The following is a 142,006-nucleotide window of genomic DNA, read 5'->3' as shown; positions in this document are numbered from 1 at the left end:
TCATGTACCAAAATGTTCATAGCAGCCCTATTTACAATAGCCCGGAGATGGAAACAACCTAAGTGTCCATCATCGGATGAATGGATAAAGAAGATGTGGCACATATATACAATGGAATATTACTCAGCCAGAAAAAGAAACAAAATTGAGCTATTTGTAATGAGGTGGATGGACCTAGAGTCTGTCATACAGAGTGAAGTAAGTCAGAAAGAGAAAGACAAATACTGTATGCTGACACATATATATGGAATTTAAGAAAAAAAATGTCATGAAGAACATAGGCGTAAGACAGGAATAAAGACACAGACCTACTAGAGAATGGACTTGAAGATATGGGGAGGGGGAAGGGTAAGCTGTGACAAAGTGAAAGAGCGGCATGGACATATATACACTACCAAACGTAAGGTAGATAGCTAGTGGGAAGCAGCCGCATAGCACAGGGAGATCAGCTTGGTTCTTTGTGACCACCTGGAGGGGTGGGATAGGGAAGGTGGGAGGGAGATGCAAGAGGGAAGGGATATGGGAACATATGTATATGTATAACTGATTAAATTTGTTAAATAAAAAAAAAAGTAAGAAAAAAAACAAAAAAAACAAATGTCACACAGCAGGTCCCTGACTCACAGTCTGGCCCCAAAGTACCCAAAATGTCACTTCACGTCCGCTTGCTCCCTGCCACCAGCTCCCTGGGTGACATGGCTCCCCTACCCTCCGTGACCTCCGGTTGTCCACGTGTGAAATGGGAGGCAGGAGGTGGGGCTCGCAGCGCAGGAGTCAGCTGGGCCGTGGTCTCAGCTCAGCCCCTCCCTGGCTGACCTCTGTCGGGGCCCTTGACTCCACACTTCTGCATCCAGGGAGGCCTATGGATGCCACCTCCTGGGAGGAGGGACCCCTCGCCTGATGCTGGAGGCTGCCTGCTCGCCCGCCCCCGCTGGCCCTGCGGTGATGGACTCTGTGGCAGTCAAGGCCTCTGTCCTCCGCCAGCCACTCAGCCCTGACCGCCCCCCGCTGGGCAGAGCTGGCCTCTCTGCGGCTCCTCCAGCTGCTCCTGGAGAAGAACAGCTTTCTCAGAGCCCGCCAGCTGCCGCCCAAGCCGTGTGCAACCCCCAGGCTCCTGATGCAACCCCTGGTGGCTGAGCTCACAGCCCACCCCATACTCTGCGTCCCAGGAGCTGTAAACAAGGTGCTGAGAAGGTCAGAGCCCCGTGGGGAGGGGGACCCCCACTTCCAGCCTCGGGGTCCCTTCCTAAACACCTGGAGTTCTAGAAGGATGGGACTGGAAGGGGCATCACAGCTTACCAAACAACCCATTGCACAGAGGCTGAAACTGAGGCCCAGAGAGGCGAAGGGCCTGGGGTCACACATGAGCTGGGGGCTGGCCTGCAGGGGACAGGGCTGGGCCGGAGCAGACAGCTGTGGCCACAGCTGCAGCAGGACAAACATCCATCTGCCCGAGCACGTGGGACTGGGCCAGGAGCTCCCAGAGCCAGTGTTCCAGGGTAGGATCACTGTGAGCAGCAGACCTGCAGGTCGTGGCATCTTCTTCCCAGAGTTCCCCTGCGGCCCCTCAGGGATTACTGGATCCAGAACACAGTGACCAAAGATGGAAATTCTGGAATGGGTCAGGTGCGACGGAAACAGCAGAGGACTGGGCACTGATACCCCAGCCTTGAGCCGTGCCTGGGGGAGACCAGGCTGGAGCCCACCTGCCAACACTGCCCAGCTCTGTGTCTCCATAGGGCGGGTCCCGCCTCCAGTCACCCCCTGCCCTCCACCACAGGCGTGGACACTCGCCTCCCCGCCTCCCTGCCTCCCCGCAGCCCCCATGGCTGCCCCGCCCTTGCTGCATGTTTATCAGGTCTTTCGGGATCTGACTCTGCTCTCATCTCCCTCCGCTCACTTGCCCCCGTCCGTCTTTGTGCGAGCTGCTCCCTCTCCCTGGACGCTCTCCCAGGCTGCCCTGTGCCTGCTTCTTTATACTGACCATCCCCTCCAGGGTAGGCTGAAAAATGGTCCCACAGGTGTCCGCGTCATACCCCCCAGAACCTGTCATGTCACCTCACATGGCCAGAGGGACCTTGCAGCTGTGATCAGGTGCAGGATCCTGAGATGGGAGGTCACCCTGGATTCTCCGGCGGGGGGGCACATGACCACAGCGTCCTTATAGAGCGAGGCCAGAGGGTCAGACAATGGATGAGAGGTTGGGGTGACATGAAGGGGCTGAAGGCTGTGGGAGCCTCTGGAAGCTGGAAAAGATGGGGAAATGGATTCTCCCCTGGAGCCCCCAGAGGAACCAGCCCTGCCCACACCTGGAATTCAGCAGTGACACTGACCCTGAGAACTTCGACAGTAAGTTGCATTGTTTTAAGTCACTGCATTTATGGTGATTCGTGACAGCAGGAACCTGAACCCTCTCTAAAGCCCATCTATCCTCTCTCTCCAGGAAGCCTGGCTGCACCAGTCCCCCAGGGAAGTCCCTGCTTCCCGCATCCAGTCTGTCCCACTGTTCAGTTGTATACTGACCGCTTCCTTTCCCAGAAGGCCGGCTCCAGGAGTTTGTGAATTTCTCTGAAGTCCCAGCCACGTCCCCAGAGCCAGCCCGGTGCCTGCAGCAGAGCAGGTGCTCAGGGAAAACACTCCACTCAGGTGGGGCTCATGAAACTGAGGTCCTCTTAGGTCTAACATTCGGGGGCCTGTGCCTGCCGCGTCACTGCAAGCCAGATCCCCAAGTTCCATATCAGGGAAGGCCAGATACCCAGGGGCGTGGAGACTTGGGGAGAGAAGGGGAAGAGCGATGGGTGGGGGGGGCAGAGAATGGTCCCAGTTTCCTCATTGCCACGGATTTCTCTGAGCCCCGGGAACAAGCCTCCCTACACCCGCAGGTGTCCACTCTGATGGAGCAGACCACGTGCTGTCCCCTTACCCACCCAGAGTCACCAAGCTCCACCAGGGACCCGCTCCAGGCTCTGGGGACACCTCCGACCAGGAGAGCCTCCCAGGGAAATGGACCGTCCTCCTCAATTTGGCCTCCATCCTGTTCCTTCCCCTCACTTCAAAGGAGACCCCCCCACTCTGGGGCCACCCCTCCAGGGCTCCTCAGAGGTGGTGAGCCTCTCACCTCACCCCTCACCCCTCATCCACTGAGAGGGGCCCTCCTCCCTCCGGCTGCCCAAGTCCTCTCTGACGTCCGTCATCTCTACACACGGTGGTCACAAGCCAGACGCTGTCCCACAAATGGCTACCCTCTGTCTTCTCAGGTCCAGAGGCGAGGCCAGAGTCTGGCCCTGACCCACCTCTGCAGACCCTCCCAGACTCACAGCCCCGGCCCCTCCAAACCCAGGTAAACGGAACAAGATGTGACAGCACACGTGCTCACACTGCACATGTGACTATGCACACGGCCACATGTAAATATACACACACAGGCACGTGTGCACACACACAGCACACGTGTGAATATACACACAGACATGTGCATGCACACACAGCACACACGCACGCGATCGCCCTGCTCCCCATCGCACCTCTGTCGGCGTGCCGTGTCCTTGTGCACATTTCTTTTCATTCCACGTGTCAGGATACCCACTTTTCTTGAATTCAATGTCGTCTTCTCCTATCAATGTCTTTTTCATTTTGGTTGAAATGTTCCCTCAAGGAAATGTTTTCTAAAAATGGCGCAGTGGGTAAATGGAGAGCTGACGTGCTTGAAACGTTTTTATTTTTTCAGAATCACGTTTCCTGTGAAGTGTGACACATAGAGAAAAGGGCCCACGCCTACGGTGGAGGGTATCATCTGAAAACAAACACATACCACCAGCACCACCTTGTCAAGAACAGCAGCCTGACAGCCCCCACACCGCCTGCAGTCCCTCCCACGACACCCCCTCCTTCCCTCACTTTGTGGTCACATCATTTCCTCCCTTTGCTTTAAAGTTTTATCACCTATGCCTGCATTGCTAAACACAAGTTGAGTTTCACGTGCATCTTTCACTATTGAAAACGGGACCCTGGGCTTCCCTGGTGGCGCAGTGGTTGAGAGTCTGCCTGCCGACACAGGGGACACGGGTTTGTGCCCTGGTCCGGGAAGATCCCACATGCAGCGGAGCGGCTGGGCCCGTGAGCCATGGCCGCTGAGCCTGCGCGTCTGGAGCCTGTGCTCCGCAACGGGAGAGGCCACAACAGTGGAAGGCCCGCGTACCGCAAAAAAAAAAAAAAAAAAGGGATCCCACGATGTGTCCTCATTTGTGTGTTTTACCAAATATGCTGCTTGTGAGCCTCATCCACAGTGATGTGTGGCTTTAGTTATTGATGTTCATCGTCACTGTAGAGCATCTGGTCCATGAGTACCTGTCTCCTGGTGACAGACACTTGGGCTGTTTCCAGCTCGGGGCTGTGCCCCAGCTCCTCCAAGCAGCCATGAGCATGTGTGTGTGTCTCCAGCGACTGGGCAAGCATTTCTGCTGGGTGCCTGTCTAGGAGTGAAACAGCTGGGTCATTGGATGCATGTATATCCCATTTGTATATGTATATCCCATATCCCATCTGGGTAGAAATATAAGCTTTTTGAAGTGGTTTTACTAACTTGCACTCCCCCCATCCCCCGCGTGGATGAGAGTTCTCACTGCTCCATACCCTCACCAGCGCTTGATGTAGCCAGCCTTGAATGTGAGGCATTCTGTGGCCACGGAGCAGTAGCTCTTGATTTCAGTTTGCAAATCTGTGACCCCTGGGAGCCTGGGCAGCTTTGCAAACACTTGCTGGTCATTTAGATGTGCTCTCTGGTGCAGGACGTTTCACATCTTGCCCATTACTCTCTAGAACAGCCTTTTTCTTATTGCTTGGTGGTTCTTTTATACACTGTAGAAATGAGCTCTTTTCAGGATTTTTGTGCTGAAAATACCTTCTCTGTCTCTGTAGCTTGCATTGCCACTCTCCAAATGGTATCCTTTGATGAACAGAAGGGTTTGTTTTAATAGCCCAACTCACCCATCTTTTCCTTCCTAGCCAATGTTTTTTATATCTGGCTTAGAAAGTATCTTCCTACCTCAGGATCCCTACCTTCCTGATAGCTTCCTGAAGCTTTATTATTTTACATTTTACACTTAGATCCATAATCCAGCTGGAACTGACTTTTATGTGTGGTGCAAAGGAGAGGTCAAGTCCCATCCTTTTCCATCTGGACATATGGAGTTATCATTGTCCCATAAAAGGCAATTATTTCTCCCTTTGTCAGAGCCCAAGCTCCTATATATGCCTGGTCTGTTTTGGGACTCTTCTGTCCTATGGATCTTCCCCTCTATCCTTGTCCCAATACCATCCAGTCAAAATCACTTTAGTTTTATGATATATTTTATTATTGAGTACAGTAAAACCATCCACATTGTTCTTTTCCTACAAGGGTGCTTAGCTGTCCTTGACTCTTTGTTTTTCTGCATATATTCTAGAATAAGTTTGTCAAGTTCCACCTCTTGTGAATTTCATTAGTATGGCACTGGATCTACAGATCAACTTTGAGAGAGATGACATAATATCCAGGCTTCTACTACATGAACATGGGTATTCCCCCATTTATTTAAAGTTCCATTAATTTCTCCAAAAATGTCATATAGTTTTCTGTGTAGATAGCTTACATTTGATGTTGTAAATAGTATCCTTCAAAAAATTTTTTAAAATTTCTGACTATTGCTGATATATAGCCTTCTTTTTATGATTTTTTTCTTATTTTTCAATAATTTTGTATACTGGTCTTATATCCAGCAACCCTGTTAATTCCAACAATATATATAGAGGGAGTATTTTGGATTTTCTACATACTCAATAACATCATCTATAAATAATGAGTTTTGTTTCTTCCTTTTCAATCTTAATACATTTTACTTGTTTTTCTTGCCTTGTTGCACTGGCTAAAACCGCTAGTTCAATGTTATGTAGAAAAACTGCTAATGGACATCTTAATCTTGTTTCTGATCTCAAAAGAAGAGATTTCCACATTTCACCATTAAAAATAATGTTTCCTATAAGTTTTTTATACTAACTTTTATCAGCTTAAGAAAGTTTCCTTTTATTGCTAGTTTGCAATAATAATTAAAACTATGAATATTGAATTTTAACAGAAGCCTTTTCTGCTTCTACTAAAATGATTAAATGATTTCCTCCTTTGCTCTGTTACTGTACTGAAATACCTTGATTTTAAAATGCTATACCAACCTTGCACTACTGGACAAAATCTTATTATGGCATAATATCCTTTTTTAATATGTTGCTGGCATTTTGTTTGAGTTTTCTGTGTTCATTAGTAGTTGGCCTATAATTTTCCTTTTTCCGGGTGTTCACTTTGGAGTTTTCTATCACGATTATTCTGACCTCATAAAATAACTTGGGCAGTGTTTAGTCTTTTTCTGTTCTCTGCAAAAATTTGTATAAGATTGACATTATTTCTCTCTTAAATGGTGATAGAATTTTCTGGTAATGACATCTATTCTTGGAGTTTTCTCCAAGAACCTTCTTGGGAAGGTCTGAACTATGGATTCAACCTCTTTAGTGTAATAGGGACAATTCAAATTTTCCATTTCTTCTTATGTCAGCTTAGGCAAGTTGTGTTTCTCTGGGAATGTGTTTATTTCATCTAAATTTTGCAAGTATTGACAAAATTGTTCATAATTTCCTCTTTTTATTTCTTTAATGACCTCTGTTTCTCCCATTATGTCCCATTTTCATTTTTGACATCACCATTTGTGCTTTCCCTCTTTTTATCCTGATTAGTCTTAGGGGGTAATACATTTTATTACTCTTTAAAGAAGATTTGACTTTGTCGACCCTTTCCATTGTATATTTGTTTTCTATTGCATTGATGCACAGACGTGTCTCAGTGTCCAGTCCAGAGTGGACACCCAGACCTGCTATGCTCCAAATCCTTGTTCAGAAGATGAACCATTTCCAAACAGACTCAGCTCTGTTCTCAACTCCCCTTGGCTCACAGCTTTCCCAGGGCTCCTGCCCCAAAGCTCGCATACCTTTGGGCTGGGATGGATATGTCTGAGTCTCTGGGGGTCAAGCTTAGGCGCAGCTGTTTCCCCACGACCTGCAACCTGCTCACACACGTGGACAGCATGCCATCCCGCCCTCCTCTCTGCCACCCAGGCCCCCCTCTCCATCAGCCAGGACTGAGCTTTGAGCAAATCTCCTGACAAAAGACTGTGCACGTGAAGAGCTCAGGGACCCAGGGCCGCACCAGCCAGGGGCCAACAAGGCCCTGTGTATATGCTTACGTTCACTGAAATAAAACTATGAAGACCACCAATCTGTTAGATGATCTGTCATGACCCAGATCACAGTGTACTGAGAGGCAGGGAGTCTGTGAATCAGTGTACTGAGGGGCAGGGGGTCCTGGGCACCTGCTTTCCCTCCAGTCCAGACCTGCTCTGCTGGTCCCATAGAGAGCAAGAAGCATCCATCTCTGTGTTCACTCCTCCCGACCTCCTGACCCAGCATCCTCACTTCTGCCTTCAGGCCCACCTGGATTCCTGAGACACTGAGCAACTCCGCTGCCTGACATGCTGTGGGTCAATCCATCCCACAGTCACCCAGGGTCGCAGCATCCCCGCTGGGCTGTGCCGCTTCCTGCATCCGGTCCCCCTCCCGCACCTGGCTCCCTTCCATGGTTCCAAGTCCAGGCTCACCTGTGTGTTCTCAGCCTCTTTGAGCCCCAGGACTTCTTTGCAAACCCTCTATTCTTCCCAGCCATCGTCTTTACCTTTATCTTCTATCCCCACCTGGGACCTCTTTTTCTGCTTGTTCTAAATCGTAACAACAGACTTGTCAGATAACAGAAGTCATTGTCGCTGAGGGGCAAGTGTGCAGGAAAAAACACCATATCCTGGAATTCTCTGAAAAGAAGAGCTGGCAGGAGGTGAGGGTTGGAGGCACACCAAGGTCGAAGCATTTACACACGAGGTGTCCGAGGCCAGGTCCCCCAGATATTGACCCTGAGCCATGGATTCAGGCATAGGTGATCCCCAGAAGCACTGCAGGCAGTGGGGAGTAGGGACAGGGAGGGAAAGGAAACCAAGAAGCTGGTGACTTCAGAGGCACCTGGGGTGTGATCCTGCTGGGGGGGAAGGGGGAGGGGGAGGAAGAAGGGGAGGAGGGGGAGGGCTCAGAGGCTCCTGTCTGAGCCTCCATTTTTCTCATTTATGAAATGGGATAGCAATGTATCCAACTCATGGGGTGGTTATGTGGCTTGAGAGAGGATTCAGGTGAAGTATTAGTACAGCACCAGCCTGTAGTGAGAATGCAATGAATAACTAGGGGCTGTTATGATTTCTGTGTTCCTGAGATTGTCCAAAACTCCCAGTTCCCACATCCAGTGGCTTTCTAACTCAGGGAGGCCATGATAACTATAAACTACATCGAGCACACTCCTTTAGCAAGTAGGATCCACTGTCTCCCTGAGGTCTGCCTGTTCCCACATGCCTGACACCAAGATCTGCCCCAGGAAGAAGTGCCTTTTTATGAGGTTAACTGCAACATGTTTCTGCAAACATTTTTATACTGTATTTGGGTAGGAAGCATCGATGTGTCCGGGTCATCCAAGGGTGGGGCTGTCTGGATGTGTCCGCTGGAGGCGAAGCCTTGGCCAGCAGGCCATGACATCCACAGATAGAGCCATTTTCTATTTTGGTGTTGCAGAGTGGGCTGCTCGTGGACAGGATCCAAGTTGGCCACTATCTTTTTTTTTTTTTTTTTTTTTGGCCACTATCTTGACAATGTGTTTGCGTTTAGAGCTGAAATGGGTCTAAGAGTAGGTCTGGGAGAGATGGTTGCTGAGGCCGGCATTCTGAGTGCCAACTGGCAGGTTTGGGGGCTCAGGATGGAGCCCTGGCTGAGAATGTGAGCAGAGCAAATAGAAGACCCTGCCTGCTGGCCTCCCCAAGCCGCCATCTGAGCATGCCTCCCCTTCTCTCCAGGGCCAAAGGCCACCTCCTCCAGGAAGCCTTCCCGACCCCTCAGCTGAGGTGGCCTTCTTGTTCCTCCCCTGTGGTCAGTTTACCTGCCTGTCTCCTCCATGAGACTGTGAGCTCCTTGAGGCAGGGCTGCTTCTTCTTTGACTTTCTATCACTTGGCCTAGATGCTTAGTGAAAGCTCTGAGTCAAGCCCACATGAGTTTTCATCTTGTCTCTGAGTCCCCAGCTCTATGATCTTAGGCACAGGCTCTCCTCTCTGGGCCTCAGTTTCTGCACCTGGGAGGCAGAACAGCAATCCCTCCTCATAGGGGTGGTTGTGAGGCTCAGAATATCCAGGCACCCCCTTCCTTGGTGCCCTTGGACTCTTACACCTGCAGGAGCAGCTCTTTCACCTGGAGCAATGGGGACATGGAACTCATGCTGGGAACGATAATGGTGTACACTTAGAGACAGTTCATTAGGAATAAATGGGATAAATCAGGTAAAATAAAATTAAAACTGTGCCTGAGGGCTTCCCTGGTGGCGCAGTGGTTGGGAATCCGCCTGCCACTGCAGGGGACATGGGTTCGAGCCCTGGTACGGGAGGATCGCACATGCCACGGAGCAACTAAGCCCATGTGCCACGGCTACTGAGCCTGTGCTCTGGAGCCTGTGAGCCTCACAACTACTGAGTAGCCTCACAACTACTGAGCCTACATGCCACAACTAAAAAAAACAAAAAACAAAAAAACTGTGCCTGAGACTTAGTAGGTGTCCACAAGTATTAGGAGCCATCATCACGATCACCATCATCATCATCATCACCATCACCATCATCGTCACCGTCATCATCACCATCACCACCATCATCATCATCATCACCATTACCATCATCACCATCATCATCATCACCATCATCATCACCATCATCACCATCATCACCATCATCACCATCATCATCACCATCACCATCATCATCATCACCATCATCATCATCACCATTACCATAATTGTCACCATCATCATCACCATCATCGTCACCATCACCATTAGCATCACCGTCATCTTCACCATCATCATCACCACCATCATCACCATCACCATCATCACCATCACCATCATTACCACAATCATCACCATCATCATCATCGTCACCATCAATCACAACCATCATCACCATCACCATCATTGTCACCATCGTCACCGTCACCATCATCATCACTACCATGATTATCACCACCATCACTATCATCACCATCACCACTATCCCATCATCAGCATCACTATTGTGATCACCATCTTCAGTATTTCTCAAGAGGAATCCTCTTGCAAACTATATGAGAGAAATGCTGACTACTGAAGATTGCGTGAGGAACAAGGGAGGGAAGGTACATCACAGCCTCACAGCAAACAACTTAAAAATGCCTGCAGACTACAATAGGGTTGCTTCCCCTGGAACCCCAGTCCTCACTGGAGGACTGCCTTCCACTCTGACCCCGCTCCACCTGCTCTCTGCACGTTCCCCCTTCCCCTCCCTGGTCTCCCCAAGGAGCAGCAAGTCCCCTGCCCTGGTTTGCAGAGTATCCTCCCAGCAGGCAGGCTCGCCACGAGGCATTCCCTAACTCAAGCACACCCATGGTGGCTTCCACACACTTGTTCCATGGTGTTAATGAACATGCACCCAGCCTCGTGCTAAGTATTCAGGGCACAGCATCTCATCCAGTCTTTCCAGAAGAAACTACAGCTCAGAGATGCCAGAGGATGCACACTCAGGGCACAGCTGTAGGTGGTGGTTCCCACAGGGGCACTGCCCAGCAGGGTCAGCTGTTATGTCATCTGTGCCATTAGTTCAGTGGAACTAATGTGGGGCCTGGAACTGGCTGAGTGGGCCTCAGTTTCCTCACCTGTAAAATGGGGATAATAATACCTGTCCTTGTGGTTTTGGAAGAATGGACACAGGCAGGCGGAGAAGGCATCCACTAGGCTCCTCTGAGGAAAGTGGGCCCAGCAAGTTTTTCTGTGAAACTCTGAGGCTGTCACGGCTGGTCTCAGCCACACAGTGCAGTGGGCAGGCCCAGAAGTGTCCGAGACAAACCCTGTCCATTGGGGGAGCTGCCCACATACAGAGAGGGATGCCTGACGCAGGCAGAGCCCCTCGTTTGGGGGGAAAAATGCTCTGGCCCCAGAGAAGCCCACCTGTGGATTAAGGTGCCGCCTGCCCAGCTGCTTCTCTGATCCCCCTTGAAGCAGGAACAGCTGGGCCCAGAGGCTGCGGCAGGGAAAGCCTTCCTGGGTTGTCCCCACCAGGCTGGACTCCCAGCTCCAATGCTCACCAGCATCATGTTGGTGGCTCAAAATCAGCCACTGTGGGAGAATTTACACGTGACAAGTGGCAGACCCCACAAATCAGGGCTATGTCTTTGTTTTACCCACAGAGCCAATGGTTAAACAGGTACCAGCCCCTGGCGCTCCCTTTGCACCTACCTCCTGCATTTACATGGGATCCAAGTGTGCCTCTTCCCAGCCACCCTGGGGAGTCAGCCAGATGACCCCATCCCCCCTCCCAAAGCCTCAGTATCCCCATCTGTGAAATGAGGTATCTGGGCTCAGACTTTTGGAGTCTAGAAAATGAAGTCTTTCTAAAACTGGGACAGTTTTTCTGCCTCAGTTCTCCTAGTGCTGTTCTTAAATAATTACCGTAGACTCAAGGGGCCTGAGTTACCTTCCACCCTCCTGCCTGCAGGCTTCTGACCCTCTGGGAAGCCAACCATCCAGGTACGGGGCTGGTCTGTCTCATCCTCAGCATCAGCCCTGCAGGCTGCGGTCCCAGCTCCCTGCTCCTGGGACAAGGCCTCCGCCACCAGAGTCCCAGTGAGTGCTGCTGAGGCTTCCCAGAGAGGGGACGTGTCCCCTGCCTGCTTGCACAAGGACAGGGCCAGGCACATCACACAGAGGACAAACAAATGTCAGCAAGCACCAGGGAAGGGGCCAGCATCACCAAGAATGGGGGATGGAAAGTGACAACCACCACGAGATGCCATCCTACCATCACCAGCGGAGCTTGGAGGCACTTAGGTCCATCCGGGCACAGGTGCAGAGACAGGCCACACACCCACCGCGGGCAAGAGACCTTGTTGCAGGGCAGTTTGGCCCATGTGTCTATTAGAGGGTTAAATGCTCATCGCTCCAACCCAGAAATCCATACCAGAAAAATACACGTCTGTGCAAAAGTATGTGCACTCCTGGCTGGCCCACTTATTCCACGGCTAACGAGAGCCTTGCAGGGCTGCCCTCGGGAAAACTGTGGTCACTTCCCTGGCTCCTGCTTCCCACAGGCCACCCCAACCTGCTGCTCTCCCTGGGGCCACTTGCCCTGACAGGAGGACTCCCGGGCAGGCCACTCTGGAACGTGGCTTCAACCCCTCTACTCTGCAAGGGCTGGTGCTCTTCCCGTCTCCCTGCTCGCCTGGTACCCTCGGATTTTCCATGGCCGCGCCCAGCTCTGTGCGGCTCGGAGAGACTTCTTTCTGCCGGCAGGTGGTTCTCTCCAAGCCCTGCACCCAGCTTGGGGCCTGCACGTGCCTCTCCTCTCACCTGGGGCTGGAGGCGCACGGCTCCCCGGCAGCTCGCCCCGAACATCCTCCCTCAGGTCCCTCTCAATCACGATCACCAGAAGCGGGTGACGGCTCAGGTCGGTATGCTCAGCCCCCCTTAGTCACCCCTTAGTCACCTTTTCAGAGAGGTTCTGGCTCCTTCTTTTTTTTTTTTTTGGTTTTTTTTTCTTTTGCGGTACGCGGGCCTCTCACTGTTGTGGCCTCTCCCGTTGCGGAGCACAGACTCCAGACGCACAGGCTCACTGGCCATGGCTCACGGGCCCAGCCGCTCCACGGCATGTGGGATCTTCCTGGACCGGGGCACGAACCCGCGTCCCCTGCATCGGCAGGCGGACTCCCAACCACTGCACCACCAGGGAAGCCCTGGCTCCTTCTTTAGAAAGGGTGGGCATTAGCCCGCTTTGCTCTCAGAAACAAATTCTGGGTGGGGAGAACCCCATCTCATGGCCCATTACCATTGTGATGCTGTGCTGACCACTCAGCCGGTGGAAGGCTGTGCTCTGAGCACTTGATGTCTGGGTGGCATGGAATCATCTGATGACCCTGTAACTGAGTTTGTTTCCCACTTTTGCAGATGAGAGACGTGATCAGAGAGGTTAAGGTTGTGCCCAGGCCACACAGCACAAAGCGGGTGGAGCTGGAATGTGATTCCAAAGTCAAGCTGCGAGCTCCGCGCACACTGCCTGCAGGGCCAGCACCCCTCCCAGGCCTGAGCCTGTTTTACGGGGACCAAGGGTCCTGCTTTGATTCAGAGACTTGGAGCTACTACCAGCCCCTGTGACAGCCTCACGTTCAGGACCTGGCAGATCTGGGGCTGCTGATAAATATTTGTTGGATGAATGAAAGCTTGTCACCTCCCCGGGATGGGTAAGAGCTGGCACGGACCCTCCCGGCTCTGTTTTCTTCATCAAACCTCCGGATACCTGCTCTGGGCCCAAGGAGAGAGGGGCTAGGGGAAGTGGCAGGCGGCCTACCTGAGTCCTCAGCCTTCCTTGCATCAAATGTCGCTCTGGGCTAGCATGGGGGGCGCAGCCTTTGGGGTCCTGTGGTCGCCCCAGGACACGGGAGGAGGCATGGTGACGCCCCATCCCCACCCCTAGGCCAGCCCACCTGCTGACGGTCCTGTCACTCCAGCCAAAGGCTGCCTCTGTCTGCCATTTCAGGCCAAAGGACCAGCCTGCGAGTGTGCCAGCAGGTGCCCAGGCAGGATGGACATGCCTGGGAGGCTACGCCCAGAAGTGGCCCTCAGCCACTGAGGGATGGCCGCCTGCGGGTGATGCCAGCTTCCTCATGCCTGGGTGGGACCACTCGAGGTGTGCTCCACAGTCTCCCAGGGGGCCCCACTGGGACTGAGCCCCAGGAGCCTGCAGCCGTGATTCTTGATGCACCCTCCGTCCCCCACTCACTTCCTCACTCCCCTGTCAGGGGTCACTGGGGTCAGCCTGATCCCCTTCCCTGGTTTCCTCCACAAGGAGAAAAAGCTCAGTGACTCAAGACAGGGCAGGTCAAGCACACTAGGACACCAGGCAAAGGGGTGAGCACTGTGGGCCCAGGAAACCAGAGGGGGCTTCCTGGAGGAGGTGGCACCAGAGAAAGACCTTAAAGCCAGAGCAGAGACCAAGGAGCAATGCCCTCACAGTCCTTGGGCCTCCTTGGGGCCTTTCCGCTGCAGGCTCTGTGGACAGGGGACTTGACCGTGAGGAATTGCAGTTGGGCTTTTCGGCAGTATCTGCTCCATCATCTATTTCAAAAGCCTTTTAAGAGAAAGGACCCCAGCTGGAGAAATAATCCCCTCTCGGCCCATCCAGACCATAGAAAATGGATGCTTCCCAGGTGTTCCATCTCCGCAGATGTAAAATGCAGAGAGGCCCAGACCCCAGGCCAGTCTGAGTTGAATTTCACTGTGGGACTATCTCTCCAGCAAAGCCCTTGGATGGTGCAGGCTGGGGGCGGGGTGCCCAGACACCGGGAAGGAGACATATGACAGCTGGCCCCAGTGACACTCCTGGGTCCCGTCCAGCCAATTCCAAAAGGCTCTGCTGCTAAACTTTTCTGCCTGGCCCCTCTCTGCTTACTTTTCTTTCTTTCTGCATTTATTTCTTTAAAAAATATATATAACTTCATTGCTCTTTTCTAATGTTAAAAGCAGCATATGCTCATGGCAGAAAAATCAGAAAAGCACAAGTAAAAAAATTAAACCACTCGTAATGTCAGGGCGCAGTGGCAGTATCTGCTGACTTTGGTGTGTCCTTCTAAGTCTTTTATCGACGTACACAAAAGAACAGGCTGGGATTTTAATTGGCTTACTATGAATCTATAGATCAAGTTGGGAAACTGACATCTTGACAATATAGAGGCTTCCTGTCCACAAACATGAAATATCTCTCCGTTTATTCTCTGATGTTTGTCTTTTTCCTATGTCTGAAGCTTGTTGCACTGAGATCACACTGTAGGTAAATTTCAGTCCTGCTTTCCCACTTCATATTATGTAACGTTAAGCCTTTCTTCAAGCACAGATGCTAATTCCTGCCTAATTTTCCGATATGTGGAGACACAAGAATGCACTAATCATCCCCCATTATTGTACCTCTAGGTTGATTCCAGACTTGTTTTGAACTATAATAACAATAATGAAGAAATGCTTGTCTTCTGTTCACTAAAACTTGAAAGCAGTTCAGCAAAAAGCTCAGAAAACAGCTCATGCACGCTCAGTCAGCTGTCCTTCTCACCATGCAAGCTGCACCCACCCTGTGTGATCACTGAGACATGCTGTGAGCAGGCCCGGGGCACTCAGAGCACAGGAAAGTCCTAAAAGCATGGGGTCAGGACAGGAGACCCATTCACCAACGCTCGACCAGCCTGAGGGCACGGGACTCAACTCCCCCTGGGCATAGATCCTTCTGTTGCCAAAGCACCTCAGATTGATTCCCTTGGGGGCTCTCTGAGACTCTACACACCGTGGGCACCCTCAGAGCTCGCTGTTGACGAAGACCCTGAAACATTACGACACGTCCTTCATCCTACTTTCCTGTGATTCCTTTGTTAATGAACCTTTTCCCGGCTATAACGTACATACAGAGAAGCTCTAATCATAAGGGGACAGCTGGTGACTTTTCACAAGGTGACCATGCCATGAGCCCAGCCCCGGATCTGAAAGAGAACGGTACCAGGAATGCCTAGGGGTAACCTCTAGTCCAGGGGCTCTCGGCTGGGGCAGTGTTGACCCCGGGGCATGTCTGGCAAGGAATGCAGACGCTTTTTTTTTTTGTGGTACGCGGGCTTCTCACTGTTGTGACCTCTCCCGTTGCGGAGCACAGGCTCTGGACATGCAGGCTCAGCGGCCATGGCTCACGGGCCCAGCCGCTCCGTGGCACGTGGGACCCTCCCAGACCGGGGCACGAACCTGCGTCCCCTGCATCGGCAGGCGGACTCTCAACCACTGCGCTACCAGGGAAGCCCCATACAGACGCTTTTGATTGTCACAACTGAGAAGGTGCTGCTGGCATCGAGTGGGCAGGGGCCAGGGACGCTGCTCAAAACTCTGTTCTGCACAGGTTGGTCCCCAAATGGAGGACTATTCAGCCCCAGGTGTCCACAACCCTGAGTTTGGGAAACCCTGCTCTCGTCTATCCTGACTTCTAACTGCATAGACTAGTTCTATCTGTTACTTCATTCAACAAGCAAACCTGGTTCAACTTGGTCTTTCCAGAACCAGTTCATAGGTCTCATCCATTCCTTCCTATCCTCCCCGATCTCTGAGTCCAGTCTCTCACGTCCTGCCTGAGTGAGGGTCACGTCTCCCCAAGCCCAGACTCAGAGCCGTGCCTGGCTTAGAGGTCAGGAACGGGTGAATGGAGGAACGATGCCTGCCATATCAAGCGAATGCTCCCCAGGGCTGGGACAGGTCACCAGGGTCCCATCTCTGAGCAGGACCTCAGCGCCAGACAGGCCCCCAAGTCGGGGTATAGAGAAGCCCCAGGCCCCTGGGAGGAACAGCGATACCCCAAGGGAGGAGGGGTGGTCAGGGACTCTCCAACGCTGGGCATCCAGAGATGGACCCAGGAGGCCCGTGCCCCCCAGGAGCCCCTGTACAGAGCCCGACCAGGAAATAGTCAGGAGACCTGCAAGATAGTGACTCTGGCCAGTGGCTGGGGAGCAGCAGGGGCAGATGAAGAAGCGGGAGGAGTGTCAGCCTGGGATGAGGCCAGAACTGGGGAGGCCAGGAGAGATGGGGAGGCCGTGACTTCTCGGGAAAGCAGGAGGCTAGGTGATGGTCCTGGGGGAGGGGACAAGCCAGGCCCAGGAGCTGGAAGCTGGGAACAGGGGCCAGGCAGGCACACGGGGTGTGGGGGACAAGGGAGCCTGGAGGCTGCCCGAGCCCAGGTGCAGCTGAGCAGCAGGACCCCCGACCGGGCTGGGTCCCGAGCATCGGGTGACACCCCCATCCACACTCCTTGCAGGCTGGAGGCTGCCTGGCAACCCAGGAGAGGCAGCTCCGCCCTCTCCATGTGCCACAGCCGCTGGGTCACCCAGCTGCCGAGCAGGCATCAGGCTGCACCTATGATGCCCACATCATGCGTCTGCACTTGCACGCCCCCAAGAGTGGGCACCTTGTTAAGCTGTGCCCTGGGCACCCACCCTAGTCCAGCCCTGCGTGAGCCACTGGGAACAGGGACCCGTTAGCACGTGAGACCCCCTGGGTAGGGCCTCACCCTTCACCTCCCGAGCTCCAGGCCCAGGAGGACGGCACCCTGCATGAGCTGGCACATGAGCGAGCCGTGTGGTGGAGACACCCAGGACCTTCCGGGGTGTCAGCGTCTCCCCAGAAGCCAGCAGGGAACAGGTGGGCTGCCGACTGAGGGTGAAGGTTTGGAGGAGGGCGGGTTTCAGGCCCCTGTCCCAGTCAGCTGGGCTGCCGTGCACACCACATGCTGCTTCTCAGGGCGCTGGAGGTGGCACGTTTGATGAGACTATGTTATTCTTCAACCCAGAAAGAAATAAATTGTATCTAACCAAAAATTAAAGTCTGAGAATACTTTAGCACTACAGCCCTCCGGGGAGAATTGCTCCTGGAACCAGAGATCAGATTCCTTCCTCAGCGTGAGATTGCACCAACTCCAGAACATCAAAGCCTGGAGTCCTGGATGTCTCGGCTGGCCCTCGCATTCTTTTTTTTTTCCTTTGGCCGTGCCACGCGGCATGTGGGATCTTAGTTCCCCGACCAGGGATCGAACCCGCGCCCCCTGCACTGGAAGCGCGGAGTCTTAACCACCAGACCTCCAGGGGAGTCCCCTGCCCTCACATTCTAAACAGGTCCTTGCTGCCCAAACCATGTCTCTCGGCCCCCACCCCACTCCCTACCTGGGGGGGACCAGACAAGGAAAGCAAGGCACCCAGAGCAGCACTGGAGGAGGTGCCGCTCGCAGGCCGACACCCGAGAGAGAGAGAGCTCGTCCTCCTTAAATGTTGCCCCTGGTGCCTCTCTCCCCTCGCCTGCCCCACCCTGGGCTCAGGCCTCGACCTTGACTTCTGGAGCACAGAAGACAGCGATCTGTCACCTCCTCACCACGTGAAGGGCTCCAGCAGGCTCCACACTCGGCCTGAGGCTCATTGGTGGCATTTCAGGAGGTCACTGGGCCTGCTGTCATCAGAAGGAAGGGAAGTGCATCCCGGCCCCTCCACCCATGGCTCTGAGACCCTGAATTGATCAGTTTACTTCTCAGACCTCAGTTTTCTCATCTGTTAAATGGGTACGGGCTCTACCCAACAGGGTCACTATGAAGAGTCTCCGAGAGCACCCATGGGCGAGTGGTCCAGTGCTGCGCGCACTGCAACCCCCTCCATCCTCATGATGTGAGCAGTAGGATGAATCTGAGACATGAATCGCCACACCCCCCCCAGATCCCACACCCAGCTCGAAGCAGACTCAGGAACTTTTGTCCCCTCTCTTAGGCTGGCTGGCTGGCCATGGCCGTGGTCCTGTGGCTGGCAGCCCTGGGTGGGTGAGGTAGTGTCTGTGCTGGGCCCGGCTCTGGTGCCCGCATGATGTGGGTGCAAGAGTGGGGGGCTGGCGGTGCAGAGCGCAGGCCTTTGGGGAGACTCAGGGCACAGAAAGCTGGCTCCCCCAGGCAGGGGCCCAGGTGGAGGGCACTGAGCCACCCCCCAGCCCCTTCCCCTCATGGGACCACCCCCCACCTGTGCAGCAGGAGAGACAGCTGAGCTGGCCTCCTGCCCGGGGGACTGAGGGAGGTGGGCAGAAAGATGAGGTCACAGGGACAGAGGGCGTCACTTGTTTACAGTCAAACACCCACAGCCAGAGACACTGCACAGACACACACGCAGTCCTGTGGACAGACAGCCCTGCACGGAGAGGGTCGGGCGGGCGGGGCCTCAGTCGTCAGCCGGCTGGCGTGTCTGGACGGCAAGGAGGTGACACATGTCACATGCAAGCAGCGGGCTATCAGGGCTCAGCCACATGGCCCAGTAGGAGCCATGCACAAGGCTGCTCCCAGGGCTGGTCTTCACCACTGGGGCAGCCGAGCTGGCACTGTGGGACTGCTAAGAGAAAAGAGAGCCCGTCTGAGAGGCACGGTGGGGCCTGGGCTCTGACAACACTGTCTGAGCCCTGGATCCAGCAGTGCCTGAATCCTGATGTGCACTTAGACTTATCAGTCACTGAGTCAATCAGTCACCCTTTGGCTGAAGCTGGTTTGAGTTGTGTTTCTGCACCTTGTGACCAAGGGGGTCCAAATGAACCCAGTAAATGTCTTCTGAATCTGAAAGTCATCATTTGAAGACCTGTGTCCTGAGGAAGCACAAGGATGCACCCCACTTATCCCACGTGACTACTTTGCCCAGGGCTGTATGATGACCTCTGTGGGTGCTCAGTACTTTTGCTTTCATGGATTCCTTCCTTCATTAAAAAATATTAAAATTATACTTTACAACTGTGTTGGTACAAGTATGAATGTGATCCAGGCCAGATTCATTATTATATATTTATTATTATTTTCACTTTTTATTCTATTAAAAAAAAATTAAAATCGAACTTTTCCAGGGGCCCCTAGGAGCCTGTCAGGCCCTCAGGTATGTGGGTGCTGTGTCTGCTGGAGAAGTTGGCCCTGACCTAGCCCAGCACAGACTGGGTGCTGTGCCCACCCAGCAGCATACTCTAAATGCGGGGCGAAGCTGACACAGAGGAAAACCACCCTCCTGGCAAACTGTGTTCATGGAGGGGGCAGGAGGGGGCAGAAATCCTGCTCAAAACTCCCGCAAAGGCACCAATACACGAGGACCCCGCTGACTTGGACCCGTGGACCACCAGGGAAGGGAAAATCCCGAGGATGGAGACCCGAGAGGCGTGATCCAGGAGACAAAGATCAGAGCATCCCAGGCAGGCCTTGGGGACACAGAGGGAGCCCTCTCCCCAGCACCTGGCCAGGTACCCAGTGACCTCCTGGATCCCTCCCCCCCCATCAGCCCCACCTGCCCCATCCCAGTCACAGAAATCATTCTGGACACCGCCCGCTCCCTCAACCCCACGTCCAGGAAATGTACACTGTCCGGCGGCCCCTGGGGTCCCCAGGGTAAGGGCCGGTTCCTTATTCCAGGGTTCCAGCCTCTGCCCATCTCTGCCTCGGGTCCATCCTCTGTAGCCACGCTGACCTGCCTGCAAGAGAGGCTTCCGACGCAATCCTCACCCACGCCTGGAAGGCCCACAGGACACCCGGTTCAGCGCCTGTGGCCCAGCCCAGGCCTGCTCATGGACCCCGAGTCCACGTCAGGCCCTCCTCCACCTCCTTTCTGGAAGGTGCAGGTCCCCTGGCTTGACCCTGCTGAGCTGACAGAACTTGGGCTGGGACGGTCCCAAGGGGACTGTGAGCCATGACACTGCCCAACAGGGAGGGGTAAGGGAGGTGACAAGTCCTAATGAGAACCAGAGGGAGCGGGTGGCCCAGCCATTCTTGGCGGGAGTCCCCCGCCTCCCAGAATGCCGCAGCTCCAGGTCGGGGACAAGGGGGCTGTGGTCTGCATCAGGCTCCAGCTCCCTGGGGACAAGCCTGGACCCTCTCTAAGTGGAGGCTCAAGGGCATGTATCACAAGTGTTAGGCCCACCACGGACCTCTGGCTCCTTGGCAGACAGTCTGACGGTGAGTGTGAGGACCCACCTTGTGCCACTAAGTGCTTATCAAACCATACCCCGGTATTGCTTTAATTTTCAAAACAGCTCTCCTCTCCCCATTTTATAGGTGTGGAAACTGAGGCCCAAGGAATCAAGCCCCTAACCTTGGTTTACATGGCTGTGAGGGGCAGCCCTGTGATTTTAACCTTCTAACCCATGCTCTAACCCAACCCAGCATGATCCCACTCAAACCCAAGGCAGACAGGAGGAGGGGACAGAGTCTGCCTCCCTCGGAGGGTCGCCTGCAGCATCGGGGGCCTCATGTGCTCCCCACTCCACCCCGAGTTGGGAGAGATGCACACAGTCAGCTACCTGAAGGGCCGTGGGGACGCGGGAGGGGGCTGATGCAGAGGTGGCTGGGCCAGGTGGGTGCTTCCGCGGGTGGATGGGAGGAGGAGGCAGGTGCCCTGGTGCAGGGGATGATGGCGCTGGACGCTCCCCCTGCCAAGGGCCACTGTGTGCCGGGCACTCCATGCAGCGTCCGCAGCCAGTTCTACAGCACACAGACCCACAGGAGTAAGATTTGTGACAATAAGGTTCACCTTCCCTCACATCACAGTACCCACTGGCTCCACACTAGATGGCACCTAAAGCCAAGACTTACTCCTGAGATTACTCTGGGGTGTGAAGTCAGCTCCCCCGGACATACATAAAACCAAGACTTGCTTTTGCCAGTTTGAAAGATGCAGGCGTGAGGGCCAAATGAGAGTGTTCACAATTATTTTTTTAATCACTTTAATTTTTGAATAAGTAATAGAAGAGCAAAAGGTCACACATGAAGTATTAGGGATCAGGATGGCTTTGGACTTGACAGCGATTATACTATAGCAACTAGAAGATGATGGAGAAGTTCCTGCAAAATTGGCCTCTGCCCACCCTTTTCTGTAGGAAAATGATTTTCAAATTAGAATTTTATACCCAGTGCGATAGACTGAATGTTTGTGTCCCCCACCCCTAAATTCACAGGTTGAAATCCTAACCCCCAATGCAATGGTGTCGGGAGGTGGGGTCTCTGTGAGGTGATTGGGCCACGAGGGTGGAGCCCTCATGAGTGGGATTAGTGGTCTTATAAAAGAGAGCTCACACACCCCTTCCTCCACATGAGGACACAGCAAAAAGATGGCATCTGTGAACTGGGAAGCTGGTCTTGCCCGACACTGAGTCTGCTGGCGCCTTGATCTTGGACTTCCAGGCTCCAAAACTGTGAGAGATAAGTGCCTGTTGTTTCTAAGCTGCCCAGTCAATGGCATTCTGCTGTAGCAGCACGGACGCCCTGGGACAGCCAGCCAAACTATCGATCAAGTGTAGGATGGCATGGACCTTTCCAGACAGTTGAACTCTCCCCTGCACTCTTGTTGGAAAGCCAGCAGACTACAAGCTCCCAAGACACGGGAGTAAATCCAGACCAAGGAAGATGCAGAACACCCAATGTGTCTGCGGTCTGGAGATTCAGACAAGAGGCAGAGGGTCTGAAGCTGGATTAACAATAAGCACATAAAGAAAAAAAAAACAGATAAAACAACATAGCGATTGGTAACTATAGGGGAAAAAGGTAAGGCAGGAAAAGTAATGACAGTATATTACCTGGCTCTGCCCTAGGCTCCACTTACGTGATCGTGTGCATGTAACTGAAACCATGCTCTCTGCATCGCAGGGCTGGTGCTGGGAAGGAGGTGGTAGGGGTAGGGGCAGTGGATGAGGGAAAATTTATGCCTCTTCTCCATAGGGGAAGTCAGTAGATCCTGATTCAGCTGAAAAAACAAGAAGGAGCAATACAAGAATGTTACTTAGGAATACAGACAGAAATACCAAAAGAATTACTTTTTTAGAAAAGAGGAAGTGGCCGCCTCTGGGGAAGAATAACTGGGGTGGGTGGGGTGGGAGGTAGGGGATTGCTGTTTTTTTATAAGAAGCCCTGGGAATTATTTAACTCCTTAGATTAGACGCACATACAACTGTGATTTTAAAAGACTTAAGAAAAGGTTTTCCTGTGAGCCGTGGATAAGCGAGAGCTCAGGCTGCAGCTGGAGGGAAGTTGGCCCAGGGAGGCGGATGGAGACCCTGCCTTGCCTGAGAGGCAAGGGGGAGGGAGGACGAGTGAGAGGCAAGGGCCCTGGGTTCCCTGGTGGAGACGGGGATCTCAGAGACCACCAGGCAGTGTGGCAGGTACCCACTCCATGGGGCATGTCCACTTCCCGTTGCAGGTCCGGAGGAAGACTCTTGGCAGCAGGGCCCGGAGATGCTCAGGGAAGTCACAGCGGCCAGGCCGTGCGGGGTGGGACCCAGGTCTTCCCCACCTGGTCTTGCCTCCCCTTAGATCCTATCTGGAGACCCTTAAGGGAGGGGACACAGGCCTGGGCGACACTGGTGCCCCGTACTGAGCTGACTTGGCCGCCCTCAGGCCATTCCGGGGACTCTGTCCTCTCGTTTCCAGATGCAAAACCAACATCGGATTTTTGCGATTTGAAGGATGAGGGAGTGAGGGCCGAGATTCCTTTGTGTTCTGAGAAAAATACAACATCTGGCCCCTCTGCCCCCAGTGTGGGAACAAACAACCCTCAAAATGTGTGGGCGTGTGTGTGTGTGTGTATGTGTGCGTGTATGTGTGCAGAATCACGCTCCTAGGCCCCATCTGTCCTTTGGGCTTTAGGATAGTTTCCTCCACGTTGCTGGCAAATTCTGCAGTTCTGACAACAGCTGTGAATACTCCGCTTAGTCTCTGTGAGCCCCACGGCCACACAAAGGGTTCAGTCTGCCAGTCCCTAAACCTGCCCCCAGCAGTGTGCCAGGCAGGGACACGGGGGGTGAGGGGCCAGCTCAGGGGTCTCGATGTGCTGGGCCCTTGTCCTTGCTGCTCGGAGTGTGACCGCAGTTGGGCAGCAGGGTGTCACTTGAGAGCTTGTTGGACAGGGGGCTCGCCAGTGGCACCCCCAGATCTACCCACTCGGGACCCGCGTTCAAGCAGATACCTGGGAGGTTAAAGTTCAGGGCTACCTGGTTTATAGGACTTAATGCTCACCCCAATCATGCAAGGTTGGGGTGTCACCTGCGGGTGAGAAAAGTGAGGTTCAGTGAAGCTGGGTGACTGACCCTCCTCACCCAGCCGTGAGTAAACGCACTGGCCTTGAGCCCAGGGCCGGGCCAGCTGGGCTCAGAAGGGCTGCCGGCTGGTCTGGACATGGCCTCTGGTGACATACAAGGGACACCAACTGTCTGGGGCTGTTTCCTCAGCTGGAAGGTGGGGAGGATCGGATCTAAGGGCAGCTGCATTTCACACACGGTTATGAACCCGCACTCCGCTGTGGGCCAGGCAGGCCCGGCCAGAGCCTCCGAGGGGGCCAGACACAGTCACGGGGGAGACAGGCGGTGGGAGGGCAAGGACCCAGGCGGCCAGATGCAAGCACCAGGTGCCTATCTGCATCCTGACTCTGCTCCCGGCTGGCTGTGTGACACTAGGCAAGCGACCTGCCCTCTCTGTGCTTCAGGTTTCCTCCTCTGTGAATGGAGAATAACTGGAGATGAAATACTTTACTACCTGTAGGGTGCTTCCAATGGAGCCTGGCGTGACAAGCACTCTAGACTTGTTTCTTAAACAGATATTAAAGAAAAAGCGCTAGGCCAAGTTCAGCTCAGGGGCAAGAAGGAGGGGGTGGTGAGGGGGTGGTATGTAAGAGCCAGAAGGGAGGTGGGATCAGGGGAGGCTTCTGGGAGGAGGAGACCCCCAGGCTGAGATCACCTGGGACAGAAGGAGCAGGAGTGAGGGTCCGGTGGAGAGAAAGGAGACCAGGGGCCCCTCGGGGATGGGATGCACCCGGGAGCTGGCTGGTCCCAGCGGGGTGGGAACAGGCTCCAGGGCAGGTGGGGAGAGATGAGGGAAGGCGGGCCTGCTGGACCCAGTGTCCACCTGGGGGATGAGATACCAGGTCCTCAAAGTCAGAAACGATGCCCGACCCCTAAAGGAGGTGCTTCCAGAGAGCTTCCTTTGTCTTGTAGAAAGAGCTGAATGAAGGATGCTGCCGGGAGTGAACGCTGGGCTTGGGTTTGGACTGCTGACGGCTGCAGCCCAGGGCGCAGCTCACGGGAAGGATCCCAGGCCACTGTGGACACAGAACCACACTCTATTACGGGCACCCCCTCTTTGGGCACCCCTCCCAGCGTCTCTTCCTTCCCAGGTGGGGCAGGTGTGGACCGGGAGATGCCCAGGTGAAGGGTCCCGAGGTCCAGGGACACAAGCTCCGGACTGGGCAGGGGCAGGGAGTTCATGCAGAAGCAAGCTGGGCCATGGTGGTGGAGCTGGGGGACCAGAGCGACCCCTGGGAGCCCCAGGAAGCGGTGCCCAGGGATGCGGCAGATGACCAGCCTTCAGAGGAACGGCACCAAGCACGGACCTGTAGGTGGAAGGCTTTCCGCGCAGGGGATGCGCCCAGACCTGTCCAGCGGCATGTGTGTCTCCTGAACTGTCAGGAAGCAGACTCAGGACTTGTCACCTGTCCCAAGTCACAAGGTAACAAATGGCTGGGCTCAGGCCCATCCGAATCTGCCTCCTGGCCACCCTCAAAGTCAATCTATCCCTTCAAGGTCTACCTCCTGGAGACTGTCATCTGACCGGCTGTCACCCCTCTGTCCACCACCATCTCAAGCATCTGACCAGCAAGTCCCAAAGGCCTCACCACCCGCAGACCTAGAACTTTCCCACCACCTCGTTCGGAGCCACCATCAGCTGGTGGGTCCCTGTGGGACCCTCTGCCTGTCTCCCTGCTTCTGCCCTTGCTGCCCGCGGCCTAGCCCTGCCCCGCCTTTACTTTCCCCAGAGCACATGGCATGCTCTGTTTACCGTTTACGCTTTAATCTAATTCTCCCCATGGGGATGTCAGCGCCATAGGAGCAGTGCTCTCTGCTTTCTCCCTTTGTGCCCCCATCCTACAGCAGCATCAGAGAGGGGGCAGGCACAGGCAGGGAGGCCAGCCGGGGGGCTGGGGTTCTGATGGAGAGAGTAGGGGTACTGACCCAGGGGCCCAGGAGGGCTCCCTGGAGGAGGTGTGGCTCAGTCGAGTGAACTTGGCTGTGCACGCTCAGTGACTTACATCAGCAGAGGCTCAGGAAAGACGCCTCACCTCCCTGGTAATCAGGACGCAGCTTCGAAGGAGCATCTGCAGAGGCCAGGCCCTGGCCACTCAGCTTTGCGCCTCAGGAGTTATCAGGTACCCAGTGCGGTAGGGCTCCGTCCTGCAAGTATTAAATGGACACTGTCATTCACATGCGAGCCTAGAGGAACCTGGAGGGGAACCACAAAGCCGACTTCCGCGGGAGAGCCGTCTGTGGAACGCAGGCAGGCCACCTGGGGCACAGAGACTGGGAGGCAGAGTGAGGGTCGGTCTGGGAAGAGGAGCTGCTGGGAGGACAACAAAGGGAATGGTGTTGGAGGCAGAGGGAACAGCCTGTGCAAAGGCTCTGAGCAGGAGGCCCCAGCTGCCTCTTTGTCCTCCCAGGGACCTGGCGGGATTGTGGGAGGACAGCACTGGGCCCGCCACACAGCAGTTGCAGCTGGAGGGGTGGGTGCAGGGCCCTGTCAGGTGGACTTTCTCCAGCACAGCTGTTGGCTTTGCTCACGTGTCCGCCAGCGGCCTGGCAAACGTGCCGCTGAAACCCCACTTGGTTGTTCTGGTTTGGGTTTGTGTTTTTCTTTTTAAGGAAAAACAGCTGCAAGGCCAGGAGAGAATGGCTGTTTTGGAGAAACTTCCGATGCCACGGGCCCGGCTTATACACTCAGGGCCAGGCCCCAGAGCCACCCACTCCCGCAGGCCTGGGGGAGGCCATGCTGCCCCGTCCAGCAGGATACCAGCCCTGCCCCCTCAGGCCTCGGGCTCAGGCCGGCACGACATCAAGCTCCCTTCAGCTTTCTCAGACGAGGGTCTCCCTCCGGGCAGAGCCCAGACCAGCCGCTCAGTGTGCTCTCTGAAGCGCAGCTCGCCAGGCCGGGCTGAGCCCAGGGCCCATGCACAGCTGCCCCAGCTGGGGCTCCACCCTGAGCATCTGCCGGGCCTGGGGCCACCCTCCATGCCCCCAGAGCCCCAGATGGCACCGTCCTCCCCGCCGTGACCCTGCACAGCAGCAGCCGGTCACCACCTGCTAGACGTCTCATAGGAGCCCGGCCCACTATCTCCTCAAACCCTCACAGGAGCCCTGCCATGTAGGCAGGGCCGCCCCATTTTACAGGTGTGGAAACTGAGGCACCAGCAGTTTGTGTCGCTTGCCTGATCCCGGGAGTGGGGGTCGGGACCCCTGATGTCAACACACAAGTCCTCTCCCCTCTGGGTATCTGGGTCCAGCCTAGAAAAGGCACGAGAAGCAGCGGGATTTGGGAAGAGGCACCGGGCCCGGAAATAAGAGCCTGGGATTGCAGGCTGGGCTCTGACGTCACTGCCGCCCCGAGAGGCTGGGGATGGAGTCCCCACCTCCCTCACCCTCCACCTCTGCCGTCCCATGACCAGTGCTGGAAGGAGGGTCCCCACATGCCTCTGAGGTGAAGCAGAGAGGGAGGGGCTATGGTGAGTGCCCTGGGGGCGGAGGCAGGGGAAGGTCTCAGAGAGGGTCCAAGCCGAGGCTGGCCAAGGGCTTGGTGAGTGGCCAGAGGTGACTGGTGCTGGGCTGCAGGGGCAAGAAGGGGAAAAGGGAGGGGAGCCGTGGAGGCTGCCATGAAGGGCACTGAATGCAGTCCAAGGAGCTCCCCCCTGGCCCCCAGGGGCGGGGAGCATGGGGAGGTCTCTCCATCAGGCCCAGGTGATGGGTGCTGGCTCAGATAGGTGCATGGGTGGGCATGGAGAGGAGGGGCTTCTGAGGGAGGGGGCACCCCAGGGCCTTGTCAGGACCAGGTCGCCAGGGGCCAGCGGTGACCCCAGGGCATCTGGCTGGGGCTCCCACAGCTGTGCCCTTCCCTGGGGCGGGACCTGGGGAGCAGGGGGGTAAGCTGACCATAGCCATCGGGATGGGTGAGATGGGACCCCAGGGCTCCCGGCCTGCCCAGCACTCTCCACGTCCACCCTGCCTCCCTCTGGTCCCGGCCCACCTATTAAATTTAAATGTCCTGCAGTAGCAGTGCCTGCACTGGGGGGTAAGCTGACAGCCACATCCCCAAGTCTCACTGTTGACTTGACAAATCGGGGTTTAACATGTGTGAAAAGCAAACTTATATGAGCCGGTAAACATCAAAAATGCGCATGGACCTCGACCCAGAAGTCCCACTCTGGGAGGGCACCGTATAACCCCCAATACACAGGGGAGGACACGTACATGACCTTGTCCACCCCTCGCTGGTCCATTTGTCATAGGGGGAATCAGAAAACAGCCTTCACATCCAACCACAGGGAAATGGCTACAGCCACCATGGCCCTGCTTGCTTGATGGAATATCATGCAGCCACTTGAAAAGATGGGTGTGAGCGCTGTACGGTGCCATGGAGAATACTTAGAATCGAATATTAACAGAGGAAACAAGAAAAACCACGTGAGCCCAGGAGTGTAACGACGTCCAGAAAACCCACTGCAGGTGAAGGTGTGGGTAGAACTCCCCACGATGAAGGATTTGCTGTTTGGAGGCGTGTGGCTCAGGCTGTGGCTGGTTCTCTTCCTTGAGCTGAGAATTTTATATGATGTGTTTATATTGTTTTTCTGATTTTAAAAAGAACCCTTAACAGAGAGAGATGATGTCAGCTGGAAGGCTCAGGGTAGAGCTTTGAGTTCACACTCGCTCCTTTGGTAGACGGAGAAGCTGGGGTGCAGAGGGGAGGTGAGGTCCGCCCAGCCCGGTGGTGCTGCTGCAGCACCAGGGCCTCCCTCTCGCCCCCCCGGCCTCCACTGGGCCAGGAGGGTGTGGGGGCCTCCAGGGGGCCTGACCTGGAGTCAGGGATGGGGTGGGGGAGGGACTAGGAGACGCCCCAGGGAGGTGGGGAGATAAGCACTCCCGGGAACCCTCTCTCCTCGACCCGGAACCACATGCTTCCCCGACGCTGACAGGCAGGCAGGTGGGCTAGGCAGAGGGGCTTCCCGGAGTTTATTGCTCTCTTAAAACCTCCCCCAGAAACCCCACCCCCAAACTTCTGATTACACCTCACCGCCCAGACCCACCAGGCATCGTGTGCTGGTTTCCTGGGGCCCCCATAACACAGAACCAGACTGAAGTTTATTTCCTCACAGTCCTGGAGGCTGGAAGTCCGAGATCAAGGTGTGGGCAGGGTTGTTCCTTCTGAGGCCTCTCTCCCTGGCTTGAAGACGGCCACCTTCTCCCTGTGTCCTCACAGGCTCATCCCTCTGTCCCTGTCTGTGTCCTAATCTGTTCTTACAAGGACCCCAGTCATACTGCACCAAGGCCTACCCTCAGGACCTCATTTTCCCTTAATTACCTCTTTAAAGGCCCTAACTCCAAATGCAATCACTCTGAGGTATTGGAGCTGGGGCTTCAACATATGGATTTGGGGACAGCATTCAGCCTGAAACACACAGCCATCCCCAGCTGCAAGGGAGGCTGGGAAAGCAGGCCTGTCAGACCCGGCCGCAGAGAGGAGATGACAGCTGTAAATCACGCACACGTGGGTTTGCAAACCAGCCCCAAGTCTGGTGAAAGGCACACGAGAATCAGGAAGGGGGCCACGGCCCCGCGTGTCTGTGTGACCCTTCATGCCCAAGGCTTACTATTGATCCATTTAGGCTAAGATTTCTGTTACGATGCTGTGGTTTCAGCTGGACTATATTCATGAGCTCTGCCGCGGTGGGAAGTTTGCACAAAGGTAGCAAGTCGTGAAATTCCATCGGCTTCCTTCACAGCCAGAGCTTCTGAAACTCCGATGCTGTTGACAGAGCCCCTAGCTTGTGCCCGGCACGGCAGAGCGCTGGGAGCACAGAGGAGGGTCCCCGAGAGTGGCTTTCCCGAAGGTCCAGAGGCAGTGGGAAGGGTGTTCCAGGCAGGGGGAGCAGCCCGTGCAAACAGTCTGCGGAGGGGCTGGAAGGGGCGTTGGCTTGAGGGCAGGGGGAGCCCGGGGGAGACGGGAGTCGGGCTAGGTGGGGGTGGGGTGGGCCGAGGCCGTTGGGAGTGGAGGCGTGAGGCTGGGACAGAGGGACACTGGGCAAGAACCATGAGCGGCTGCAGTGAGAAGGGAGGCAGGTCAGGTTCACCCGGACATCTGGCGTGAGTGGACGCACGGTCATCGTGGCTTAGTTAAATTTTTAAAAATTGCTTTAAGAGGCCCCGTGGTGCCAGCCCTGCAGGACAATGGCGCTCCCCGCAGGTCCCCATCCTGCTGCGTGGGGCCCTCTGTCTGCCTTTGCAGGCTCCCGGGGTGGAGGCACGCCTGCCCACTCACCACCGTCCTCCATCCTCCTGGTGCTGGGAGGGAGGGAGACCCAGGCTGCCCGGCCCTGCCCACCCCGTCCTGACGCTGGCTCTGGGCAGAGCACCCGGCAGGTCGGGACCTGAGGCAACAGGCCTTTTCACGTGACCCGGGGTGAGTCTCGTGACCTTGCTGAGCATACCTACTGAAATCTGGGGGAGTGGGGGATTCAAGCGGTCGCTTAGCTCAGGGGTCTGGCACAGCCTCAGCGTACCAGGTGGCTGACCGACTGCTGCAGCTCAGCTCTGGACCGGAGCTCGGTGACACCTGAGTGGTTAATGTACTGCCTGGCAGGAGGCTGGGAATTCGCCAAAGGAGTTGTCAGAGTTTACCAGGGGGCCTCTCTTCCCAAGATGCTCGCCCTGGGGGCCTGGGCCGTCTTAGAAGCCCCCCACCCCACTGCAGGCGCCCCTGCCCGCCTCCCAGGGTTGGACCTGACCCACGGTTGGGCCTATTAACTGGCCAGCCATGACCTCACAGGGAGGCTCCCACAGTGCCCAGGGCTCGGTGATAAGGGACGGACAGGGTCCCGCATCTGGGATGGATCAGCCACCCTGGACAGGCCGCGGGCCCCGGGTCAGGCCGTGCAGAGACCGCCTGGGCTGGAGAGCGGATGCCGCAGTGCAGAGTGCGCAGCACAGCCAAGGGGAGCCATGCCCGGAGGAGTAGCCTCCCCTTGCCGCCCTGGGTCAAGGGCTGTGTGTGGCTCTGCTAGATTTGGAAGTGCCAGGCGACCGTGCTGGTGGCAGATGTGCTGCATCTCCTCCATGCCCACTGCTTGGGTGCACACTCTGTGTCCCAGACTTTGTCCCCACAGCACCCACGAGCCAGTCAGTGGAGATGCGGAGCCGCAGCAAAGGGCACTACAGCGGCCAGCACCCTGCTGGGCAGTTCCAAGCATGGTGACCATGGAGCACCTCCACTTACTCACCTGCTCAGAGATCAGCACACAGCAAACGCTTAGTGGGTGTTTGTTAAATAAATGGTGGATGTTGGGGAGGGGCTGGATGGAAGTGAGGGCAGGGCTAGGGGAGGTGGGGAGGGGCTGGATGGAGGCGGAAGTGGGGCTAGGGGAGGTGGGGGCGGGGCTGGAGGAAGGTGGGGGCGGGGCTAGGGGAGGTGGGGGCGGGGCTGGGTGGATGATGGGGAGGGCCTGGGTGGAAGTGGGGGAGGGGTGGAGCTGGATGGAGGTGGAAGTGGGGGCTGGCGGGTGGGGTGCCTATGGCTGTTGGCTGCCCCAGTGCCGCTCATGCCTCTCCGAGCCCATCACCCTGGAGTTTTCCAGGTTGCTTCAGGGAAGCGTGGGACCTGGTCCAAGGCTGAGATTTGTTGAAACCACTGTGGTCCTGGAGCAGAGCAAGGAAAGGAAACCTCTCCCTGGTGACCGGACCGCAGGGGCGCTTCTCCAGCCTGGCTGTAGGAAGACGTCGTGCAAACACAGACTAGACACCGTCTGAGGCCTACAGCTGGGCAGGATGCCTGCACCTTCTTCCCTCCTGTTCCCACAAAGGGCTCTTGTGTCCCCCTGGCTGGGCCGGTGTCACAGCTTTCTGAGCAGTGTTGTCTCTGCTGTCTCTGGCCCCTGTGGGCCAGCCAGGCAGGGGTGGGGGGAAGGGGGTAGGGGTGGGGCAGGCACCATTGGCAGAGCTGTCACCGTCATCGTGGCTGCAGACAGAGAGGTGAGCCTCCTGCAGAGGTGCCACCAGGCCCCCAGGCCTCTCGCCTCCCAGAGGGCATCCCTGGGAGCAGGGCGTCTTCCTGGAAATGCCCACCCTCTCTGGGAGGATGTTTGCCTGGCCCCAGACCTGCGCTCCTCACATGCGGCTCTCCCGACCTCAGGCTGCGAGCACGCCCTGGGGACCGGCCGGATGCCCATGGTTCCTCGCCATCCTGGGGAGGATCAATCATCCCAAACCACTCTGCTTTCCACTCCTAACACGGTCACTAGTGTGGCTCTGAACACCCGCCCACCCAGCGCTCCAGACAGAAACAGCACACTGGTCCTGAGGCCCCTGCTATGGACAAAGGAACCCTCTGGAAGGACAATTTCACCGCAGACCACCTGGACAGAACACAAGGCAGCTGGTCTCCTCTTTCACACTCTTCTTAGCGCACGATGGTTCTGCTGCCACCTTTGGACTCACAAAGTTAGCCCTGGAGGGGCTGCAGCCCCCAGCCCGGGAGCCCCTCCCCGAGGGACAGTGGAAGCACTTGGGACTGCAGGCTCTGGTCACTTGAGCTCTCGAGCAGCAGTGTCCTCACCTGGAAAATGGGGACGATCCCAACCTCTGGAATCAGATGTACACAGCCTGCAGTTTCTCCCCAGTGGCAGGCCAGTGTGCTCTGGAGCTGGGGAACCTGAGTCTGCATCCCAGCCCCTGATTGTGGGCTGCCTGACCTGAGAGCCCACTTCCTCACTGTGGCCACCACCACCGGGGCTGGTGGAAGAGAAAGGCAGGCAGAGGAACGCCGGCTGTGAGTCAGGTGCCACCTGGACACCGGTCCCCAGGCCAGCCCTGCACACGTCTCCTCCTGGCTTCCCTTTCAATGTCCCACGCCAGTCAGCGCCCACATGCCCACGATTTCCCTGGAAACACACACATAGTCCCTGTCCCCTTAGCCTTTTGCCTCTGAGCAGCGGAAACACAGGCTGAAATCTGCACACTCTGCGTACAGAGTGCCTGCTGCCAGAGGAACCCTGGACCAGCCACCAAGCCACCCACTGAAACAGGTGGAATCATTTGGCCCCTGGTTGGGCTCACAGAGATCATACGGGAATGGGTCCTGTGCATTTCCTTGCTTGGGCTTCCAAACCACAGAAACTGATTTCCTCACAGGCCTGGAGGCTGGAAGTCCAAGATCAAGGCGTGGGCAGGGTTGATTTCTTCTGAGGCCTCTCTCATTGGCTTGTGGACGGCCGTCTTCTCCCTGGGTCCTCACGTGGTCACCCCTCTGTGTGTGTCTGTGTGCTGATCCCTGCTTCTCATAAGGACACCAGTCTTACTGGATCAGGACCCATGTGTATGACCTCATTTTACCTTAATCACCTCTTTAAAGGCCCATCTTCAAGTACAGTCACATTCTGAGGTGCTGGGGGTTGGACTTTGGCGTATGGATTTGGGGGGACACAATTCAGCCATAACGTCTTGTGTGGTCATTACTTTGGTGAAGAAGGGCATCAAATCCAAGGGGCAGTAGCACTGTGGTCACAAGGGAAACCCCCGGACGCCAAGTCCTCCCTGCTGAGCTCTCCCAATTCAGAAGATGCTGAGGATGCTCCTTCCCTGGGGTTGCTCTTCCCACCTGGACCTCCCTTCTGCATTTCCCTTCCTGTAAGTTCTCATGGAAGGTCAGCATCTGCTTGCTGAATGACCAAGCCTGAGCATGACCACTGCTGCTTCCCTGGCCAAGTCGAGTTTGTGTTCACAAAGCCTTTATCCAGCGTTCTGTCATTTGATACATGATTTTCTACATAGGAGTAGAAATACACTCCTTAAAAAAACACTTGGTTACTGAGACGGGCAAGTGAGTAGCTCTGGAAATAGCATTTGTTCATTTAATAGGGCTGGAGGGGAGCAGTGGCTTTGGTTTTTTTTTTCCTTGTGATGAGTTTTAAAGAATTTCAACTGCAGTGATATTGCAAGATGAAAAATGGATTTTTCAGTGGCTGGTGGGCTCCGTCTGGTCATACTGTACTCCAACATTATTTTCACGGCGGTCCACACATGCTGCCTGCTGTAGATGGGATGCCGTTGGTCTTCAGTGTGAAGGACGTGCCCACCCCTCTGCTCATCTCTCCCTCCACAGAGCACCTCATGGGTGGCGCCCTGTGAGGGGCGGAGCTAGGAGACCATCCCTGGTCCCAGGGATCCAGAGGGGAGGCAGCCCCACCCAGGGTAGAGAGCCCTGGCTACTGCCTTGGAATGGGGCTGACCAGGAGCTGCAGCCAGTACCGGAGCTGGAAAGGTGGGCGGGGGTCAGCACGGGCTCAAAGCAACAGCACAAGCCCAGGTTGGAGACAGGAAGGCCCGAATCTCACACAAGAAGGTGAGCAGCCCCACTTGATGGAGGGATTGGGGCCATGGCTGTACCTGCCATCGCTGGGCACTGGGGCCAAAATGGTCCTTCTTCCTTCAGCAGCATCTAAATCCACCCCAATCATTCTTTTACTCATTCATTCATTCATTTCTTCACTCATTCATTCATGAGTTTTTTCATGCAACTCATTCACTCATTCGTTCATCCATCCACCCACTGATCCACTCATCCACCCATCCACCCACTGATCCACCCATCCACCCATCCACCCACTGATCCACCCATCCACCCATCCACCCACTGATCCACCCATCCACCCATCCACACCTCCCTCCAGCACTTGCCAAGGTCTTCCCGTGTGTGGCCTCAAGCTGGGAACTGGAAACAGGTGATTCAGACCTGGTCCCTGACCTCATAGAGCTTCCAGACCAATGGGAAGACTGACTACAAACCAGTCAGTGCTGTGCTGTCCAGGGAATTGGGCTATGCATGTGAAAGGCAGCATGTCACATAACTCCTTCTGGCAAACGAGTGACAGTTCAGCAGGGCAAGGGACAGGCCCCCCTGGCTCAGATACCAGGTGGGAAGGGAGTCCGCTGCCAACACCATATCCGTGTCCACACAGAGGCCGTTGGTCAATCACGGAAGGGGGACACGCCAAGGAAGGATGGAGGGAGCTGGGGTTGGGATGCCACATGGGCAGCCCTGGGACAGAGCAGATCGTCCGTGGGGCCCCTGGCCCTCGACAGCCAGGTGTTGAGGGCGCTCACAAAGACCACGTGACGAGGGCTCCTCCGGAGGGCAGGCTTCTGTGCAGCCCAGTATTTGCAGAGGAGGGCTGGCCTGGAGCCATGTGAAGCTCCTCCTGCAGCCCCACTGGTCCCTGGTCCTCAGACAAGACCCTCCGCCCAGGCAAGAGGGCTGGAGGCCGAGGGCAGAGCCGGACCCGGGCACACACAGGAGGTGAGGGGGCCGCACCTGGTCAGGCTCCATCCTCCATCTCGGCCTCTTCGTGAGGCCACAGGACGGCCCCTCCCCTGCCCCAGAGGCCAGGGGGAGCGGAGACGGGGTGTCGAGTGAGAACCCACCCACCAGCCATCGTCCTGACCTGGGACACTCGAGTGACAGGTGGAGACGCCCATCAACCTCCTCCATCTGTCTCCCCCGCCACCCCATCAGGGCGCTCAGGACCGCGGAGCAAATGCACCCCCACCGCCACTGGCGGAGCCAGGCAGCAATGGATGTTCCACTGCCTGTAGGAACAAACTGATTCACGTAACAAAGCGACAAAGTACACAGCTGGGAGGTCAGAACTTAAGGATGACCAGACGTTCAAATCATTATGCATTTTTTTTCCTTTGGAAACATTTCTTTGATGGAAGCTTCCAGTTCCACACAACAAAGTAATAAAACTGATCTTCTTTTCCTTCAAAATCTTCAACTATGTCATTCGGGTGGTCCATGGTGCAAATCAGTAAGGTTATAATTTAATTACATGAGAAAGTCAAACCAGAGTGAACAAAGAATCAGACTGGCATCATTTAGGGCTTAGTGAAGCAGAGGCTTGTAAGAAATCTCAGATGAAGGCAGAATATTGCCTGACCCGAATTACCAGCGGCCAGTTTCATAATCAGCATGTGAAAATAGACCGTACAAAGCTCTAATTATCAAAAAGTGCTCAGTCCATCAGGAAGAAATGATCTTACAGGTTTTCTTTTCACCCAGCAAATCAGGATGGACCCAAATCAGCCCTGCCCTTCAGGCGTTACCCATCCTGCTGGGACTCGGGATGGGGGGCAGGCCAGGATGAACCAGTCCCGCCTTGGGCTCGACAGGACGAGCAGCCGGGCAAGGGCAGAGCTGTGGGTTCAGAGAGCGGCAGCCATCTCTGGAGCCTCCAGAACTTGAACTCGAGGTCCATGTCTTCACGGCTTCATCATAGTTAGCCAGTGCGACTACAGCTTTGATTTCAAACTTCCTATGACGGGCTTGTTGGCAGAGAATTCCGACCACCATGATGCCCTCTCTAGCACCTTGCTTTCCTGAAGCACAGCACTCCAGAGGTTTTTATAGAGCTGCAAAAAATACATACAGAACACACATGTATGTAATAAGAAAGATTTTGAGTGTGCCAGTGCAACTGTGAAAACCCAGGGAGTTCTCTCCTGACACTTCATGGAAACATTTTAAGATGATTTAAATTTAATTTACGTAAATCAGTCTTTGTCAGTAGAGAACAATTGTGGAAATGCAACTATAAAGGACCACAATGTACACTTAATGATGAAGACATCCTGCTTGCCCTTTGCTTTGGAAATTCTCCTGGAAGGTGGATTCTGCAAGTCGACGTTTCTCTCGCACTCATGTGGCTGCTGGCTGGCAGGCGGCGGTGCAGCCAAGCAGCAGGATGATGGCTTGTCCCCTGGGCCACAGGGCCTGGGCACACACTGTCCCCTCTCTGCCTGCCCCATCAGACTGTGCAGACTGGGCCAGCTAGCCGTCGCCTCAGGGCCCCCCAGGCGGAACTGCTCTCAGTTGTTCTCTTAGAGGAAGGTCCTGAGCGTGGCAGGCAGCTGCCTGCCACCTCCCTGCTCCCAGCACGGCCAGCGCCCAGGCTGAGGTCCGTGGAGACAGGGAAGGGGCCGATTTTGTATCTGGCTGATGTTGACAAGTGTTACTTTTAAGAAGCCACCCTCCCCTGCACCTGCCAAACAAACACACTCAGCAATTCTGCCCACGTTCTGCTATTCTTGGCTCCCAGGGAGACACAGAGACAGGCTGTGTCTCCACAGGTCATCAATCCAAGGCGACACTGCACAGCCCGGAGCGTTATGCTTCACTTACTGACGATCTCAATCTCCTACAGCTGTGCTTGTTCATCTAAAATGAATTTCTGGGACTTGCCTGGTGGCGCAGTGGTTAGGAATCGGCCTGCCAATGCAGGGGACATGGGTTCGAGCCCTGGTCCAGGAAGATCCCACGCGCTGCGGAGCAATGAAGTCCGTGCACCACAACTACTGAGCCTGCGCTCTAGAGTCTGTGTGCTGCAACTACTGAGCCCGTGCGCCACAACTACTGAAGCCTGCATGTCAAAACTACTGAGCCCGTGCTCTAGAGCCTGCAAGCCACAACTACTGAGCCCACACACCACAACTACTGAAGCCCGCATGCCACAACTGAGCCTGCGCTCTATAGCCTGCGAGCCACAATGACTGAGCCCACGCACCACAACTACCGAGCCTGCGCTCTACAGCCCGTGCGCCACAACTTCTGAAGCCTGCGCACCACAACTAATGAAGCCCGCGCACCTAGGGCCCGTGGTCCGCAACAAGAGGAGCCACTGCAATGAGGAGCCCGTGCGCCGCAAAGAAGAGTAGCCCCCGCTCGCCGCAACTAGAGAAAGCCCACGCGCAGCAACGGAGACCCAACGCAGCCAAAAATAAGTAAATAAATAAATTTATAAAAAGTAATGCCTGACATTAAAAATAAAATAAAATGAATTTCTTACCTAGGAGCACCTAGTTCAAACCTCAGCCCTTAACACTAGGAGGAACGCGCGCCGTGTCAGGCTCCCTGTTGCGTGAAGCCTCAGGCTGGCTCCGGTGTCAGTGTGGAACCCGGGGCCCCCTCTCGGGACAGGACGGGATGGGACGGCCCTCCCCTACTCTGCCGCCGCCCGTGAGCCAGGGCCGCCTTCTGCAGAGCCGCTTGGCGCCGCCTGCTCAGGGCTAATGCTCCCGTGCGCCCGTGTCGCAGAGGCCGGCCCCTCTCCCGTGGGCCTGTCAGCACGTCGTCCTCGTGCTCCCACGGGGGCCCTGGCCAAGAGCAGGGTTCACTCTCTCCTGCCTTCCCTCCAGACGGTCCATCTCCGCCCCAATCCTGGCTCCGCTACAACCCGCCCGGCCCCTCCGGAGGCTGGGTTTCTCCCTGGCGAAGTGGACGCAGTAACACACACCGTGAGCGGGGACGCCCCGCCCAGCTGTGCAGCCAGAGGACAGAGGCCCTCCACAGACGTACGGTCCCCGCCGTTCTGATTCGATGGGGGACTCGTCCAAACTGCCCACCCCAGAGCCTGGTACTCCTGTCCCAACCCCAGGTGTGGCTTGGGCTGGTCAGAGGTCCAGGCGCCTGCCTCCCCAGACTGATTGCAGTGTCCCCTGGGGACAGATGGAGGGTTCCTAGCACCCTACGTTCAGTCTCCTGGGTCAGCAGAAAGAACATGACAGCCCTGGAACCTCAGCACGTGACTTCAACACTGTGAAACGCCACGTCTCCATGGAAACACAGGGACAACCACCCACAGGTAGTGGGAGGCACTGGGCAGACCCGTGGGTGTCGTCCAGCACGGGCGTCTCCACGTGGTGGAGGAGGTCAGGTGGGGATACCCGTGGGCACTGTCAGGGTACCCCAGCAGGACCAAGTGGGGCCACTCTTGGGGGTGGCACTTCAGCTGGAGGCTGGAGAAGACATCTCTGAAGAGGCGGCGTTCCGCTTAGAATGAACAGAAGCGCTCCGGCAACAGGAACACAGGTGCAAAGGCCCTGGGGTGGGAAGGAGCCCAGTACGACGGAGAAACAGGAGGACAGGGAGACTTTAGTCCAGAGGGTGGGAGGGGCACGGTGTGAAATGACCTTGGAGAACCGGGCAGAGGTCAGGCCGCGTGGGCTGGGGACGCAGGAAGGGATTTGGGTGCCATTTCAGGTGTGGGGCTCCATCAGAGCAGTTGTCTGACAAGGTCTGCTTTTTAAGCCATCACTGTGGAGCGTGGCAGGAGGGGGAAGAGAGGAGCTTGGGAAGCCACGTGAGGGCTGCCGGTGAAGCACAGGTAGAAGGGTGAGGGGTCACGAGCTAGTGCCGTGAGACGGTCAGAAGACCCGGGAGCAGAGAGGCTCCCAGGAGAGCGTGAAAAGAGCGAGACAGTTGCAGGGCCCCGAGCTTCACACAGGCTCGGGCTGACCTCGGCATCACGGCCCAAGAGGGTGGCAATGCCATCCCCTTTCTCGGAGGAGGGCAGGCTGGGGGATGGCTAATCCGCCCATGACCACCCCCACGTCTCCCAGCCGCTCCCTCCCTGCTGCCCACATGTGACCAGAGACTCCCAAGCCACGTCATCATCTCAGGCTCGGCACCGACTGCCATCAGGTCCCAGAGAGCCCCTGGCTTGCGGTCCTGGGTGCAGTGCCCCCAGCCGCCATGGGAGGGGGCTGCTCTTTACCTCGCCGTCAGCTCTGCCAATCGGTGAGTCCAGGATGAAGTCAGGAGGGGCGATCACATCAACCAGGGCAACAGCATCATCTTTCAGCTGTTGGAAAACAAAGTCCGTACACTTGGCAACTCCCGGCATCTCCATGGCGACCACCGAGCAACAGAGCCTACAACCCACTAGCAACGGTCCTCCAGCAGGCAGGCGCATGCGGCTCAATTACTAAAGCATTATCTTTTCATTGGCCTGGATTTTAGGTTCCCTGAGTGTGTGTCTGAATATTTTCACCATGTTGCTATCCACTCAAGACTTCCAATGTTTTATTTTTTTTCAACAAGGTACGGACCGCTCGTAAAACTGACGATTCTGTGGCTCATTAATTGGCAACTGTCTTCAGAGGTTTGTCTCTGAACCCTGACTTATCTGGGCAATTACTGTTCCAACAAAGGAAAATATGTCCGGAAAAAAATGTAAGAGAAAAAGCATTTATGAGCACCTGGAAAAGCCATCATTCCAACGCTCTTTGGATCCCAGTAGTTTTATTACTCTCCCGTCCCATTATACAAATTATTCTTCAATATGACAAGTGGAATTTATATGAGAAGACTCCCAAGCATTTTCTTGAAATGCAAAAAATAATTTTCTTAAAATGACTGTGAAACGCCGTGGCTGAACTGAAGAGAACGCTGGAACGGGGGCAACTTGAACAATGTATGAAAGCAGCTGTTGAGCAAAGAGTCACAAGAACAGAGGAAATGCAGCCCGCTTTGTGGTTCAGATGCTGCTCCACACACCCTCAGCACCACGGTGGGTGAGGGGAGATGAGCCTGCCCCACTGCAGGGGGAAACATCAGCACAGCAAGGTCCTGGTCTCAACCGGGGTCGGCCAATGTTTAATGTAAGGGGCCCACAGGAAAGAGCCCGGCTTTGTGGGCCACAGGGTCTCTGTCTCACGCTCACCTCTGCTGCGACGGTGTGGACAGCCCCACAGACGATGCACAAGGGAATGGCTGGACCAGGGAAGGAGCTAGCGCCCTCCACCCGGCCAACCCTGGCCTCCCTGAGTCAGGATGAGCCTGGATTTGCCAGGTGGTTCGGGCTGCATTATGGCCCAGGACCACCAGCCACCAACTCCGTGGTGTAAGTGTCATGTTTGAGAGCAAGGAAAACGATGGTTGTATTTTTAATAATGGCAACTCACCACCTGTGGAACACACGAAGGAAAACCCTCTCCTGTTTAAGTAAACGTGGCCTGTGTATGCAGCACGATCTCAGGGACACCCTTACCCAGAGCCCACGTGGGGAGAGATGGGTGCTTAGGAAACAAACCCAGGGAGAGCCTTAATGCCAACCACAGAGGCATCACCTAGAACTATATCAACTTGAAAGCCCTGAAAGGGGAGAAACGGAGCGGCCTGTCGCCCGTCGTGTGAGACACTGGGCAAAATGCTGGGGACTTTGGTTCATGTCTTACCATCAAAAGTAGAGAAATGCCTCTAACTGCACCGCCCAATACGGCAGGCATGACACACGTGACTGTTTCATTAAAATTAAAGAAAACTGGATTTCCCTGGTGGTGCAGTGGTTAAGAATCCGCCTGCCAATGCAGGGATCACGGGTTCGATCCCTGGTCCAGGAAGATCCCACATGCTGCAGAGCAACTAAGCCCATGCGCCACAACTACCAAGCCTGCGCTCTAGAGCCCACAATCCAGAACTGCTGAGCCTGTGTGCCGCAGCTACTGAAGCCTGCACGCCTAGAGCCCGTGCTCCACAATGAGAGAAGCCACTGCAATGAGAAGCCCGTGCACCGCAACGAAGAGTAGCCGCCGCTCTCCGTAACTAGAGAAAGCCCACGCGCAGCAACGAAGACCCAACGCAGCCAAAAATAAATAAATAAAATATAAATAAATTTGTTTAAAAAAAAATTAAAGAAAACTAAAAATTCTTGGTCACACCGGCCGCCATTCTAATGCCAACAGCCCCAGGTGGCCAGTGGTGATGGTATGGGACAGCGCTGCCCCAGAACACGTCCACCCCCGCAGAAAGCTCCAGTGGTCAGAGTGTTGCCAGAATGTGACGTGGGGCTGGGGCCATCTGACTTTTCTGGGCGACAAAGGTAGAAGGATGCAATAAGAAAGGAAAATACCATGAAACGAACTAAAATTGGAGGCTAACTTGAAATGCTGGAGAGAATTATCGATTTCGCTGTAAAAAATTATTATTAGAGCGAGCTGAACATGTACAGATTCTACGACAGTCCCTGAAAGTGATGCTTCCTGAAATTTCTGACATAAGCACATTCTCTTAAGTTTCCCGGCTGTGCTAACGGTTGCCCGCACACAAACGAGTGGGAAGCTAAGGTCAGTGAACGTTAATATACGGGTGATCGTGTGTAATGTGGAAATCGTATAAGGATATAAGGGGATTTCAACTCACCTGGGCACACAGGGCCAGGATGGCGTTCTCTACCATTTTACCTGCTTGTTCACCAGAAAAGTAGCCACCTGTAAGCAGAGCGCTGGTTACTCTGGGTTCAGCTACCCTAACTCCCAAATTACCCACAAATTGCAAACATGCTGAAACAGCATTCCAAAAGAGCCCATTCTGTGTGAAAATGCCTCGCTACTGCTGCCCGAGCCCCGCTGCGACCCCTTCACAGAAAGGCACCGGCCAGGGCTGGGCTCCTGTGTCCCCCTTCCCGCCGGCTCACTGAGCCTGTGCTGGGGTTCAGAGCCGGGAGCTGGGGAGGCTGAAGCCCAGGAAGGCGGCCTCGCGGGGCTAGGGGGAGACCTGCAGGGCAGGGCCGGTGGCAGGCAGAGCACAGTGCGGGCGGTGGCAGGAGGCTGGGCTGGGGGCTGACAGGGGCTGCGGGCACACAGCTGCACCTGCGGGCATGTGGGCGTCTGTAGCCACCAGGTGCTGGGCACGAGACCCAGCCCCTCAGCCTCACCTCCTACACTGCGGCGGGCTGTGCCGTGCCGTCCAACAGGCCTAAAGAGGTGGCCCCAACTTCGCTGCGGGACTGGCTTTTGTCTGACTTTTGCCACACAGAATGGTGCCCGCTCACTCGGAGTGGGTGGGCGCCTCGCCCCACACCCCGCTGCTCCCTCCACCCGGGAGCCCTTGGGCACCACTTCCCAAGGGCAACACCAGCCCCAAGAGGGAAAACATGGGTTCTTGGCAAGGGGGAGGGGGAAAATGTACTCCTCACACAGCCCAGATGTACGCACAGAACGTGAACAGATACACAGAATAGCTATAGTGTTAACACGTCATGGGGGTGGTTAGGAAAAAACATCTAAAAGGGCTCCTTGGGGGATAATAATGAAATTGAAGGTTGAGAAACACAGGTTTACCCGCTTCCCACCAATCTTCCAGGAATCAGGCCATTCATCACCGCCTCCAGGAAGCCCTCCTAGATCCCCAGTCTGGGCATTCCTGGGGGTGCTGCCCCAGCAGCCCGGGCTCGGCCCTGTGGGCGCCACCCTGCTGCTGTGCTTTTCTTCTTGTGGCCTCTGAGCTCCTCATCTGCTCTTCACTCAACATGTGATGAGTGCTCAGAAAATGGCACGGAAGGAGCACCACACAGGGAAAGCAGAGTCTCCTGGGTAAAGCGGAGGGCGCACAGCTCCTGGGCAGGGGGCTCACCTCGGTAGAGCAGGGCCGTGTGCTGGTTCAGGGACCACAGGGCATAAAGAGCGCTGAGCCTCCCAAGCACAGCCCGCAGCGGGGGTGGCACATCGGGCTGGTGCACGTGCTCGTGGAACCTCCGCACGACCGTGAGCTCCAGGAATGCCAGGGCCAAGGGGCGGCAGCAGTACACCTTCAACAGAACACAGCGCACCGCGTTCGGGAACGCACACCAAGGTCTGCGTGCCAGCAGCACTAGTGCAGCAGGGGACAGACGGGGCCGGGCAGTGCCTCTGGGGAAGCACCATGGAAAGGCCTGCAGTAACACAAGCCCAGCTGCAGTGGCTCTGGACCTCAGACCCGGCAACCTCTCAGCTCAGTCCCACCTGGGACACGGGGTAACCCCACAGCCAACACACAGGCACGGCGGGCTTGTCCAGCGCGGCCTGGTACTGCGGAGCAGTGGCGTCTCCAGGAGGTGGGCTCCCTGAGAGCACAAGGTCAGTTCTCTTGTACCCGGGGCCACGGACAAGGCTACTCCGGGGACTCACCTGAGAGTGACGTCAGCCCCTCCAAGGGCGTGGCCACGCCCCTGCCTCCCAAGTCTCTAAAGATCAGCCTTTCTCTCCCCCCTCTCCTATCACGTCCAGGAATAAGGGAACCGCTGAACAGGGGCCAAGATGTGCAGCCGTTCCCAGCCGAGTTTTACTTGCATGTGAGTTCTGATGCTGGCTTTGTCTGTGGAAGCAGGAAGTCACCATGGATCTTCTGGTCCCAGTTTTTTCTTTTTTAACCAAATATCCAAACATCTGTTGCTCATCATTAGCTTTGCTTGTCAGCTTTTCCTTCCCCATCTCTAATTTATCAGTTTACTGTTTTTTTTATTAGAACAATTATAGATGCATTCCTGATTTGTTATAATGAGCATGTGTTGCTTGTGTAATTAAAAAAATAATCCAGCAAGAAGGTGACCGGGGATGGGGCAGGGTGAAGACCTTTATTCAGTGTCTGCCTACTTTGCCCCCGAACATCAGCCAGAATCAACAGAGCGCGGTCCAGAGTGCAGTCCAGGGGGGGCGGGGGGAAGGGGGCGCAGTCACCAAGGGGCAGGGGCTATGATTTCAAGGCCTGCTCTCGACTTTCAGAGCAAACACTGGGTCGTCCCTTGGTCACTTCCGAGGCCGAGGCTCTCCCAGGGCCTGCCCGAGACTAGGTGCCCTCAGGAGAAAATTCAAGGGAAGGATGCTTCCCCGGTCTCGTGCCAGTCTGCCTGGTCCGACCCCAAGACCCCGCTGGGCTTCTGAAGCCGCGAGGGCACACATCCTGCGTCCCCATGTCCTGCCTGGAGGGCCAGCCCGGGGCCTTCAGAGAGGCTTTGTCCCCTTCCCTCTCCACGCGCTGTGGTGTGTGCGCCCTTGGCTTTGGAGGGTGAGCGTTGGGGGAGGCTGGGTGAGGAGACGTCACAGGAGGGAAGCTGACGAAGCTGACGATGGAGGTGGGCAGGGAGTGCCCCACCCTCACCCCAGGCCAGGCACTAAGCTAACAAGAGCCAGCAGTTTATCACCTTGATCCTCCCTGGACCCCACGGATGAAACAAGGTCTGCAACGGGCAAGAGGTGGAGACACAGTTGAACCCAGGCAGGCTGGCCCCAGTGTCCACCCCTTCATTATGTCGCTAGAGCATGTCATTACAGTAACAACCAGCACCCCTAAACGTGCTCACGCGCTGTGGGCTCCGCCCTGCGTGAGGGCCCTTGCGAATCCCAAAGGCCGGGCTCAGAACTGAATCCAAACTCTCCATGCTCTCCACTTTACTCTCTCCTTTTCAACCACGTGGACTTTCTAGTATTAAATCACATTGCGTTCATCTTATTTTCCCGTGTAAGCAGCGCACGTCCATTTCAATGGCATCAGCTGGTGCGGGCCTGGAAAGGCAGCACCACCTCTGACCTCGCCACCCGAAAAACGCATCCTGAGCCCCGCTGAGCTCTGAGTCACTGACACAGAAGTGATTCAGGGTCGAGCGGAACAGCTTCCAAATCCACTCGGCTTTTCCAAATATGCACGTGTGGACAAGTGGTTTCCACCCCAAGCCCAAGCTTCTTGGTCTGAGAAGAGGGGGCGTCAGCATGCAGCCTCCAAGCGCTGCCGGGAGGAGCATCAGACAGCATCTCATGTGTCCAGCACCTGCTCGGAGTCCTAGAAGCTGCTCTGTGATGGTGGCTGCTATTCTACTTTGTCTCAATGCCAGGACTCGGACACTCATGAAGCTGCTACGTGTGCTTCTGGAAATGTTCAGATGAGGCCATCAGCCGCCTGGGGGACCTGGGCTTTGGGGGTCCGCCCCACCGCGACCTCCATGCCCAGGACGCCCGATGTAGCAGCAGGCTCAGAAGCCCACGTCTACTCCCCACCCCGCTGACTGGGCGCCAGGGGCTGGTTGGCTGGCTCTCCTAGCTGTTCGTCAGGCCACCTGACCTGCTGCCTGAGAACCTGAATTAATAGCCGTGGAGAACACAGTGCACGGGCAGTATGTGCTGGGCCTGGGTGGTCACGTGGATGCAGGGTGACGGCCACGCCAGGCCATGGGCAGGCAGGAAGTGTCTGAAGGGAGACATGGCAGAGCCGAGATTCCATGAGCCACAGAGAACGGATCTGCTTCTGCTTCCCATCAGCTCCCCACTCCAGACAGGAGGCTCCACTGACTCAGGGGTCCTTGACAGGGGCCGGTTTGGGTTGTCACGACTCGGGGTTGTTGTTGGCATCTTAGTGGGTACAGGCCTGGCGTACTGCTGGGCACCCCACAATGCATGGACAGCTCCCCCCAAATCACACAGTCCGAACATGCATGGGGTGAGGGCCTCACTCCAGCTCCCGTGCCCTCAGCTTCCCTCCCAAATCCTCAGACACAGTGCCCGTCCTTGACTTCTCCCAGACAGCCTATCCTTGCCGCCAGCAGATCTGACCACACTATTAACAGACGTGGGCCAGTGCCCACAAAGCGTCCTGTATGGTGTCCACTCTGGGGCCGTGGTGGGGACAGAAACACTCAGGGGTGGTTCTACCCCCCATAGCACAAGCTGCTCCACACTCAGTGTTTCTGCCTCTCTGTAATCATGAAAAGCTCCAGAGAGAGGCCAGCAGTCTGACGTGTGAGGCCAGGAAGGTCCGTTCCCTTCTCCCTGCACTGGTCCCAGTGCCAGGGTCCTCTCTCTCATGCATCCCCACCCCCAATAAGCCTACAGCCCCGGGGAAAAAATTCGGATCCAGGTATCAGTTTCTGGTGTGCTCTGATTTCTGAGTATATTTGCATTTTAACAAGTAATAAATATTTTAGGCAAAAAACGAACTCTGAACTATCCAATTGTGGACATAAGCCGTGCAGTGTGGGGAAAAGAGCTGGGCTCAGGGGTCAGCTGGCTTGGGTTCGATGCTTGGGAGTTCTTACGAGCAGGAGCAGATAAAGAAAAGTTTATCACCTCCCCCCCTACCCACCCGCTGAGTCAAAGAGTGAACACGCTTTATATTTTCACAAAAGCAGCCAGTAACCTCCCCCAAAGGGCACACTAGTTCACACCCTCGGCTGACAGCGCATGGAGTGACCCTTGTCCATCAGACACTGTCCTCTGACCCGCACACCCCTGGCCCTGGTTCATGGTCAGCGACTGCTGTGGCTGCCACCTCGGGCCAGTGGCTGGTTTCCGGGCCAGGCTGACCCTCAATCTGTAGGAACTCTTTCTTACCATCGGTTACGTACGTTTCATGCTTCCCCAGACTGGAATCTGTCTTCTGACTTTGCTTGTAGTATCTTTTGCTATTTAGAAAGGGTGAACATATGTGTAGTCAGAGCTGACAGTTTTCTCTTCTTCCACAGCCTCTGAGTTTCCTGTCGTACTTGAGCAGCTCGTCCCGCCGAGGGCACGTAAACATTCGCTGAAGTTTCCCTCTCATGCTCTATTGCTGCTCCCATCACCATGCGGGCGGGGACCACATCTCCACAGGACCCTGAACGTCCGGCCCAGGGCTCTGAGGCGCTCTCAGCTGTCAGGATGACCCAGCGCTCACTCTTAATGCTCCGTGATCCAGACCAGGTCTGGAGAACGCAGCCCCCCTCTCGGGTCACCTTCCCCTCCAAGCCCCGCGGCTGCCTTCCAGTCCACATCACGGCCGCTCCGTCTGGCCACACCTCAGCTCTGAGGCTCTCCCCAGGGACACCCGTCTTGGCTGGACCCAGGCTGGGTACGCTGGCCCCTCCTGTCCTCTGCCACGAGGCTCACTGAAGTGCCGTTGCCAAGTTCTCAGTCGAAGGTCTAAATGTGAATTCCTTCTCAAACGACCAAGCCACACACTCGGGTTCTGTTGTCTGTGTGTGCAGGTGCCGGGCACAGGCCGGCAGGCATGGCAGTGTCACAGAACGGCTCAGACGAGACCTGTGGTGACCTTCTGGGCAGCTCTGCGGGATTCGGATGTGGTGGGAATGGGCGACCTCTGTGTCCTCCATCTCTTCGGGGTCTTGGGCTACAATGCAGAGAAAGGAGGAACTCCGCAGCCGTCGGTGTCCGAGTGACCGAGGGTGCCGTGGCCCCAGCCCACGTGGAAGGATTGTGTTCACACCTTCTTTCTCGGGTTCCTGCACTGAACTAGGGTTTCACCAACCTTGACGTCTGCTGAATTCATTGAAGACACAGGTTTGATCTTGGTTTATTCGCCCTCGGTCGGAGCCTTTCCAGTGAAGACCCGTCCTTGTGTGCTCCTCTCCCTTCCTGGGGCAGGCGTGCCCAGCAGGTCCCTGGATGCCTGCTCTGCTCTGGCTGCATCTGCTCAAGGGGGTGAAGCTGTCCCTCGCAGCACAGGGGGCAGGGCCCTCGGAGGTGATGGGCAGACGTGGCCCCAGGCTCTCGGGGGAGGCTCCATTGCCCAGTGTCCAAGGAGAAGGGATGACACCAGTTTTAGAAGCTTCCTGGGCTATGTTTTTCCCAAATGACACCCGTCACTGTAGATTCACGGGGCCCACGGACCACTGCAGGACCAGGTTCCGGGTAAAGAGGTGTTTAGAGCGGCTGTTTTCGTGCTAGGGATTCCAGACACGAGAGGCAGCCCTGTCCCAGAGTGAGAAGCAGAGCTGCCCTTGGGCCAATCTCACCGAGCCTCCTTGGAGAGAAGCACAATGACTAAGGAAGCAAATGCAGACAGAGCATGGTGGGACCTCACAGGAGTCACCGAGCCGTCACTCTGCTAGTCGGGAAGGACCCTGGTGGCTGATGGAGCCCATCAGCCCACCAGGCACTATGTGCCTCAGGCTCCCACAGCCCTGGGTCCCCCCTCCAACCAGCACAGCTCTGGTCGACGGGCCACACACTTGTCGGGGACCTTAGATATGATGCCCACAACCTCTTCCACATGGGGCAAGGGTGGCGCCACTGTCCCAACAGCAAACCAAGGTGCGGAGAGGTCAGGCGAAGCGCCCGAGGTCACAGAGGCTGAGCACCAGGGCCTGCAGCTCACCAAGGACACGACAGTGCGGGAATTAGGAGCGAATCATTAGAAAAGCAACTTTTAAAACAAACACATACCTGACAGTTGTTTCTTGCTTCAAAGTCGTTGCTTCCTGACTGTTTCTCTTGATTTAATTTCTGATAACTCTCGCGGAGCAGGTAACAGACCAACCACTCGTATGCCGCCAGCGGGACTTCAAAATGAGAAACAGAGAGAACTGTAACCGACGTAACCGTAGTGCGTCTCACCCTTGTCGAGAACTCAGCTCTCCAGTTTACAGGTGCGGAAACTGAGGCCCAGAGACGGGGGAGTGCCCATGGCACAGCCCGGGTGGTGGCCGGGCTGGGACAGGCGCAGGTGAGGGTATTTCCTGGCTCTGCTGTGAGGCCAGCCCGTGTTCTACACGGTTCTAGCAGCCACAGAGCCCACAGGGTCACAGAGGCACTCTGGGGGCAAGCACCTCATTTACAATGAGGATACACAGTCTGGAAGAAACTCGGATCCACATGGACGTCGGGACGACTTTCCAGCAGGTGGTAGGAGGCGGGGCGCCCTGTCCACCTGGCCAGCCCAGCCCTGGGGCCCTGGACCTCACACTGGGTCCCCTGAGGCCTTGCCCCTCTTGCCCGAGAGCCCTGAAGGGCAGAGAGGAAGCACCACGGCAGGGGTGTAGACAGACGGGGACGGGCTGGAACGGGCTGGAGGGAGACCCCTGTCCTCCTCCCCACGCCCCAGCGCCGTGCCCGCATCTGTGGGTCCTTCTCGTCACATCTCTGCTAGTTCCGAGGACTCGGCGACCTCAGAACAGCCTGCTCGGCAGGACCGCTACCGCCTCTTCCGTTAAGGACACAGGGCGTGAGGATGAGCCCAGGCACACGGCGAGTGAGCGGGGTAGGGGTGCGGAGTGTGGCCTGGCCACGTGGCTCTGCGTCCACGCTTTCCCCCCCGACCCAGGCAGAGGGCCCAGAGCCAGGGCACCCAGGCCTGCGGGGCCTGCAGCTGCTCTCGGCTCCGGACTCCCAGGTGGGATCTGGCCCAACTGGGTCTGGGCACAGAGGCGGGACACGGGGGACCTGGGATTTCCTTCGATGTCACACAGCCCATTCCCTGGGAAGATGACACATGGTACCCACTGCTACAGGTCCTGCTACAGACCCCCGACCGTTTCACGCTGTCGTATCCGTTACCTCATAGCACAGCTGAGAACTTCATTAAAGAGCAAACGGTCCATCTCACTGGGCTGAGGAATCGAAGGCTCAAAGGCTGCAAGCAGCCTGCCCGAGCTCACACAGCTGTTCTCAGGAAGCCCAGTGAGGTGGGGGTGGGGACCTGGGACGAGGCACCCCTCCCAGAGGCCTGCCAGGTGGGGTGGCTGGAACGAGGCCCCCCGAAGTCACATCCATGTCCTAAACTCCTGAAACCTGTGAATGTGCCCTTACTTGGGCACAGGACAGGGTCTTTGCAGATGGAATGACGTGACAACACGGGGTCATCCTAGATCAGGGTGGCCCTGAATCCAATGAGAAAAAGGAGAAGCGCACACACAGAAGAGAGGCTGTGCAAAGGCAGAGGCAGAGATGGGGGACGCGGCCACAAGCCCAGGGACGCCTGCAGCCCCCACGAGCTGCGGAGACGAGGAGGGAGCCTCCCCGGAGCCTCCAGAGGGAGTGCGGCCCCGCCCACACCGGGACAGTGAGCTTCAGTCCAGGACACATTCCTACTGCTTTCACACCCAGTCCTGTGCCACGGGACGCCCACAAACCAGCGGCCCAGGGCGCTGCCCTTCAGGACATCCCTGAAAAGCCAGATGGACACTGGAAACCAGCTCTGATGCCGACGGGGCCCACTCTGACGCATGTGTGTCCCAGAGTCTTTGTGGTTAAAGTCTTCCTGCCAGATGGACCGTCACCAAGACGGTAACAGGTGGGCGCCACGGGGACTCAGATTTTCCATGATTTATTTACGTGGCAACAAAACCCAGGAAGTTGCCAAGGCCAGAATCAGCTCAGGCTAATTCCTGACCCCAGCCAGAGGCCCCATCATCCCACGACGCAGCAACCGCGGCTCCTCCGGACTGTTCCCAGACACTGCCCGGGCAGGCGACCCTCTGAAGAAGTGACCCGGCTCCCCAAGGGTCCCACACCACGTGGAGCCACCGTGCCTGACGTCAGCAACCAGGTCACAGATTGCTCTGTGCTCCGAGTGAGAAGCAAGCTTGATACATGAGTTGCTGGAACGTTTTTCTTTAGAAATTCCACTTTTAACCCTTAGTTTTTCAGAGAAGCGGGTCATGCTGCTCTGTGTCCACACAGAAGGGCGGAGCCCCCAGCAAGCACACAAAAGGTACAATCATAGCTGGGTGGCGTGTGGGCCACTCGGAGAGTCCGTCTGGGCGTGAGGAGTCATCGGGAACAAACTGGGGGAAACTGGCACAGGTGGGCGGTAACGCTCTTGCTTCGGGGGCTGCTGAAGGCCCAAGACAAATGCTGCTTCAACTTCAGTCCTCAAGTCCTTCCCAGGTTCCTGGGTCACAAATGGCCTTTGAGACGCTGCCACACAGGGCCTCCTCGGGGCTCCCCTGGCTGCTCCCCTGCACCCCTCGAAGGCCCTGAGCACTGCCTGTCTCCCCATGCCGGCTCCCCCCACCCAGGCATGCTCCCAGGGCGGCCACTGTCACTATGGTCAATGACTACGGTCAATCAACTCCGAGGTCTGCCCACTTGCATGGCCTCTCAGCGTCGGGGCTCCCTGACACGCCCACCAGGCACTCAACGTGGGACACCTGAACTCCCAGCTTCACCAGCACCCACCCCCCGGGGGGTCTCTCACCTTGGCCTCCATCGAACGTACCACTCAAGCCGTCCTTTCCACCTGACCATCCCCCCTGCCCTCACCCAGCTCCCGTCACTCTCTCCTGTGCTGCCCCTGCCCGGGTTCTGGTTTCCTGGCTGGTCTCCCGAGTCCAGCCTTGCTCTGCATCGGCAGCAGAGCATGCCTTCCAAAGTGGGGCTCTGGCCCAGGTGAGCCCCAGAAAGCAAGGCTTGGCCACCTGGCCCCAGATCCTCGGCTGGCACACAGCCCCAGGTGTGGGAGCCACCTGCTCTCCCATCATGCCCACCCCATGGCTCCTGTGTGGCTGACTGCTCCCCAAACACACCGCTCGGAACCTCCAAGACGCACCTTGCAAGCCGCCTTCCTGGGAAACAGCTAAGCTCACGCTGCAGGGGTCACTCTGCACCCACCATTCCCAAGGGAGGGTCCCAGCTCATGGCAGCGAGCCGCCCACGAGGGCGGGGGGTATCGCATTCCCTCCTGATACCTTACAGGGGAAACTGAGGCTCAGAGAGGTTAAGCATCTAGCTCGAGGTTACACAGCTGACTCCAGACCCTGAGCTCCCAACCTCTGGGCGGTGTGTTGACCGCACCATGTACCCCTCTGAACACGTGATGCTACACAACCCTACTGTCCTGTGTATATACACAATGGTCAGAGCAGCCAACACGCTGAACTCCAACTATTTAATATTTTTGCAAATAAGCCAACTAAAGGAAAGAACTGGGCCTCAGTTATTAAGCGACGTGCAGCTCCTCAACACCCAGGACCATTTGTTAAACCCATCCTCAGCACACACGCACCCTCAGCACATAAATCAGAGGAACCAGACAGAGAGCTGCCCCACCCAGCCCCTCCCTCTCCAAATAAACCTTTTAATCCCTGAAGGAAAAATCTCCTGACCTTGCAGGCAGCCCTCGCTCAATACTGGAAAAGTCTTGAGTGTCCAGCCCTACAGAGCCCCAGGGTCATATGTCATTTATGGACTTTTTACCAAAGATGCAGCTGAGACAAAGGCTGGCCCTGAGATGTGGGATTTGATAAGCGAATGCCCTGGAGACACACGGCTGGCTGTGGGCTCCCTTCTCCGCGTGGAGAAGATCGTCAGTGTTGGATGCCAAGCCCCTTTTGTCAAATGAATTTTGTTTGCGTTCTTTGCTCCAGAAAATGTTTTCACTTTGTTGGAACGAGCAGAAATTAGAGCACCCACAGGAAAAACAGATGACGCTGACCTGGCGTGCTTCCTGCTGCCGGCGCACAAAACAGCTTCTGCGTCCACAGTTCTAGTGAGCGGGGAAGGGACACGGCGGGCATAGCGGACACATCCTGAAGCTGGCAGACCACGTGTTTATGTTCTGATTTTACAGTGGGGGACAGTATTAGGGGAAAAAATTCCGGTGGGGTTGATGTTATTAGAATGATTAGGTCATTTCTGGGGGCTTCCTGGGGCAACATTTGGGGAGCTCTGTAACCATCAGAAAGAGATTTCAAGTGTGTCCCTGCGTCCTCTTAGCACTTTAAAAAGGGAGATAAAGGAGGTGAGTTATTGTCAGAAAAGCTGTAACAAAGTGTGGTGAGGGAGACGAAGCAATTACTAGCAGCAACGTTTCTGGCTGATGATAGTGATGAAGAAGATGGAGGAGAGACGGCTGGCAAGTCAGCCCAGCCCGGGTCTGACACCTGGTCCGGCTGCTGACACGCACTGGGGTGGACTGGGGTGCACTGGGCAGCCGTGGTCTCCTCTCCTGGAGACATGAGCAGCAGTGCAGCCCGGCGGGGTCCCCCAGAGACGGCACGCCTGGTGCCCGCAGCTGCTGATGCTGCGATGTGTCACATGCTCTCCATCCTCCGAGTAAGGGAGGGGGCGGCTCCTTCACCCAGAGGACCCAGCAACCCGCCCCCGGGGGACACAAACACTCTGTAAAGCCAGGTGTCCTCCTGCCACGCCAAAGGCTCTCTGCTAACAGCGTTCCGTGGAACACACAGCATCTCGACAGCAGTTTTTGCAATTAAAATCACAACCGTTAACACGGTGGGGGGCCAGGAGCAGACCCAGCACCCCTTGCTCTCTGGCAGATGTGCTGCCATTCCAGCTTCTGCCAGGCACAGTGCACCCTGGAGACACGGAGGGAGTGTACTTACCTGAGGAGTCCAAGCAGTCCTCAGGGCTGGAACCCTCGAACCTGTGGCCAAGGATGTTGGGATAGGCTTCCAGAAAGTCCACGGTCTTCAGCGGGCTCTCGATGCGGGCACCGCCTAGGAGCACAGCCAGTGACTCGGGAGAGCCAGGGACCCCCCCCACCCCAGGGGATGTCCGGCGGAAGGACCCCACCTGCCCCAGCCCATCACTTCAGAAGCTGGTCCATCGCCATTTGATCACACATTTCCTTCCTGCAAACCCAGAGTCCATCCTGGCAGAAGAGCTAACTCAAGGGGGCCTGGGAACCACACCCTCCCACCCCCAACTGGGCTGCAGGGGTGCCGGCCTCCTCACCTTGGTCCCGGCGCAGCAGCAGGCCAAGCAGGTAGTTGCTGGTCTGCTGCAGCAAGATGTTGTTGTCACCTTCGTACGTGCAATTTGGGTCGTTGTCATCTCTGAGGTCTCCCAGACGGTTCACTGCAAGGAGGGGAGGCCCCAGCATTCTCCTCACTGGGGGTGCACATGTGAGAAGTGCCCCCCAACCCCCAACTGCCACCTGGGACTCTGAGGTCCCAGGCCCGGCTTGACCAGATGAAGCACTTCCCACCCTGCTCCCGGTGCCAACTCCACCCCCGACCCGCGGTGTGCCCTCTCGATCCAGCTGCTCCCTCTTTAAGGACATATTGGTGACACCGCAAGGTCCCCGGGAAGAGAAGCGGGTGGCTCCCCATGAAGCCCCAGTGCCGTGCTCAAGAAGCATCTGCTGGCGTCAGCATCCCTGTCCCTATCATGAGCCTCTCAGGTCACCTGGCAAAGCGCCCTCCAGTGGGGTCACTGACAGAGCTGACTACCTAAGCGGCAGGAGGGTGCCCTTCTTCCTTTTCCAACTGAAGGAACCCTTCTTTTGACACGAGACATTTCAAATATCTGAAGACAACTCTCATTTTTCTCTTGTCTTTCCTACCAGTGAAATAACCCAATTCCTTTGCAGATTTTATAAAGTATGCTTCCCAGATCTTCACCACCTAGGTTTCCATCCTCTGACGGAGAATTTTCTCCAAACGTAAGGCTGAGATGGGAGAAAGGGTAGGACCCTAACTTCTCACACTCACATATTGCTATGAACAGCCCAAGAGGGTGTAAGATGTTCGGCAGCAGACACCAGGCTTGTGGTCACCTATGACACCCTGATCATCTTCCTCTGACTTGCTGCCCATGCCACAGTTAGACCACTGAACGTGAAGGGCTAAGAGTGCCCTTAGAGAAATGATTTGCAACTGATATTTAAATCTAGATAAACGGCTTTACATTTATCCCTGCTGAGTTGGGCCTCACTGGCTTCAGCCCTGTTTGTATTATGTGATAACACTTCCTTTAGTCATTTTTGTTGTCTGCAGGGCTGCATGATTCAAGTTCCTCCTTCTAAACTATTTATAGCGTCTCTATATGAGCTATAACAACAAACAAATACTACAAAGAGCATTGCACAGAGGACAAAGCACACGGATGAGTAACTTCTCCAGCCCCACGGATACCCACATGTCAGTAAACGCGGAGTGTGGAGGAGGGGAGGGGCCCCCCTGCCTGCTGCCCCCGCACGAGGAGTAACTGGGACACATCCCGGTTACTAAAGGCTCCTAAAAGGCTTCTGGAGGAATAAACTGTCAAGAAGGTCTCTGCCAGCTCTGTTGTTGCCTTCTTTGAGTAACCAGACTTTAGCCAATCAGTTATTGAAGATTAGCACATGGGGAGTTAGGCAGGTAAGCTGCAATAATGCTGACGAGGACAATAATAATGATAATAATAATAGACCAAAATGACTGGGCACACGCCATATGCCGACACTGTGCTAGACCCTTCATGTGGGTTAGTTCACTGACTCATTGCAAAAACCCCCGTTGTGCTATCCTATCATTAGTCCCATTTTATGGAGAAGAAAGCTGAGGAGCAGTGAGGGTGAGCAGCTTGCCTGCGGCTATGAAGCCAGTGGCCGGCAGAGCCGGGATCTGGTCCCGGGCTGTCGGTCTCCCCGTCTCTCCATCATCCACCAGCTGACCGAACAGCTGCCAGTGTCAATAAAAGCAAACTCTCTTTTTCTAAGTTTCAGAATTTTTCTTCGGAACAAAACTTGGTGCCAGTTTACTGCCAAAGTCATTAACTAAAAAGTTCCAATTCAGATGAACAGATAAGCTCCTTTCTGTTCTGGTTTTCGGTCTCCACGCTGCTTCGTGACACCCGGATTTCGACCGAGGAACATCAGGTGGCAGCAAGCCGAGGGACTGGACTAGGGCAGGGTTGGCAAACTTGCTCTGGAAAGTTCCAGCCAGTAAATGTTTTACGCTTTGCTGAGACGGCTCAGCTCGGTGGGTGGAGTGGGAACACGGCCACAGGAAGTGTGTAAACGAATGGGCGTGACCGGGGGCCAATAAATCTTTATTCACAAAAACCTTTACCCACAGAGACAGCCTTTGGCCTACAGGCTGTCGTTTGCCGACGCCTGGCCATGAGCCACATGGTGCGGGAGAGGACAGAAGACCAGCCCACGTGTCCCCAAAACCTACCGGCCAGATAGCCGTGTCCTCCGCACGCCTCCCGGCACTCCTGGATTCCGCGCTGGGCCGTCCACGAGGCCAGGGGCTTGCCGGCCGACGCCAAGGCGTGGATTTCACGTCCCAGCTCTGCCTTGGGAGAGAGAAGCCAACGAGAACAGGTGAAAAAAGGCTCCAACCCCAAAGGTCAGGGGTCAGTTCAAGCACAGCCTCAGAGGCTTATGTCCCCTCCTGTCTAATCCGAGGTACCCGACAACTACAAAGGAAAGAAACCCAATTTTAGTTTAAAAAACAGGATTCAAGTAAGCACGGATACCCTGCAGTACAGTCACACAACTTCATGACAGTGAAAATAAACGACCACAGCTCTGCCTAGTCGGTAAACACGGGGTGCGAGTGCGGGGGAGCAGGGAAGGCTGATCGCAGAAGAACATAACGTTATGACTCAGTTTACACGAAGTATGCAGCAGAGACTAAGAAGAAACCCAAGGGGTGGGAGGCGGTGCTGAGACACTGCCCCCAGGGGAGAGGGTGGCAGGCGGCCCCAGAGGACTGCACAGACATGGCCACTCAGTGCACATTGCGCAGAGGGCCCAGCCAGCATCCCCAGCCTTAACACCTCTAGTAAATATTCTTTCACCTCGACTCAATATTCAATGCAAACAATTACAAGAAAGACACACACACATACCCGCTAAATAACGTGATGTGTTTTACCAGCATTTTCAACTTCAAAGAAGGGCTACTTTATAACCTGTGCCTGGGTTGAAGCACTGAGTTTCAGAAAGAACAGAGCTCGATGACGCTTCAAAACATTTTTAACAGGACAACTCCATCGTCAGCTGGCAAAAGTTTCAATGACTCACGCTTGGGAGAAAAAACACGCGTAACCCTGCACTCCTGATGAAACGGTCTTCAGGGTCACGGTCGTCACCGTCGGCCTGACTGCTCAGCAGTGCACACTGCCGGCAACCCCCCCGCCGCCCCAGCCCCACCTCTTTTTTTTTTTTTTTTTTTTTTGCGGTACGCGGGCCTCTCACTGTTGTGGCCTCTCCCGTTGCAGAGCACAGGCTCCGGACGCGCAGGCTCAGCGGCCATGGCTCACGGGCCCAGCCGCTCCGCGGCATGTGGGATCTTCCCAGACCGGGGCACGAACCCGTATCCCCTGCATCGGCAGGCGGACTCTCAACCACTGCGCCACCAGGGAAGCCCCCAGCCCCACCTCTTGACTCCTGGATGTTTACGCTGAATATTCCAAAACGTGCTAATTTGATACAGGCTTTTCAGGGCGTGGTACGTAACCCCGATCTGCAGCATTCCTAATCAGTTTTCAGACGCCCTTGGTGTGATTCACATTTCACCGCTGCCCAGGAGGCAGCATAAGGGGGGAAAGAAACAATACATGAACCGTCCACATAGAAATTAGCCGAGGACCCCTTTCTAGGATCTCAGTGGATTTGCACGCTCATTTCTGGAGCAAAGCCTCGCCTGTCAAGTCAAATCCAGTCAGCTGGATTCAGACCTTTGTCGGGTTGTTTACAAAGGGATCAGAACCGTGAAATCGACTGAGGGGCCGGTAATGTGGATTTTGCAAAACCATCATGTTCTCAGGAGGAGAACAGCAGCTGAACTCACAGACGGGAACCAGGAGACGTGTCAGCACATCCTTGAGAATCGGGAATGTGGACACGTGCCGGACACGTTCCCATTGCAGCGAGGGCTCCGAGAGGACACAGCCCACGGGTCAAGTCGGACGGAGCCTTCATCCCCGCGAATCCACGCACCGAGGTTGTTTTGAAAGAAAGGCTGAATCTGTGCTGCCCAACCCCAGTGAAATTTAAAGGATGATAAACGCTGTGGAGAAAAACGGAGACCCTCACCTGCCTGGCACTCCGGTCTTTCCCCAGAAGGCCTTGCTGAAGCTCCACCAGATCCAGGAAGAGCGATTTGGAAAAGTGGTCCAAGGCATAGGCCGCGGCCAGGTACGGAAGTAAGCGCCATTGCTGAAATAGACAAATCCCTGCCTGGAGACCTCCAAGTGCCCCCAGGGCCTGCCTGCCTTCCGGGGTGGGCGACAGGGCTGGAGCGCCAGGAACCCGCTGCCCACCCTCCCCACTTGTTGCAGAAGGCCCTGCACGTCTCCCGGACCCACCCCCGTGACGCCTGCCCCCCGACGCTCTTCCAGTGCGGCCAGGTCTCCTGCACCACCCCGACGACCCCACTCAAGGAGAAACTGTGCCGCGTGCATCACGTTGCATGGCCCCCTCACCACTCTCCCATCCACGTGACCCCTGAGCCAGTGCAAATGCCGATCTACAAGAGAACTAAGAAAGCCAGTCGGCCGTGCCCGAGTGTGGGGCCCACCCAGCGATGCCTGTGCTTTGGGAGCCTACGGGGAATGAAGCGACCACCCCCTGAGCCAGACGGGGAAACAGGCTCGTGGAGAGCCGAGGGAGGGTGTCTCTTTCACCAGCGCACATCCGCTGTTGCGCAGATGGAGGGGGGGAGCCTGAAAGGACCTGGGAGGCAGGTGCCACCATCAGCAGCACCATGGTTACCTGCCGTTTCCTGGGTGTGGTCACGGTGCCAACTGCTTCTCATGCACTAACGTATTTAATCCTTACAGCCACTCACAGAGAGGTATTATCATCAGTCACAACTTACAAAGGAGAAAACTAGAGCACAGAGAGGTTCAGTGGCTTGCCCAAGGACACATAGCAGGGAGGGGGTGGATCTGGGGTCAGGAGCCCAAGCATGTGGCTCAGGTGGGCTCTCGTGACCGCTGAGCCAGGCCTGATGCCCAGGCAGTCGGACGTGCCATGACCTCACCAAGGCCACGGGGTTAGTGGTGTGGTGGACACTGTGTGCCAGCCAGGCATGAACCAGGCACTGGGCTTTTCCTTACTTGTTTATTTGGTATTAAAACAGGTTCACAGCCATAGTAAAAGAAGTGTTAAAAGAAACAACTTCAATTCAGTTACAATTTCCTGAAACTTTCGCTCAGATACACCTTTGCTCAGGCCTAACTGGCCAAGACTTGGGTCCGATTTAGCTACTGACTCTGGCAGGAGCCACTGACTCGATCCTCGGGGACCCACCTGGAACCCGGGGATAACCACCAGCCCACCCGGTGTGCAGGGCAGCTGCATGGTGTGCACGGAAGGGCTGGGGACGCAGGGGCACCGGTGGGGGCTCGCTGTGATAAAATGCATCCCCCGCCCCACCCCGGCGTCCAGGTGATGCTCAGCCTGAGTTGCACCTTTGCCATCGAGGGCTGCCTCATCTCGGAGGAACTGGAAGGCAAGCATCCCCTCTGCTAAAGGACGTCACCACGAACAGTGCTGCACACTCAGCCGCTGTGTCCTGGGGTCACTTCCCAGGGATGGGGCGAGTGCGTTGGAGCGCGGCCTGGACGTGCAGGGCCCTGCAGGTGGGATGGGCGTGCACACCTGCTCCCTCAGCCTCACCAGAGCGCCCCCTGCTGGTCATACACACTCCTTTTCAACTAAAGACCATTGATCGAGACCACGTGTGGCCCCAGACGCCGCACTCCTTCCCTGTGAGTGTCTGTCACTCCCTCTGTTAACTCCTGGAGAGGCCTGATCAGCAACCAGTAACCCAGGTGCAGCGACCTAAGAGAGAAGGTATTTCTGCACGCGGAACAGAAAGAAAGTGAACTCACGCCTGCGGAAGCTGTACCTGCATCGGATACTCCAGCACCGGTACTTCCTCCTTGTCTGTGGGTCCAAACTGACGCCTGGTGGCTGAGAAACGCAGAGCTATGGATATGGCCAGCTTTAGGTTCACGACGGACATGCCCGCGATGGCGACCCGGCCGGAGGACAGGCTGCCCAGGGACTCGCTGAAGTGCTGCCTGGCGTCCTGTGTGAGGAAAGCAGGTGAGGGCGGAGCTGGGACCCGCAAGCTGCCTTGGGGACGGGCACAGACATGGAGGGGCGCTCCTTTATTCACTCAACACTTCCAGGCCCTGCCCCCAGGGCACCCCAGAAACAGGCCCCTGGGCCCAGGAGGCCAAGCTGCATGGGGGCCAGCGTCCCCATCACGGGATGCTGTGGGGAGGCACAGGGGATGCCTAGTGACAGGAGGATGGGGCCCCGGGCAGATGCACCATCTACAGAGACCTGCAAACAGCCACCTGGAAGTACGAAGCCCTGCTCCCGATCCACCGAGGACCGGACAGCCGTGCCGAGAGCGAGGCAGGAGCCGAGGGCAGAGGGCACGGCTGGCACCGACATTTCGTTTATAAAACAGGCTCCTTCCCCCACCCCCTCACCCCCCCGCCTGGGATTCCTCCCGGCCCATCAAACCACCTTCCTAAGGGGTGTGATGGTCAGCTGCTGTCCTTTGTGATTTTTGAAACTGGCTAATTGCCTGTGTGCATCTATTTTTAATGTGTTGTAGATCGCAATGAGCTCATCGCTGTTTCCAACAGTGGCTTGTGCTTTAAGGGCCGTCGGTGCCGTTTGGGTATATCCGCCCGTAAGCCTCACCAAATTATCCTAACATGTGCACCTCCCTTACCCCCTGCTGCTTCTCCTGGGTTCACTTATTTTACTATTCGGACTTTTCTTCCAAAACTATGTCCACTCTGGTATTTGTATGGCAACATCTCAAGCCTCTGGCCGAGAATATTTATTAGGTTCTCATGCACGAGTGACAGTCCATTTGGATTTAGAAGAAGCATGTTTACAGTTGTTTTCCCTCAATGGTTTGAAATGTCATCTCACTGACTTCTTGCGTTCAGTGTTGTGCTGGAGAACGCTGAGACTAAAGGGGGTTTTATTCCGTGGGAGCTGGCTCAGCATCCTCTCTCTGGAAGGCCTCAGCATCCTCTCTACGAGGTTCTGACATGTCTCTACAGTGAGTGTGGGATGGGAGACCCTGACTCCCCCTGTATGGGCCCCTCCATCAAGGTTTCCTTCCTTCTTTACTTTAGAGACATTTATCTTCATCGTTTCTGCAAAACATTGTCTCCGTGGCTCTCTCCGCTCTTTCCTGCCGCCTCCTTCATTCTGATTTCCCACCGCTAATTCACTCTCTCGCTGTATGTAGCCCATCTGTTGGGTTCTCTCAATGACTTACTTACATACTTTTCATTCAGTTTTTTATATCGATGTTTCCATTCTTGAACGGCTTCCTATGTCACCTCTAACTTCCCTCGTCATCTGAAGGTACCTGTCACACTCGTTGAAGCCCTGTTCGCTCGGCTCCAAGCAGCCGAAGCTCAATGTCAGGCAGGGTTCTCACACGCACACGTGCTCCCGGGACGCGTCATCCCGGCTGTGGGTTCAGGCCCGGGAGGGCTCAGCTACCCTGACTTGGCCACGTCTGGAAAGCGCCCGAGGCCGTGCCACTGCATGTCTACACTCAATGAACTTAGGGGCGTGGTCAGCCCCAGACACCAGAGGACACTGTCACCCCTGTTGGTGCATAGCCCACCAGGCGACCCTTCACTCTTAAGCCCCTGGTGGGAAACGGCACTGGCGGGGGCAACCTCCCTGACTGAAATGCCGGGGGGCTGGCAGGGGTGGGGTGTGGGGAGGTCATCGTGCTCGGGGCCCTGGGGGTGTGGCCGACCCAAGCACTCCCATCCCTGTTGGCGGCACTGGGACCTGATCCTAGACACGTTTGCATGGGCCACGGGCTCCTCTGGTGACTCTCCCCATCTGAGCACAGGGGGTGGGTGTCCTGTGGGCCTGGAGGCAGCTGTACCTTAACATGGGTGACGTAGGTGCCCTCGGGGGTGATATCTCCTGAGCGGTTCAGCAGGTCCTGGCGAGGAATCCTGACCTTGTGGAACATGGCAAATCTGTGTGGAGACACAGCGCTTCTGGTTAAACTGGGGTCGGCCTCCGGGGCTTATCTCCTCTCCCTCCTGAAACTCAGTCAAATAAAAGCAAAGGACAGGGCTTCCCTGGTGGTGCAGTGGTTTAGAGTCCACCTGCCAATGCAGGGGACATGGGTTCGTGCCCCGGTCCCGGAAGATCCCACATGCCACGGAGGGGCTGGGCCCGTGAGCCATGGCCGCTGAGCCTGTGCGTCCGGAGCCTGTGCTCCACAATGGGAGAGGCCACAACAGTGAGAGGCCCGTGTACCGCAAAAAGAATTAAAAAAAAAAAAAAAAAAAGCAATGGACAGCTCAAAAGGTGACATAATCCCCCAAAGACCAAAAAAAAAACAAAAAACAAACCCAACAAAACAAAACAAAACACAACAAAAACGCATGAGAGAGAAGGCACCAGTAGACAGGACATTTCAACAAATTTTTCTATCCAAAAAAGCAGGCGTAAGCAAAAGGTGGAGTGAGTGATGGGCTCTGCGTGAGATAAAGCGGCCGTCTGTTGGTAATGATGGAGGCCAGCCCCCCGACCCCCCAACCCCGGCGCTCGGGCCTCAGGGCTGCACGCGGGCTCCTGCTACACTACACGCTGGGAGGAAATGTCCTCGCTCACTGCGGCCAGAACACCCGGGACCGGTCATTCAGCAGAAAAGGCGGGACCGTTTTCGTAAAGATGAGAATCTCCGGTTCTCACACTTGAATCCCACACCAGGGTCCACACACGGAGTGACAAAGTCAGCAAACTGAGGTTTTAAACGTCCCGAGTCAAACAGGAGAACCGCACCATCCCATTAGGGCTCCAGAGGCAGGCGAGTCAGCTCCCCTGAGCAGCTGAGAACACGCGTGCACACGCATCCCTGGGGATCACGTGTGTGTCAGTAATCGACGGTGTTTTCTGTGGTTGTCAGGAAGGAAAATCTATCTCATGATAGTGCAGGGAACAAGGTTATGCGAAGTAACGGGTGGTACAGGCACTGTGCAAAAAAACCCAAACCATCTTAAAATATCAATAGTTCCGACAGCACCTTATCTGATTTCTAAGCAGTTTCGATGTCACACGGAACATTCTTTTACTGAACCACAGGAAGCAGTTCTGGGAAGAAGAGCAGTGCCCTGCGGAGAAGGGGGGCAGCTCCGCGTACCACCCCCCAGCTCCTCCTTGGATCCCAGGCTGCGTGGCTCCCCAGGCACCGTCCCAAGCCACGGTGCTTACTCCTACCCGGAGCTGTGTCTTGATGGTCTGTGCCTCTTCTTGTCCCATTTCCTGCAACAGTCTCCCCCTCGGCCCTTTCCAGACCCCACCTCGTTCCCCTGTCCCGCACACGGGAGCAGAGGCCTCTCCAAACTTCAGCCCGGAATGGTCACACCCGGCATGAGAATCTTGGATCCCTGGGACCAACAGAATCTAAACCCGTAGGAAAACGTGGTAAGCCCTCCAGCGGGACCCCTGTCAGCTGCTGCAACAGCACCGGCCTCCTCGTAGCCCGCAGCCCTCAGCTGGGTCACATCTGCCTGTGACCGTCAAGCCGTCCAGGCCCTCTCCTGGCCTCTGGGCTGACGGCCCTCAGAGCGCTGCCACCTCCTCCAAGATGCCTGCCATGATTCCCACCCCTGCCCCGAGGTGAGCACCCAGGGGTCCCACAGCACCATTAGATGGCGGTCCTGGCCACATTGCCCACTGAGCCACTTGCTTCTCGGTGGCAGTTAGTGACCCTGTTATAAGGGGGCCACATGCCTGGCACCTAGCAGACATGTAATAAGTGCTGGGGATGAATCAACAGCGGCGAGACATCGTCCTTAGGGTGCTGGTGCACCGGCACAGAACCCCGAGTCCCGGGGCAGCCCTGAGGGGTGACACAGCCAGTGCACCTGGGGAAGAGCTGAGACCCGGGGCTGGGCGTGGGGCGGCTGGAGGGGCCCCTCCCAAATTCCTTCGGAAGCAACTAGGATTTCTGCACGTGAGGCCACCAGGCCCCCACCAGCATCCAGGCCAGGGTCTCCCTCCGGCATGTGAAACGCAGGCCCGGCCCAAGCATCCGAAAGCACTGCCTGGAGGGAGCCACTCGTCAGGGCCTTTGTGGGGCAGCTCTGACTGGCCCCGGGAGCCTTTGGGGGTTCAGAGACCCACGTCTCTAGAACACCCGGCCTCAGTCCCTGGTCTGGTCCCGCTCGTCACTTGAAAGGCAAGGAATGCTTTTCCAAGTCTGATGTTGTCAACTCAAAGCGCCCTTTTTAAGGAGTGGAAAATCGTCACCCTTCCCTGCCACAAGGGGATGGAACAAGGCTGAATATATTTATAGTTGCAAAAATATTCACTGGAGTTTAACTGAAATCAAAATTTTACACATTCTCTTTTGAGCACTGCCATGTGGCAAAGGCTGTTCCAGAAACAGTCGATGCTGGCCAGCCTGGTCCAAATCCCCAGTGTCCCCAGAGGGCAGGGGGGCGGGGGGCCGCATAGGTCGTATCTGATATGGGGTGTGCGTGTGACACGAGAGTGTGAGCATACGGCAGGGCTGGGGAGCTGGCGGGCGGCAGGCCCTGCCCCCAGGCCCTGCACCCCCTTCCTCCTGGGCCTCCCGTTCCACGTCCCAGTGGCCTCCTTGCTCCTGGGGCCTCTCACTGCTGCCCCAGCCCCACCTGGGCCCCAGAGCCTCATGGGACGTCCTCCCAGCCGCTCTGGAGATGTTTCCCCGCCTCACCTCTGAGCAACTGTGAGGATGCCCTGCAGCCCACCTCGAAGGTGAGGCTCAACAGTTCACTTGAAGGATCTTTACTGATTTGCTTTTAGAGTTATTTGGCTAAAAGTAATCCGTGCAATTTACATCTGCCTCTGATTTCTAGACAGTCTTCCCACAGACTCGCGAATTCTTGTGACCTACCTATGAACTGTTAACGACTTTTTCAAAATAAAAGATCTCGGACAAAGATCACTCAATCCCGACACTGCTCTGCAAGTGGCAGGCAAGCAAGGAAAGCCAGGGATTCAGACCCGCACGCCCTCTGCTGGGCGTGCGCCCCGAAGCTGGCGGGGACAGCTGCGTTTCTGGCGGGGTGGACACTGCCTGCGTCACCGCCCCTGGCCCACATCCCAGCCCCAGCCCAGGGGCTGAGGGACCCCAGGCACCACTGAACCTTCAAAGGCTCAGGGACCGGGTACGGCTGCTTCCACGTCCTGTCTGCCGGCCTGCAAGTGGCCCCGTGGGAACGGCGACTCTGGTTTGGGGGGGCCGCTCTGAGCCAGCTTCAGGGTAGTCACCATGCTGCCCCCTGGTGGCACCCGGGCTGGCACTGCTGAGTCTCAGAAGAGCTTTGCCCTTCTGACATGACATGTTTATTTAGGAGGGCCTTTGCTACGTTGGCGTGACTCCCTGGGACCATCGCAATAAGAAACAAATAGTCTCTAAAACGGGACTAACAGTCTCTAAAACGAAACTAACACACCATTGTAAAGCAATTATACTCCAATAAAGATGTTAAAAAATAAAAATTAAAAAAATAATAAATAAATAAAACGGGACTTGATTTGGGAGGACCAAGGGCAGAGTTTTTCACGGATGTCCCAAAACAGTGTTAAAGGTTGTAACTTGTAAAACCAAATGAACGGGGACTGGAGATCTGTGACCTCACCCAAGGCCTTCCTTGGACAGCAGTGACCCGGCAGCACTTGTTCACAGCTGGAGGGTCATTTCCCACCGCCAGGCGCTTGGAGATACACCTGCCCGGCCTTACATGTGAGCACAGACCCTTCCACAGATGGAGTCACCATACACGCATTTTCCGGGTCCCACAATGGGACGCGTGGATCTAATAAAAGGATGCTCGTGCTCAGGGTCCAGAGCAAGACGGGGCCTTCCACCTCCACCTCCGGCATGGTCCTCCTTGATGCTGCCTCCCCTCGGCCAGATCGGGTCCATCTTCTCAAACACACCAAGCCGCGTGGCGGCCTTGCTCTGAGGGCTGCAGAGCTTCCCCTGCCCCAAGGACCACAGGCCACATGACCCGTCCCTGCCGGGGGGGCCCCATGCACCCCGCACAAAGCAGTGATGGAAGGGAACTGACACCCTCCTCTCCCCACCCCAGGCTCCAGCGTTAATTAACAGGCTCTTTTCACAGGTCAGCGAGAGACGCACTCAAAGCTCTAGACAGGTATAGGTTAGAAAGGCTGTGTGTGCGTGTTTCTGGTTTCACTTTTTAGCAACATCCTTCCGTTTTCTCCTCCAGCTACACAGAGTGAAAATCGATGGTTCTCCCGCCCTCTCTGGTACAGGCTGGGGCCCCACCTGTTCTGAGGGTCCAAGCAGAGGTTTGAGACACTCTCCATGCCCCCAGCTCCCCTACCTTTGGGGAGGGGGGACAGCTGAAAGGAGGTTTCTCCACACTTAGGGTGGTGGGAGACCACCTGGCCCAGCTTCTATCTCGGAGATGAGCTGCCTCCTGATTTACATTCAAAATGACCGGGGTCAGGATAACCAGCGGGCTTAAACTACGGCGAGGTGGGTTCCTCTGTTCTGTGCCCCCCGCAATGAAGCAGCAGGTATGCAAATGTTCCCGAGACGCAGCGTGAGGTACACGACTAAGGAACCCCCGGCTGTGCTTGTTCCCCAGGTAGAAAGCATCTCAAGAGAACAGAGGGGCACAAAGCATCTCAGCCAGGCTTTCCGGGAGACGGCATGTGAGTCCCGCCCACAGGCGCAGGTGAGGGGAGCACTGACAGGTAGCAAAGGTCGGTAAGACCATGCCTGGCCCCCAGGCAGGGCTACGCGAGGGTCCGGCTTGGGGACATCATGCCCACCTTACAGACGAGGAGACGGCCAAGAAAGCTGGTCAAGATAACACAAAGAGGCAGAGGTGGACCCAGGATTTGAACCCAGATCTGTCTGATTCTAAAACTCATGCCATGAATGAGCCCTGGAATCCCTCAGGGAGACTCCAAGTCCCTTCCTGACGTGGCTCCCCTGCCCACCCGCCCCCCTCCAGCTCCCCAAGCCCAGGTCTCATCTCAGACCACTCTGCCCCCGCTACCCGGAACCCGGCTCTATCTCCAGAACCAGCGTGGACACCTGTTGGGTGCCTGAGCTCCAGGATGGGGAGCAGGCCCGGGTCACAGGCTGAGGCCCCACGGGATACGGGTGTCCAGCCTGAGCCTGGCCTGAGAGCTGGAGCGGCCACCTGCCGGGGAGAAGTTTGTGTGCTCTGCACTTGGGGCCACTTATGTCTCCTGAGGTTGGAGTACAAACAGGACCCGGCCCTTTCTAACATGATCTCAACTGCAGAGGTGAGGCGCATCCCGCAGGCGTCTGGGAGGGTACGGGGACAGCACTGAGGGACCCGGTGGGCTCACAGGTAGGACGTACTGAGCAGGCAGCCTTGAGGAACGACCCCTGGAGGAGTGACTGTCAAGTACAAGGTGCGCACTCACCCATTGTCCAGACCGTTCTGTCCAAGCTTCCTTCCGATGTCGCCAACCATCACCCCTGGCATGGGAAGAAGGGTCTTCGGGTCCCGAATCTGCACAAACCACAGATGGCAACTCTTACGACCACACGAAAATCAAGATGAAAATGTTCGAAACCCCCAGTGACCGAGCCACAGGCTCCCTCTGTAGCTGCCGTGGGTTAAAGTGTCCTCCAAATATGTGACCTTGTTGGGAGACAGGGTCCTTGCAGATATAATTAAGGATCTGGAGATGAGGTCACTCTTGGGTTACCTGGGTGGGCCCTGAATCCAATGACTGCTGTCCTCCAAGCGTCAGGGGAGGAGAGGGCATGGAGAGAAGGGGGCCACGTGCAGACGGAGGCAGAGACGGGAGGGAAGCGGCCACAGCCCAGGAACTCTGGGGTCACCAGAAGCTGGAAGAGACAGGAAGGACACTCCCATGGAGCCTCCGGGGGGCGTGTGGCCTTTCTGACACCTTGATTTCAGACCTCTGGCCTCCAGACTGTGGAGAGTAAATTTCTGTGGTTTCAGGCCCCCAGTGTGTGGTGCTTTGTTTGGTTATGGTGGCCCCAGGACACTGACGGAGGAGCTGATTAGTACGCGCTGCCTGGAGGATGCCAGGCATTTCCCAGTCACATTTTAGATGGAGGACTTTCCACTGGCTTTTAATGAAATGACAGAATGGTTGTGCACATACTTGCTGTGGATTATTTTTGTAAATCTCTGCTCCCCCAAATGAGTTTCCAGTAAATATACTTACTAACACACACAGAGACAGCTAGCTGACTGGTCCTCGCTTCGTGCGCTCTAAGCGGACAGTATGGAGTTTCGTTCTCAAAGACTTTTAGTGATTCCTACCAGGCGTGATTACGCCACCCTCCCCTCCCAGTGTCATTTGCCGACGTCTGCTGATATTTTTGGTTGTCCTAAGTGGCGGGTACTACAGGCATCTAGTGGGTAGAGGCCAGCGATGCTGCTAAACAGCCTACAGTGCACAGGGGGGTCCCGCAGCATGGAATTATCCAGCCCCGAATGTCAACGGCACGAAGGCTGAAAAAAAATCCGTGTTAAAGAACTACTGAATTTGTACTATTAGAAATTTAGCTATTTGTATGAATTGCTAGTTTTTCTTTCTTTCAGTGGAACAGTTAGCTAATTTAGTTGAACTTTATAATACTGATAAAATAAAATTGAAGGCTAGCGACAAACAATAAGGCTCAGTAAAGATTCAGATAAAAACTCTTGAAATCCTTATGAAATAGAAAAAAATAGTTTTAAAAAAAAGATGGAGGGCTTCCCTGGTGGCGCCGTGGTTGAGAGTCCGCCTGCCGATGCAGGGGACATGGGTTCGTGCCCTGGTCCGGGGGGATCCCACGTGCCACGGAGCGGCTGGGCCCGTGAGCCATGGCCGCTGAGCCTGCGCGTCTGGAGCCTGTGCTCCACAGCGGGAGAGGCCACAACAGTGAGAGGCCCGTGTACTGCAAAAAAAAAAAAAAACAACAAAAAAACCCAAAACCAAAACAAAACAAAAAAAGATGGAGAGGAGAAGAGATATAAAAAACAGTTAGTGATTTTCAAGTAATCAAACAGAAAAATACTGCTAATGCCAGTTTTCAGTTCATCTAGAAAGAAATGATAACATCGTCCTTACAAACTTCATGTTAACCTCTCAAATCAAGGAAAGGACGCTCACTAAAGTCAAAACCGGAATTAAGTTAATGGTCTCCACTTGTCAAAAGTATTTAATTGTATCAATTTACATATAACATTTCCCACAATATTTGGAGAATGTCCACCTGATATGATATAACAAACCTGCAATAAATTATGCCCTCTGGTAGGTACACACTACTACGTATAAAGTAAATAAGCTACAAGGATACATTGTATAGCACAGGGAATATAGCCAATATTTAATAATAACTTTAAATGGAGTAAAAACTATAAAAATTTTGAATCACTGTATTGTACACGTGAAACTAATATAACGTTGTAAATCAAGTATACCTCAATAAAAAAACCCACAAAACTTTTTTAATTAAAGAAAAAGAAGTATTGGTACCTAAACAGTGTAAGCCACTACACTGTATTAAACTAATCCTGTTGAATTTTCCAATAAAAAAATTATACTCCTCCATTTATCAGCTAATGACCTATGGCACATATCACATTCTAATTAAATAGTTTTGTGATGACTTATTTCAACCTCTCTTTCTAAGTAGACGGTAAACTCCACGAGGACAGGATTCATGCCACCCTCGAGCCTGCACTGGATATGCACTAAGTACACATAGAGGATATGTCAGATGAAGGGCCACAACATCGTACTGAGTGTTTAAAGCACAACGTGTAACAGAATCCAGAACAACATGGCTCTACAATCTAAGAACCAGAGACACTGAAAGACGTTGCATTCAAGTCCTATTTCCATAAGAAGTTCACTTCGGGTACAAATCTATACTCCAGAAACAGTGTATGATTGCCTTAGGTATCAAAAAATACCTAAGGTCTGCAGGGGTTCATTGCAAATTGAATAATAAGGACATGAGCACCAAAGGGAAATGGGTCAACTGGACGTCATCAAAATTCAAGCCCTTGCGCACAGAGGATGTTATCAAGAAAGTGAAGATAATTGTAGAACAGGAGGAAATATTTGCACACCATCCATCTGAAAAGGCTTAGTATGCAGAATATATAAAGAACCCTTGTGACTCACCAAACATCACAAACAATTCGATTAAGAAATGAACTGAGAGTCTGAACATACTACAACTGGACGATGACCAGGCCACGTGTGAAAACAGGGCTCTGACCCTCGGCCCGCAGCCACCAGCCCCGGGAGCCAGGCTGCTGGGAGTTGGACCTGCAGGAGGGCAGACTGCTGTCTCTAGTGACAAGCCAGGAAGCCAAACAGCCACCCCTGGACAATCGGCCAGGACTCGATCCATACTGATGGCCTCCCTAATCATTGTCCTGCTTCCAACTCAGGACCAATCCCAGAAGGTCCAACCTGCCCCCTGAATAGTCACCTGGGATGCCTCCCTCTTCTGGTATCCCCTCCCCCCAACCAGGCGTCCAGCCCCATCAGAGGCCCCTGAGCCCCCTTTTCTCCTCTGCCTGCTTCTGGGTCTCTGCCAATCACAATGACGAAGGCGGACCCCTGGCTCAGCCAGCTCTGAGCAAACAGCCTTTGCTTTCTCAGTCCCTGCTTGGTTCCCCAGGGCAAAGGATTTGAACAGACATTTTGACAAAGAAGATAAGCAAATGGCACAGGAAAATATGTTCCACATCGTTGGTTATTAAGAAAATGCAAATCAAAATCACAACCAGATACTGCTTCATACCCACTAGGGTGGTTATGGGGAAAAAAAAGGAAAATAACAAGTGTTGGTAAGGATGTGAAGAAACTGGAGCCCTCGGCATTGCAGGTGGGGATGTAAAATGGTGGAAACTAATATGGGATTCTACAAAAAATTTAACACAGAATGACCATACGACCCAGCAATTCCACTCCTAGGTACACACCCCAAAGAACTGAAGACTGGTGTCCAAACAGACACTGCTCATTAATGTTGACGGTGACATTACTCCCAACAGCCAAAAGGTGAAACCACCCAACAGCCATCAAAGGACGAATGCATACACAAACTGTGGACCATCCACATAATGGACCATTCAGGCTTGAAAAGGAAGGGGGTTCTGGGACAGGCTGCAACATGGATGAACTTCAAAAGCACGTGAAGAGAAAGAAGTCAGACACAAAAGGTCACATAGTGCATGATGTGTTTTATATGAAACATCCAGAAGAGGCAGATGCATAGAGACAGAAAGCAGACCACTGGCTGCCAGAGCTGGGGAGGGTGGCAGGGAGGCAGTGCTGAATGAGTGCGGGGTTTCTTCTAGAAAGGAAACGCTCTGAAACTAGAGAGATACAACATTGTGAATTCCCTAAATGCCACTAAATTGTTCACTTCAAAATGGTTAATTTTGGTAATTCCCTGGTGGTCCAGTGGTTCAGACTCTGTGCTTTCACTGCCGTGGGCCCGGGTTCAATCCCTGGTCAGAGAACTAAGATCCCGCAAGCCACACAGCGAGGCCAAGAAAATAAATTAATTTAATTTAATTTAAAAATAAATAAAATGGTTAACTGCATGTTACATGAATTTCAGCTCAATTTTAAAAAAATGATGATTTTCTTCTCTCATGAGAGCATCGCCCCCATCAGAAAAGTCTTTGAGAATAAAAAATACCAGAATGGGTCTGGGGGTGGGGGAAGCAGGGTGTCATTCAGTATCCAGTCAGCCCAGATAGAAAGGTCCTGGAGAACCTCCCAGAGCTCCAAGTCCAGGGACACTGCAGCCGCCCTTGGCAGCAGGAAACAGGCCGGGCATCCCAGGCACCCCCGATGGCCAAAGCTCCATCTGTGACCCAGGAAGGGGCTACATGAAAGCCCCCAAGTCAGACTTCACGTTGGAACTCCTGGAGCCCCTGAGACTGGCTGCCAGAGCCGGGGGGTGGGGACAGGTGTCCCACCATGCCAGTGTGACCCCCAGGAGGATGGAGATTCTCCCCCAGATGATCCTGGGCTCAGGGTTTCTCAGCAGCAGCACGCTGACATTTGGGGCTGATCAGGCTTCTGGCGGGGGTTGGCAGCAGGGCTGTCGTGTGTACTACAGGGTGTTTAAGGAACCCTTGGTCTGGACCCCAGATGCCAGAAGCACCCCGTCCCCAGCTGTGATGAAAATGTCTCCACACTGGCCAGACACCCCCTGGGTAAAACCTGCCCCTACCTGCACGACAAAGGGGTGCAGCCCGTGGCACTGGCCCTCCGGCGTGTACAGCTGAGCAAACACCACCGCGTGCGTAGCCGTCTTGCCCATATTGCCAACCCAGAACTTGGCAGCTTCGAAATCAGGGGAATGTATGATGAGTTCCTGCACGAGGGAAAAAAATTAAAGTTACAGTTGGAGACTGGGGAATACACGGAATTTCTTTCTCTCTTTGACACACTCGATTTTCTCTGTTCAAAATCTTTTGAGGCAAGAGCAAGAACAGGCTGAAGGTTATCTCCTGCATGGCACAGGTCGCCCTGCTTTAAACAGAGCATATCCTAGGTCTTATGACTTAAAGAAGCACCTTCCTGTGGAAAACGATGACCAGTCTGTCGAACAATAAAATATACGCAAAATACCTTGGAAGCTGCCAACGCCCGACAGCGTTTACCTTCCCAGCAAGCCTCCCCTGAACATGGCCTTTGGGACGAGGGACGGGTCCCCTCCTCTGCCTCACGCCTGCCCGACCCCTCATCCACCTCTGATTCACGACGTTCTGTCCCTCTGCTCGCCCTGTCTCTCCCACCTACAGGCTGGGAGAGATGATGGGGGGATGACACCCCACAAGCCCAGGAGCACAAGGCAGACAAGCACAGGAATTAAAGAAGGAGCAGACAGGAGAGGACAGGTCCTCCGAGGACACAGCCGGGGCCTTGGGGAGGCAGGACAGAACAGGAGAGCAAGAGGAAAGCAGGGCTGGGGGCTGCCTCCGGGGAGGCGGCCACTGGAGGGCCTGGGAAAGATTGAACCACTCCAAGGAGAGGGCCTCCTGGTCACTGGACGGACAGCGCCTGCGGGCAGAGGAGAGCGTGTCACCTCCTGCATAAATTCCCGAGGCCCCTGGAGGCCAGTTCCAGTTCAGCTTTCCTTGTTCTTGCAGGGCTCACAGGGAGAATCTCCTTCTGTAACCGGCGGTGTGTATGATTTTATAAACTCTACATGTGCTACTGCACAAGATAGTACACAGACACCCTCCACACTCTCTCCTCACCCTCTGCGTCTCCACAGCCCTGGCACATCCAGCTTCTCCACGCCGGTGACGGTCGGCATCTCCCCTCCAGCATAAGAGTCCCACCGGCCTGCTCACCGCTGTGAGTCCAGGCCCTCACTGCAGCTTCTAGCACACAGTAGGTGCTCAACAAATACCCGTTGTCTAGACCAACACAACCCGTGGCCCGTGGGAGGCTCGGGGATCCTAATCTTGACCGATCTCCACTTAAGGACAAACGCCAAGAGGAACAGGGTCAGAAACAACTGCCTGTCCGCGTTCCGCCCAGGCCACCAGGCCACAGAGGCACTGACCTCTCAGTGCCAGAGTTGGAAGCCCCCCTTCCCCCCTACACTGAGAGCCCAGGGGCGTGGGAGCCGAGGAAAGAGAAGGCCGAGAGCCAGAAAGACCTGGGTTCAGACAAAGGTATGTTGTGGCTTAAATGACGGGTAAGAACCCAAGAGGCCACGCGGCCGGCTCTCGGCCCCGAGAGCGGGGCTGACCCTCGGCTCTGCTTCCAGGCACCACCCGGCAGCCTGCGGGGCGCCCACTGTGACCCCCCTCCACTGCTCCACTGTCCCTGCTCTGCCGGGGGCTCCTCGGGTTCATCCTCTTGAGCCCCCAGCCTGCAGCACGGCAGGCACACAGCCCACACTCAGCCGGCGCTGTCCCGTGAATGACTGGCCACGTGGTGAGCAGATGCACGGGACACGGCTTCACTCTGCCACACAGGACTCTGCCGAACCACAGGACCAACTGGGTGGGTGAAGGCCAAAGGGTTCCAGGACACCAGAACCGTGAGAAAGTGGCAGAAGGATGCGGACCTCTGGGAGACATGGGGGCAAAGGGGCCCGACGCCAGTGCTGGGAGAGGGGCTGCAGGATGCGAGCAGCAGAGGTCACAGATCCCCCGCACGTCCCGTCCTCTCCACCTCCCTCACTGCCGTCCGCCCCACACACCACGACCCCATCTGCTCACAGGCTCGCCTCCTAGAGGTGCCCCCTGACAGCAAGGACCACCGGGGTCCCACGGACATGTGCCACGAGAATCCACGAATGCAGGAGGAGTGCCAGGACCGGAGGGGCTGGGCCACTGCCCGGAAGAGCCTGGCCACAAGCAGGGGATGCAGACAGACAGCTAGAGAGGGACAAGGGTCACAGAGAATCTTCTTTACTGTTTGTTCTACAAAGCAGGAGCAGTCGAACGGTTTACAAATCAAACACCAAACCTGGTAAACAAAGAAATACATTTTACCCAATGATAGCTCGTGCCTTCACCACATTCAAATGCCACCCAAATGCAAACCAGGACAGATTTCTGGGTGGGACTGGGTTTCACCTCTCACAGCCTTTATCTCCAGTGTTCTGCTTGACAGATCTCAGCGTGCACTCACGTAAAAAGACGGATTTCCTGGTCTCATTACATGACAACACCACGTTTCATGTGCTCGAAGCCCAGAGACAGACAGGCGGGTATCACGTACCTCAGTGGTGGGGTCATAGTGAGCGGTCGTCCGCATGGCCTTGGTGTTACTCCCGTGACTCACTTCAGTCAGAGCAAAACATCCAAAAATCTAATGTGGAAACAGAAAATGGTGTAAGGCGAGGGTCCCCTTCGTGGAGGGGCCCTGCCAACGCCCTTCCCTTACGGCCTAAACCACCCATCAAAGCCCCAAATCTCCATTTTCTATGTAACAACCAGGGACCTTACTAAGCCATCCTGCCGTGCTGGCCACCGCCTGTGAGAACAGCAGGTTGGATGAGCTGACGGCGGCCTCGCTAAGTCAGCACGACGGCAAGAACGGCTCCCGGGCAGCAGAAGAGAACGGAAGGCTTTACCTCGATAACAAAAACCTAAATTCCTATAATGCTGGGGATCTGGCACACCCCAGTTTGGTAAACAACAGCCTTAGCTATGTGGTGAAAAGCCTAAAAACATCATGAGATAAGAGGAGCATCCCTACCCTCTGCTGCAAGCTGCCCCTTCCACAAACCTCTAAGGGGAACAGGGAACAGGACGTGAGCTCACGACTTACCACGAACCTCAACTGACCTCCATATTGAAGATCTTTGGAAGATATTTGAAATGCCTTTCAGAACCAGAGTTGTAGATCGCTGATCCAAAGGTCTGAAAATATAACATCATGACGTAAAAAGGTGGAAGCTAAAGAGTGCTGCCATCCTGGGACTTCACACCCACCCTACCATGGTCCCTGAGCACCACAGCATCCCACAGCAAGGTCATCAGGTTCCCAGAGGTAAGGGCACTGGCGGCCAAGGTCCAGGGTCCCCTGAGACACAGCCTTGAGCTCGTGGAGTGGCGAGACCTGGGTCCTTGTCCCAAGCAGTTTACGTGAGTTACACAGAACTGTGAGGGTCCATGAACAGCAAGGAGATGGGGCTTGGATGAGGGATGAGGGTGCAGGAAGGGCAGAGTGAGCCCACCTTTCCTTCACACAGCACGTGGATGAGGCCGCCTTCTCAAGTTCAGCTCTACCCATGTATTTGAGGCAGAAACACAGGCTTCACCTTTGACCTACTTTCTCTCTCTCTCTCTCTCTCTCTCTCTCTCTCTCTCTCTCTCCTCTCTCTTTCTCTCTCTCTCTCTCTCTCTCTCTCTCTCTCTCTTTCTTTCTTTCGGTATGAAGCAAAGGCCCCAAAGCTTCTGTTCCTATGAGGCTTTAACTTCACAGCACTGCACTTTATCCAAGGACTTAACACGTAAATATTTGCATAAATGGCTGAAAAAACATTGGCCTTCTCACTAAAAGTCACAAGATCTGCCCACACATTCTCATCTCTGCTTTTGTTTCCTATCTTATTTTCTAGAAATCTCTTTAAATGAATATTTCCCCAACGCATAGATCTCCCAAAACTTTAGAAGCAGGCAAATGCTGACAACCATGAACCCACAAAGGCACCTGTCTCCCTCTCACGGGCTGAGTGTTTTAGGTCCACATGGACAGAGAGCCGCCGTGGCCCTGGGGCACAGGGTGAGAGTGGGAATCCCTCTCCTCTCCTCTCCTGGGGCCGACTCACCAGCGTGTGCAGGAAGAACTTGGTGGCCAGGGACCAGTCGTACATGCCCAGGCACTGGATCAGCGCCAGGACCCTCTGCGGGCTCCCCAGCAAGTCCTCCACGCGGAGGAAGTCGTATTCGAAGACCCGCTTGCAGCGCAGGAAGTTCAGCTCCCGGTACTTCTCCAGCGAGAGACTGCCGGGTGGATGGGCGAAGAGGGGGTCGTTCTCCAGAGCCGAGAAGATGTTTTTCTGGAAACGCAGGGGGCATGGAATGGCTGATTTGGAGGTAAAGTATGGAATGTCGCTATGCTCTGGCTTATGTGGATTTCTCATGGCCACGTCTCATGGCCTCAGACGTGCAGTCTAACCCAGAAATGCAGGGACAGAGAGTCCTTCCCCAGGCTTAGGAAGCTCCACCTGTCTGTGTTCATTCATTCCCAGATCCCTATGATTCCCCGAGGGCCCGCCCCACCTTTCTGCCAAGGACCCAGCCACCCAGCAGACCCTGCCCGGCCGTGAGGGTCCCCCAGCGCCGCCTAGCCCAGCCTCACCTTGAAGCGCAGCATGTCCGGCCCTTCCCAGAACAGCGCCAGTTCCTTCCAGGGGAAGGAGGCGCGCGCGCGGGCTGCATGCAGGGGCCCCCGGGGCAGGTCTGGCAGCACGGGGTCATCGCTCCCTTCCCCAAGGGGCGCCATCGCTCCCGCCACCTGCACAGACACATGAACCAAGTCAGCTTGTGTCCTACTCACACCATCACCAACAACGGCATGTGTGCAGCAGGACGTGAAGGGCAAATGAGCTCTGACTGAAGGGACAGCCAGTGGGGACCACAGAGCTGACGGCCATTCTCCCGGAGAGGAGGTGAGTGCTCCGCGTTTCTATTCCTGAACCAAGGTGATGAGGCGTTGGACGGGGGCAAAGGGCAGCCCAGGGCCGGCGCTGTGAAGCACCAAGGTCCAGGGCTCTGTGTGCTACAGCCTGGCCTGAAGACACCTCGCCCCTGCCGGGCCATCCAGACCGGCGGCCCAGGAAGCCTTTGCCCTGGAGTCGAGCCAGTGCTGGCCATTGCACTCTGGCCACACCCCTAGGGTCCCCTTGAGCCTGCCTGGATGGGGGATGCCCGCCCAGAGCCTGGACGGGGAATGTCTGGCTTCTACTAACAGAGCAACCCAGCTCTCTTGACCAAAGGTTCGATCTGGAATTTTCTGAGCAGACTGGCTCCTCTTCCACAGTGCCTGGGCCAATGAAGCCAGGGACGAGAGAGGCTTGTGAACACAGACCTAGAGGGCCACCAGGAGAGCAGAGTCCTGGGAGTGAACCCCCAGCTCAACTCTCTAAGGCCCAAGGGAACCTTTAAATCCTTCTAGTTAAACATTAGAATAGTCTAGGAGGTCGGACTCTGAGTATGATGGTCAAGGTTGCTGATACACAATGGGAAAGTGATCTCTTCACTGGTGAAGCACCTCTGTCTTCTGTGTGTGTGACAGGGGAAAAGATGGGAAGGGGCACATCTGACCACCCACTTGTGTGTCAGGGATGATGCCTCGACAGACTGCTTATTTCACCCCCCAAACTGTGAGCTAAGTACTACTGGCCCTCTCGAAAGATGCAAAAACCCCAGTTCAGAGAGGCTTGCTGTCTTTTGGGAACTCCCACTGCTGAGAAGTGGTAGAGAAGGGACCTGAACCCAGAGTCTGACCCCAAGGCAAGCTCTTCAGGCACTACTTTAAGATGCTGGGAAAAAAGCACAGACTAAACCTAGAGCAAGCAGAAAGGAAGAAGATAAAAGATTAGAGCCAAAATTATGGAATAGAAAAGAGAAAATCAACAAAAACAGAAGTTGGTTCTTTGAAAAGACTGACAAAATTGACAAACTTTTAGCTTGATTGACCCAGTTAAAAAAGAGGGAAAACACAAATTACTAACTTCAGGAACCAAGGAGGGACTATTACTACTGACCTTAAAGAAATAAAAAGGATTCTAAGGGAATCCTATGAACCACTCACTGTATGCCAGCAAATCCGATACACTCCATAAAATGGACAAATTCCTCAAAAGACACAATCTACCCAAACTGACTCATGAAGAAATAGAAAATGTGAATAGACCTATAACAAGTAAAGAGATTGAATTAGGAAGCAATAAACGACACACAAAGAAAAGCCAGAGGCCTTCGGTTGTGAATTCTACCAAACATTTAAAGAAGAATACCAGTAATCTACAAACTCTTCCCCCCATTCCCCCCCCCCCACAAAAAAAGAGGAAGGAAAATGTCTGTAAAGTGTTCCATTAAGCCAGTATTCCCTTGAAACCAAAACCAAAGACATCACAAGAAAACTAGAGACCAACACCCCTCGTGAATATAGCAAAAGTCCTCAATAAATCTTGCAAACTAAATCCAGCAACATACAAAAAAGATTCTACACCATGACCAAGTGAAATTTATACTAGGAATGTAAGGCTGATTCAACATTTGAAAATCAATTCATGTAATACACCATATCAACAGAATAGAGGACAAAAAACACATGGTCATATCAACAGTTGCAGAAAAAGCATTTGACAAAATTGAACACCCTTTCATGATAAAAACTCAATTAACTAGAAATAGTTTGATAAAAGCTATTTAACCTGATAAAAGGCATCTACGAAAACCCCATAGCTATCATTGTACTTAAATATGAAAGACTGAATGCCTTTCCCCTAAGATCAGGAACAAGACAAGGATGTCCACTAATTCTTCTAGTCAACACTATACTGGACGTGCTAGTCAATGTAATTAGGCAAGAAATGAAATTAAAGGCATCCAGATTAGAAACCTATCTCTATCTGCAGATGACATGACTTTGTATATAGAAATTCCAAAAAATGATTAGAATTAATAAATCAGTTCAGCCAGTTTGCAGGGTACAAGATCAGTAAGCAAAAGTCAACTGGTTTCTATATACTAGCAATGAACAACTCAAAAATGAAATTAAGAAAACAATTCCATCAACAACAGCATTAAATATGATAAAATACTTGGAAATAAATTCAACAAAAGAAGTGCAAAACTTGTACTCTGAAAACTATAAAACTTTTTTTTTTTTTTTTTTTTGCAGTACACGGGCCTCTCCCTGTTGTGGCCTCTCCCGTTGCGGAGCACAGGCTCCGGACGCGCAGGCTCAGCGGCCATGGCTCACAGGACCAGCTGCTCCGCGGCATGTGGGATCTTCCCGGACCAGGGCACGAACCCGTGTCCCCTGCATCGGCAGGCGGACTCTCAACCACTGTGCCACCAGGGAAGCCTATAAAACATTTTTGAAAGAAATCTAAGACCTAAATAAGACTGCCCTGGTGGCGGAAGTCTTGTACCCTTGTTCATGGATCAAAAGACTTAATATTGTTAAAAGAGCAATATTCCCCAACTCATCTACAGATTCAGTGTCATCCCAGTCAAAATTCCAGCTGGCTTTGTTTGCAAGAATTAAAAAGCTGACCCTAAAATTCATATAGAAATATAAGGAACTCAGAATAGACAAAAACACCTTGAAAAACAAAGTTGGAAGGTTCACACTTCTTCTTGATTTCAAAATTTGCTACAAAGTGACAATAATGAAGACACTGTGGTACTGGCATAAAGATAGACATATTTATCAATGGAATAGGATTGAGAGTCCAGCAATAAACCTTAACATGTAGGGTCAATTGCTTTTTGAGAAGGGTGCCAAGACAATTACGGAGAAAAACAGTCTTTTCTCAAATGGTGCTGGGGCAGCTGAATAATCACATGCAAAGGAATGAAGTTGAACTCTTTCCACACACATACACAAAAATTAACTCAGAATGGATCACAGATCTAAATGTAAAAGCTACAACTATAAACTTAGAAATACATATGAGTAAATTTTTATAATTTCAAGATAGGCAAAGCCTTCTTAGAGATGATACCAAAAGCACAAGCAACATAAGAAAAAATATACATATTGGACTTCATCAAAATGAAAATGTTTTGCTGCAAAGGACACCATCAAGAAGTGGCAAATCAAAACTACAATGAGGTATCACATCACACCGGTTAGAATGGCCGTCATCAAAAAATCTACAAACAATAAATGCTGGAGAGGGTGTGGAGAAAAGGGACCCCTCCTACGCTGTGGGTAGGAATGTAAACTGGTACAGCTGAGACAGGCCTGGGACCTGGGACCCTTTGCTGCAGTGCTTGCACATGGACACACCTCTCCTTGAGCAACAAAAGACAAAGAAACTATATGGGACTAAAGATAACTGTGTGCATGGGCAGTTGGGGCAAATTCTGGACAAAATATACAAAAGACCAAAACACTCAAATGCCACTTCTGAAGAGCCGGGAGCAAAAGCACGGTGGTGAGAGCAAAAGCAGGGTCCTGAGCATGCCCCCTGCACTCAACCCCACCTGAGGGGTGGGCAAACCTCCTAAGCCACCCCTCCGGCTCGACCCCTGTACACACCCCTACCCTCACCCCATATAAGGAAGCAGCTCGCACCCCCTCAGGGAGCAAGCCAGCAAGGGAACCTGTTGTTTGCTCCCCCCTGCTGCAGCAGGGGTCCCAATAAAGCCTTGTTTGAATTTCTTGTCTGGCCTCGGATCAATTTCTATTGGTTGGGGACGTGACCAGAACCCTGGTCACTATCACAGCCACTATGGAAAACAGTATGGAGGTTCCTTAAAAAACTAAATATAGAGTTGGCATATGATCCAGGAATCCCACTCCTGGGCATATACCCGGAGAAACCATAATTCAAAAAGATACACGCACCCCAATGTTCATTGCAGCACTATTTACAATAGCCAGGACATGAAAGCAACCTAAATGTCCATCAACAGAAGAATGGATAAAGAAGATGTGGTACATATATACAATGGAATATTACTCAGCCATATAAAAGAACAAAATAATGCCATTTGCAGCAACGTGGAAGGACCTAGAGATTGTCATACTGAGTGAAGTAAGTCAGACACAGAAAGACAAATATCAGATGATATTTATGTGGAATCTAAAAAAAAGGGTACAAATGAACTTATTTACAAAACAGAAGTAGAGCCACGGATGTAGAAAACAAACTTATGGTTACTGGGGGGAAGGGGGAGGGAGGGATAAACTGGAAGGTTGGGACTGACACATACACACTACTATATATAAAATAGATAACTAGTAAGAACCTGCTGTATAGCACAGGGAACTCTACTCAATACTCTGTAATGGCCTATATGGGAAAAGAATCTTTAAAAAAAAAAAAAAGAGTGGCTACATGTATAACTGATTCACTTTGCTGTACACCTGAAGCTAACACAACACTGCAAATCAACTATACTCCAATAAATTTTTTTTTTAAAAAGTGAAATGACAACCCAGAGAATGGGGGAAGAGATCTAAAAGTCATATATTGATAAGGGACTTGTACCCAGGCTACATGAAGAATCTTAAAACTTAATAATAAAGCCAAAAAACCCAACTTAAACGGCTCAAATAGACATTTCTCCAAAGATATACGAATGGCCAACAAGTTCATGAAAAGACTCTCAACAGCATTAGACATCAGGGAAATGCAAATCAAAACCAAAATAAGATACCACTTTGCATACCCTAGGATGGTCATGGATCAAAAAGATAGATAATAACAAGTGTTGATGAGGATGCGGAGAAACTGGAACCCTTATACATTTCTGGTGGGAATGTAAAATGGTGCAGTGGCTTTGGAAAATTTGGTAATTTTTCAAAAGCTTAAGTATACTGCTACCACATGACCCGGCAATTCTGCTTCTAGGTATATAGCCAAGAGAAATGAAAATAAATATCCACACAAAAATTTGTATAAGAATATTCATAGCAGCATTTATAATAACCCAAAAGTAGAAAGAACCCATATGTTCATCAATAAAATGTAGTCTCTCCATACAATGAAATATTATTTGCCACAAAAAGGAAGGAGGTACTGGCATATGCTACAATGTAGACGAACCTTGAAAACATGATGCTGAGTGAAAGAAGTCAGACTTGAAAGATAACAGACTGCATGATCCCATTTAAGTGAAATGATCAGATAGGGTAAAAAGAGACAGAAAGTAGGTTAGCAGCTGCCAGGAGCTGGGGAGGTGGGAAGATAAGGATTGTGACAACTAATGTGTCCAAGGTTTCTTTTGGAGTGAACACGTCCTGGAATTAAACAGTGGGGTTGGTTGCACAACTCTGTGAATACAGGATAGGGAAAACCACTGATCTGTACACTTTAGATGGGTGAATTGTACAGTGAGTTATAGCTCAATAAATAGGTTAAATTAAAAAAAAAAAAAGTAAGGCACAGCTCTTGGCAGAGACCAAGTGCCCCCAAATGCAAGCTACAAAGTCCAAGGGAACTTTGTACCTTTCTGGACTTCCCTGCAGGTGGCCCCATCCCTTGGTTGGTCCAGAACACCACACTTCTCCTCCCTCTGCAGCTCCTCTTCTGTCTCCTGGCAGACTGGGCCTCAGCCACTCTCGCCCTGCATCATCTCATCCGTTTACATTGACTTAATTCACCAAGGGCTCCCAACTCCACACCTCCAGCCCCATGTGCTCATTGGCAGCTTCCTGGACACCCCTCTCCTCTCAATTTCCAGAGGTCCTCAAACTCTGAATGTTCGGCACAGAACGCACCCTCAGCCCCCGGCTCTACCTGTCCTCCTGCAGGGCCAGTTCTTTGCTGCCAGTGGCCCAAGGGTTAGTTGATCTATAAACCCAAGTGTCATCCTGGAATTCCCCTCTCCCTTGTGCCCCATAATCCAATTAGTTTCCAAGCCTTCCTCCCCCCCACCCCCCGTTGCACCTCTTCAATGCCAACCGAACCCTTTCGTTTCTCATTGCTCCTATTACATCTATCATAATAACCTCCAATTACTGAGCAAACATTGCGTGTGGGTGGGTGTGTTCATCTCACACGTTGCTAACAGAGACTGAATAGTTGATCTCCATGGTGCTGGCAACCCCAGTATAATCAGTACTCTCACTTTCCACGTGAGGAAACCGTAGCTTGTCAGAGTGGAGTAAATTGTCCACGGTTTTAACGCCGTCATCAGGCATATCCCACCCCAAATGCCAGGATCCTAAGCAGCAAAATGCCGCCTGAGGTCACCAACAGTACTGCATGATGGTTCAGCTGCTACACACGAGGATCTGAAGCCAGACAGCTGGTGTCAGATCCCAACTCTAGAGCTTACGCATCGGGCGAATTTGGCAGTCACTTCACCTCTCGGGGGTGATGACAACACGGTAAGGCTAGTCCTGTATCTAGTCTGCAGGCTGTTGCCATTCACGGGGGCACTTGGAGCAGTTCCCGGCATGGAATGTCCATGCCATTATTGTGGCAATAGCCGCTTGCAGACAATTTCAGAGATGGCCCTAACATGCGGATCCGATCATTCTCCCTTTAGGTGACCTCAGGGGACAATGTCGTAACTCCTCAAAACGTCTCGCGCAGTTACCCGCCCGGCCGCCGGCCCTTGCAGACTCTGCGCCCAGCAATCCCGCGCGGGACACACGTTTGCCCCCGGACCTTTGCACGTGCCGCCCCCGCGCTCCCGGGCTAAGGCGGGCTGGACCTTCGGAACTCGCCAGGCCCTCCGGCTCGCGGGTCCTCGCACCGCCCAGCGCACACAGCAGGCGCTCAACGCTTGTCCCCAGGACCGAGGCCGAAGTCCCAGACGAAGAGGAGTTCGCGCAGCCGCAGACAGGCCCTGCTGTCCGCACCGCCCCGGTTCTCCTCCCCCGCCCCCTGACGTCATCTCAACGCGCCGCCCGCCCCGTCGCCCGGGAAACGCAGGACGCGTCCGCGCGCAGAGGCCGCTGAGGCTGCGCGCAAACGGGGGACTTTCCTCCGACGGTCCCTGGCGCTCTTCCCAGTGGACCTTCCTGCAGAAGAATCCCGGGGATTCTGTTCCCTCTCTGGTTTTAGGACACTGCTTGACGTGCATTTGACAGGGAACGTGCTTTGGACATCTCTAGGTGGAATTGGGTGGACATAATGACTTTTTGGGCAGTGGCGAGGTGGGGAGAGAAGGGTTCACACATTACTCAGGGTTGTTTGCTGGGTAGGTAAAGATGCCATGGAGACCGACATAGGAGGAGCCACTTGGGGGAAGAGAAAGGGAGTTCTGTTTTGCACATGTTTTCTTAGCTACTTCCTGGTAAAGCTGCCAGGAGCTGGTGTGAGCAGTAGGGCAGGGTGCGAGCTCTTTCGGTAACTCAGATAACGATGATCTGGCTGTCCTCTGCTGGGGCTCTGCCGTCAGTCCCCATCCTCCCACTCTTGTCCTTTTGACATCTGTCCCACTCCACCCTGTTGGGCACACCCATTCCCTGCTCATTTTGAGTCATTTGCTCTGTTGGCCATTGTTGGTAACTGCAATTATTTGAACACATTGTTAACACTAAAGTGTCCTCCAAAACTCTGGCCACTTGTCTCTCCTTATCCCCTTCCTCCTTTCTCTCCCACCACCACTAACTCCCTTACCAGTTCAGGATCCACAGAAGAGTGGTTGGAAAGGAGTCACCAGGTCACTGGGTTGGGATGGGCCGTGATGATTTGGTACCAAGTATGGTCCTGTCACAGCTCTGCCAGGACCACAAGCACCAACCTCCTTCCCCGTAGTAAATCTACATCAAGTAGTGGGCAGCTGAGAATGGTATTGGGAAAGAGTTATGCAATGCAATATGGTTTTGTATGTGATGCACACAGAAAGGGCCAAAGCTTTGCTCTTCATGGCAAATGTTACAGGCATGAGTCAATGAAAGAATTTATTGTTGGAAACCATAAACCCAACAATTCAAAGGGTTTAAATACTGAAGGAGGCTTGGCATCAGGGGAGTGTCTGGCTGAGGACCTAGAAAGTAATGGGGAGGATGGGCCCCTACTGAAGTGGCGTGAAGCCCATGTTCAGTCAGCACGATAGGGTTGGCACTCAGGACACTCAGAGCCTAGAGGGCCTTCCCACTGAAGCCTCAACCGCTGCTTTCCCCGCTCCACCCGGCGTCTGGCACTTAGATGTTGAGGACCCAGCCTGGAGGGTGTTTGGGAGCCCCACCTGGGTCTCTCTAGAGCCACACTGTCCAGTACAGTAGCTACTAGCCTCATGCGCCTATTTTAATTCAAATGTGCATTAGTTAAATACATTTCACATTAAGTTCCGCAGTTGCATTAGCCAGAGTTCACATGCTCCATAGCCACATGTGGCTACTGTTTCAGACAATGCAGACATAGAACATTTCCATCCTCACTGGAAGTTCTCTAGGCTAGCAGTATTCTGAGACCACTTCCAACCCCAGGCCACGGCTTGCAACCTTGACCTAAGCCTGGCTCTCACACACTGCCTTCCCTCACGGACATTTTCACTCAGAAATTATCACTGGGTGTGTCCAGTGTGCCAAAAACTAAGCTAGGGTTATGGTGGCAAACAAGCCAGACAGAGTTCCTGACCTAAAGATGCTTGTGCTCCAGAGTAAGGAAACAAAACACACTACAATGCTTGGATAATTATAAGAAAACAAAACAGGGCAATAAGATATGAGGTGTCTGGGGGGCTCTTTTTTTGGCGGGGCGTGGTGTCGTTCGGGAAGCCCCGTCTGAGGAGAGGACATTTAATCTGAGCTCTTAATTGGGAGAAGATAGGGAACGAGCATTCCAGGCAGAGGGAACAGAGTGGGAGAGAGGGGAATGAGCTTCCAAGTTCCAAGGATGAGAAGCGCCCCATGCAGGGCTTAGCAGGTGAGGGAAGGGAAACGAGGTGGCAAGGGAGGCAGGAACCAGCCTGTGTGGGATGCCGGAGGCAGGAGCCCAAGAGGCAGGTTATCTGCAATTTTGATTCAATGTGTGGGCTTCTGGTAGGGAACTGGCATGAGCTTATGCAGCGATACTGCCCCCATTGAACTGGAATTTTCCACCTCCCCCTAAACATTGGCCTCTGGATTTATGACATCACATTGCTGCACTCAGGTCCAACTGCTTGCCACTTGAAAGCTGATACTTGGGAGGCAGGTGTTGGTATAAAGGAAAGGTTGCTTTATTCAGGAGTCAACAACCAGGGGAGAAGGTGGACTCCTGTCCAAAGGCCAACTACTCACTGCCAATCAGCAGGCAAGGGCTTTTATTTTTATTTTTTATTTAATTAATTAATTTATTTTGGCTGCATTGGGTCTTTGTTGCTGCGCGCAGGCTTTCTCTAGTTGTGGCCAGTGGGGGCTGCTCTTCATTGAGGTGTGTGGGCTTCTCATTGCGATGGCTTCTCTTGTTGCGGAGCACTGGCTCTAGGTGCGCGGGCTTCAGTAGCTGTGGTGCACAGGCTTAGTTGCTCTGCGGCATGTGGGATCGTCCCCGACCAGGGATCGAACCCATGTCCCCTGCATTGGCAGGCAGATTTCCTGCGCCACCAGGAAAGTCCCAGAGGAGCCTTATAGTGTAAAAAAAACTTCCCTCCTTCTGCAGCCTCTGCATCCCGTATATCTTGACTGTTGCACTTTTCATATTCCTTGATCATTGTCTTACCTGTCTGCCTCCTCTGTCGGCCTGAAGGTTCGTCAAGGGCAGGATCTTACTTCGCCCTGTGTCCTCAATACTTAGCCCAGGTCCCTCCACATGTTAGCAACTAACAACGTTTGTAATTATTAATCTTTTGGCTATCCCACCTGGCTAAACATCTTTGGATAGCAGCAGAGGTTGAATTATGTCTCCCCCAAAGACATGCCAAAGTCCTAACCCACCGTACCTGTGACCTTATTTGGAAATAGTGTCTTTGCAGGAGAAGAGACACAGAGAAACACAAGAAGGCCACATGACCATAGAGGCGGCGATTAGAGTTAGTGGCCACAAGCCCAGGGACACTTACAATTGCTGGCGACCACCAGAAGTTGAGAGGCAAGAGATAGATTCCCCTTCCGAGCTTTCAGATCTGTGAGAGAATAAATTTCCGTTGTTTTAAACCACCCAGTTTGTGGTAATTTTTTATGACAGCCCTGGGAAAGCAATACAGACAGCATGAAAATCAACTCCATGGTCAAAGACTATGAGGTTCAGCATTCATTTATCTTTTACGTGATTCAACAGACATTTGGTTTTTGCTCTTCTCTCTGATAAATCACATGATCTGGGTTAGTTTTCACTCCTTGATTCTGACAGAGACCCTTTAGGGAAAATCCCAACTGAGGGACTATAATGTACAAAAAGAATGAAGAATCTTTGAGGTTTTCGGGATATCACTAGATTCTGCAGACTGTGCAGGTGATGTTGGCCTAAACCCGCAGTACCCGCCCTTCTCTGCTCCTCCTGGGAACACGCAGGTGACAGCTGACGTTCACCTGTCCTAATAAACACCCCAGGGCAGCGGTCAGACGCAGGAACGCACCAGCTGCAACTCTCCCACACGAGAAAGCACGCCAGAGTAAAACCGGAGACGCGCGAGCTTTCATTAGAAGACAACCCTGAACATTCACAAACGTAGGCTCCATGACTTTGATCGGTAACAATAGGGAGACAATCAGACGTCGGATGCAGGATTGACCTTTATGATTCCATAAATACACCACCTCCAGAATTCTCCAAAATTCAGCTCTTGTCATGTTACTATCCGGCACCGACACCCTTGGATGTTTCCCCGCAGAATAAAGCAAAGGTTAAATTCCTCAGCCCCCAGAATGAAGTAAGTCAGAAAGAGAAAAACAAATATCGTATATTAACGCATATATGTGGAACCTAGAAAAATGGTACAGATGAACCGGTTTGCAGGGCAGAAATTGAGACACAGGTGTAGAGAACAAACGTATGGACACCAAGGGGGGAAAGCGGCGGGGCGTGGAGCTGGTGGTGTGATGAATTGGGAGATTGGGATTGACATGTATACACTAATATGTATAAAATGGATAGCTAATAAGAACCTGCTGTATAAAACAAAATAAAATTTAAAAAAAATTCCTCAGCCCCGAACTCCCCAGTCGAATAACGCTAATGAATCCAAAGCAGGAAAGGCAGTGGGTCGGTCTTCTTGCCTTTCACTTCCGGCCGCGGCGTCCCGCCCCCATGACGCAAACACGCCGCGCCGTAACGTGCGTCATCCCGGCGCGCTGCCGAGGCTTTCGGCGGAGACAGAACATGGCGGAGCTGGGGAGGGTTGCTCTTCGCCACCCGGATTTGCTGCTCCCTGCGGGCTTCTGGGCGGCGGTGGCCGTGTGGGTGGAGAGGCCGCAGGTGGCCAACAAGCGGCTGTATGGCGTTCGCCTAGAGGCCCGGCGGAGCGCCTCCTTGCCCCGGGTCGAGCATTCCGGCCCCCGGCCGAGCTCAGGCCCCGAGCAGGAGGAGCGGGCCCCGGCGGGATGCGGGCCCAAGGACGGGCCGGGACACGGCCAGCGTTTCCCCGAGGGGGCGCCGGGCCCTCGGCCGAGCGCAGGCCCCGAGCAGGGCCCCCAGGAGTCCCAGGGCCGGCGCCAGCAAGGGGAGGACCAGCGGGAAGCAGGCAAAGCTCCTCTGCTCTCTGGGGCCTCTGGGCAGCCCGGGAAGGCTGGAGCCGGGGAGGGCGACTTCCCCGCCTCGGACCTGGGTTCCCTCTGGGACGATTTCTCCCGGAGCCTCACCAGCGGCAATCGAGAGATGCTAGCCTTCCTCACCCGCTCCGGGGCGGAATCGCAGCTAGAGGCTCAGCACGAGCTCGACGTGATTCTCAGAACCGTCATCTCGAAAACGAACACGCATTGCCCGCTTAGTGCTCCGAGGAGAGAAATAGTCGTGCGAGGTAAGAGTATTTCTGATAGTGGCAGGTGTCAGAGATACATAGAACCGGACACTAGTGAAAGTGGCAAGGATAGGTTTTAATTGGTAATGCAGTATCACAGTAGGGAGAAGGGTCCAGCGTGAACTGAACTCCACTGCGATTTGTGCAGAGGTGACTGGGCTTTCTACAGGGAGAATGAAGGAAGAGGATGGGGCGGCAGAGTCAGGGAGGTGAAAAATTAACCAGAAGCAGGAAAGGTGGGGGATCGGTGCCTGTGACACCCATATGGGTTTGCTGACTGGTGCCTGTGGATGTTAGGTCCTCCCCTCCCACAGAGGCGGTCACAGGGGCTCTTGTTCAGGGTGGGCTGGAACAGTCTGTTCTTCTCTCAACCTTGAGTTTTTTCAGGTGGGCACTTTAAGGGGGCCTAGGGTCATGCTAGGGATGTGGCCTTGAGCTGTTGGGAACTGTGACAGTGTTTGTTCAGGTCTTCATAGGCCAAGGTTGAACCCTAATTGAGACAGGCCTCACAGGAGCCTGCCTAGAGTTTGGTCCCGAGGAGGGTCTTTCGCAGAGGCTGCAGTTAGATTAAAAACCAGCCAGTAAATGAAAAGGCACTAAAGGCACCTAGTCTGCCAGTTTCCTTGCCATACCCCAGGGAGGTTGTAGATTTTTCATTGTTTTTGGAGGGGACACATAGAAATGTGAATCCTTAGTACAGAGGGTGGGGTTGTGGATTGGGGTGGTGTCTGGAAGGCTTGGGGAAGACGGTGAAGGAGCGCTGGACCATGAGTGGTAAAGCGGAATTTACTAGGTAAAGGGATAAGGGAAAAGGCTAGCTCCTGGGGCAGCTCGTAGAGGCCTCCCTACATCTCAGAGCCGCACCCGTGCCGAATTTGTCTCACGCTCAGAGCCTCATTGACTTCCCCTGCTGCTGCATCTTTTCTGCCTCTAGCTGGAGACGGTTCTCAGCTTTTCAGGGCTCACGTGGCTAGACTGGGCCCACCTGTGGAATCCAGGATACCCTCTCTCTCTTCCAAGGTCCATAACCCTCTTCACATCTGTAGAGCCCCTTTTTGCCATGAAACAACTCCGTGTGGTCACAGGTTCTGGGTATCAGGGCGTGGGTGTCTCTGGAGGCTGTTCTGTCCACCACAAGCAGTGATGCTGCATTACTGGTGGGTGCGTACCCCCTCGCCCCCCAATACTGCAGGCCTCTGTGCCCCTGTAAGACTCTTCGCAGGTGTCCCCTCCTCCAGGAGGCGCTCTCTGACCCTGCTGCCCGGACTAGTTTAGGAGCCCTTCCAGCTTTTATCACCTTTTACACTTCACCTCTCCTGGCCTGAGGGGATGAGCGCATCAGTGCCCACGAGGCCTTCAGACGTGGATGTCTGCATTCTCACATGGGCTTCACAGAAGAGCAGGGTGGGCTAAGCCTGTCCTCTTTCTCTTTGTGAGCATCGCTCCTCCACAGGGGGGGGCCCTTTCAGGACCACGCTCAGCTCTTTGAACAAGGCTACTCTGTGTGGCGCGGTGCAGGCTCGGGGATGCGGCCGTGGCCAGGACATTGGCTGATGTAAATCAAGTGGGGAAAAGCCCTGGGGGTTGAAGGCACAGTGGATTCAGTACTGTTTTTTTAAGACCATTTTTGATGAGACTCTGAACTAAGCACTTCTAATCGATTATCCCTATCTTTTTTTCCCCAGATGTCCTCAATGGAACTGTAACTTTTTTACCTTTGGAAGAAGACAATGAAGGGAATTTAAAGGTTAAGACGAGCAACGTGTATCAAATTCAGCTCAGTCATAGCAAAGGAGAATGGTAAGGACCGAATAACTTATTCCTTTCTCTCAAAGATTGATGCTTTAAATCAATGATTTTTTAAAAATTAATTAATTATTTATTTTTGGGGGGCTGCATCGGGTCTTGGTTGCTGCGCACGAGCTCTCTCTAGTTGCGGCGAGCGGGGGCTACTCTTCGTTGCGGTGTGCAGTCTTCTCATTGCGGTGGCTTCTTTTGCAGAGCACGGGCTCTAGGCGCACGGGCTTCGGTAGCTGTAGCTCGCGGGCTCTAGAGCGCAGGCTCAGTAGTTGTGGCGCACGGGCTTAGTTGCTCTGTGGCATGTGGGATCTTCTGGACCAGGGCTCGAATCTGTGTCCCCTGCATTGGCAGGCGGATTCTTAAGCACTGCGCCAGCAGGGAAGTCCCCAGTCAGTGGTTTCTTTAGGCAGCTGTAAGATTCCGGTCACCAAGCAGCAGCAGGGACTCTCTCTCAGGCAGTGCGGGTTTGTGGGAATGCGCTTTCTAGTTGGCGTTTCCCTCACGCATCCTTGTTCCTGTTGGCTCCTGGGTGGTCATAGCCTGGCTGGAGGGCCCGTACATTCTGTGTAGCCTTGATGGTTAGTAGCACCTGGTTCTAGCACCAAATTCAAATAAACACAGTCCATTCGTTATTTTGTTATTTCTTACACCTTGGTAATGGGTGGTAAGTGGAACCTTCTTTTATATTGTCCACTGAGGCTCACGTGGTCTTACACGTAGGGGGTGTTCTGTGATGTTTATTATAAAAGCAGCAGTTTCATGCGTTCCCTTAATTCCACATGGTGTTTGGGCCTGTCTGGAAAGTGTGAAATTTGACTTACTTCCATTTGGTATTTTCTAAATGAAGAAGTCAGAGAAGGTTAAATCACTCGCTATTCTTCTGCTGATGTTTTCCTGAGAGCCACATGGGTCTATTCTTTCAAGACAACCTCGGGGATGAGCTTTGCACACGGTTTCATAGAGAACTGAGGGGTACATTGGGAAGAGCTTGGTTTTGGAGTCACATAGACCTGGGTTTCCCCACCATTGAGCTTGGGTACATTGCCTCTGTGGCCCTCAGTCTTCTCATCTCTGAAATGGGTTTAATCATTTTTTAGCCCCCCAGGAGGGGGCTGGGCCGGGCTTCCCAGGGACCTGTTGTAGGCTTACACGCTGGGTGGAGTACTCAGGGTCTGCCGGAGTGAAGCCTCTTGCCAGTTGTTAAATGCTCCCCAAGGGGCCTTGCCCCGAGGCCCTTTCCTCTCCCCTGGAGAGTGAGGGCAGACCCCGTGGGAAAGCCGGGTGTGCCCGTGTGGGTCACCCAGGGGGTGCCGATGCGGAGCTGCCAGGTGAGCGCTGGAGGCTGCTGTCCCCTCGCCTGGTTGGGGAAGTCCGGCCGCGGCAGGCGCTCAGTGTGGTTGATGCGGTGGAATCCCAGCCCCTGTTCTCCACGAGCTTCCGAGTGTCCGGGTGGCTACTCCCCATCTTTCCCGGCTGACATCTCCTGTCGTTGCCCTGCTGGGCAGCTGTCACCTGCATTGCATTGGGAACTGGCCACACCGTGGGGCCAGATATGTGGCCTTCTCAGCAGAACACGAGTTAAACGGATGTTTGGTGGCTGCTGCCGTGGGATGCGGCACTCCTGGTCTGTGCTTGGCTTCAGCAGGACTTCGGTGTGCCCACCATGTGCTTGCGCTGGGCACCTGGGGGTCAGCAAGGCCCGAGAGAGACAGATGAACACTCTAATGCCAGGTGGTGCTGAGTGCCGGGCAGAGAAGTAAGAGGTGGCTCAGGCCTCTTCCCGGTCCCTTCATTGGCAAGGGCAGCGCTGTGCCCATCGTACCAGGGTGGGCGGGAGAGGCCCCTGAGGCCTGAGCGGGTGAGGGGGTAGCCGTGAGGACCCCGGGGACACCTGGGAAAGAGCGTGGGGCCCAGGAAGAGCAGAGGGAAGGCCCAAGGCCATCAGCCCCAGCAGGATAGCTTCCAAGGGGAAGGGATGGGAAAGGGGAGCATCTTGGGGCGTGTTTCTCAGTGGACACTTGGCACCTGTTGCTTATGGGAGTGAGCTGTGTCCCTTTGATGTGCCTGGTGGCAAACGCCTGACAGTCTAACTCTCACCAGACCGGCGACCCCTTGCCCTTGCCCCTGCCCCGCGCCTGCCTCCAGCTCCGCCCCCTCACCCAGCCGCCTGTGCTTCTGCCCCTTCTTAGGGGCCCCCATTGAACGCCACCTCCTTTTCTGTGCGCCAGCAAACTTGATGCTTCTCCCCTTCATCGCACTGCCTGGGTCGCAGCCTCGGTGGATGTGTTGTCGTGACCTGGGCCCGCGGGTTGCGCGTTTACTCAGCGCCCAGACAGCGAGCGCCCGCCGTGATCAGGCACTGCTGGGGCCGGGGTCGAGCAGCGAACAGAACAGACAGGGCTGCGGCCTCTGCGCTCTGGTGGCAGAGGACACACGGTTACCTAGAAGGACTGTGAGCCACAGGGACTGTGTATGTGTCCTCAGCTTGGTGACTGAGCACTCAGCTTTCTGGATGGGAAGTACTCAGTGGGACCAGCGTTCTACATCTGGGTAGCACATGTGAAATGTATAGAACCTAGAAAAGTTAAAGAAATCCATAAACGTTTTAGAATCTAGCTAATCAGTGCATGAAGTGGATGAAGTGCATGAAGGAGGTGAGAGGAGCTTTGTCGTTTGCCATCCTCCTGATGGGCTTCGTAAGATGTGTAAATGCATTTTTTTTTTTTTTTTTTTTTTTTTTTGCGTTACACGGGCCTCTCACTGTTGTGGCCTCTCCCGTTGTGGAGCACAGGCTCTGGACGCACAGGCTCAGCGGCCATGGCTCACGGGCCCAGCCGCTCCACGGCATGTGGGATTTCCCGGACCGGGGCACGAACCTGCGTCCCCTGCATCGGCAGGCGGACTCTCAACCACTGCGCCACCAGGGAAGCCCTAAATGCATTTTTAACAACGTTTGCAAGAGAGGAGGAATTCTTTCTGCTTTTTAAATGTGTTTTTCTCTGTAGGATGAAAATTCTGTAACTAGTTCCAGATTGTCTTGTGTTCGGGGTACAATATTTTGTCATCGTAGCTGTCTTAATTTCTCTCTTCTTTTGGCAAAGAAATGTGTAGTTTAAAAATAAGAGTTGAAACCAGCTCTGCTTATTCATATTTCTCTTATTTTCAAAGGTTCATATCTGTTTTAATTTTCTGTCCAGAAAGATGGCATTCAGATGGTATTGTGTATCCCAAACCCACCTGGCTTGGAGAAGAGTTGCTGGCCACATTGGCCAGGTGGTGTGTGGCGAGCAGGCAGAGTGGGTTCAAAAGGACCCTGTCCCTCATTTCCATCATGAAGTACAGCAAGGCTCACCACGTGCTTAAAGAGAAGTATAAAGACATGGTCAAGGTAATTCTGGGCAAAGACGTCTGTGACCTCCCCCACCCCCATTGAAACGAGGCGATGTACCAAGCTGCTCCAGGTGACGTTGTTTCGCCTGTGTGCTACAGATGCAGACATTAAGTCAAAACATACCCACCTAAGGCCCCACATTGCAGCCTGTACTTTGACATAGTTAGGGATGCAGACCATAAAAACATTGGCAGTTACGCTGTGGAAAAGGATTTGGTTTTTTTGTTTTGTTTTGTTTTGGCACATTACTATTTTTTTTCAAGAGAACAAAAGGAAAATAATTTAAAATAATTGAATATTTAAATACTAAATTACCATAATTCTTTAGTATAAACATAAAGGTATTTGAAGAAAATATATGAAAAATTAAAGTACAAAAGCATATACTTCCAAAAAGGAGACCAGTTTTGTAAAATGTCCTTAACTTGAAGGTGTAAAAAGAAGGTAACAACAAACATCTGTGTATTCACACCCAGCTTAAGAAATAAAGTATCACAAGCATATCTCCATTTATTGTGCTTTGCAAATATTGGGTTTTTTTTTTTGCGGTACGCGGGCCTCTCACTGTTGTGGCCTCTCCCGTTGCGGAGCACAGGCTCCGGACGCGCAGGCTCAGTGGCCATGGCTCACGGGCCCAGCCGCTCCGCGGCGTGTGGGATCCTCCCAGACCGGGGCACGAACCCACGTCCCCTGCATCGGCAGGCAGACTCTCAACCACTGCGCTACCAGGGAAGCCCAAATATTGTATTTTTTATGAATTGAAGGTTTGTAACAGCCCTGCACGGAGTAGGTCTGTTGGCACCGTTTTCCAACAGCGTTTGCTCACTTTGTATCTCTGTGTCACATTTCGGTAATTTGCACAATATTTCAAACTTTTTCATTATTATTATATTTGTCATGGTGACCCGTGATCAGTGACCTTTGATGTTACTACTATAACTCACTGAAGACTCAGATGATGGTTGGCATTTTTTAGCAATCAAGTGTTTTATTTTTTGGCTGCGCCAGGCAGCTTATGGGATCTTAAGTCCCCAACCAGGGATTGAACCCATGCTCTCTGCTGTGAAAGTGCTGAGTCGTAACCACTGGACTGCCAGGGAATTCCCAGCAATAAAGTATTTTTTAATTAAAGTACGTCCATTGTTTTTTTTAGACACAATGCTATTGCACACTTAATAGACTACTCTATAGTGTAAACGGAACTTTTATATGCACTGGAAAACCAAAAAATCTGTGTGACTCACCTTACTGCAATATTTACTTTGTTGGGGTGTCTGGAACTGAACCCGCAATATCTCCGAGGCGCCTGTGCTAACAGAGTTGAACCTACTTTGTACTCTTCCTGTTCGTATCTCCCTCCCTTCTCCTAGAAGTAACCACAGTTCATCGTTGCCATGTATTTTTTTTTTTTTGCATTACGTGGGCTTCTCACTGCTGTGGCCTCTCCCGTTGCGGAGCACAGGCTCTGGACGCGCAGGCCCAGCAGCCATGGCTCACGGGCCTAGCCGCTCCGCAGCATGTGGGATCTTCCCAGACCGGGGCACGAACCCGTGTCCCCTGCATCGGCAGGCGGACTCTCAACCACTGCGCCACCAGGGAAGCCCTGCCATGTATTTTTGTATCGGTCCCCTCTTGCTGTGTAGCAGAGCATCCCCCAGGGTCTCAGGCATGAAACAGTAACCACCCATTCCTGCTGCAGCTGGCTGACCTCGGCTGGCTTCCCCTTCTCTCCCAGGTCCTGGCCTAGTGGTCCTTCATTATCTTACTGTTTAGTACCTTTAAGAAGGGACTTCTTTATTCTTCCAGCTTTTAAAATTGTCCTTGGTGAGATGGTTCGTCCAAACTGTCTAATCCACTAGACTGGAAACAGAAATCTGAACGTTTAATATTGGCCGTTGGCTTTTTTCTCATCTGCCAAACTCTCGTTCTGCACGTCACTGATTTTAATAATGAGGCCTCACGCTTGCACAGCCGGTATTTTATAGTTTCATAGTACCTGATGGTCATCCTGCATGGTAATTAAGTCAGAGTCTTTATCCCTGCTTTACAGGTAGGGAGACGGGGACAAAACAGCTGAGTGACACTCCTGACAAGTGACAGCAACTCACTGACAGACCAGAGGGTGGAGCGCTGACCTCCTGACCCCTGTGCCTTTGCTTCCTCGACCCCCGCCCGCCCCTCATTTCCTTGTCTGTCATACTTGTCTAGATAAGTGATGAGGGTAGCATAGCTCAGCGTTTTCCTCTGATGCCCAGTGGCCCCACCTAAATGTCTTACAGACAATGTCTTTATTCCAGTCTTGCTTCAGACTCCATTGGTCTCAATGTGTCCTGTTACACACAGATGCGCTGAAAATTTACACATGCCCTTGAAAATGTTATAGGTGTGGCCTGAAGTCACTGACCCTGAGAAGTTCGTGTATGAAGACGTGGCTCTTGCTGCCTACCTGCTGGTAAGGCTGTGCGGCCTGAGTTTCGGTGCGAGGGTGGGAGGTTGCTCAGGTGGCTCAGGGCTTTTACAGTTCTGTTGGCCAAGGTTGGTTACACAAGTGATTCTTTTTTTTAACTTTGCATGGTGCTTTTGCATGTATGTAGAACGAGTCTGAATTGTGAAGTGTAACCTCAGGAATTGAACTGAAGCAGCGCTTTCCTAATCAGTAGTCAACACGGAACGCGGAGATGTTGGCTGCGTTTGGGGGCTGCCATCGGGGCCCATCTGAGAAGCCCCTGCCTACCAGTCCTCGTGTTCGGTGTTTCTAGTTCTAGCCCTTCTCGGCTGCCTTGCTGGCCACCTGGATCTGGGCAGGCCTTTAACTTCACAGTCTTGATTTTCTCATCTATGAGATGTTTAGAGGAGATACCTTGTAGTTTCCTTTCAACCGTAAATCTCTTAGTCTTCGAAATAACATTGCTTCTCAAAGTATACAAAACTTGAAGGATTGAGAGGACGCCTGAAGGACGCCTGAAGGAACTAACAGTAATCTGTACGGCTCTTGCCCAGAGGTGGCCACGCGAATTTGGAGTCTAGATGGAAGAAGAGGGCTTTGATGCCCGCACAGCATCCGGCCAGGGCCGTGGGCGGGTCCCGCCGCGCTCTGCTCACCCGGGCATCACCTGCGTGGAGGCCCAGGGCCTCAGAGGAGGCCGCTCCTCCTGTTGTGGGAGAGGATCTGTCGTTCCATGTGGGGTTGTGTCTGAATTACTCTGGGGTAGAGTGAATCACAAACTGACTTTGGTTTTTTTTTTTTCTGTTTACTTAGGTTCTATGGGAAGAAGAGAGAGCTGAGCGGGGAGAGACAGCCAGGCAGTCCTTTGTCGACCTCGGTTGTGGGAACGGCCTCCTGGTCCACATCCTGAGCAGCGAAGGGGTAAAGCATGCTCGGGGCCGTTTCTCGTACCTTTGCTAGAGCGTCTTCAGGCCCAGCACGAGGTCTTTCTCTGCTGGTCCGATCTGGATTCAGAGGTGGCCTGACTGTCGGCATAGTGGCTGGTGGCGAACTCTGTGGAGCGGGCAGCTTGTAAACAGGACCAAAGACAGCGGTCTCGTTAGACTAGAATAGGATTCTCAGACACTCGGCCTGTGGAACAGCACACTTTCGGCAGCTCTGATTTTTTTTTTTTTTTTTTTTTTTTTGCGGTACACGGGCCTCTCTCACTGTTGTGGCCTCTCCCAATGCGGAGCACAGGCTCCAGATGCGCAGGCTCAGCGGCCATGGCTCACGGGCCCAGCCGCTCCGCAGCATGTGGGATCTTCCCGGGCTGGGGCATGATCCCGTGTCCCCTGCATCGGCAGGCGGACTCTCAACCACTGCACCACCAGGGAAGCCCAGCTCTGATGTTTTTGTTGTCAGTATTTTCTTTGGAAAACCCACCATTTCAAGGCACAGGGAGGGGAATAAAGGATAAGGTGGGTTCTGCCCTAGAGAAGCTTAGATTCTAGCTCAGAGGACAGTCAGGCACCCATATATTGTATTGATACACATACATAAGTAAAACTGTGATAGTCTTGCACCCATTTTCTGGATTGTGAAGCAGAGGCATTGAGAGCTGAGGACAGCCCTGGCCCTGGCAGCAGTTCAAGACTCGCAAGCGTCAGCTTTCCCCCGGAGTCTCGCGGCGTCCGGCGAGGCCAGTGCACTGGGTGCAGCAGCACCGTCACCTGGCCCAGTGAGCTTCGTGCTCAAGAGTGACTGGGGATTGAAGCCCAGTCGTGGTGACCCAAAGGCTGGTTTTCTTGTGACCGTAGCATTCTGCCTTATGGACAGACACATTTGTCCTCACCTGTGGGACTTTGGAATGGGGTTGTTAGACGGGGCTTTCTGAGGTGCTTTGTAAAAGAGTGAGGCTATAGTTGTGACCCCTGTGAACAGGGGTTGTCTGTGGGGTGTTAGCACATCTGGTGGTGACTAGGAGCCAGTGGGTGGAGGCATGGGGCTGGGGCCCCAGGAGAGCTGCATGTGGTCAGGGTGCTCTGGGTGAGAACGACCCTGAGGACGAGGCTCGTCTGGGGGCTGGAAGAGAAGGTGAGCCCGAGAGCTGAACTTGACCAGCTCAGAGGAGCCGGCTCCCTTTCCGGGCAGGCGTATTTCCCGGGGCTGCGTGTGGCCGTGGAGGTGTTCCCACGCCTTGGCTCTGTTCCCCCTTCGTGAAGCCTCGGCAGCACAGGTTCCGTCTGTGCCCCGCGGGACACGAGTGTCTGTTCTCAGCAGCCGAGGAGCTGAGGGTCTCCTGCACTTCATGCAGGGGGTGATACCTGCAGAGTTTGATTTGTTCTTGCTAATTTATTATGGTGCACTGACCTGAACCTTTGATTCCTGAAATTCCTCGTTTCAGCATCCAGGCAGAGGGATTGATGTCCGAAGACGAAAAGTTTGGGACATGTACGGACCAGAGACGCACTTAGAGGTACTGGCTCCGTCCCTTCCCTTGACCTCAGCGCGGTTGTTTTAAGGGGTGTCTCTGTGTACGGGCCAGTCAGAGATGCTCATAACCACAGCAGTCCACATTCGTCTCAGTGCTCTGAGACTGTACAAGCGGATGAAGCTTTAGACCTCCACAGCCTTCTGGTTAAACTGAAGGAGGGATGCTGGAGCCGGAGACGTGTCTCCTCCCCCAGGTCTGCCGCAGGCCCTTTGCATCTCCTGTGGGTGCCCGAGGGGGCTCTCGGCCGCCTGAGGGGTGGGGGCGGAGGACAACCCCTCCTCTGCATCTCCTCTGGTGCCTGGGACAGGCCGCACGTTCAGACCTCCACTAGGCAGTGGGTGCCCACCCTGCCAGGTCCGGGCTGGGGGTGGGGCACCGTGGGCAGTCCTGCTCTGTGAGCAGCATGGCCAGGAGTGGCCTCCAGCAAGACGGCGAGCTGGCGAGGAGTCGGAGGAGGGGAGTGCAGTGGAGCGGCCAGACCGGGCCACACATGCGCAGCCGTCCAGCGGCGACGGACAGCACGCCTGGCCTCAGTCGTGACCGCGGGGCTGTAGGGAGCCCCGTCCGCCCTGCTGTGGTCCAGAGCAGCTCCGAGCGATCAGAGAGGGGGGTCTCCTCTGCAGCACCCTGCGGCAGGTCAGGGCTCTAGCATTTCCCGGCGTTGGTCTCTAAGAGCCCAGGCCTCCAAAACGGTGGGGGAGCGTGGCGGTGGGGCTGCACCCTTGGCCCCGGGGCGCTGTGGGGCCTCTGCTGTACAGCTGCCCGCACCGCCTCTAGACCCCGTCCCCGAGTGAAGACGCGCGGGGGTGACCGGGACACGGCGTCTCATCGCCCGAGGGCGGGATGCTGACCGGAGAAATGAAAAGAGCATTTGCTTTTCATCGTGGAGAATGTCAGGAATATACCAAAGTGGAGAGACACGCGTGCCAAACCCCAGCAACTCATCGTCCGCCTCGGCGATTCTTTTGTCTCATTCCTCCCCCTCCCTGACCACAGCATCAGCCCAGCCGTGGTTTCCAAGCAGATCTCGGGTATATCATTTCATCTGTGAAAAGAAAATGAAAGTTTCAAGACTTATTTGGATATTTTCTCTTTGCCTTTCTATTAAAGTCGAGAATATTATTGCAAAATATAAAAACATTGGAGGAAGGGAGGTTTGTTGCAGCTGCCCGACAGCTTTTTATTTGCTCAGTTTCTCGTTATATATTTATACTTTGCTTTATGCTACAAGGGTTTACATTTGCTTGTATATTCATACATTACAATAAATTAGAACATTTTAAAACTCAGGTTTGAGGAATGGTGGTAAACCAGATGAAGGACTAGGGGACGCCTGCAGCTACATGTACAGACCACGTGTCCTTACACAGGTAATAAAATTGGCCTCTGAATTTCGATGAGGCTGATGATCAAAGCTAAGGGAATAACGTGGTTGATTCCAAAATCCCCTGTGTCCCAGGAGAAAAAGCAAAATAATTTCTTTGGGTAAAAAGTTCACACAGCAGTTGAATAGGCTCTGTTTAAATCATGACCCCAAGGAAGAGCTGGCTGGCACAATGTGCCCCTTGGAGAACAGGTAGAAGATTCTAGTTCTTTATTCAATGTTCCCTGTGGAGTGGGGGAAACCCCACCCCATCACTCAGTGAAGGCCTGCTAGTAGGAGTGCTGTGTCTCACCTCTTGTGGATTTTTTTCTCGTTACACCTGGACCTCTGGTCGCCGAGCTGGAGGAAGAGTCCCGCGTGTTGCGGTGTTAAACGTGAGGGTGGAGGCTGGCTGCGCTTCGGGGACACCTCTGCTCTAGAAGAACGTGACCAGGAGCGAGCCTGCCTTTGTTGGCAAGGGCTTGGGGCTTGTGCGTTACCTAGTAAATGGCTGATTTCCACGAATAGGCATGGTCTGGGCATTCGAAGGCCGAGCATGGGATACAACTTTTCTTTATTTCAAAAACCTCATTTGATTGTAAGCAAGAGACTGTTAAGAAAAGCACATGCTTTTGATAACAGCGTTGTGAATGGGCACAGAGTGTCCTCGTCTTGTTTGTGAAGCTCTGTAGGGAACAGGAATATTGCCATGTGCTGTATTCACAATCCCCAAACTTTTTCTGAGACAGGTAGAGCTTTGTTGTCGAGCATGTTGTTGGAAAGAAAACTGTAAATGTGATTATGATAATTACTAAGCGTAATTTGTTTTTGTAAATATAGACCATTTAATGAGGCAGGCAAATTTAAATGTAGAACGGGTGGGAAGAAAGAATAAATAGTATCAAAAGTTTGTTCTTGATAGTATCAAAAGTTTGCCTACTTTTGAATTACGCATAGACCATTTTCAGTATTTCACTGAAATACTGTTTTCAGCATTTTAATATATGTGAAAATAGAAGCACATATGCTTATTCAGGAACCAAAAAGATGAATTTAAATTCAATTTTTATATCCGTCAGCTTTGCAAAACACTCCCGTGGCCTTGAAAAGTGAGGGTTAACATCACGTCTTCCCCGTTTGTTCTGACCAAGAACTAACACGTCCGCTTACTTGCCGTGGGGGTTCATTCTTCAATTCTAAAATTAGAGGATTTTGTGTGCTTATAGTCTCTTTTGTCTCTCTTTCCAGTTTTTTTTTTTAACCCTTTGTTTTACATTGAAGTATAGTTAATTTGCAGTGTTGTGTTAGTTTCGGCTGTATAGTCTCCAGTTCAAACTGACATCTTCACCATTGAGACTGTTGACTTTGATAATTAATGACGGCCTGCTGATTAGCAGAAAGGATAAGGTGTTCACTTAAAGTTCTTAAATCTTCAAAGCAAGCTGTTCCCAGTTTAACTACAGAAACTATCACTCTGGTGAACATGCCTGTTCAGTGGGTAAAAACTTGCTGTCTGAGAGTTCATAAAAGATAATAGTGTAATAGCAAAGGCTGGTGCACACTTCTGTAAATTCTTCCTATATTTTCTCTTTTCATAGATGTGCTCATTCCGCGGGTTGTGTAAGTGTATCAGGGTCTATGTCAAGTCAGCCTCAGACCTCCCAGCTTTCCGCTCACCCCTCTGCAGGCTGTTTCTTGCCCCTTCTCCTGCCAAAAGTAAAATGGTTCACATGTCCCCTGTCTCCTTTAGCTGCTCTTATATTTATGTAAAAAGGCTATTTTTAATATCAAAAGGAGATGAGCATCCAGAAGAGTTGTTGGCTTATCCGGCCAGCAATAATGCTAAAAGTTGTCAGTAGCCGTGCCCTCAGGCAGGCCGGGCTGGGCACACACTTCCTCACTACTGGCCCAGCTTCCTCCTTTTGCAGATGAAGACCTGCAGCCCAGAGGGGCTGAGACCGGCCAGGAACAGCTGCGGTTCTGCAGGGGTGGTTGCGTTTGTTATTTCCCTCCGTGCTCTGATTTTATTTACTAGACGCTTAGTCTTGTTCTGTGTCTTTCTTTTAGGAAAGTGCAATCACACCAAATGATAAGACCCTCTTCCCGGACGTCGATTGGTTAATCGGAAACCATTCCGATGAACTAACGCCATGGGTACCTGTGATTGCGGCCAGGTGAGTAGGTGGAGGTGTTAGCACAGTGGTGGCTGGGGATGTTTTGTTGCCTAAACCTCGCTGTCCAGAACCGTAGCCACTGGCTGCTTATGGCTATCGCGTACTTGAAACGTGGCTGGTCCAGATTGATGAGATGATAATCTGTTGGATATATTGGGTTAAATTTAAAATAGATTCCACCTGTTTTATTTTGCTATTGAAGATACGGATACTAGAAAATATAAAATTACATATGTGGTTCACATGTTCACATTATATTTTCATTGTGATTACTTCCACAGTGTTTATATCCAGTATTGAAAGATGTGTTTTTCCTGATAACAGGAGGGTTTGTCTTTCAGAGTAAAGACCCTCTGCTGAAATGTTTGTCTCAATTTTGGGCTCTCTGCCTCGGTCAGACTTCTTTAAGATGCACATTACCTTGCTGCCCTTTCATATTTCATTGCCAAGTCTCTTTTATCCAAGGTTCTTTTGGACTATTCTATTTATTTATTTTTTTAATGCCCTCCTCTCTTTTCTTTTAGGTACAGTTGATTTACAGTATTATATAGTTTCAGGTGTACAACGTAGTGATTAAAACTTTTTTTGGTTGTACTCTGTTTGTAGTTATCAGAAAATATGTCCTGTGTTCCCTGTGCTGTACAGCATATCCTTGTAGCTTCTTTATGTTATACATAGTAGTTTGTACCTCTTCATCCTCTACCCCTGCCTCGCCCCTCCCCACTCCCCTCTCTCCCCACTGGTGACCACTAAGTCCTTCTCTATATCTGTGAGTCTGTTTCTTTTTGGTTATTTTCATTTGTTTGTTTTATTTTTTAGATTCAGCATACAAGTGATAATGTACAGTATTTGTCTCTCTCTGTCTGACTTCATTTCACTAAGCATAATACCTTCCAGGGCCATTCTTTTGGACTGTTTTAGAATAATATAGGTCAAGGAGCAAATCATAGTCTTTTTTGTGCTTACCTCTGAAATTTCCTATCCAACAGCTGAAATCTCCAAGTACTTCAGAAAGTTTTAGATTACAGTTGGTGATCATAATTGCAATAGAAAAAAATATTTTTAATAAAAGTAATTAGATTCATATTTTATTGAAAAGATGCTATATTTTTTTTTATAATGCGCAAAGCATTTTACTATGTATGAAAAACAAGTGCAGTCTAGTTAGGAGAAAACCAACCGGACTCTATATTACACACACCTTAATGACAAGACTCCCCACCACATGTGAATGTAAAACATTTAATTTAAAAATGTTGACACTACAATGTATAAAATAGCTATTATAAATGCACATAGTGTATTCTATAGCTGCCAGGTTTCCTTTTTTTTTTTAATAAGGAAACTGTAAGTTACACTGTGGTTAAGACTTGTATCTTCACCCTTGAAAAAGCCCACATTCTATCACAGCATTGTTTCTAGAAATTAAATTGGGGAAGGCTATAATTCTTCTTTTTATATAGAAAACAAAATTAGCCAGTAGCACGTTGTTTGCATTTTGCCCTGGCACCTTATTGCCGTGTGACTTTCTGAGGAATTTTCTTTATTGAATCTCTTTAAGACTTTGGGTTTCCGTGTCGCTCATTGTCTTTGAAGGTCTTCCTACAACTGCCGCTTCTTCGTCCTGCCCTGCTGCTTCTTTGACTTCGTGGGGAAATATCAGCGGAGGCAGAGCAAGAAGACCCAGTACCGAGGGTACCTGGATTTCATCACCGAGGTGGGGCTGGCCTGTGGCTTCCACGTGGAGGAGGATTGTCTTAGGATTCCTTCCACCAAGAGGGTGCGTCCTGGTCACCTGGGCTGTCCTCGGCAGGCGACATCGAGGTGTTTAGATGGAAAGCTTGGGGCCGTCCTTGTCACAGAACCGTAGACGACACTGGGATTGCAGGTGTGACTGTCCCAGAGGTGCCCTTGCTGATCCCAACATCCCTGTCACTGGTGGGTCCAGAGGCTTGTTCTGTGCCTGCAGTCCCCTGCTTTGCAGGCGTTCTGGCACTTCCTTCTCCAGCCCTGTGGCAGCTCTGCAGGAACCCTCAGCAGGTGTTCATCCCTTTTCCAGAAACTGTGACTGCCCCTCGGGGACCCTCCCAGAGTGGGTGTCAGCTTGGCTTCTCTACAGGTTTCTGGCTGTAGTGCTGCCTGGGGCTGAACGCTCTAACTTCTGTCTTAGGGTCCCAAATTACTGGCTGAAATTGCTTCAGAAGTTCAAAATGATTTCACATTTCCTCATCAATTCAGATTTACTTGAAATGAGTTTTTCCAGGTAGAAATTGACCCTTGCACTGCCTGTGACCCTGCCAGGTGGTCGGGGCCGACCTGCTTCCCACGCAGGGGGCTTGAACTACTGAGAGAGTCAGGGGAACCATTGACGTTGGTTTTATTAATCTCTGTTAACTTTCTTTCATGAGACTCTATGGCCGTCAGTGCTTTTTGTGAAAAACTAAACACAAAAACCTGTCATCTGATCTCAGCTTGATTGCGTGACAGTGGGGAAAAGGATCGAAGGTTTGAGCTTGACTCTTGGCTCTGCCACTTCCTGACAGTGCCTTTGGGGGCACATGACAGACACTCCCTGCCCGTGTCCTCACTGCCAACTAGGGAGGAGCAGCTCGCCGGCCGGTGCTGGGCCCTCACTCGGGCTCACCTGCCTGCGCTGGGCCCCTCTGTCGACTTCAGGTACATCATTGCTGTCACTGCTCAAAATTGTTTTGGAAATGTCCTTTAGGGCTCACCTTTAGAGCCTTCATGTCATTCTCTTAAATGTCCTCTATTTTGGCAAGTCAGTCTTCTGAGGTTGGAATGGAATTCTGCTAGAGTTTGGGTCATGTAGGTACGAGGATCCTACAGTCTTGATGTTTGCATTTGCTGTTCCGTTACTGGTTGCTGGAGACCGTGGAGCATTGCTTAATCTCTCCGAACCTCAGTTTTCCTATAATTGGAAGGTTCAGGGGTCAGATGCAAGTGCGGGTGGCCACACACAGCAGCTGTTAATTGAGGACTGATTACGTGCCACGCCTTCTCATTCCACGCACACAGAAGTTGTCACCTGCCCAAGATCACACATTTAGCAGGTGGCACAGCTGGAGAGCAGTGAGGGGTGGCTCTGAGGCAACCAGATTCGCCTTCATCGGGTTCGGGCCCGGAGAGGACGTCCAGAGATGCTGTACCCACTGCAGCGTCGCCGGATGGGGCCTGGCTCTCCCCGGGGCTCCTGAGGGCAACCTTCGTCTGGACGTGCGAACGGGGAAGGGGACAGCGTGAACTGGACATCCCCACAACGCCAAGTGCTCTGCTAGGTGCACACGTGCTCTCCTCGCTCTGGCAGCGCTGCCCCTTGAGAGCTCTGCAGGGTTACCGTCAGGGTCTTCTGTGTGTGGGGCAGAAGAGGGGTGCAGTGGGGTGCGGCTGGTTGGCTCAGTAAAGGTGACCTTGGTCTGTCGTGTTTGTTAGGTGCTGTGGAATGAAGCTTCCTGTGGGCTTTTGCTGATAGTATGTTAAGTCATTGGTTGGTATGAGTTTTTAAAATAAGGATTCCTTTCATGATAGGTGTCGAAGACTTTCATGGAATTTATTCTCCAGAACAAGAGAGTTTCCTGGAGAACGTTGAGGTGCTATTGGAACCTGCTAAAGTACTTCCTGTGCTCTTTTCACGTGCAGGTGTGTCTCATTGGGAAATCCAGAACATACCCGCCCGCTGAAGAAGATTCTGTGGATGAGCGGAGAACCCGCTACATTAACAGCAGGCGGGGCGGCCCTGTGAGCCCACCTGGCCAGGTCCCTGCCCCGCCTCCACCCGGGGCCACCGCCGGTGGTGCCGATGGCCCCGAGGAGCGTGGAGCCCTGGATGCCAGGGCCAGGCACACACCCGAGTCCCCCGCTGAAGGACTCTGGCTGTCTGGATTTCACCCCAGAGAAAAAGCCGAGCGTGTGAGGAACTGTGCCGCCCTCCCCCGAGATTTTATTGACCGAGTGGTTTTGCAAGTGGCGAATTTGTTGTTGGGCGGAAAGCAGTTAAACACGAGAAGTTCTCAGAGCAGGAGTGTGAAGGCCTGGAATCGAGGAGGTAATGACCACCCTGGGTACTAGCTGGGTTTCAGGCAGTGACGCTGTTCTCAGAACCAACTTAAAACTGTGCGGTCATTTTTTTTTTTCTTTTTTTTTTTTCTTTGCTGTACGCGGGCCTCTCACTGTTGTGGTCTCGCCCGTTGCGGAGCACAGGCTCTGGACGCGCATGCTCAGTGGCCATGGATCACGGGCCCAGCTGCTCCACGGGATGTGGGATCTTCCCGGACCAGGGCAAGAACCTGTGTCCCCTGCATCGGCAGGCGGACTCTCAACCACTGCGCCACCAGGGAAGCCCCTGTGTGGTCATTTTAATTTTTATTTATTTTTATTTTTTAAGTATTTATTTGGCCCCACTGGGTCTTAGTTGCCCACCTGCAGGATCTTCCTTGCGGGATCTGTAGTTGCAGCAAGTGGGCCCTTAGTTGTGGCATGCATGTGGATCTAGTTCCCTGACCAGGGATCAAACCTGGGCCCCCTGCACTGGGAGCATGGAGTCTTAACCACTGGACCACTAGGGACGTCCCTGTATGGTCATTTTTAATTAAATGTCAAGAGGAGTCTTCATCATTTTTGTCAAGTCATTAGGAGTGTGCAGATGGGCTGAGGGAAGGAGCTTGTTGGTGGGCTGCCACCCGAGGGTGCTATAGGGCTTCCTCAGCAGCCAGGCGCTCGCCCTCTTGAGTTTTGGGGTCACTGGAGGAGATGGAGGCCCCACCTTCAGCCTGTTGGGGATGTTGCCCGCTGGCCCCGTGGGTGGGTCGGCCCAGGGAGGGGTGAGCAGTGGGTCCTTCTCCCCCCGCAGCGTGGATGGCGCTGTGCTGAGTCTCTTTCTTCATCCTCACGCCCCTCCCGTCCCTTGTGTACGTGTGATGTGGCAGTGCCCTCGAGCTTGACCTCCTCCAGGGATCACCTGACCCTGGGAGCATGTGATTGGGAGAGCCTCTCTGGGGACCCGGTGGCGGCCATAGCCAGCGCGGCCCTGGTGGAGGGGGCTGACCATCCGCATAACCGTGGACAAGGCCCAGGTGCTTGGGGAGTTCTGTGGGTCGGCACCCCCTTCCTCGGTGCGCCCTGCAGAGGCGGGCCAAGGTGGAGAGGGAGGACGCTGCCTCGGGGCTCAGAGTGGGGCCTCGAAGGTCTCAGGGTCCTCGGACCTGCGGGCGGCTCTGAAAACATGGACTCTGACCTTTAATTTCCAGGATGGTCCTTTCCTCTGCGGGGTCCTTTGGGAATGACTGCCCAGGAAGCGCTGGCTTGTGCCTGGGGTGGGATGCCCTGATAGTGAGGAAAGACGGGTCTCTTCCTGGGCTCAGTTTGGGTGGGTAGCGGTGGCTCCGATGATGATCGGGTCTCAGGCCTGCCCGCCCGGGTACTCCCACTGCCCCGTCCGGCGTGAGAAGCCTGCCCCGGCGGGGGTGGGGGGTACCCTCAGCCTCGCAGCTGCACGCTCCGCCCTTGGTCGCTGGACTTAGTGACCCCTGCCCCAGCATGAGGCTTGGGACCCCCAGTGTGTCTGAGCCCTGCGCAACGTCAGTGAGCGGGTCTGTCCCCAGGACCGCACTCATCCCAGGCTGGGGTCTACCCTCTGCCAGGCATGGCGGAGGGGACGCCGGGTGGGAGGTGGTGGGCTCGGGACACGCACATGTGGAAGGGTGAGAGGCAGCGGTGTGGGGCTGCACGTGCGAGCCCGCGTCGTGGGGCTCTAGGCTGGGGGTCGGGGGAGGAGGGCAGGCTTCTGGGCCGGGATTTAATTTCCCCCCAGACTTCCCGTCTCCTCTCAGAAGGGGCTCCAGGTGGCTGCGAGGCAGGCTTGGCGCATGGAATGGCAGTCCCCACCCCGAGCAGCGGCTGGACCACGTGGCAGGGCTGACTTGCTGTGTCTGGGAGGCTTGGTTGTCTTCAGGGGTCAGACACGGGGCGCGCAGCCTGACACCTCAGGTGCTATGGCTCTGCCTGCGGAGTTCAGCAAGCTGTGGATTCAGTTTAACTAAAGTTCTCACGTGGGGGAAACCCTGTCTTCAACAGGGAGCCTGTCTTTGGCGGAAGTGGCCGGGGAGCTGGACAGGGAGATGCTGCAGAGGCTGAAGCGGGAGTGCGGGGGCCTGCAGACGCTGCTGAGGAACAACCCGCAGGTGTTCCAAGGTGAGGGGTTGGGCCGGGACTCCCTTGGTTCACAGCGCCTGAGGACGGGCTCCACGCTTCCTGAGGCAACAAGTTGCTCTCGTGCAGATTCTAGCACCGCCCTCCTTCCTTTCCCCCCCTTTTTTAATGAAATAAACCTTATTTGAGAGGAGTTTCAGAGCTAGAGGATAGATCCCCTCACGTGCATCTGAAGTCGCGACAGGACGTGGGTCGCACCTCTGCTTCTCTGATGCTGCCAGCCTCTGCCTGGCACCCCAGGGCCCAGCCCCGCCCCATCCAGGACACGCCCCCTCCTCCCACGGAGGGAAGAGCCGCTGGCAGGGCCTCCTGTTGCTGGGGAGCTTTTTTGGGTGGAGCTTCAGTACTTGCTTTGCTTTGGCCTCTGGCTGCCTGCCAAACTGGAAGCATCCTGAGCTCCTAGCCAGGCCCTGGGCCTAGAGGAGGAAGGCCTCCCTACCCCGGCCCGTGTGCCTGCACTCCCCCCTCCCCCCACACACTGGCGCCCTGGGATCCAGGTGGGCGGAGGGAGAAGGGCCCGGGGCCTGCGTGCTCTTCCACGCAGGCTGCAGAGCTCTGCAGAGCAGGGCACTGCCGCCCCTGCCCTCCTGGAGTTTGCAGCCTGACAGGGAGGGGAAACGTCACAGATTTTACATGGGCACCTGGGGTTCCAAGAAGTTCTGTTAAACTTCACCAGCGTACACAGAGGAGATTCTGTGTACACATCAGCCAGAGGGTCCATAAGTCATCGTGTTTGCTTCTTAAAGCTTTTTCCCCTTTGTCTTTGTGGAAGTATTTTAAAGTACATCCCAGCTGACATGCTAGTCACCCCTAAGTACTTCTGTGCGTGGCTTTAAAAATAGTGGGCGTCTTCTTGCATCACCCTAATGTCGTAGGTGACATTCTCGCCCAGGGAGGCCTGGCCTCACCTCAGACAGGCATCAAGAAGGCTTCGCTTCGGAAATGACATCTGAGCTGGGACTTGGTGAAGTGAACAAGGAAAAGCACTTCAGGCAGAGGGAATAGCGTGTGCGAAGTGGCAGGATGGGGCCTTGCTGAACGAGGGGTGGGGCAGGTAGGGCTGGCAGGCTGCAGCCCCCTGTGGCCGTGAGGAGGATCTGGGCCTCTGTGACAGGCAGCGGCGCGCTGACTTGCTGTGATAGTGGGAGGAGCAGGCCCAGCTGCACCGTGAGCTCGTGCCGGCGGCCCGAGAGGTGGCCGGAGACCAGTGCATCAGGCTCAGCACCTGCGTGGATGAAGAATGGGGTGTCCGGCAAGGAGAACATGCCTGCCTGACCCCCTCTGTCTGTGCTGGGGGCTGCACGCCCAGATGACAGCCTCCCTGTCCCCACCCATCCCCAGGACCCGGCGGGTGGGTAGGCACTCCGAGCAGTGGGTCCAGCCCCTTGGGACAGGCGCCTTGGGGGTCTGTGTGGGGAGGGGTGACGGGCCCTGCTGGGCTTGGGCCTTTGCAGAGGTGGGGAGGCCACTGTGGCAGCACGGAATAGAAGTCAGACCCGAGGGCGCTGGCCAGCACTGGGCCTGAAAGCCTTGTCCCGAGCCCCGGGATCTGGACCAGTCGCCCCTCCCCCCCGCACCTTTGTACTCCTACCGCCAGGGTGGTTGCCCTGTGACGGGGGGCGTGGGTGGAGGGACCGCGCACGGAGATGCAGGAGCACATCTGTCCACTCTTCGGCCTGTGCACCTCCTCGGGAGGTGAGCGCTGCTGCCTTGTGGTCCCACCTCCACGCGTGCACCTGAGAGCTCCGTGCGCACCGCCCGTGTGTGCACCACCCCGAGGCATACACACCTGTACCACCCGCCCCGTGTGTGTGCACCTGAGAGCTCACGTGTTCACGCCCGCAGCACCTTTGGGGGCCTGGTTGTTTGTCCTCCCAGAGCTAACGTTGGTTTTCATTTCAGCTTGACCTCAGTCAGCTAAATGCTGCTGTTGCTATGGCAGCGAGCCCCGCAGTGGAGCTGGCGGGTCCAGGGTTGGGGGGTGTGGAGGGCAGCCCACTGGTGGGCGGAGAGGCAGGGGGAGCGTGGGCCTTGCGGCTGGGAGTCCCCACCCAGCCGGGCTGCACTGCATAGAGCTTTAGTGGACTGAAACTTGCTGTGCCCAGGGGACTGCTCTGCTTTCTGCTGTTCCCAGCATGTTTTTCTGTTGGTTTCATGAAATAGTGCTCTTTTCTCTCCCGTCATAAATATGCATGTGTGCGATTGGTTTTCTGTGCGGTTTGCATCGATGAGCACGTTTATTTTTGGAAACACTTCTGAGTAGGAGCCTTGGGGATTGAACTCCAGTAAACATTCTACACCCAGTCATGCAAAAACTAAGCACCAAAGCTGGGTCTTATCTCTGTAGGAGTTTTTTTTTTTTTTAACTAACATGGTTAGTTTTACTCGAGTGAGGAGGTGAAAACAGTTTTGGATGCTTCAGTTCTGCCTGCCCTGAGCACCTTGGGGGACGGGCATGCGCCGGGGCGGGCGCGGGAGGGCAGGCACCGCCCTGGGCCAGGCGTGGAGCCCGCGCTCAGCCTTGAGGACACGGACGCAGCTCAGTGAGGTCGGTCCCTGGCCCAGGGTCTCTGGGGGCTGGGCCGGCCCCCCGGGTCGAGAGAGACCCCAGAACTGGTGCTGCTGAGCACGCCGCACCGTCCCGGTAAATTTACCTCCCTAGTGGGATTCTGGAAGAATCCTCAGCCGCTTCCTCAGGACACTTTGGCTCAGGTGACGTCTGTGGTCAGAGACAGAGGAGGAGCCCGAACAGTAGGTCCACCGAGTCTGAGGGACTCACGCTTTGGGGAGGAAATGGGCTCACAAACGTCGGGTGAGAAGTGAGCTCCGTAGAGTGCGTTTTGTGCCTGTGATTCACTTAAAATCGGGAAGTCTGCTGGTCTGGCCTGCCAGCCGGCTGGAGGGGCACAGGCAGAGGGCACGGGCCCGCCCAGACTGGGGGAGGGGGCCTGTCAGCCGGCCTGGCACCCCCCCCAGGACTCGCCGGCGCCGGCCCCTGCCCCCTGCAGGGCCACCCCTCATCGTCAGTGCCTGCTCCACAGGCCCTACAAATCCTGCCTGGGTCCCCTTCCCCCGACCCTGCAGGGATTGCTCCAGAAACGTGGTATGTCCAGTGGAGGGCCCGCTGCGAGACAGCCTGCCCTGAGGGGGGGTGGACGGAACAGCCTCTGTGGAGGGTGAGGGTCTGCACTTGGCTTTGGCCCCAGTGAGCTCCCCAGGCTCCTTTGCACACGGCTGGGGGGCTCCGGCCGCCCTGCCCCGGCTGGGGCGTGTCGTTCCCGGCTGCGCCAGGAGGGGCTGCTGTGGGAGCGCCTGTGGAAGGCGGTGGCTGCCTGCCCAGCTGCCGGGCCAGGACAGCCCAGCGTCTGCCTCGTTGGAAGCAGGGCCGGCCTGGCCCTTCCTAGGTGCTTCTCGGCCGCCCCCCCCCCCAAAGGTTAATCCCTGCGTTGTGTCCCTCGTGTGGAGAGGCACCTCTGCAGTTCCTTCCTCTGGTTTCAGGGGACAGTTTTCGATAAGCATCAGACTGCAGAGACAGTCTCGTGTTGCTGCAACACGAGGCAATTTGAAAGCGAAATTCAAGCTTGAACGCGCACTTTCAAGGTTTCCTTAGAAGTTGGGGAGCCAGATTTGTTCAGTAATCTTCCTTTATTTCTGCAAAGGCTTTCCGTCTCCAGGTGGCTGTATAGCTTCCAGGGAAAAGCAGGACGGGTTTGGTTGCTCTGGCCCCGTCTCACGTGGGGGTGTTGGCGTCTCGGGAGGAAGCGGCCATGCGGAAGCTCCCAGCGCAGCTTCAGCCGAGTTGGGGCGGCCGGTTCAGGAGGCGTTTGGGCGGCCCTGGGCCCTCCCCCTGCACCGCCCTGGGGTCCTCCAGGCGCCCAGCTCTGCGGCCACCCCGCCCACACAGGTCCCCCCGCCACATCTCAGCCCCCTGCTGCTCTGTGAGGGCCTCCCGCCCTGCCCCTGCCGACAGGGCTGCCGTGCCCCTACCTCCTACTTCCCGTTTACGTCTGGGGGCTCTGCCTGTAACCCTGGTGGCCCCCGCAGCCTGCCCCTCATCTCCACCTGCCTGGACAGGGCCTCTCCCCTGCTCCCTCCGCTCCGTCCTTATGATGCGGACGCATGCCCTCAAGGGCCCGTGCCGCCACGCAGGCGTCCTGCCCGCGTCGAGACTACGCTCGTGGTCGTTGTTAGCCTTGTTCCACGAGCCGGTGCCCACGAGTGGCCACGCCCGGGTCCCGTCACCAGCAGGACCTCAGGCACCGGCTCCCAGCCCCAGGTGCCTGCACCCTGTCCTTGCTCCCCTCGGCCCCTCCCTCGTGCTCCCTATGTGTAGGTGGGACTGCAGGCCGCGGGCGGGTGGGGGGTTGGGGCCACTGCCTGGGATCCCAGCGCCTCGCCCCCTCCTGCCGCCGAGCCTGCGGGGGCTGCGTCTCCTGTGGCTGCACCCCGGCCCTGGACAGCTGTCCCCACAGAGCCCGGCCACCTGCCCAGCTCGCAGTTCACCCCTCGTCTGTGTCTTTTCTCCTTGTTCCCACCCCCAGTTCTAAACGGGCGAGTTCGCATCCGCGACTGGAGGGAAGAGAGGCCTCGGAAGGAAAAGGAACCAGAAGCAAAACGGAGGCTGTTTTCGGAAACCTTCAAAACCCGAATCTGTTGGTTTTTCGCTCATCACCCTGACGGTTGTGTTCTGCCTTCAGACCGCTGCCCGTTTGCCCACGGGCCTGGGGAGCTGCGGCCAGCCACCACCAAGAAGAAAAAGCAACCTCTGTGAGCTGCTCCGCCTGTGGGGAGGCCTGGGGCGGGGAGGCTCCTCCGAGCGCTGCGCTTCTGTCCTGGTGGCTTCAAGGTCTTTCTCCTTCCTCCTTCCTCCAGGTTCTCACGGGACGTGATCACGCCCCACTGAAGCTAAAAACACTCACACCTCCCCCCGCCCCGTCCGAGTGCTGCGTTTGTTTTAAATGTGGTCGCCCTTAAATGTGTTCAGCATCTTTACATCAGGAAGAGAGAGTGACAGTCTCGTGGTGTCTCGTGGCTCAGGAGGTGCAGGAAGTGCTTGAACTGGCCCTTCTCAGTGTGTAGCAGGGTGGCCGTCCCCTCCCCACCAATCACTGGCCGCTCCGGGGTTGGCCTCCTCCTGCCCTAGATCTTCTCCCCACAGGTACCGTTAATTCTCATTCCGGGAAAACAAAAAAATCCCCAGATACCGATGTACTTCCATTTAAAATTGCGTTTATAGTTGTACACAAAAGGCCGTGTCAGTGACACTGTTCTGCCCCTTGATTTACCGTGGAACGCGTCCGGCGGCCTTTTCTTTGTGGAGTGTTCCTCGTGTGGGATTCTCCGTTTATTCGTGACTGATGAGAAGGAACCCACTCCCTTCCGCTCCGTGCAGCACGGCTGGGACTGGGGCTGCCGCGGGGCACTGGGCCCTGCCCTCGGGAAGCCCTGGTCAGCTGGGAGCCCCCGGTGCCAGGTCGAGGTTAAGGACAGGCCAGCAGGCACCTGGCCAGCCCCCAGGAATGGGCAGAGTTGGCTGGGTGGGCACGTGGACTGTGCCTGCCTACCACCCACCCAGCCTCTCCCTTGCATGAGGCCCCGCGAGGACCTCCTGGAGGGCCTGAGTGGCCGCAGTGACGCCAGTCCGGCCGTGGTTGGCTTGGCCTGTGCAGATGGAGCCATTCTTTTTTTTTTTTTGCCGCATTGTGCAGCATGCGGACTCTTAGATCAGGGATGGAACCTGCACCCCCTGCAGTGGAAGCTCGGAGTCCTAACCACTGCATCACCAGGGAAGTCCCAGATGGAGACATTCTGACCATTGAGGTGGAGGAGGGGACCACTGGGGCTCCCGGGGGCGGTTTCCTGGCTGTGGGGACCCCTCCTGGCATAGGAAGTCAAGGGGGGCAGAGCAAAAGCTGGGAGGAACCCAGGTTCCCAGAGTCTCTGAGCTGTTATTCCCAGAGCCGAGGTGCCTCCATCCTTGAAGGCGCTGAGCTGAGGCTGCTATTGCTTGCTGCCTGGCACATCTGGTCTGATGCCCTTCAGGACTAGCCCCCTGGCCTCCCTGCGTTGGGATCCTCCTGCCTTCTCCTCTTGGAAGGGGAGCATCCCTACGGCATGAGCCCTGGGGCTGCCCCAGGCCTGCCCCACGTGCAGGGCGTGCCCCCGAGGCAGCCCGTCTGCCCGAGCCCGCGAGCACCCGCTCTCATTTTCCAGCACGAGGGTGATGCACTGCGGCCACTGTAGCCTGGGTCTGCAGGATCTGGACTCAAAACCCCATCCAGAGCTGCCTGTCCTGGGGCAGGCGGGGTGGCCCTCAGGAAAATGAGCTGCACCCCTACCTCCAGGTCCCGGGACAGACATCTTGTCCTGAAAAGCCCCAAGGGTACGTTCTCAGCCCCGCGTCCTGTTTGGGGTCAGGGAGATGAGCTCAGCCCTCCTTGTTGCCCTGGGGACACCTGCCCCAGCTGGCGGCGTGGTCTCTGCCTGTCCTGATGGGGGCTGCCCGCCTGAGAGCTGCGCTGAGCGGGGCGCCACGCCTGCAGTTCCCCTGTGTGCCACCCAGCGTTGCCGAAATGGCTGCGTTGGGCCGTGTCACCCAGATCCAACCTCTGGGTTCAGGGAGCCATTTCTTACCAGCCCCCAGGACCGCCGTGCCCTTTGCCCAAAGGTCACCGTGACATTGGGCGTCCCACATGCTCTAGCATCGCAGCAACGTGCCACACATCTGCGGGTGCACAGGCCAGGTGATTGCTGAGCACGGTGGCCTGGCTGCGGCCTGCCCTGAGGACATGCCAGGTGACGGCTCTGAGCCTGAGCGTCTTGTGGGAAGTGGGCTCTCGTGAGTGCCGCACAGGTGGCTGTGAGGTGGACTAAACCAGGCCCGCGTGGTCTAGCCGCGGGCCAGGCGGCGTCAGGGCCCACAAGCGGCCTGTGTCCAGATGGCCCGGCCCGAAGTCCCATTTCCTCTGAGGACCCAGGGAGCCCTGTGGACTCATAGGTGCGTGGCCCTGCAGCTCTTGCCCGGCCCCAGAGCCTGGCTCACCCTGTCTGCCTCAAGGGAGGTGCACCAAGGGGAAAAGAATGGTTACCGTAGTGACTGGCCTGCCACCAGCCGGGGCTGGTCGGGGTTAGCAGGGCAGAAGGTGACCTCCCAGTGTCCCGAGGGCTGGGTGGCTGTTAGCCTGGTGGCTGGTGCGTTTAGAGGCCGTGGGCTGAGTCAGTGCTGGTGGTGGAGTGAGACCCAGAGGGGAGGGTCCTGGGGGATCCTGCGGGCAGGGGAATGACCTCAGGTCACGTGGCACATCTTCCAGGTGCCGTCCAGCCTCTCTCCGTCCTCCACCCTGTTCTGTGTCCCTGGCCGGTGGGAGGTCTGCTCCCCTAGGCAGCCACCTTCCTGTACCACCCAGAGGTGGCCCCCACCCCCATCTCCCCATTAAAGACCCCTGTCACCTCGAAGGGGATCGGGAGCCGAGGCTGTGCTTCGTCCCTCTGGGCTCTGCTTCTGGGATGACTACCCACCAAGGGTCACCATGGAGGCCCAGGGCTGCTGCAGGGAGAGCCCTGGCATGGAGAGGTGAAAGCTCCCTTTAACCTCCTCCCCGCCCGTTTCCGGCTAGCCCCTTCCTGGGGTCGTTTTTCTTGGGGGCTCTGTGGTTAGGGGAAGAGGCAGCTCACAGGAAAGTGCATTAGAAGTGGGTGAACAGTGGGCCTCCACTCAGGAAACGGTTACCGTAGCTGCTTGGAGCCACCCGACTCATCCTGGATGGAGCCCTCGGTCCAGTGGGGGAGACAGGACTTTTGGGAAGTCCTGGACCCGGCGAGGCTGGGCTGCCTGTGAAGAGATTTCTCTTGTCCAGACAGGAGGCGGACAGGACAGCCACGGCCGTCCTGCGAGTCCTGTTGCACTTGACGGTTTAAATCTGTTATCATAGTTAAACCTCACCACCCATAGGGTGTCAGTGACCTGGTGCCACAGAAAGCAAATTGAGGCTCAGAGAGGTTGGGTGACTTGCCCCAAATCACACAGCATCTGCCAGAGTCAAGATTCAAACCTGGGACCCCGCCTCCCAGGTGGCTCTTTCCTGGTGGGGTCCTTGAGCTGAGGGGCCGAGCAGAGGTTTAATCTGGGTGTGTGTTTATTTCTCACCCTCCATTTAGGGCAGGTGGTGCTGGTCTTCCATGGTGGGTGGTGAAGTGTGTTTTCAAAATGAATCCATTTTAGTAAAAAGCAAGTCAATATAATACAAAATGTTAAGTAGATGATTTAGTTGGTTCGTGGATGGGGCCAACTTCACAAAAGTGGTACGGACTCAAATGATCCCGGTGTGGAAATCGCTACCCTCTAACTTCTTCCAGAATTAAGATCGGGCAGCATCCACATCTCGCTGTCTTGCAGGCAGAAACCACTGATCTCCTTGTCCCCGCCCCACCCTGAGCCGCAGTGGCAGTGGCTGTTTCCTTGTCTATCAGGCTTCAAGGATGCAACTAAGTGGGGAGGAGTGGATGGTTTTTCGGGGTCGCTGGCTGGGCCCCAGGCAGGAGCTCGGCTGGGTGGTTGGTATGGTGTCAGTTGCTGCAGTGGGTCGGACTCCAGGAAGGCCCGATGGCTCAGGATCGGCTGGGAGGTTAACTAAAAGCACATTAATCCACTTGGCCTTCATGACCAGTAAATTTCCGCCTTGGGTGATTAGCAGTCCAGTGATTCTTAGTCTGTAGAGGCTGAGGCAGGCCTTTGTAGTAGCCCCTGCATCCCCCCCATTCAGGTGGTTTATCCAGGTGAGGGCTGCCAGGCGTTTGCCCACTGGGGCTTTTCTGCTTTTTACCCCACACTGGGCATCGTGGGCTGGATGCACCATTCCGGTAGAGAGGCAGTGGGGATGGGTGCGGGACAGGAAGAGACAGCCAAGCCGGTTTTCTCAGCCAAGCTGAGAAAATAACAAAACCAGCCCAGACAGACCTGGGTTTGAATGTGGGCTCCGCCTCTTAGCTGCGTGACCTCGGGCAGGTCAGGGAGCCTCCATTTCCCATCTGGAAAATGGGAACGTGAACCCGGCTGTGAGAGAGGCGTGCATGGTCCATCCAGTGCAGACACAGTCTCTCCCTCCACCTGAGGCTCAATCTCTCCATGCCTGGTGAAGGTACATGTGATATATTTCTTCCTATAAATCACAATATCACACCTGCCCACCCACAGCTGATGGGACCAAGCCAGAGGATCAGACCCCAGGGAACCAGCTGGAAGCAACAGACTCAGTCATGTGGGAATGTGAACCCAAGAGGTGCGAGGTGTGGGCTCAGGTGGAGGGTCCCGAGCAGAAAGGCCAGCAGGACCATGTGCCGACTGGCGAGGGGCAGGGAACTCCTCTCCTGCCCAGTAAGATGTAGGTCGTGGGTGGATGTCCCGGGTGGGGGATTAGCTGACAGTGCTGCAGCCTCGGCTTGTGAGACTTGGGGTGGCTAGAGACCCCCCATGGCTGCCTCTGTGGCCCTGGAGAGGCAGCAGGGTGGGCGGGCTGGGGTCATGGTGTGAGACGGAGCTGGTGCAGGGGAGGTGCAGGAAGCTGGCCCGCCCTGGCTGCTCATCCTCAACCCCCAGAGAAGGGTGTCCTCATCGTCCCTGTCTTTGTACTAATGAGAAGTCAGAGACAACAGAGAGGTTGAGACACTTGCTTAAGGCCACACAGTCCGGGGGCAGCACCAGAGCTGGAACCCAGGGCTGCCTGGCTGGAGTGCACACGGGACATGAAAGGAGAGAGGGCTCCCTGCTCTAGTGGGTACTTTACGAGGAGACGGCGCTCAGAGGGACATCCTGGAGCCGAAGGAGGGTGTCACAGAGCTCCGGATGGGCAGTCCCCCGGCTTTCAACAGCAGGGGGTGAAGCGGAAGGAATTTCTCCTAAACCCTCAGTGCCCCAGAATATGACTTTGCTGGAATTCCCCGTTTCTTAAACTGCCTTTTTAACCATGAGAACTTGATGCCACTAAAACCAAAGCAGAGCTCTCAGCCGGGCCTCGGCCAGGGACCCACAACGCCCAGCGCCCCCTCAGCCTGATTTAACCTCAGGCTCTGCAGCCACTGCCTGACTCGGGCAGTTCCCTCCCTTGGCCGGGGGTCCCTGCAAGCAGGGGAGCGAGGGCTCTGCCCGGGGAAGCAGGTCAAGTGCTGCATTACTCTTCCCCTTGGCGCCACCCCTCCTCAGCATCCACCCGTCCGAGACGCCAGCAGAGGCCCAGCTGGGTGTGCTGGGAGCCATTTCCTGACACAAGTGAACACCCCAACTCAAGCTCCCTCTGGCTCCAAATGAAAAATGTGGCTTGGTTAGCAGGGCTGCCCATCCCCCTGTCCCGGCTTACTGAAGGCCTGGCTGCAGCCGGGAAGCTGGGGGCCTCAGTACCGGCTGGCTTCTCCTTAGATGGGCTGACGGAGCTGCCCTCGAAGCGCCCCCCCACCCCGGTGCCTGGTCAAGGGATCAGCCCACGGCCTGGCAGGACTGAAAGGCCTGTGACCATGCCAGCTTCCCCTGCCAGGCCTGGGGCCAGTGAACCCCTCTAAGCACTCTCCGCCACCAGCACTGAACCCCACAGAAACGGATTGGGCTGGGAGAGGCAGGAAGGTGACATTCCAGGCACTTAGGCTGTTAGTAGCCAGTGGCTAGGGGCTGCAAGGGCCGGTGAGGGCTGCCGGCCCTGCTTGTGGCCGCAGGTTACTGTTGGGCTGGTGAGGGTGGCAGGAGCCCCAGAACCCCCTCCCCAGCTGCTACTCAGCCAGAGGGAGGCCTGATGCACCCAAAGGCCGCTGCATGTCACCTGTTTGTGCAGGCAGACACTCGGAGGCCCCAGGGGGGCTGGGTGGAAGGGAAGCCTGTCTCAGCCCCTCAGGGCCTTGGGGTTCGCCAGCCCCGACTGTGACCATGTCGTTTTGGTGACCCAGACAGTGGCTGTAACGTAAAGTGCTGGCTGTGAGCCTCAGACGATGTACCCACAACACAATCATGTTTGCCAGGGTCCTGAGACTGGTCTGTGGGGTTTGGGGCAAGTCCCTTCCCCTCCCCGAGCCTCAGCTTGCTCACCTACCTGTAAAGTGGGGGAAGAGCCCCTCTCCAAGCCAGTAGCTGCTTCTGAGACCTTGGGCTGCCTGTCTCCTCTGGGCCCGTCCCTTTCCCAGATCAGGCGCTGGCTGGCCATCCCCACACCCCATCCCGTGAAGCCCTGAAGGGCTGGCAGCTGGCCGTTCGGAGGGGGCCCAGTCAGGCACTCCTCTCCTGAGCACATGCCGGATAACAGTTTGGGGTTTCCATGGAAACTGGAAAGCAGAATACAGGTAAGCCTGAGATTGTGATTGTACCTCTCCTAGAGTAACCAAAGAAGCACAAGCAATCGTAAATCTAACTCTAGCCTTTGGGGTTGGGATTGCTCCACAGTCCTGAGCACCGGTGCCTCCCGTGAAAGGGGAGCCCAAGGAGGCAGGGAGGGAGGGGGGGCGCCCGTGCCCCTCGATGGATGCCCACCAGTATTTCCCGACGGGCAGGACAGCTGAGGGCTGCAGCCGCTGACCGCTGGGCCACCCTGTACAAGTGACACTCGGGAAACACCAGGCGGGCGTCAGTTACCTCTGCACGCAGAGCCTGAGACAGGGATCCCGGAAAGTCAGGACCAGGTAGGGCAAGGAGTTAGGCAAGAAAGTAGTCTCGCTGGAGTCACGCTGGGTCCCTTGGGAGTTGTGTGTGAGCAGCGCCGTCCAGCAGGCCCAGCTGGCAGCAAGGGCCCTTTTGTACCTCCCTGTGCCCTGGGCTGGGTGGGGAAGCAATCCCCCAGGGGTGGCCCTGCTGAGGGCGATTTCCGTGGAAAGCGGCAGAGCCAGGCCTTCCCTGCCCGCTGCACTGCTCTCGTGAGCAGGAGCCCGTCTCAGCCTGGAAACCGCAGCCCAGGCGGTTGGGCCCCGCGAGGAGGGTCTCACCTGTGAACTGGAGCAGAGACGTTTGACATGTGCGCCCCCCCACCCCGCGTTGAAGCCCACCTCGGGTGGCTTCCAGTCATGGTGTTTGACCCAGTGTCCGTCACTCGGGATGCAAAAGGGGTGGCACAGTGGGTGGGTGGTGAATTCATTCTTGGATGTGCTGAGTTTGGAGTGACATCCCCGTGGAGACACTGGGGGCAGTTGGGTTCATGTGTCTGGACTCAAGCGGGATCTGAGCTGGAGCTGTCCTTTGGACCACCCAGGTAGAGATGGAGATGGTGCGTTAGCTTCCTTTTGCTGCTGTAACAAACTAGCACAGACATGGCGGCTTATACAACCCAAATTATCATCAGGTCTCACGGGCTAAAGTCAGGTGCGGTCAGGGCTACACCCCGTCTGGAGGCTCCAGGGCGAACCCACTCCTCACCTTTTCTAGCTTCTAGAGGTGCCCGCACTCATTGGCTTGTGGTCCCTCCTCACCTGCAGAGCCAGCCCTGTCACATCCCCTGCCCCATTTCCGCAGTCACGTCCTCTGCTGATGACCCTCCCTCGTCCACACTGAGGGACCCTCTGATGCCATCGGGCCCGCCCGACAGCCCAGGACCATCGCCCATCTCAAGGTCAGCTGGTGAGCAACTTCCTGCCGTCTGCACCCTTCACTCCACCTTGCAGTGTGACCTGACCTCACGGCTTACAGGGATTCCCGCGGGGACGTCTTGGGTGGAGGGGATACTATTCTGCTGACCCCAGATGGTACCTGGGGAAGTGGGAAGGGATGAAACCAGCAAGGAGTGTGTGCAGAGGATGGGGCACGGGGGCCCCGGAGGGAGAAAGCATTCGGCATAGACATGGGTCTGAGTTGAGACTGCAGGATGGAGCCGGCAAGGACAGCGAGGGGGCTGAGTGGGGATCCCTGGGACTCTGGGACACGGAGGCCGAGAAGGGAGTCATGGGGCTGAGGGGCGCAGGACCCCACGGTCCCAGGTCTGCTTCAGAGTCTGTGCTGCTCCCCGGCCTCCTCGCTCTGCCTGGCCACGTCCGCCTGCGACCGTGACCGTCGGTTACCTGAAGAGGACAAACTGACCGCGGCCGGAGGCTCCTGGGGAGTGAGCTCAGCCCAGGGTCTTGATGAGGAAGGGTGAGCATGGAGATGGAACTAGAGGATGCTCCCTGCGGGCATATGTAACCAACTGTGGGAACTGCCTGAGCGTCCCACCGGGGAAAGAGGCCGCAGCTGCTGCTTTAGTGTCCGATGGGTGGGGTTCGGGGGGGGGCGGTATCCTCGCAGCCATACAGGGCCCTGTGCTGAGTGTCACGGAAATGCCCCAGACGCATTGAGCTTTCACAATAGCGAGTCACAGAGAGCATGGGTCCCTTCCTGAAACCACGTGCGCTCAGAGAAAATCTGGAAGGACAGATGGGAAAATGCTGAGTGATGATTTCCAGGGGACTGATGCCGGGGGCCGCTTACTTTCTCCCTGGTGGTGGTCTGTGTTTGCGGTCAGAGGACGGCCCCCCAAAGATGTCCCCCACCGTGGGGACCCGAAGCCAGCCGCCCTCCTTGCTCACCCTGTGTGGGTGGCCCCCAAAGAGCACAGGTGCGTCCATCGGCCAGGCGGCTCTGCACCTGCCCCTGACAGAGGGACAGACCCAGGTACATGGGCACGTGAGTCGCCCAGTGATCTCAGAGGTTCGAGTGCTAAGTCGATGGGAACCTCCAAGGAACCACTTCAGGGGGCATGATGGCAGGTGATAGTCCGGCAGAGACAGGAACGGATGAGGGAAGGGGTACGGGGCCGTGACCTGGGAGAGGGGCGACCTGGGAGAGGGAGCAGCAGCGCCGAGGCCCCGGGCGGGGAGGGGGCTTGGGCCACTTCGGCAGCACAGAGCAGGAGGGCTCCGGGAGGCCCGGGCCTGTGAGCAGAGGCGAGGCCCGCGACGGCTCCCACGGGTGACGCCGTCCCTGTTTTGGTTCTGCTCAGAAGCCTGAGGTCCGCCTGGTGTCTCCTCCCTTACCCCAGAGCCAGTCAGCAGCCTAGCCCTGTCAGCGTCGCCACCACTCCTCTCTCAAGTTGCATCCCGCACCCCGCCCTACCGGCCAGTCCCCGGCCACCGTGCGAGGCCAGCTTCCCTCAGTGACTTTGGGTGCTGGTGTCAGCCTCGGAGCACGAAGCTTGAAGGGCCTTGCTGGCTGGGTCCGCTGCTGTGTGCTCAGCACGAGGACCGGGTGGGACAGAGAGTGGACACAGCAAACATAGTGGACGAGGGAGCGGGTGCTCCTGGCCTGCATCTGCCACGGCGCAGCCCAGGCTCCCTCCTCCGGGCCCTTGGCTGTGCTCACGGTTGCTGACGGCCTCTGCGCAGGCCCCTGTCTGTGTCCTGGCCCCGCTCCCGGCTGGCACAGAGGGAAGGAGGCACTGCGGCCTGTGCTGGGTGCATCTCAGGGGCCAGACCCCTGGGGGAGACTGTCGTGTGCCTCCCATGGCCGGCAGGACCTGGGGGCTGGGAGAGTAGAGCTGGGCGGGCGTCTGGCTCAGCACCTTCCTCCAGCCCTGCAGTGGCTCCCTGCCCCCAGCGACACGCCTCCCGTCACCTGCCCGGAGGACACCTGTTGGGACCTGGACTGGGGTGGCAGGGACGGGTTGGGGGCGTCACTGCTGGGGTCGCAGATGAGGGAGCCAGGCGGACCTGCCTGGGGTCTCAGCTCAGCCACTGAGTATGCGTTCGGGAAACTCCCTCACCAGCCTGCGCCTCAGCCTCTTCGTCTGTAAAATGGGGAACTGGCCTCCCCCGTGGGATCTCGGGAGGGCGGGATTAGAGGCTGGTGGGATGCCAGTACCTGCTTGTTAAACGTGCACATTGTGGGTGCACCGGGGGCTCACGATGACCCACCGTTTGAGCTCCCGACGGGGAGCCTTCCCTTGGCGTCGTTTCCCGCAGGGATCCACCTACACTAGTTTAGTCTGACTTGGGTGCAGAGAATTGCTCGAATTGGAAGAGCAGCCCCAGTCGGCTTTAGGCGCCCCGGAAGCCAGTTTGTGCCGAGTCAGCTCCGCGGCACGTGAGCAGTACAGCCCAAGGGCCGTCTCCCTGGGTCTTGGCTGTCCAACCTGTGTGGCACTGTCCCCTTCCTCGACAGGAGTGATGGAAACCGGGAGAAATGGGAGCGACCTCTGTGAAGGGCTGAAGGAAAATAACTGCCAATAAAACCCCAGTGGTTCCTTCTTTGGGAAAGATCAACAGGGGATGTCAAAGGTGCATGGAAACGTGAAGAACTGAGAACAGTCATGGCGATCTTGAAAAAGCAGAACTATGCTGGAGGGCCTCACTGACAGGGTTAATCCCTGTTATAAAGGGGCGTAATCGAGCCGGGGAGGTGTTGGCACCCGGACAGGCAGCCAGACCGAGAGGGCGGGGCATCCAGAGCAGCCCCCAAGTCCCTGCGCTGATGGGGGAGGAAGGTACCTCTGCAGGGGAAGCGTGCACTTTCCTGTTTAGGTGCTGCAGCCCGTGTCTTTGGGAAAGTGAGCCTTGCCCCCAGCTCTCCGCACACCCCAGCTCAGTCTGTGATGGACCGCAGATCCGAACGTGGAGGTCAAAACAGAAAGCCTTTTGGAGGACAATGTAGAACACCATCTTCAGGACTCAGGGTGGGGCGGGGGGAAAGGCAGAGGTTTCTCCACCGGGACACGTACGTGAGTTCTACTCCTAAAGATAGCATTGTAAATTGGGCTATAGTAGAATTAAGGAAGTCAGCCCATCAAAAGCTACCAGTAAGAAAAGGAACCAGCGAGCTGAAAACGGAGGTGTTCGCAGTACGTACAATGGACAAAAATATCTGAATCTACAATAAAGAACAACTGCAAACCATTAAGAAAAAGGCAGATAAAACATACAAACTGGGAAAAGACTTTAAAGAGACACCTCAGGAAAGAGGATATTCAAAGGATCAGGAAACCTGAAGAGGTGCTCAGCTTTTTCAGTCCTCCGGGACATGCAGATTGAACCACACGCAGGGTCATTAAGCACCCACCAGAAAGAAGTCCTGAAATACACCAGACGTTCCAAGTGCTACGGCAGCCGGAGCTCATGGGGCGCCGCTGGGGCAAGCGGGTTCTGGCGCTTTGAGCCAAAGTTTGGGTCCCGCCGTCTGACAGCATCTGCTGGGCGGCGACTCAGCACTCCCACTCCCGGGTGGACACCCAGCAAAAACGCGCACGTCGGGCACCCACTGGAAACCACTTAGGTGTCTCCAACAGCGAGTGGCCGACCTGAGTGCGAGGGAGAACCGCACAGCAGTTACGCGGCCTCGCATGGCACACAGCATGGGTGGATCCCAGGCGCGGGACTGCTGCGCGGGGCAGCCGGACAGAGGAGATGTGTCGTGTGTGCCGCCTTTGAGAAGGTCCCGCCCAGGCAAGGCCATCTGCACCTGCGGGAGAAGGATGTGCTGCTTTCAGGAGGGCTGTGGTGCTTGCGGGGAGCGGGCAGAGGCCTCAGAACGCAGGTGCTGGGCTATGTTTTCTGATCTGGGCAGTGGCTGCACGGCTGTGGCCGCTTCATGAAACTTCGTCCAGCTGCTCAGTGAGGGTACTTTCTCTAGCTACTTAAGAAATTTACCAAATACTCCCCTGAACTCAGGGCTGCACAGTAAGACAATTCACAAGACTCCCCGGCACACAGGCGTGTTGGGAGGACCACATGAGATGCCCGTCCACATGCACTGGGACTTCGAGTTCATTTATTTAACAAATACTCTCAGAACTCCTGCTCTGGGCTGGGTCCTGTTCTAGGCTCGGAGGAAGCGATCTCGAAGAATCCAAGCTGAACCCCGCCAAGCTGACCACTAGGAGCTCACCGTCCAGTGAAGGGTGCCCGGTGACTCGCACCCTGGGTTCTCACTCTGTGCCAAGCTCTGAAATGGTGCTGCAGACACAGCCCCTGTCCCCACGCTGCTCCCGGGCTGGCGAGGACTCAGAGAGGCTAACACAAGTGTCACCAGGGGCAGAACCAAGGCCGTGGGAGCCCAGAGGAGTGTCGGACCCAGGCTGGGGAGGGGTGAATCTGGGAAGGCTTCCACGGGGAGGTGACCCTGGGATGAGCCTGAAGAACATGTAGGAGGCTGGGGCTGGACTGGGGGTTGGTGTTGCCTCTGGTCCAGGGAGCAGGGTCTCCCGCTGCCTGCAGTATTCTTTCACCAAAATACTCATGCAGCTCACTCACTGCTCCCTCTCAGCCTTGGCTCAAATATCCTCTCCCCGGGCCAGATGATCTGAAGGGGTTCACTTTTGCTTCTAGAAATAGGACTTTGTGTTCTGCCTGGCTGGACCCCAGGAGTCCAGCCCAGGGCCTGGTATGTCCTGGCAGCTCAAGAAATATTTGTTCAGCTGATGCTTGATCATCTGGCTGACGTAGCAGCCACGACCGCCGTGCTTTGGGCCGGCTTTTCTGTGCTTGTGAGATGGGCCTTTCGGCTAAAAATATGCCACATTTTGCTGCTGGCGCTCTGAGGTCCCAGTCTCAGCACTAACACTTAAATGTTCTGTGATTTTGGTCAGAACATGTCTCTTCTCTGAACCTTGGTTTCCCTTGTGTTTTAGGGGAGCTACACCTGCTCCCTACGCCTGGTCAGAGCCCGGCATACAGCAGGTGCTCAGCGGCTACAGGAGACACTATTATTTTGTCCGAGGCCATTTATTGGAGGGATGGGGCTGCCTGAGTCTTGGCCAGTCAGGGCCATGGCCGCTGGCTTCAGGGGGACCATAAGCACCCCTAGAGGCCGACACGTTGACCGGCACAGCCGGCGAGACCCTTCTGTGCCGCTTGTCTGGACTCGGATCTCGTGACTGGGAACACTCCGCAGGCTGCCTGTGACTACCCCCGCCTGCTACCTACCACCCCCAACCCCTCGCTCCACCCAGAGGCCGCCAGCTGCACCAACATTGTCTTCTATTTGTAAACAAACTGTCTGCTTTCCTTCTGCTGAAGGCAAGAGAGACTTACGTGGTGGGGGCCCAGCCCAGACTCTCTGCAGACGGGACAGACCCCTCCTGGCCTCTGTCCCTGACAGCCTGGCCTTCATGCTCCTGTGACTTCCCTGGGGCCTCTTACGCAGCCATCATGAAGGTTCCCTGCGGGTGCTGAGGCTAAGGGGATCAACTGCTAAGAGGGAGTCTCGAATAAGCTGGTTTCTATTCCCTGGAGGTCCCTGAGCTGGGGAGTTTAGGGGTGGGGGAGAAGAATGGGCCGACAGAAAGGAACCTGTTCTGTGTGAGGATGAGAGACCCTGAGTCCCCACGTGGCGGTGCGGGGCTGCGACAGCAAGACCCTCAGGAAAGTAGACGCTCTTTTTTCTTATGCGTTCAGATCTGCACTTCTCAGATGATCTGTTGGGAAGAATGGTTTCAAAACTTCCCAATCTGTCAGAGCAATACCTTTGCAAAATATAGTAAACTGTTAGAAAATGAAATTAAAAGATAGTCATTCAAAAGACAGGCTCATTTAAAAATCATTGTTTTAAGATTTAACAACAAACAAAATCGGTTTGTCAAACTGTCACAAACATTTCTGTCTACTCTCGATTTCTCTGCCTTTTTCCCCCCGACCAGTCACAATGGTTTGCCGATGGCTCTGGGCCAGGGCCAGCTCAGGGTCATGCTGGCCCAGCGGGGTCAGCCTCAGGAAGATGGCTTGTGCTTGGCCGGGGACGGTGTGTTGCCTGGAGCTGAGAGGCCTGAGGGCCCTGGGGGTTGGGTGTCCTGCGGAGCTGCAGGCCCAAGTCCACCTGGGGCCACTCAGTGCCTGAGGGGGGTGGCTGGTGCCAAGTGCATTGTGACCCTGAGAGATGGTGGGGGTCACAGGCAGAAGTTTGTAGGTGGATGTGCTGCCTCTGAAGACAAGGAAGATGGTTAGGGAAGAAAGGCTTAACTTTGCGGGGGGGGGGGGTTCCCTTTGGACCGTGTGAAATGTCAGTCTGATTAGACAGGTTTACATTCTTTCCTTTTTACACTGTCGTGTCTTTTAATTTCTTAACCTTCAGAGGGAATTTCATGATTCTTTACAACTTTGGCAGGAGGACCAAAGAGGGAAACGAGGGGTGGGGAGATAAATGGCAGTGGGGTTTGCTCCTTGCCCCTCTGATAGCCCAGGGCAGCCTGGCAGCATCAACAGCAAATCAAGAGGGGGCTGGATGGTTGTGGTGGGGCCTGGGCCTTGGACAGAATGTCTGTGAACTGCCTAGGTAGGTTCATGGGGCCATAGGGAACACTGGAAAGACCCCTCCTCCAGGAAGGGAGCAGTGGTTCAAGGGACAGGATGGGTCCTATAGGTAAACACCCTTATGTTTGCAGTACTCAAGAGGGAGGATAAAGCTGACAGTTGAGGCACATTCATAGAAGCTACCACTTATTGAGAGCATTACATTCTCTCATTCAGTTTCCATGATGGCACTGCAAATGGGGACAGTTACTTCCATTGTATAGGTGAAGAAACAGACCAAGAGAAGTGAACTGACTTGCCCATGTTACACAGCAGGTAAGCACCAACGCATTGATTTAACCTGATCAGACTCCAGAGTGCAGGCTCCTTCTAATGCACCACACTGCCTTTTATTACAACTGAGCTCATGACACAAATGCAGACATATTCAGCCAAGGTTGAACTGCACTGGCTTATGCAAAAGGGGAAACTGCCTTCTGCATTCCTTCTGTGGAAATGAAGCCTGACTTTTTGTTCCCCTTCCAGTTCCAGGCTGTGAACTCCAGGAACAGAGAGACTGTGTCTTTCTTGATTACCACTGAATCCCCAGTGTCTGGAATGGGTTTGGTGCATAATAGGTACTCAATAAATGTTTGTGGAATGAATGAATGAATGTACCTGTGGGGATGTAGGATCTATTCTCGCAGTTACCCATCTTTCCAGCCATCCATCATCATCCATCTGTCCATCCATTCATCCAACCACCCATGTATCCATACACCCACTCATCCATCTATCCATCCATCCTTTATCTACCCACCATCCACCTGTCTATCCATTCACTCTCCCTCCCTTCCTTCCTTCTGTCCTTCCTTTCTTCCTCCTTCCCTCCCTCCTACCCTCCCTGCTTTCTTCCCTCAGTTCAGCAAGATGTTATTGAACCAGGGACATTCCATGTGCTAAGCACTGTGTTATCCCGAGCGGGGTCCCTAGTGACATTTGCAGTAATGTAACCTTGTAACAGTGTAACCTGCGCTACCAAGCAGACAATTTCTTGAGAAGCCTGGCGTCTCTCCTAGCTGACTTCAGACATTGCATGAGGGCTTAGTGTACAGATGGAGCCTCTTCTTGATGGCGATGCTCTGTCACCCGGTTCATTGCTGTCTGGAAAGAGAACGAACTTGAACAACTGCAGAAGGTGCATAGTACTGGGTGACTGGTCATAATTACCAGGCAGCCTTCAGTGCGGCTCTAACTGGTTGGGTGGCCCAGTGTTGTAGCCGCATAGCATTCGTTCCGAATGAACCATTAGCACTGAGTTATTTCCAGGATTTAAAAAAGGAGACAGCAGGAAGCCGCTTGACAGGTGAGACGAGACAGAAGCCTCCAGCAGACACAGGCAGTTTTCGGTTTCCTGGTGCCATGATTCATCCAGAAGTTTATTTTGAAATTCATTTCTACCCAGTGGTAATCAGGGCCAGACCCTGGGGAAGTTCTCTCCCCTAGTGCCAGGGAGGGAGGAGGGGGAGGGAGCTGAGGGAAGGGCTGGCCATTTGGAGGGGAGGGGCACAGTCTCCTGGGTTTGGGAGGCAGTGGCAGACATGTCCCAGCCCTCTCACGAACCTGCTGTGTGAGATCGGGGGCCCCCACCCTCTCTGGGCCTCCAAGTCCTCACCTGAGGACAGGCTGGGTGGCTCTCTTATCCTTCCAGCTCATGTGTCTTCTGACGTGGACAGTCTCCTGGGTTCCTCCTCCTTCACAGAGTCTGTTTTCAGCCCCAAGAGGCCATGGCCGGGGAGGGCACAGGCTCTGGGGTCAGGAACACCTGGTCTTGCCATGCACTCGGAGTAACCTGGGTCAGACCCTTCTGCCCTTACCTGCACAGGTGCCCAGGGCAGCACCTCCTGTCTGCAGGAAGGAGAGAGGGTATGGCGGGGCTGCTGGGGAGGACAGGGGCTGGGATGGAGGCCCTGCAGGGTCTGTGCACCCCGGGGCCAAATAACAGAGGGGAGCCCCAGGCGCCTGTTGAGGGGGTCCGCTCCGCTTCGTCTCCAGACCCCTCACCCAGAAAGCCCCCGAAGACATGCGTGGTGGAGGCTTGTCCCTCTGGCCAGGAGGGGCCCAGGCGATTTGGCTCCCTCGTCCTCCTGCTGGTGGCCAGGCTCGAGGCCACGTCAGCTGCAGGCCCACGGCTGGGAGGTGGCCCCCTCCTCTCAGGGTTTTCACGAGGTACAAACTCCTGGCAGGACACGAAGAGGGCGGGCACCTGGGGAGAGAGAAGGAAAAAGTGACTTCCAAGAACTGAGTTGCATTCAGGAATCTCTTTGCCTTGACAGTGCCCTTTCCCTGTGCTGGCCCTCACTGGCCTGACTCTGCCCATCCAGGCTTCAGTTGGGTGTTAGGGCAGAAGGGGGGCAAGAAGCCTGCAGAGGTTCTCCTGACTGGGCTGGTGTGGGGTGGACGGCAAAGGGGCTGGGTCAGGGGAGTTAGGGCTCCGGGCGGGACAGCAGAGCAAGGGGTCTGAAGTACCTCGGGGCAGTTTAACTTAACTTCCCATCTGCAAAATGAGAAAGGCCCTTCCCGGTGCAGGGTGGCTGGGAGATGACTGACCGAGGGCACGGAGTAGCCTTTGCTGCGGACGCGTCTCTGCTCACAGCCCGCCTGCAGCCAGGCCCTGACTCTTGTGGCTGCATCAGCCTGGACAAGGTGCTTCTGGGACCCTCAGGCGGTCCACCTGTGGGCAGGGGACAGAAGACAGCGTAGGGGGGCTGCTGTAGGATCATCTAGAACTTTCTCTAGTTCTTTCCAACCCTGGTGATCTGAGTATAGGGTGGGATTGTGCCCGTGCTCTGGGGTCATTTGCCTGTTTCTGTCCCAGTGTTTCCGCAGCCGAGGACACGGTCAGGGGTCAGCAGTGCCCACCCTCTGGGAGATGGGAGGCGACTGAGTCGCATTAGGGACTGAAGCACTGTTCTAGGAAGACAAAAGGACCGTTTGCTGAACCCTCATGCTCGGCACCACGTCTGACCTGTGCTGGGGGCTGAGCAGACTTGGGGAGTGGATGAGAGACCCCCCCCGCCATGGTCAGCAGGACCACAGCCCCGTTTCTGGAGGGCTCAGAGGCACCTGGCACCTTGGCTGTGAGATGACTCATTCAGCCGCTTACTGGATGGTCCTGGATCCTGCAATCAATCTCTTGGAATGTCATCTTCAGAGAGCCAGACGGATTGTGCCAGCTAGAGCTCTGGGCGGGAGTAGTGGCTGGCGTGGTCGCCCTTCTGGGGCACCAACTTTGTGAGACCCTGGGTGAGCCCCTTCTCTTGGGGCCTGAGTTTCCCCATCTGTAGAGTGATGGGGAATGAAGACCATCCTCTGAGACTCTGGTGGGAAGGAGATGGGGCACAGAAGTCTGGTGCAGAGTTGTGTTGGGGAATGAGTGGGCTTGGTGAGACCCCAAGAGACAGACTGAAGGGAAAAGCAGGTGAAGCTGGAGCTGCAGGCATGGCCAGTGAAGTGGAGTGGAGGTACCGGAGTAGAAAATTAGGAATGTTCCTTAAAGGGGGACAGATAGCAGGTGCTCACCCCCTTAACCTCTCCTCTTCCCTTCTTCTTGGCTGGAATGCATATGTGGTAGTTGGAGCTGTAGCAGCCAGATTGTGACGTTGAAGATACATACCACACAGTGAGTATGTGGAAGCAGAAAGGGAGCAGGCTCTGGGGTCTCTGCTGACCTCATGTCTCCTGACATCTTTTACCTGAGAAAGTAAACTGCTGAACTCTTTAAGCCATTTAATTGTTTTCTGTTGTATGCAGCCATACCTGGTCCCACCTTGCTTGGCCATCCTTGGGGCTCAACTGGATACAGGACCAGATGGTACGAGCAGAAGGGAAAGAGGGGAGGAAATGTTAGGGGTTCCAGAAAGAATGTGAAGTAGCTACTGGAGAAGCCAATTCAGCATGTCTTTACTATTTTATAGGAAATCCTGTTTGGGCAAAGCCTACCAATATTACCAATATCAGGAATGAGAGAGGTGACATCACTACAGATTTTATAGATATTAAAAGGAAAATAGGGAATAGTACATACAACTTCATAAAACTCAACAACTTAGCTACAATGGACAAATTCCTTGAAAGACATGAACTACCAAAGCTCAAGAAGAAAAAGATTCTCTTTTCAGATTATAGCCCTATAGCTATTAGAGAAATTGAATTAGTAATTGAAACCTCCTCAAAGAGAAAATTCAGGCCCAGGTGGTTTCACTGGAAAATGCTACCAAAAATCTAAGGAAGAAATAACACCAATTATCCCCAGACTCTTCTGGAAAATAGAAGAGGAAGGAATATTTCTCAACTCCTTCTATGAAGCCAGCATTATCCTGATACCAAAACCAGACACCGACATTACAGAAAGTACAGACTAACTTCTCTTATGAACATAAGTGAAAAAATTTTAAACAAATTGAATCCAATAATGTATAAATAGAATAATATACTATGACCAAGCCAGATTTATCCCAGGAATGCAAGGTTGGTTTAACATTTTAAAAGCAATTGATGTAATTTACCACATTAATAAGCTAAAAATGAAAAACCACATGATCATCTCAATAGACGCAAAAAAAGCTTTGATAAAACCCAACATGTATTTTTGATAAAAACTCTCAGCACACTAGGAATAGAAGGGAACTTCCTTCAGCTGATCAAGGACACCTATAAAACACCCCTGTTCATATCGTACTTTGTGGAGGAAGACAGACTGCCTCTGAGAAGAGGGATAGTCCAAGGTTATATGCTGCCCCACTCCTGGTCAGCATTGTACTGAAGGGCCGACCAGTGCAAGGAGGCAACAAAAAGAAATAAAGGGTATGCATATTGGAAATGAAGAAGTAAAACTCTCTTTTTCACATACACCATGGTCATCTATGTAGGAAATCTGATGGAATCTGATGGAATCTACAAAAAAGCTATTAGAATGAATAAGTGAGTTTAACAAGGTTGCAGGATACAAGCTCAATATATAAAGCCATTTTTAATACATTAGCGATGAATGATTGGAAATTGAAATATAAAAGAACCATTTACATCAAAAAGTACGAAATACTTAGGAATAAATCTGACAAAAGAGATGAAAGGCTGGTGCACTGAAAACCGCCAAATACTGCTGAAAGTAAAGACCTAAAGACACAAAAGAGGTTAAGATGACTCTTCTCCCCAAATTTATCTGTAGATTCGACGTAATCCCAGGCAAGCTCTCAGTGAGCTTTTTAGTAGAAATTGACAAACCGATTCTAAAATTCATATGGAAATGCAAAAGACCAAAAGTATCCAAAACAAGTTGAAAAGAACGAAGCTGGGAATTCCGTGGTGGTCCAGTGGTTAGGACTTGGCGCTTTCACTGCCCAGGACGCTGGTTCAGTCCCTGGTTGGAGAACTAAGGTCCTGCAAGCCACGTGGTGCAGCCAAACAAAGTGAAGCTGAAGTATCCACTATTTGAAGGAGGACACACACAACAAGGTATCTCATGGCATCCTTTCAACAAGCCCAAGAGGAAGCAGGTGTAGGGAAGTTGTTGCCTTACCCAGATCCCACAGCTCGTGGGTGCTGGGCTGGGAGGCTCAGGTGGGCAGGACTGTGCCCGCTCTGCTCGCTTCTGCACCCTCAGCTTCTAGCCTTGTGCCTGACACATCACAAGGGCTTAGCAAATAATAGTAGTAAGAATCATGACAGCCAATGGTTAGTGTGCACCTTCTCCACACCTGGCACTGTCTAAGCACTTTATATCAATATCAACCCTGTGTAGACAGAGTGGGAGCAGCAGAAGGCATTTTCCCTCACCTAGTGTCCTTTAGGAGGGATTTTCCTAAACCTGCCTGGAGGAGAGAGCTCTTCCCTGCTGGGGGAGCAGGCCGTGCACGAGCTTCTCCGCTCTCTGTCCCCGCTGAGTTTGCAGCGTGGTCGGATATGTCCCCTCCAAGTTGGCAGCGTGGTCAGCTCCACCTGGTGTCCGGGTTTCGGGGCAGCCCTGACAGGAGGCCTGCAGGGGTCACTGCTGCCCGCGTCCCGACGATAGCCTAACCCTGGTGGCCGGCACTAGGAAGCCACTGATGCTACCCATCCCAGCTATGTTCTTCTGAATCCAGCTTTGTTTGTCTCTTTTAAGTAATAAAGCTGATATTTTATTCCCAATCCTATCTGCCTGATTTCTTTGTCCCCAGTTGGCTCCAGTCTTGGGCAGGACAGACGAGCATGATCAGTGAAGGCCTCCTCCCTCCGGGAAGTAATCCACATGCCATCCCTATGGGGTGGGCACTATTTTTTTTGTGTGTGTGTGTGGCTGCATTGGGTCTTCTTTGCTGTGTGCGGGCTTCCTCTAGTTGTGGCGAGTGGGGGCTGCTCTTCATTGCAGTGCGTGGGCTCTAGGCATGCGGGCTTCAGTAGTTGTGGAGTGTGGACTCAGTAGTTGTGGCTCGCGGGCTCTAGAGCGCAGGCTCAGTAGTTGTGGTGCACAGGCTTAGTTGCTCCGCAGCATGTGGGATCTTCCCGGACCAGGGCTTGAACCCGTGTCCCCTGCATTGGCAGGCAGATTCTTAACCACTGTGCCACCAGGGAAGCCTGCGGGCACTATTATTATCCTCATTTTTCAGATGAAGAAATGGAAGCACAGAGAGATGAACGAATGAATGAATGGATGGATGAACAAATGAAAGGACAGTTTGCCGCCTGGGCTCTGCCATGAACTATCCTGCCTTTGACATGAAGAGCCGGGTTTGGCTGGAGGGAGGTGGGTGGGTCAGTAGCTGGCTCGGTACAGACCATCTGGGGGCTGGACAGCAGCTGCCCTGTGCCCTGTTGCTGTGACTGACCGGACAGAACCCCCCAGGGCCCGTCAGCTCCTCTCTCAGTGATGGGGTCTCGGCCCGGGACTTGGGTGGGCTCCATCCTCTCTGACCCCCTGCTCCTATCACAGGCTGGACATAGAAAGGGCAAGAAAGTCGTGTTGAAAGGACCAGTGGGTTTTAAACATGTCAACTTTTCCCTTCTGACTTTTAGTGCAGGAGAGGAAGCTGAAGGCCTGGGTCCCTGTGCTGACCCTGCTTAGCTGTGTCCCCAGTGGGGCGACGGGAAACAAGGTGGCAATGAGCAACCCACCCTCCACGCTGGGCTCCAGGCTGCCGCCGCGGTCTGGAGAGCGTTCTCAGCAGGAATTCAGCCGCGGTGCTCCGGGGCCATCTGGAGAAGCCCTCTCCAGGGCCCGCCCGCTAGTGCTTGCACCTCCAGCGGGAGGTTGCCAGGGCTGATTTTCCACCGTGAAAAGAGATGCTCTGGAAGGGATGGGGTGGCCACGTGGACTGGAGCCCCGATTCCAAGCCAAGCCCAGGCTGCTCTTCCTTTTAACTGCCTCCTCTCCATCGTGATGGCCGAAGCTGTGTCCTCTCACTGTCCTGGGATGCGAAGCTGCTTTCTGTTCAGCAAACACAAACACCCCCATGGGGCAGACCCAGTTCCGGCCCCCAGGAAGCTTTCCATCTACTGGGGGAAACAGACAAGGACAGAGATGGTCACAACATCCATAGTCAGCATTGCAGCTATAATGATCATTTATGGAGTTTTTGTAATATTCTAGGAAGCTTATAAAGATTCCGTATTTAATTTTTTTTTTAAGGTGTCTATTTATTTATTTATTTATTTATTTATTTATGGCTGTGTTGGGTCTTCATTGCTGTGCACGGGCTTTCTCTAGTTGTGGCGAGCAAGGGCTACTCTTCATTGCAGTGTGTGGGTTTCTCATTGTCGTGGCTTCTCTTGTTGCAGAGCACGGGCTCTAGATGCATGGGCTTCAGTAGTTGTGGCACGCAGGCTCAGTAGTTGTGGCTCATGGGCTCAGTAGTTGTGGCTCGCAGGCTCTAGAGTGCAGGCTCAGTAGTTGTGGCTCATGGGCTCAGTTGTTGTGGCATGTGGGCTCAGTAGTTGTGGCTCGTGGGCTCAGTAGCTGTTGCACGTGAGTTCAGTAGTTGTGGCTCGTGGGCTCTAGAGCACGGGGTCAGTAGTTGTGGCATGTGCGTTCAGTAGTTGTGGCTCACGGGCTCTAGAGCGCAGGCTCAGTAATTGGGGCGCACGGGCTTAGTTGCTCTGCGGCATGTGGGGTCTTCCTGGACCAGGGCTGGAACCCGTGTCCCCTGCATTGACAGGCGGATTCCTAACCCCTGCACCACCAGGGAAGCCCCTCCTTATTTAATTCTTACCACAACTTTAGGGCATACATTATTACCCTTATTTTATAGACAAGGGAACTGAGCTAATAGAAGTTAAGGAATTTGCCCAAGGTCACACAAGTGAAAGACGAGAAGGATTTCAACCTTTCACGACCTACCCCAGTTTATCAGACTTCATTTCTGTGTTTTCTGCTGTGGCAGAGGGAAGCAGAGAGGCTGCAGGAGCCCAGAGGAGACACCAAACCCAGGTCTGGCATCAGAGAAGTCTGCCTGGGAGCAGTGAGCACATCGGGTACTGAAGGATGCATAGGAGTTGGTCAGGGTGAGGAGGAGGGAGGGCATTCCAGATCCCAAGTCAGAGAGCTGGTCTTGGCTCCCCTCTGTCATTTAGTGTGGAAAGGGCAGGCACTTTCACAGATGGGGCTGAAATAATTGCTTGTCTGTGTGGGCAATGAAGATGTAGGGCCCTATCGTGCACAAAGCAAATTCTGGATGCATTGAAGACCTACATGGGAAAAGCAAAACTCCAAAACGTTGAGAAGAACACCCAGGAGAATGTTCTTGCGATCTCAGGTTAGAGACTGCTTTCTTCACCAGGACAGGAAAAAATCCAGACCGTAAATGGAAATAGCGATGTACAGCGTGTGCTGCAGGGTGCCGACAGCACAGTCGGGGTCGTTCACACGGCACATGACTGCGAAGGGCAGCATCCGGTGCTCACCGTGCTCTTCCGGAAGCAGGGTGCCTCCCGCCTCTTGGCCACTGGCTCCTTCTCCTGCTCATTCTTTGCTCACACTCACTCATTTCTTCCTTCAACGTGGCTTCTGCCCGGAGGCCTCCTGCTGGGACATGGTGCCCACTCACTGCTTGGGGGGCTCAGCCTGGGATCGGGACACACCACAGCTGAGAGGCCCCAACAGGCGATTCTGCATAGTTCACACCATAGGGCTGTCACAAAATGCTTGTCCCGGGTTCTCAGCAAGTGTTGGGAGACTTCATCGCAGTTTGCCTGGTAGCAGCACCCAGCACGTGCTCATCAGATGTCATCCTGATGCAGACATGCCAGTTTACGTGGCGAATCCCACGTGGCGCAGGCTGCACGCTCACGCACAGTAGGACCTGTAGGTTTTGGTCTGGGATGAGTTGATTCTTCCCCATGGACGCCTTGCCCACGTGCTGCCCCAGGGTGGGGCTGGCTGTCAGGAGGGCTTCCCAGGAGAGGTGTTTCCCAAGGTGACACAAGGTTCAGAATCCATCTGCATGGAGGCCCATGGGACCCACGGAGGCTGAAAACTCAGCCTCTCAGTAAGGTCCCTCCAGGGAACCCTGCTCAAAAGGACGCAGCCCTTCCTGTGAGCCAGAGAAATTTCTGGGCCGCGGGAGAGGCAAAGGGCAGCAGAGAAAGCAGGACAGAAGGAAAATGCATTTCAAAAAAGGCTCAAGAATTTGCTGCTCAGGAAATATTTCTGGAAAAGTTCAATGGGGCACTGTGTGGAATCTCAAATATTCCCAGTTTAAGAGGAAGGAAGGATTGTGTTCCCAGGGTGTGAGGGCTGGAGAGGCCTCTGGAGCTGGCCTGGGGAGGGCCGAGGTTGACAGTGGAGGGGGCTCGGGCAGAGAGGGTGCCTGGGGAGGGCGGATATCAGGCCAGAGCTGATCTCAGAGCGTGGACACTTGGGGCGACCTTGCTCTGCCACTCACTCACCCTACTTGTGCAGAGCTGCATGGTCCACAGCCCTGGGCCCTGGCTTCCTTCTTCAGTGAAGCCCCCGGCGGCACACTGCCCGTGTCAGCTGCAGGAATGAATAACCAGCACATCGTCCTGACTCTTAGCCATGGACCACTGCGAGACGCTCCCTTGTCTACCTGCCGCTAAGAGATAAAACCCGCTGCCCGGAAACCAGACCCGGCGCTTTCATCTCAGTGCCAGACACCACCTTTCTGAAGACACGCTTAGCAGCCATAACTGGGCTGCGTGCTGAGAGGGGTCTGGGCGACCGCCTGGCTGAGCTCAAGGGGAGGATGCGGGTGTCCATGGCAAAGTCGGGACAGGCAGTGAAGGTGATGGTCTCATTGCCCGGGCGCTGGAGTCTTGGCACCTCCTGTTTCTGTGTCTTCCTGGGGCTCCTTGGGGAACCAGGGCTGGTCACTCCATGCGCCCCCGGCTCCCTCCTGGACCCGGCGTGGTGCCCACACATCACAGGTCGAGTGTCAGGACTCTCGCCCCTGGGAAGCTGGTGTTTCCTCTCCTCCTTGGCTCAGTGGTCCAGTCAGCCACCCCAGAGCTGCCTGTGGTCTCCCCCAGCCGTAACCCCTGGCCACCAGTGACTTGCTTTCCATCACCATGGTTCTGTCTTTTCCAGAACATCTTATAAATGAAATAAGACATTGGGATTATCTGAAAAAGGCTTCGAGCGACGACTGTGAAAGAAACCCAAGGGGACAGGGAGGCGGGGAGAATGGCTTCCTTCCTCAGCGAGATGCCCTGGGGACCAGCCCAGGAGTTTCCTGTGTCAGCCGGGCCTTCTTTTGTCCACTGGGCAGCTTCCGTTGTACAGATGTAGCCTCATTCTTTTATCTGTTTACCCACTGGAGGACATTTGGATTGTCTCAAGCTTGTGTCTTGCCAAATGTGGGACGTTTTCAGCAATTATTTCTTGAGATTTTTTTCTGCACTGCCTCCTTCCTCCTCTCTGTCTGGGACTCTGATGACACAAACATTCAACCTTACAGTATTCCTCACAGGGCTGTGAAATTTTATTCAGTTTTTTCCTTTAAAAAAAATTTTTTTTGGCTGTACTGCACGGCATGTGGGATCTTAATTCCCCAACCAGGGATAGAACCCGCACCTCCTGCAGAGGGAGCTCGGAGTCTTAACCATGGGACCACCAGGGAAGTCCATTTTTTTCCTTTTATTAAATTGCATTTTTTATTGAGATATAATTTATGTAACATAAAAGTCACCGTTTTAACCATTTTAAAATGCACAAATCAGTGGTGTTTAGTATATTCACGGTGCTGCGCAATCATCACCATTATCTAATTCCACAATATTTCTACCATCCCAAGAGGAAATCCCACACCTGTTAGTGGTCATTCCCAATTCCCCCCTCTCCTTCATCCCCTAATGACCCCTAATCTGCTTTCTGTCTCTATAAGTTTGCCTACTATGAACATTTATAAATGAAATCCTATAATATGTGGCCTTTGTGTCTGGCTTCTTTCAGTTAGCATAATGTTTTCAAAGATTCATCCATGTTGTAGCTATGTCAGTGCAACATTCCTTTTAATGGTTGAATCATTGTCCATCGTCTGGATGGACCACATAAAAAAAATCCATTAGTTGATGGACATGTAGGCTGTTCCCACTTTTTGGCTATTGTGAATAATGCTGCTATGAACATGTATGTGTGGGGTTTTGTGTGGACCTATGTTTTTCATTTCTCTTGTTCTCTTCATTTTTCTTATATACTTAGGAGTAGAATTGCTGTGTCACATGAAAATTCCATGTTTAACTTTTGGAGGCACTGACACCTTTTCCACAGTGGCTGCACCATTTTACATTCCCATCACCAATGTACAAGGGTTCCAATTTCTCCACATCCTCACCAGCACCAGTTGTTTCTGTTTCTGATGACAGCCATCCTAGTGGGTGTGAAGTGGTGTCTCACTGTGGTTTTGATTTGCATTTCCCTGATAACTAATGATGTCGAGCATCTTTTCATGTGCCTGTTGGCCATTTATACATCTTCTTTGGAGACATGTCTTTCAGATCCTTTGCTCATTTTAAAGTTGGATTATTTGGGTTTTTTACTGTTATATTCTAGACACCAGATAGTTATCAGATACATGGTTTGCCAATATTTCTTCCCATTCTCTGTGTTGCCTTTTCACTTCCTTGAGAATGTCCTTGGCAGCAAGTTGTTAATTTTTTAAAATAAATCTTTATTGGAGTATAATTGCTTCACAATACCATGTTAGTTTCTGTTGCACAACAAAGCGAATCAGCCATATGCATACACATGTCCCCATATCTCCTCCCTCTTGAGCCTCCCTCCCATCCTCCCTATCCCACCCCTCTAGGTCATCACTAAGCACCGAACCGATCTCCCTGTGCTATGCTGCTGCTTCCCATTAGCTAACTATTTTACATTCGGTAGTGTATATATGTTGATGCTACTCTCACTTCGCTCCAGCTTTGCCCTCCCACCCCATGTCATCAAGTCCATTCTCTATGTCTGCCTCTTTATTCCTGCCCTGCAACTAGGTTCATCAGTACCATTTTTTCTTTTAGAGCCCATATATATGTGTTAGCATACGGTATTTGTTTTTCTCTTTCTGACTAACTTCACTCTGTATGACAGACTCTAGGTCCATCCACCTCACTACAAATAACTCAATTTCGTTTCTTTTTATGGCTGAGTAATATTCCATTGTATATATGTGCCACATCTTCTTTATCCATTCATCTGTTGATGGACACTTAGGTTGCTTCCATGTCCTGGCTATTGTAAATAGTGCTGCAATGAACATTGTGGTACATGTCTCTTTTTGAATTATGGCTTTCGCAGGGTATATGCCCAGTAGTGGGAATGCTGGGTCATATGGTAGTTCTATTTTTAGTTTTTTAAGGAACCTCCATACTGTTCTCCATAGTGGCTGTATCAATTTACATTCCCACCAACAGTGTAGGAGGGTTCCCTTTTCACCACACCCTTTCCAACATTTATTGTTTCTAGCTTTTTTGATAATGGCCCTTCTGACTGGCGTGAGGTGATACTTAATTGTAGTTTTTTTTTTTTTTTTTTTTTTTTTTTTTTTTTGCGGTATGTGGGCCTCTCACTGTTGTGGCCTCTCCCGTTGCGGAGCACAGGCTCCGGACGCACAGGCCCAGCGGCCATGGCTCACGGGCCCAGCCGCTCCGCGGCATGTGGGATCTTCCCAGACTGGGGCACGAACCCGTTTCCCCTGCATCGGCAGGCGGACTCTCAACCACTGCGCCACCAGGGAAGCCCTTAATTGTAGTTTTGATTTGCATTTCTCTAATAATTAGTGATGTTGAGCATCTTTTCATGTGCCTCTCGGCCATCTGTATGTCTTCCTTGGTGAAATGTCTATTTAGGTCTTCCACCTGTTTTTTACTGGATTGTTTGTTTTTTGGATATTGAGCTCCATGAGCTGTTTGTATATTTTGGAGATTAATCCTTTGTCTGTTGTTTCATTTGCAAATATTTTCTACCATTCTGAGGGTTGTCTTTTTGTCTTGTTTATGGTTTCCTTTGCTGTACAAAAGCTTTTAAGTTTAACTAAGTCCCATTTGTTTATTTTTGTTTTTATTTCTGTTAGTCTAGGAGGTGAGTCAAAAAAGATCTTGCTGTGGTTTATGTCAAAGGGTGTTTTTCCTGTTTTCCTCTAAAAGTTTTATACTGTCTGGTCTTACATTTAGGTCTGTAATCCATTTTGAGTTTATTTTTGTGTATGGTGTTAGGTAGTGTTCTAATTTCATTCTTTTACATGTAGCTGTCCAGTTTTCCCAGCACCACTTATTGAAGAGGCTGTCTTTTCTCCTTTGTATGTTCTTGTGTCCTTTGTCATAAATTAGGCACTCATATGTGCATGGGTTTATCTCTGGGCATTCTATCCTGTACCATTGATCTGTATTTCTGTTTTTGTGCCAGTACCATACTGTCTTGATTACTGTAGCTTTGTGGTATAGTTTGAAGTTGGGGAGCCTTATTCTTCCAATTCCATTTTTCTTTCTCAAGATTGCTTTGTCTATTCGGGGTCTTTTGTGTTTCCATAGGAATTGTAAGATTTTATGTTCTAATTCTGTGAAGAATG

General features: G+C 54.3%; 2 protein-coding genes across 2 annotated transcripts; one reads left to right on the top strand and one right to left on the bottom strand.

The window, feature by feature from the left end:
- Positions 1–36,113: 36,113 nt before the first annotated feature.
- ACOX3 (acyl-CoA oxidase 3, pristanoyl) lies at positions 36,114–83,222 on the bottom strand (the record flags this gene model as incomplete). Its single annotated transcript, XM_079709249.1, has 18 exons — positions 36,114–36,233; positions 39,374–39,460; positions 41,800–41,867; positions 43,012–43,186; positions 48,567–48,682; positions 53,465–53,578; positions 53,817–53,939; positions 56,024–56,144; positions 57,892–58,014; positions 59,711–59,893; positions 61,745–61,841; positions 67,294–67,382; positions 72,101–72,244; positions 74,614–74,703; positions 75,183–75,257; positions 76,169–76,399; positions 76,702–76,857; positions 83,157–83,222. The coding sequence occupies 18 exons, from the start codon at positions 83,220–83,222 to the stop codon at positions 36,114–36,116; spliced, it is 2,178 nt and encodes a 725-aa protein (XP_079565375.1).
- Positions 83,223–88,285: 5,063 nt separating this feature from the next.
- TRMT44 (tRNA methyltransferase 44 homolog) lies at positions 88,286–114,004 on the top strand (the record flags this gene model as incomplete). Its single annotated transcript, XM_079701388.1, has 12 exons — positions 88,286–88,922; positions 90,608–90,722; positions 93,891–94,110; positions 96,497–96,565; positions 97,373–97,480; positions 98,946–99,017; positions 102,466–102,572; positions 104,169–104,352; positions 106,230–106,635; positions 108,663–108,779; positions 113,339–113,564; positions 113,670–114,004. 12 exons carry the CDS (start codon positions 88,286–88,288, stop codon positions 113,698–113,700), a joined length of 2,292 nt encoding a protein of 763 aa, XP_079557514.1. The 3' UTR covers positions 113,701–114,004.
- Between the last annotated feature and the right edge of the window lie 28,002 nt (positions 114,005–142,006).

Source organism: Hyperoodon ampullatus (assembly GCF_949752795.1).
Source record: "Hyperoodon ampullatus genome assembly, chromosome: 1".
Taxonomy (NCBI): domain Eukaryota; kingdom Metazoa; phylum Chordata; class Mammalia; order Artiodactyla; family Ziphiidae; genus Hyperoodon; species Hyperoodon ampullatus.
The sequence above is the reverse complement of the archived record's forward strand: the minus strand, read 5'-3'. Positions and strand labels throughout refer to the sequence as shown.